We start from the raw sequence: 136,133 nt of genomic DNA, 5'->3' as shown, positions 1-136,133 counted from the left end.
GGCAGATAGACTGTCCAAATGGGCAGTGACTTTTGATGATGGGTCGAAAAGTAAAATGGAAGATTTTCATAATCTTGAGCTTGATCTCTGAGTTGGAATAGTACGCTACCATTTTCAAAAGCTATTAATGAAAGGGTGTGGTGATGGGGTGATGTGACATTGGTAGCACCTAGTGCTCACAATTGAGGATTGGTGGCGACTGTGTTTCAATATGAAGGCCTCCTTTTCCTTGATTATGCCAAGGCAACAATTAGCATTTATGGGCAAAGTCACTAAGAAAAGAATAAAAAATCTTTTCAAATTCGATGAAGATATTTTCATTTAGATCATGGAAATCCTTCTAGGTGAAGAGTTTTTGATGACTAAACATGGGTATAAGACGAATATAGACATTGTGCCAATGGTGGTGGTGTGGAGGTTGGAGGTTGGATGGAAAGACAACATTGAATGGGTGTTGAAGGGTTGTATGGAAAATGATTGGCTATATGATCTACATTTGATGTTGGAAATGGAAAATTCCAGGGTACAATTTATGCTTGGGGAGGTGGTCGAGGGCACATATTAGGAGACTCCTCAACAGTTGTCATTTATTCATGAGGCGTAGTGAACAAACAGGGATGAGCATCGGGAAGAAGTGTATATCAATTGGGATTCGTTGATTCATTACCTACAAGCGATGGAACGAGAGCGAGTGAAAGGAAAGAGGAAGGCAGGACTATAAGAACCAGAAGTAAGATTCAAGTTGAAAGACTAGTGGGTTAATGGGCCTTTGAAAGCAATGAGGAAGAAATGAAAAGAAAAACACAATTTTTTGTTTAAAGCTTGTTTATGCAGTTACTTAATCAACTATTATATGTTTTAAACTGTTAAATTATATAAATGGGTGTATAGGGCAAAGTAATGGAAGGCAAGGGTAGGTTTTGGTTGATGTTTTGTCAGACTATGGACATCATTTTGGAGCAAATTTTGGCAATCTTTCTTTGTGATGTGGGATAGATGATACTACAACTCATGTACTTTATTTTGAATATCAATAAAATACATATAATTACCCACCCCAAAAAAAGATTAAAAAAATTATGATTTTCAAAAAGTATTAAAACATAGAATGATTCTAAAAAGATATATAAAATACAATTATAAAGAATATATATAATAATTAGTTTTTTTTAATAGAAATATTTTTATTTGATTTAATTTAAACTAAATCAAATCCCTATAATTGATTTTATTATCTATATTTTGAGATAAAAAAAAGAATTACTAAATTTTTTATATCTATTTAAAAAATAATTACCAAAAAAATTTATATAATTATCAACCCCAAAAAAAGATTAAAATTTTTATGATTTTTAAAAAGTATAAAAACATAGAATGATTTTAAAAAGATATATAAAATACAATTATAAAGAATACATATAATAATCAAGTTTATTTTTTTTAATAGAAATATTTGTATTTAATTTTTCATTTGATTAATTTAAACTGAATTAGATCCTTATAATTGGTTTTATCATCTATATTTTGAGATTAAAAAAATTATAAAAATTCCTATATCTATTTTTTTTAAATATTAACAATAATATAAATAATAACAAATTAAAAAAAATATTTAAAATACACATTTCTTTTTCAAAAAATACAAAGAAATTCAAAAAAAACCTAAAAAATCTATCATTCCTAAAAATTTGGTCCTATAACACCAAATTTTTTAAACCAATCATAATGTAGATAAATAATTTTTAGAATATCTTAAATTTAAAATATAAATCTCAACTTTACAAAAACCAAGTTTATTTTGAAAACAAAAATAATAATAACTTTTGATTGGTGCAAACAAATTGATTGATTGGGCTTTAATGAATGCAATAGTATTGCCTACGCCAAGTACTAATAAGTAGAAAAAATAAGTATTCATGGGGCTAGCTACTCCACAAATAATTCCTAAAAATATTAAGTAGCAGTTGCTAACAAAAAAAAAACAGTCGCATGGGAACATGCCCTTGACTTATAGATGGTTAGCATAATCCATGAAAGAAAAATAAAATTCAAGAAATATTCTATTAACAAGTGTCACATAGTGGCAAGTACTTACTGTCATAGTATTGTAATAAAAGTATTTGTTCTATTTTTTAATTATTATTATTATTATGCTAGGTAAAAAGTAGTAGCCAAAGCATTCTATTAATATAAAAATAAGAATAAGTACAACTTCATTCAATGCGGGCACCGATACGAAAAAACGGAGTCAAGAAAATCTTCGGTCTAGTCCGAGGCCATAAGATCCAGAAATATGTAAATACAAGAAGATCACCCAAGCGAACCTTACATCTATTTCCCCTAGTATACAAATGACCTGATACAATTAAGCCTTACATCCAAAATTTCCACATCCCAAGACTTAAAATACAGTAGTCCCATCTGAATGAACCGATTTTTCTTTCAACAAGTACTCCTCAGTTGAGTTGCTTAGTGTTGGCAAAAGTTTGCCTATATCCTAGGTTTTGTCGTCATCTGTCAATTTTTGTGTTCTAGTTCATGTCATGATCAAGGTTCATTTTGGGCAAGTTAGTTCTATGGTAATTTGTATCCTCGTCTTTAAATGTAAGGTCAGCAGTTTGTAAAATGTGTACCTTATTGAACTTATGTGTACCTTATTGAACTTGTGTGAACCTATTTGAACCAACGTGAACTGCCTTGTACTTTTTGTTTTTGTTCAAGTCGGTTATTTCTCCTTTCTTTTCAATATAGTCAGGAGTCTTTCTTGATAAACACATAAACATGGTTGAACATGTGTGAACTGACTTGAACCTTTGTGTTCAATGGGTTCGTGGGGTTCAATAAGGGAATGTTATGATTCATTTTGAATGCCCAAGACTCTTCTTTCAAAGACAACAGCTAGCGTCGACTTTTTCAAGGCACGTGATTGGATGTTTGTAATCATGGAAAGTTAAGTTAATGACACACATCAAAACAATTGCAATGAGTGGAATGAGTGAGGTGACGAAAGTTAAGAGATTGCATTTAATGCTTGTCATATCAAAATCTTCGGCATGTGTGAGGCAGATTTGTTTCTCAATGAATTTAAATTTGATATATGGCACTGTTATAAGCGATGATTTTACCAACAGCTCAGTCAGTTTTTGATAAGGCGTTGGAGGTGGCGAGAGGTAAACTTTTTCTACAAGCATAGGGATTTCAGGAATTTGTTGACACAAGGTGAGTTCAGTTCTTTCGTTTTCCTATTGGCTTTTACTTATGGTTTTTTCCTGCTTGAGGAATTGTATTTTAATGGCTGAGTTAATGAAAGTGAAGTCTGCATTTCATTTATTCGGAAATGTTGCTAGTCTAGAATGTGTGCATCCTGAATTCAGTGACACTGCCCTAAGAGATTTTGACATGGGCGACCTCTTAGAGAGGTTAAAGAGTCAAATGTCAGAACCATTCATGACTGAGATAGCAAATAGTGGTTTGGTGGAAGCTGCAGCCTTTCCTTTGGCGATCATTTGTCCAGAATTGGTGAGGGAATGCATCAATAGCTTTGATATTAGACACCAATGTATAAGGAAAGATAATGGTCAAGTCTTGTTAACAGTGAACCAAGAAACAATCGTCTCAGTATTTAGAATTTTTTAGAGGGATGCATACTCTGAATTTACCCCTTCTCTCTCTGTTACAAGATTTCATGAGAAGGCAGACAAGCATAGAAATGTTATTGTTAAAAGTTGGTTGACTAAACCTTAGAGAGGCGATTCTCACTTACCGAAATCCTTAAATAGAGATCAAGTGAAACCCTACAGTAGGGATTTGATAGTTGTGTTGCACGAGGTTAAGGGAGTGGCTAATTCTTATCTATTCGCGGAATGGATGTATCATTTCATCCAAGTCATCTTAGAAGGATCCTGCTACATTGATTAGGGAGATTTTATTGCAGGAGCGCTCCAGGATCAATTGAAACAAGCGCGGTACGGGGATAAGAATTTCTACATGTCTTCATATCTTATATATTGTCTGGCATGCACAAAAGAATGGCAAGGAGTACCTCGAGCCCCAGTGTTTGAAGGAATTCGGGTTTTTGAATTCTATCCTTGTTTTAAGAGTGAAAAGGCTTTGGAAAACTATAGGCGGGTTCATGATGTTTTTACTGGAAGAATGTTTGCAGAATTGACAGGAAATCTGGAAAGAAGGATTTCTGAAGAGGCTCAACAATTAATCAGGGTATACGGGAGCTACTATATTCAGTATTCCCACTTCACTTACCTTCGGGTGGGTGGTTTTGAGGAGGAACCCATAAAATTGCCTCGATATGCTTTTGATTATTTTGTGTTAGTAGAGCTTTGTAGACAATTGGCTCATGTAATTAAAAAGTATGCAAATTTAAGTGATCATGAAGCCCTCTTTCCCCTTGAATTAGGTTCTTTTTCTTGCAAGTCATTTGCAGATGCAGCCAGTGTTGGAGTTGATTTAAATAATTTCAATTTTGGTTTTTATCAAGCTAGAAATAGTTTTGATAACAAACTCTTTGTTGTTCAGACCTTTAAATTAGGAAAAAGTTATGCTCCTTCTGCCCATTTGGAAGATTTTTGGGAGGACCGTAAAGATGAGTTTGAAGTCGAGTTAAGAGACTATAGCAGATTGAGGATCCAACAAATTATTGATTGGAAGTTGGAGGTGAATGTTGAGGGGGTTACAGATCATGGCAAAGACGTCCTTGATCTTGAATTTGATAGAATCAAATCAAAGCCTTTAGATGAGATAAGTTGGATTGAGAATGAAAAGGATGACATCAATGTCAGGGCAATAACTGTGATTCAAAGAACCGTACATTGGCTTTCTAGAATGAGACGACTGGATGCTCAGAGCTCAGAATCACAAATGATTAAACAAGTTGTTTTTAGGGCTTATGGTGCTAACATTTCTGAAAATATTTGTCTTGCAGGAACATAAACAAAAACCAATAAATCTTCTCACCATAAGAAACCCACCTCTACAGCTAAAGAGGCTATCAGATCACCTGTTTCTGTTCGTGTGACTAGATCAAGGGCCAAAACCGGTATGAGCGAACTGTAGGTCGCAGAACACTTTATTGATCTAGACTCGAGCGAAGAAGGTGAGAAGGATAAGTTGCCAAAAGAAAGTAACTTGTCAAAGATGGATCACTTCGGTGACAATATTGATCTGGATTTTGCTGAAAACCTTGACACTTCTCTTGGTTTTAAAGAACAGACTCGGGAGAAGTCTTTAATCCTAAAGGATTCAGTTGTTAGTTCTCCCCAATGGCTAGTGTATTATATAAACAAAAGGAAAAAGATTGTTCCCATCGTCTTGCCAATCAGCAATGTTGTGAGTAAGTATGTGACGAAAACACCTCGGCCAAAAAAGGCAAAGGCAATGACAAGGTTAGGGTTTGATAATAAAATAGGTAAATGGATGGCAGAGGTTGCGAAGCCAAAGGTTGATGGAGAAGCATCTGAACTTTATGCCGATAGTTACCACGTGGAGAAAGTAGAGATTGGAGTTGCTGATAAGGATACAGATAACCATCACTTTGAAGTTTCTGCAAAACGCATGCTAACCCAATCACAAAAGGACGGGAAGGATAAGAAGGAGCTGAAATAGACGATCAGAGTGTTGGCGGATTACATTGATGTGACCAATGGTGTATCTTCTTCTCCTAAGTCATTAGCTCAAGCTTCCCAATCTTTTGATCCCACATCACCTGCTCGTCAAAAGTTATTGAGTCAGATCCAAAGGGGAAAGGCCATCGCAATTGTTTTTGACGATTAGGTGAATGGAGTCATTAATGACAGTTGCAAATTTATTCGAGAATCCAGAAAAGTGTTTGATGAAACCTCACTGTTAGTAGCAGACATTCAGTCACAGGTTAAAATGTGGGAGAGTGAAGAAACCAAATAGACGTCTGCCTCTTTACAAATTTATGACATTCAAAGGTATGGAGTGGCTAAGTTTCTGACTGAAAAATCACTTAAAACAGTTGATGAATCACTCCTGTTCACTGGTAAGCGTAATATTGATTGGAGGAATGCAACACTCAAGATAGGATGTGTGGAATTAATCAAGTGGGAGAAAGAATTAAAGGGAATATGTCAGAATTTGGCAACTGAATCAAGACATATTCACACCACTTATGTTTGGGGCGATGGCCAAGTAGAAAAGAACATGAATGTGGTTGTAGAACTTTTCTATGATGCTATGAACGAAGTTAAGAAGAATGCAGCACTCACGACAGTTGATTTCACAAAGGTTGCCAGAGTTGAAGTTGTATTATACATTTACGCAGATCAGTTACCTAACTACGTGGATAAAATCAAGAGGATCCAGCTAGAGAAAGAGGCATGGAGACAGAGGATGACATCTATTCAAATTCCTAGTGTTCCATCTTTACAGGAGTTCGTCGCGGCGTACAAAGAATGGAAGGTGGCGCTGAATGTGAATGTTGAGGATGGCGCAACTCAAAGATCCCCAATGCCTAGTTGGGATTTGTTTTCATTTGTGAGGATGTGTCCTCTTTTATCTTTCTCAAAAGACTTTTTTTGTTATTTACAGTTATATTTTCAAACTGTTTCTATTGGTAATTGTTTACCACAAAAAATTACTCAATAAGGGTAAAAAAAAGGCAATTGATGTTATTTAAGGAATGTTTTGAAACTGAAGAGGGGTTCGGATTTTTGGAGAAATCCAGAGGTTTGGGGTTTATTACTATTTGTTGTATGTTTCTTTCAGAAAGATAATCATGTTGAATCGTTATTTATCTTTGAATGAATGAAGAAAACATAATTTGGCTGAAAGACTTGAATCTGTGTGTTCAATCTTGAGAATTTGCCTCTTTATGGGTTTAATTATCATTGAATCATATGTGTTTATGTGAATGATTTATCTGAGAAAGAACATTATCTAGCAATACTAATTTGCCAATTCCTTGTTTATGTGAAGTTTGAAATCTGTGAAACTGTGTTTTCATGATCAAAGGAAATATTTACGTATGTTATGTTCATTGCATGTTTATGAATGAATGTATTGCCTTACTGCTTTCTAGTTAAAAGTGGGCACAAATTTATATTGAATAATTCATTGAATATTGTATAAGGGAGCTGTACCTATTTTAAAATTCAAAGGGAAAAGAAAAACTGTGTTTTTTTCCCAATTTGTTAGTTTACAATTATGACTTTGTGAGGGCATGGAGTTTAATTGAATAAAAATCAAAGAAGCATAATATGTTAACTAACACTTAGTTTCCCTTGCATCAACAAACATAGCAACCTTTCTCAACCACAAAATTAGTATTGATAATCTATCTAAAAAATTACACAAAACTGATAGCAACTCCATATAAATTTCAGAGTATCTGTTTCAAACTCAAATTTATTTTTTTGGTCTAAAATAGATTACTCCTATAGATAAACTAACTAACCATCATATAAATTGAGACGTTAAAAACACACTATGCTGCTCCAACATCAAAGGAAAAGAAAAACAAATCATAATCAAAATAAAACAGTGATAAAGGCTAGAAAATCTATCCATTCATTTCTTGAAGGGGCAGAATCCATAAGCCCAAAGCTAAGATCTAAGGGGCCTCAAAAGCTCCTCATATCGGGTATCTATGACTATGACTATGACTATGTTTGTTCCTTACTAGGTGCCACAAAGACTCCTCTGTCTGCCTTTAGACAAGGAGCAATCAACTCCTAGCCATAGATCTCCAAGAGTTATAGAAGATACAAAACAAGCACAAAAGAGAATTATTTCCCAAACTAATTTATGCTCAAAGACAATAAACTAAAACCCATCATTCTGTATGTGTCTAAAGATATTAAACAGTATGACAAATATCAACCATGAAGCCAACAGGAACAAAGCTCCATAATTTACTAATGCAGTCACAGTAATGGAATTAATCTGCAACTTATCATAAAACTTACTATATTTAAACCCCAATACTTCAAAGACCTACTATATTAACAACCCATAAACTGTCATATCAAAAAATATATGAAGTCAGTTTTAAAAAGCATAAGCAAACTATTGATTACCATACCATTGGTGTATCTGCTAACCTTATATCACAAAATTCTGCACACTATACTCAAACCTATATATCAAAAAGGTATTGTATAAGTCTAATCCCATTATTCTTCCATATCTGTGAGGTTGATGACAGAGGGCGATGCCTTATCCACATTCATTTTCTCAGCCTAATTACATGAGGTATCTCTAGCATTTGCATCACCTTTGACCGATGATGCCTTAATTATCACTGGGGGAATTACCTGGATCCTATTCATTAGTATGGATGGCATATTATTTGGGACCGCATACCCTTCCTTCTTAAGATACTCCACCCACCAATTGCTATGAGGAGGCTCCTTGATGTGTTTCCACACCAGCAAAAACTCTGCATTCTTGTGTATAATGGAAGTTCTCTCTGCAAATTTTGTTTCATCCTTCACTACCAAAATAGGCCTCTTACAGATATTTGTCCCCTTGTCACCATTATCCTCCAGATATGAAACCTTAAGGAATTCATCCACACTACCCACTGTAATCTCAAAGAGTCTCAAGAATTCTTCATTGAATAAAGACAATCCCAACAAAATTACCTCGATCTTCCGTATTCCTACCCTTAGCAATATTGCCAAGAATATGGTCGAGATATCATAGTTAACCCAATACATGAATTCATAATTGAATAACTCTTCCCCATAATCTCCTGCACTTCCCTAAGTGTGAAATCGTCGACCTCATTCCTGATTCTACACCACCATTCTGGTTTAATCTCACCTCTAAAGGCCATAAGATGATTATCACTTGTAGAAAAAACTTTATTGTTAGACTCCATGGCTCTGAAAAAATCTATGCAATTCCATCCTAAATAAATGTTTACTTCTAGATCCTACCACACAATATAATTTCCTATCTACCTTGGCACATGTTAACTGGGCTACAATCAATCTAGAGGTTGGTCTTTCCCATAATGCAACAACCATATCTCATTATGACTATCCTTACCCTACACCCTCGGGTAACTTACTATCCTTAAGTTAATTATAAAAGGATATACTATCTGAGCCTATCCAAATTCATGATTGTCGTCGTCAATTACCTAATGACCATCATACCACAGAAAGCTAAAATGATTAAATAGTTAGAACAAAATCACTAAACCCAAGAACTCCCTCGACACTACTAACCCATCGCATTTGCTGCTAAAATTAGCTAAACCATCACTATATAAAATATGCACCTAAACATTGGGAAATAAAAATATATATGACTTTATATATAATTCAAATATAAATGTATATCTTCATGCTATCCATCTCCTATTTTGGCAATCCAATGACCATCCGCACCCAAATTAGCTAGAGAATCAACATCAAAATTGCCCTCTCTATAAACATGATTGATCATATAATGTTTAAATTTACTTATTAGTGTAAGGGCTCTATCTAGAAGAGGTTTAAGACGCCAACTGACTATATTCCCTGTTCTTATAGCATTAATTACAATTTGCGAGTCCCCTTCAATTGCCAGTTTCTTAATACCCAATTCTGAGCTAAATATCAAACCTTCTATAAGGGCTTCAAGTTTTGCAATGTTGTTAGATGTCTTTCCAATTGGGTTAGCTATTTTGGTGCATGTTGCTCCACTCCAATGTCGAATAATACATCCAAGCCCAACAACACATGGGTTTCCCCTGGATGCTCCATCGAAATTCAATTTAAACCATCCATATTCAGGCCTTTCCCATTTATATTGAGCCCTGAGTTCCTTGGTATTGTTACCCCCAATTCCAAATTGGATCGGGATAATTAAGCCAAACCAATTCTTCCTCATATTGATATCCCATATAATGAATTCTCCCCCCTTAAGATTATCCTTCACAGCCCATTGTTTGTGGCTTCCACTATACATGCTTCTATCTTGTTGTTTAACTATTGTGGATTCATCCTCTTATTTTTAAAAATTCTTCTATTGCATTCCTTCCACAATTCCCAAGCTAGTATTGAAGGGGATATCTTCCATAAATCTCTAAACAGACTTGTCCTATACATAGTAGGCCACCCCTTAATAAGGGAGAAAAAGTTATCAGGTATAACCGTAGTCCATTGCAACTTTCCTATTAATTCCTTCCAACATTCAGCTGCATATGGACAACTAAGCAGTAAATGATCCATAGTTTCCTCATTAGCTTCACATAAGGAACATCTAGATGGACCGCTAAATCCTATCTTCTGAAATCATTCTATTGTCAGAGTCTTTTTCTGTAAGCTTGCCCATAAAAACATCCTAGCTTTGGGAAAGCATGCTTTGCCCCAGCATAGATGAGTAGGAATGTGCCAATTGAGTGATTCTATAATAGTAGCATAACTATCCTTAACCTTGTATGATCCTGAGTTGGAGCCTGCCCAAATTAGCCTATCTTCTCCTTCTCTAATCGTGATTTTCCTATTAGAGAGTATTGTTCTGATTTTTAATTATTATAATTTTGAATCATTGTTTAAAAAAAATTTATATTAGTGTTGTAGTCACATAAATCTGTCCACTTAATTAAATGAATACTTAGTATTTATTTGATTATTTAACCATCGATTAATATTTAATTAATTCATCTTAACCCTCTTCTCCTATTAATTAAATAAATTATTCAATTTATTTGATTTAATTCACTTAACCAAATTCATACCATTAATTAAATAAATAAATCATATTTGTTTAATTAAATCTTCTCTCACATTTAAATAAATTAATATTTATTTAAAACCCCCAAAATCCCACCTCTCACATTTAAATAAATAAATCATTTATTTAAAATCACCTTTATCCTCCACCCACTTGCATTTTCCTACAAATACAAGTTGCACAATTATTTTAAATAAATAATTTATTTAAATCACCTTTATCCTCCACCCACTTGTATTTTCCTACAAAAGCAAGTTGCACAACTATTTTAAATAAATTATTTATTTAAAATCCTATTTATCCTCACCCACTTGAAACCTTTAATGGTTTCCCTTAAAGTAGTCAAACTTGATGGCTTTAAAGTCTTCAAACTTGATGGCTTCCTTCTATAGTCTTCTTAAGACTTTAATGGTTTTTCTTAAAGTCTTCAAGCCTTTAATGGTTTCCCTCAAAGTCTTCAAGCATTTTAAATGCTTTATCTTCATTTTTCTCATTTAAATAAATTAATATTTATTTGAATATTTATCCAAATTCAACTTACACCATTTAATTGAAATAAATGATTTTATTTTAATTGAAAATACCAAAATTTCTTCCACTTGCATTTTCCTACAAAATCCACTTGTATGCCTAAACCCCTTCTAGATTCTTCTAAACCCTTCCTAATTAGCCTAATCCATCCCCTAAATATTGTCACATTCCTAAGCAAATTGGAGTCACTTCTCAAAGACTCCAAAGTCTTTGAAAATCAATTAATGCTTTGTGTGTTCAACAAATTAACCCTCAAAGTCTTGGATAACCTTTGAAAGCTTCCAACCTTCAACCACTTAATCCCCAAAGTCTCCAATAACCATTAATGGTTAATTCAACCCTCCCACATGGTTAAAACATTTGTTTTGACTCAACCTCTACCCAACCCAAAGGTCTCATCAAGCCTTTAATGCTTTGACCATGATTATCTCTTAAACATTTGCACAAAGGTTTATCCTTGGATTAACTCTTAATCCAATGGGTAATCTTAATTTAGACTTGACCCTTACCTTCTAGATAACCATGAGGTCTTCTCAGGCCTTTAATGCCTCCAACCTCTTCTCTCAACCCAATCCTATGTTGACACTTGTCACCATTTTATTGGTGCCAATTGTGCACATGGATCCCCAACTTTCAATCCTAACCCTTGTTAAGATTGCTCAATCTTAACCCTTCATTTCCCTATTTCTTCTATAAATAGAACCCTTCTCCTCAAGCAAAAGGAGAAGCATTTTAGAGTATTGTTGTTATACTGGCATTAGCATAGAGCTTTTTCATAGCATCACTATCTACTCTAGCATAGTATTTAGCTTTTCATTTCATATTTGAAGCTTAGTATTAAATCTCAATCCTCCATAAGCATCCATAGTGCAAAAAGCTGCTGAGAGCTACACTCATTTGGGACTTGGAGAGGAGAGGAACAAGGGAGGAGCAACTATGAGCATCTTGATTAGCTATTTCATTCTATGTTTATATGTTTTCTATTTCATGCTTAATATCTCTCTTGATATGCCTGTTTAGGATAATCTTTTGTTGCTAACACTAACGTTTGTTTCTTGTGCTCTTGTGTGTGTTGCCATCAAACAGATTTTCTAATCCTTTTTGCAGAGCATCATTTGGTGAACCCGACGTGAATTTCAAATTTCAAATTTGGGCTTTTGAAAAAGAATCACACATTTGTTTGGGGCTCTTAAAAAGAATTTCATTGTTCAAAGGTAAAAAGAACCACAAACTTATACAAAAACAACTTTTTTTTTTTTTTTTTGCAAGTTAGGAAACAAACTTCGTTTTGGTGCTTAAAATCAACAAGGCAAATTTTATTTCTTGCATCAAGATAAAACTCACAATCCACACTTCCATTTTTGGTGCAAATAAAATTCACAATCAACTTGTCTCATTTTTAAAGCAATCTTACTTCATGCAAACGTGTTTTTCATTAAGTTGACCAGGATTTTCAAATTCTAGTTTACTCAAACAATTGCCTTTGAAAATTAAAAAGAACACCATGATTGTTGGAGCAACATCTCCAAATAGTTAGATCACATTGCAATGATAGATTAAAAAGAACAAGTGTTTTTCGTGCTTGGCACACTTGTGCAAAGAGTTGGTTGAGTGGTCCTACTTCTAACACACACTATCCTCTCCCTTGGCTTTCGTGGTCCTAGGTGCAAGAGAAAAGTGTTAGTAACGCTCAAATTTTATCTTTTTAAGAGAGGCCTGCCAAGGGATCGATACTCTTGGGAACGACCTCGAGCGGTAAATCCTTCGAGCCGCTATAGAAATCAGGTGAGAGCGAAAGCTGTAGCCTTGGGTATAGCTGTTCCTACAGTGTAACTGGCCGAAAGGACAAATGGGCCCCACCACCAGTTACAAGGCTCTTAAGTGAGTCACTGCAGAATGAACTTATGTCCAAAGCCATCGAACATGACTAAACACCTTTAAGTAGTAGCTCACCCGTTCTATTGATTGAGGATATTTGAGATACAATTTAGTGCAAGAGCATAGAAGGTTTTGCTCCCAAGATACTCACCATACATATTTCCTTGAGTAGAAACATAGCTTTTTGAAAAGTCACTTGTGGCTTGATAAAAGTGGTGACTCCCCCATCATAGGGATCATCTATTTGTTATGCTCGTGCAAGACTTAGTATATCACATCCTTACCTGCCATGGCGGGATTCATAAGGTATGTAGTACCAAAGTCGAAGAAATATCAAGATGTGGGCTAAATTTATCACAACTGGCCATTTGACCTTAGGGATAAAAAGTGTTTGAAGTGTGTTCGTTTTACAGACCTAGTGCGAATTGAGCCGACTTCAGGCTTTGGAAATACACCTTAAAATAAATCTAAAGGAAGGGTCAAAAACAAGTCCAAGGATTGGGTTGATCTAGACCCATACTCATTTGTGCCTTTGAGGCTACAATCTTGTGTTTGTGTGCTTGCTTTGTTTTCTTGTCAAAGAAAAATCAGAAAATCAATCCCAAAAACAAAGTATTCATCCAACATCTGTCAACACAACCAAAAATACCAAAAACAAAGTGCAAACAAACAAAGAGTCAAAAATTTATGACCATTCTTCACATCTTGCGAAAGAAGAAGTGTCATCAGAATATTACCTTGAAAAGAAGACCATTAAGCTCAAAGGCTTTGATCAAAAGGAGGAAATTCTTCTATCTCAATAGACAAATCTTTGTCTCACATAGAGTCTTTCTACATCGCATGCGTCTCTATCTTCAAGGTAAAACAAACGAGTTTGATTCCGAATCATTGAACCGCAGAGCTTTTATGCAATATAGAGCTCTGAGTTATCACAAAAATCAAGGAGGAAAGATTAATCCCAACTTCTTCCCAAACATCTGTATCACCTACAACACAGCTCGAGAAATGCCACCAACGCCTAAAAGGGAAGAAGTAGAGTTTGTTCCATTTGTAACACAAAGTTTTTATTAAAGTTGAAAACAAAACATCCATCATCTCATTCATACATCATTTTTCCATCATCAATTCATCCCAAAACTCTCAAAACATTAAGAGGTTCTTGTCCCAAGATTCCTTTTTTAGATATTGCTTGAAATCAAACACATCACATCACTTTTAGATTGTTTCTACATCTAGGATAAGCTCATCCTAAGAGACACATCTACGCAGGTTAAAACTAGTTCATGAGTGAATCCTCTCATTGCTAGGTAGTCAAAATCTGTAACACATCTCAGATTTCTCTACACCTTATCACATCCAAACTCATCAAAACAAACAAGCAATTCAAAGAAAGAATTCTGGTTACATTTACCTTTAGAGTGCTAGAGATCTACAATCCACTAATCATCCATCTTTCATCGAACAACTCATCATCATCTTCAATCAACTTCAACACAAACTTGCAAACAAAATGGCTCAAACCCGATCGCGATCAAGGCAACGAGAAATAGAAATTGAGGAAGAAGAGGACAACCTCAATGAATTTCAAGAAGCACTTGGAGGAAATGTAAATGATGAAAACCCAAGTAGTCCCACTCCTTCAACAATCGAAAGGGTTCAGCATAACCCTCACTTTAACAGATTATTTGATGAAATTCTCAGGAGCAATGCGGATGCTCACTTCTTAAGACTTGCTCAAGAAGGAGCCAAACTCCCCTCAGACTTTGATCTTGCCCAATTAAGACAAGCATCAGAAAGACAAAGTCGCCATGAGGAGGAAAGACGTAGAGATCCCATCAGATATAACATCCCTCGAGGTAACCCACCACCTCCTCCTCCAAATGAAATGGAGATGTTGCGGCAACAAGTCGCGAATCTCGCCCAACAACTTCATAGTGGTGTTAAGACCAATCAATTTTCACTTAACGACATCTGTCCCTATCCGTTTGATAGGAATCTTTATATGCCACCCTTTCCACGTGGGTTTGAAACACCCAAATTTGAAAAATATAGAGGAAAGGGGGATCCCCGTGATCATGTCCGAGAATTTCATTATGCTTGTCTTGAAGTAGCTTATGAGGACACATACCTAATGCGCCTTTTTCCCCAAAGCTTGGGAGGAACAACCACATCATGGTTTTCCCGACTACCAGGTGGCATAAGAACATTTGAGGAACTCATCCAGAAGTTCCTATCTCATTACTCTTATAATATTGAACGCGACATCACCATGGCTGATCTATGTAACACCAAACAAAAACCAGGTGAATTATTCTTAGTATTCCTGCAACGATGGCGCCAAATGTCTAGCAGACGTTCTCTTCAGTTACCTGAACAAGAACTAGTGGAAATTTTCATTTCCAACTTAAACGAAGAAATGGAATTTCACCTGGATGTCAAAGACACGGACTCCTTTAATGATATGATCACCAAGGGTATAAAATGTGAAAGGGCACTCATCAAAAAAGGACTCATCAAAATCTTTAATGAACCAAAAGATGCTCCTCGCCCGCGCTTCAATAGCGATAAACCGAACTTCTGGAACAAGAATAAGAATATCGTCAATGATGGAGTTGTGGATGCTCGGACTGTCCAAAATGCACAACCTGTGGTTCGATTTGCAGGACAAAATCCTCCACCTCAAAATAACACAAATGTCCTTCCTAATCAAGGTCGCATCACATCTCAGGATGAACCAAGACCCTGTCCACAAAAACAAAAACGCACATACACTCCCTTAGGGGAACCCATTGAAACAGTGATGCGACAACTCATTTCTCAGAATTTGATCACTCTACCTAAGCTATCAAACTATGAGCCTCAAGTCAAACCGGCATGGTGGAGAGATACTGAACATTGTGAATTCCATCAAGGAAGAGGACACAAGACAAGTAATTGTCATCGATTGAAAGATCTCATTCAAGATCTTATTGATCGAGGAGATATTGAAATTGAAGGGCATGACCCAAAAATGACCAATAATGATCATCAGATGTTCAAGAATCCACTTCCATCGCAAGATCAAAGGGGTCCTTCCACGTCCAGACGAGGTCCTGATACCACTGATTATACACAAGCTGCGTATAATTACACTGTCAATCACCTGTATGATGCCAGTGAACAAATTGCAACTATCACCTTCAAAAATCCCACCTCAAATTGCAATGTTGTTACACGTCGTGGCAAGGTCACCATAAAGGCAGCTCCACCAGGCACTACCTCCATCCCAAAGCAGTACAATCTTGTGGAACAATTAGACAAAACCCCTGCGCTTATATCCATCTTGGAGCTTTTGCGTCTGTCACCCTCTCATAAAACAATCTTGGATCAAGCACTCCAAGAGGCGTCAGTCCCTGCAAATCTAAATACGGACCAATTTCAAGCCATGGTTGGAAGACTAAAGTCATCACCTTGTCTCACTTTTTCTGAAAGTGACAACTCTTCTTTCCAACAACCTCATAACGCCTCACTCCACATTGAAGGCTTTGTCAACCAACACAGGATCAAGCGAGTCTTGATCGATAATGGAGCAGGCCTAAACATTTGCACACTTCAGTTGGTCACAGCATTGGGATATGCAATAGAATCAGTGGATCCTCGTAAGAAGATCACCATCAAAGCCTATGATGATGCAGAACGTTCATCCAAAGGAGCTGTGGTACTACCAATCCGAGTGGGCCCTGTGGTAAAGCATATCATTTGTCAGGTTCTGGACCTTCCTCTGCCATATAATCTATTATTAGGGAGACCTTGGATACATGCCATGCAAGCTGTTCCATCTACCTACCATCAATGTATCAAGTTCCCACATAATGGTGCAGAGATCACAATCCTGGGCGATGCAAATCCCTTTGCATTTTGCCATAATATCAGCCATCAACCAGAAATTACTGTTCCTAATAATAGGGAAGCCATTTCCTCCACATCATATGTAAATCCCGCCTCTCTTGCTAGTTCAAACACCCCTATACCCAAGCAAGAAAAGCTTAAGATGAAAATCGCAGAGGAAGGTCCTGGAGAATACAACTTGAGTCAGCTCTTTTGTGTGGGACAAATGCCCACTTCTCCTAGAACACATGGTAAACCACAGCAGTTGCTCCAGCAACCACTAATCACGCCTCCATGTGCCTTAACACCTTTCATTCTTGGAAAGAGTCAAGAGGAAGAGACACAAGATGAGGACCTGGCGGACTGGATCTATAAAGATCCCATCACCATTGACAAACCGCAAGTTACACTTCCTACAGAACAATATGGCAAAGGCCTCCTCATTATGCAAAGAATGGGATATGATGGTCAGAGTGCTTTGGGATACTGCAAACAAGGACGACACGAACCTCTACTACCAGAATTCAAGCCCAAAGGTAATACAGGCCTTGGCTTTGAAAAAGAGATCCTTCCTAAACTCAGATTCAAAGGAAAACCCAGCAAACCATTTTGCCCACCTACTGCAAAGAGGATACCTTTCATAATCAAAGCACCATCAAGCACTATCCCCACTGCCCCCTCAAGGCTCACAACTCCACCATCACCAATGTCACTCATCCCATCAAACGAACCAGTAATCCTATCAGCAACACCATTTGTAGCAGCAACTATATTGGAACCCGCAGCAGCATCTATGGCACCAGTAGTTCCAGCAGAAGCCACTGAGTCACCATTACCGATACTTCCAGTGACAAATCCATTAAACCCCATCACAATTCCTGCAACACCGATCACTACAAGGATACATAAACCAATCACACCTGCCGTGTTTAAAGACATCCCAGTATGGTATAGCAATCGGATGCTGGAGAGTGATTCAGAGACCGACTCACATGAGTGGGAATTCGATTCAGTACAACTTAACACTTCAGATGAGGAAGACACATCACCACCTCCGCCACGCAAAGACATCCCTGTTTACGGAGAAGCACAGATAAAGACCACTTGGGTACCTGAGCTGGAAACATCTTCCATAGACCCTATGTCTCATCCTACGCCTGATTCTGACAGGGAGAGTACCATCAACGACCTTCACCACACTGTCTTAACCCTCACTAATACATCTCCCGCACTTAACCTAATCGATGACGTAATGCCCATTGTCCACCCTGAACTCATCGAATGGAACCAACCAAATCCCCCATGTCTTGACCTCTTCCAAAACGATGAGGCTATCATTGACTTTTTGGAATTAAGGGATAATCTACCAAGCGGGGATCACAAAGCTGGATTCGCCATTCAACTTAATAGCGCAGCATACTTCGGGGCAGATGCCAAACCCTTCAGCTGCAAAAATATAACAATAAAACATGGATCTTCCAGCGAAAACCACACTGTGGCACTGTTTGATCCCACAAAAGTAAAAAGAAAGAGCGTATCCAACGGTGAAAACCTCTCTGAGGCGCCTGAGGATGAAGGGTTTGACATTCTCCCTGCTAGTACACAACAGGAACGATCAATGATTCTTATTGAGGAAACCAAAGAATACAATGTGGGGACTCCTGAAAACCCTCATATCATACATCTGGCATCTCTTCTCACTCCAGAGGAACAGCCTCAATTCATAGAGTTCTTCCAGCAGCGTCAGATCAACTTTGCATGGTCATATGCAGACATGCCTGGGCTTGATCCTGATTTAGTCATGCATCATCTCACAGTAGCAAAAGGAGCCAAACCTGTCAAGCAGAAGCTTCGTAAGATGCATCCTCAGATTGCCGTGCTAGTCAAAACAGAACTCAAGAAACTCCTGGATGTTGGTTTCATTAGACCAATTGATTATGCAGAATGGATCTCCAACATTGTACCAGTTGGCAAACCAAAAGGGGGCATCCGCATTTGTACAGACTTCAGAGATCTGAATAAGGCATGTCCTAAGGATGACTTCCCTCTACCAAATATCGACATCATAGTAGATTTGACAGCAGGACATGCCATGCTTTCACTCATGGATGGCTTTTCAGGATACAATCAAATAAAGATCGCACCAGAGGACCAACATAAGACAGCCTTCACATGTCCATGGGGCACATACTGCTGGAATGTAATGCCTTTTGGTCTAAAGAATGCAGGAGCGACCTATCAAAGAGCAATCACCACCATCTTCCATGACATGATGCATACTATAATGGAAGATTATGTGGATGATTTACTAGCAAAATCACTTACTAGAGAAGGACATCTCCACATCTTAGATAAAATCTTTGATAGACTGGAACAATACCATGTTCGACTCAACCCAAAGAAATGTGTCTTTGGAGTGACCTTCGGGAAGCTTCTAGGATACATTGTCTCAAGCAAAGGCATTGAGGTTGACCCAGCAAAGGTAAAAGCTATCATGGACATGCCACCACCAAGGAATATCAGTCAGCTAAGGACACTACAAGGACGACTTCAATCCATCCGAAGATTCATTGCACAATTGGCTGATAAGTGTCACCCATTTACACATTTGCTACACAAGAACATCCGCTTTCAGTGGGATGCTCGATGCCAGCAAGCATTTCAGACACTTAAAGACTATCTCATGAATCCACCATTGTTGATGCCACCAGATCCAAGTAGACCATTGTTACTCTATATCTCGGCAACAAGTACATCATTGGGTGTACTACTGGCACAACATAATGCAGAAGGCAAAGAATGTGCTATATACTACATCTCTCGCACACTTGTGGGCTATGAACTCAATTACACACCTATTGAGCGAGCTTGCCTAGCAGTAATCTTGGCAGCCACTAAACTGAGGCACTATCTGTTAACACACAAGGTGCAACTCATTGCAAAGATTGATCCACTCAAGTATTTACTTAACAAAGCAGCATTGACAGGTCGCTTAGCTAAATGGGTAATGATTCTAAGTGAATTCGACATCGAGTATGTGGACCGTAAAGCTATCAAAGGTCAAGTTATTGCAGATCAGTTGGCTGATGCACCTCTCATAGGCGATCATCCTCTCATTTCCAATTTTCCAGATGAAGAGATATTCATGATTACAGAAGCACAACCATGGAAACTATATTTTGATGGTTCATACACTAGGCACGGCTCGGGGGCAGGCATTCTGTTTATCACACCTCAAGGTGATAGCATCCCAAAGTCTTACAGGCTCACATTTCCATGCACAAACAACATAGCAGAGTATGAGGCCTTGATCATAGGACTCAGATTAGCCATACAATGGAAATTAAAAGAACTGCAAGTATATGGCGATTCCCAACTAGTCATTCGACAAGCAACCGATGAATATCAGACCAAAGATGATAAACTCATGCCATACAAGCAAATGGTGGACAATCTAAAGACATCATTTACTACTATCACTTTTGAGCAGATACCAAGAGATCAGAATCGAGCTGCTGACGCTATGGCTACCATCGCATCTCTACTAGATCTTCCACAGAATTCAACACGCTACGAGTTCTTGGTAGAACAACTTTGGATCCCGGCTTATGATATCCCCGAATCTGAAATGATATGTTGCCTTGTTGGTTCTGAATCCCCATGGTACGGTGAGTTCTACACCTATCTCCGCGATCACACCCTTCCTCCCAACCAATCAAATAACCAACGTAAAACCTTCATTCGCCAAACTGCTCGATATACCATTATTGCCGAAACCCTATACCGACGCGGTCTTGATGGTACTCTCCTTCGATGTCTGGAACAAGGTGAGATAACAAAGGCTTTGGAAGAGGTACATGAAGGAATTTGCGGGACTCATTCAAGTGGTCCATCACTCGCCAAGAAACTCTTGCGAGCTGGATATTATTGGCCATCTATGGAAAAGGATTCCTACTACTTTGTCAAAAAATGCAAGAAATGTCAAGTTCATGGCGACCTGATACATGCACCAGCACAGGAACTACAACCAATCACAACACCATGGCCTTTTTGTCAATGGGGCCTTGACCTTGTGGGTAAGATTCATCCATCTTCATCCAATGGCCATAAATTCATTATTACCGCCACCGAATATTTCACCAAGTGGATCGAAGCTGTTCCACTTACCCAAGTCACTGGCAAGCAGATCGCCTCATTCATCCTCAATTACATCATCTGCCGGTATGGTGTGCCCATGTCCATTGTCACAGATAACGGTCTTCCTTTCAAAAATCAGGATGTTCGTGAGCTTTGTGAGAAATTTCATATCCAACACCGCTTTTCCACTCCCTATTACCCACAAGGCAATGGTCAGGCCGAAGCATCCAATAAAAACATATTGAGAATCCTAAAGAAGACAGTCAATGATGTCGGCCGTGATTGGCATGTTCAATTGAATCCAGCATTATGGGCATATCGAACTAGCATTCGGACCCCTACAGGTGCAACTCCTTATTCATTGGTCTATGGTGCAGAAGCTATCTTACCCATTGAGGTTGAGATACCATCATTACGGGTTTCCTTGCATAATCTCATCGATGATGAAACCTACAGAGTATCCCGTCTTCAGGACTTAGAGTTACTTGATGAGAAGCGACAAGCTGCATACAATCACCTCAAAGCCTATCAGCAGCGCATGAGTAGAAGCTACAATCACCGAGTTAGATCTCATACATTTGAGGTAGGTGATCTTGTTCTTCGAGAAAATCCTCGCAACCAACCAAACAGAGAACATCAAGGCAAGTTTGAATCAAACTGGTTGGGCCCATATGTTGTCACTGCTGTATTCGGGTCCGGGGCATATCAGTTGGCTACTTCAGAAGGAGAACCGCTTGCAGATCCAATCAATAGCATGCACCTCAAACGGTTTTATACCTAAAGTGTACAGAGCATCAGACTCCCCTGCATACCAGAAAATATCAAAAACATTCAGAAAATGTCCTGAAGAAAATACAAAAACATTCAAAAAAGTAAAGAAAAATCATGCATCCAAACGGTGAACAAACACTCCGGTGGCACCTTGGGTAAGTATGGTGGTGAAAACCTGGCAAACAGGCGCTACTCGTAAAAAAAAAAAAAAACAAAAAAAAAAAAAACAAAAAAAAACAATGGCTCCATATCTTTCAGGCTCGTTGCAATCACATTCATGCACACACACATCCATCCATCCCAAACCATGGCTTGTTATTTGATCTATAATCCAAGAAAATACTCCATGCGTCTAGCATCCCACCTTTTCATAGTCAGGTCTACAAACTGGGGGCAATGCCTTTAACCTATTGATGGAAGTGGATTCTACATTGTCTTATGATTCATTAAGTTCTTCATTCAAACAATCATCAAAAATCCAAAAACATTCAAAAATATCTCGCAAAAATACCAAAAGCATTCAAAACAATTCAAAATCCAAAAAACATCGGAAAACCCATCAAAAATCACACAAAAACATGGCAACACCTTGTACATATTTATCCGATCAGATACAAAATAAACATTGACAAAATACTCACACAATGACCACTTACCAAACGACCACACAATCCACATCAACAAATCAGAAACTGTCTTAAACAAGGATGCATCCTTCCTTATCAAAACAAAGACAAGATGACATTTTCTTTGACAAGAAAATTATGTTAAGCTATCAAATACTTGGTTGATTTGTGAGTAATTCATTTGTTTATCTGTATCGGGATCTTTCAGCATTGTTTTGTATCGTTTGCGCATTATTTCCGATGAAGTTCTGGGACATGTACTAATGGTGTCTACGTGGGAAGTTCACCAAGCTACGTGATCTTATGCAAAATACAGTCATAGATCACTACGGCTTGCTGACTACAGCGTATACCTCGACCATATGGACACTAACCATTACCAAGGATCCATATTCTTTATTCTTTATGTATATATTGTTTGTTTGCAGGTACAATGCTCATTCTTTGGTTCCTCTTCCTCCAAATTGGATAAAGGTTTTATTTCTTAGTACGGTATGCACTTGTCTCAGGATCTGATCAGCCTAAGATCAAGGAGGACGATCCAAGTCATGCATGAAAGGAGATAATCCTTGTCTGTCCCGCAAGCAATACTCAGGTCAACTTGATCCATTATATCAAGTTGCTTGTATTAACTTGCTATATCAAAATCCATGTAAGAAATACTCTGGTCATCTTGAATCTTTATGTCAAGTTGCTTGTATTTTCTTACAACATTTTAAAGCTCAATGATGAAAAATAAAGCACCATGGATCGTCATTCCATCTCATTTGTATATATTGCATTTCGTTGCATTCCACCCATCCATACATTCATAAATAGCTGCATATCATTCATACATAGTAATGACAATGGATACTCTATTTTACTCATCTTCTTCCATAGGACTCGATCCTAGTCCTCCATATCTTCTATCTAACATCAAATCCCCCCTCACCCTCCCTATCTTGATCATCAACATCATCCTAATCCCTTCATCGCTTCCCATCCTCATTCATCCACAAAATCCAGCAAGTTGCTCTGTCTACACAGATACATCGACTCCCACACACCTAGACTATCAACAGATACTCTGATCAAGTATCTTCGGGTCTCAACAGGTAATCGATTATGGTAATCCTAGACTACATCAGACATTTATCATAATGACCTAGTCTCAACGGGACTGCCATGATTCCCCACAGCCATCCATCACATGCACACACTATCAATTGATCAACCAATCAAACACAATCCAACGGACAATTACATCAATTGTCTACGTCTCAACGAGTATTTTGCTTCATATACCTTGACTTCATTGGGCAATTACATCAATTGTCTAAGTCACCATCAAGTCACTTTGATTCACTTACTCAGACTTTATCATGTCCAAGCGACCAACTGACATCAACTGTCACGCTTTGACTTGACCGGGGCAATTCAACCGATTGCACCAGATTGTCCAACCAATTTTGATCAATTGTATAGCATCAATCAAAACCCCACACTACATCTACTATGTATCTCTTGCATGACCTCAGGGTACTCGCTGGCTTGTTGTTTCTTCATATTCACTCCATTTTCTCCCCTTCTTTCATCATTAGTTCTAATTTCTTCTATTCTACATCCCCTCCACTTTTCATTCTTTTTCGAGAGATCGCCAGATTTTTCAAAAAAAATTCGGCCCATCTCTCGAGGGGGCATACCACCCATTAAATTTATATTTTATGGGGCATTTCTTCACACCTATTTTTCTTTCTTTGAAACGACGCGATAAACTGCACCGTCTCAAAGAGGGGCAAATGTAGTCACATAAATCTGTCCACTTAATTAAATGAATACTTAGTATTTATTTGATTATTTAACCATCGATTAATATTTAATTAATTCATCTTAACCCTCTTCTCCTATTAATTAAATAAATTATTCAATTTATTTGATTTAATTCACTTAACCAAATTCATACCATTAATTAAATAAATAAATCATATTTGTTTAATTAAATCTTCTCTCACATTTAAATAAATTAATATTTATTTAAAACCCCCAAAATCCCACCTCTCACATTTAAATAAATAAATCATTTATTTAAAATCACCTTTATCCTCCACCCACTTGCATTTTCCTACAAATACAAGTTGCACAATTATTTTAAATAAATAATTTATTTAAATCACCTTTATCCTCCACCCACTTGTATTTTCCTACAAAAGCAAGTTGCACAACTATTTTAAATAAATTATTTATTTAAAATCCTATTTATCCTCACCCACTTGAAACCTTTAATGGTTTCCCTTAAAGTAGTCAAACTTGATGGCTTTAAAGTCTTCAAACTTGATGGCTTCCTTCTATAGTCTTCTTAAGACTTTAATGGTTTTTCTTAAAGTCTTCAAGCCTTTAATGGTTTCCCTCAAAGTCTTCAAGCATTTTAAATGCTTTATCTTCATTTTTCTCATTTAAATAAATTAATATTTATTTGAATATTTATCCAAATTCAACTTACACCATTTAATTGAAATAAATGATTTTATTTTAATTGAAAATACCAAAATTTCTTCCACTTGCATTTTCCTACAAAATCCACTTGTATGCCTAAACCCCTTCTAGATTCTTCTAAACCCTTCCTAATTAGCCTAATCCATCCCCTAAATATTGTCACATTCCTAAGCAAATTGGAGTCACTTCTCAAAGACTCCAAAGTCTTTGAAAATCAATTAATGCTTTGTGTGTTCAACAAATTAACCCTCAAAGTCTTGGATAACCTTTGAAAGCTTCCAACCTTCAACCACTTAATCCCCAAAGTCTCCAATAACCATTAATGGTTAATTCAACCCTCCCACATGGTTAAAACATTTGTTTTGACTCAACCTCTACCCAACCCAAAGGTCTCATCAAGCCTTTAATGCTTTGACCATGATTATCTCTTAAACATTTGCACAAAGGTTTATCCTTGGATTAACTCTTAATCTAATGGGTAATCTTAATTTAGACTTGACCCTTACCTTCTAGATAACCATGAGGTCTTCTCAGGCCTTTAATGCCTCCAACCTCTTCTCTCAACCCAATCCTATGTTGACACTTGTCACCATTTTATTGGTGCCAATTGTGCACATGGATCCCCAACTTTCAATCCTAACCCTTGTTAAGATTGCTCAATCTTAACCCTTCATTTCCCTATTTCTTCTATAAATAGAACCCTTCTCCTCAAGCAAAAGGAGAAGCATTTTAGAGTATTGTTGTTATACTGGCATTAGCATAGAGCTTTTTCATAGCATCACTATCTACTCTAGCATAGTATTTAGCTTTTCATTTCATATTTGAAGCTTAGTATTAAATCTCAATCCTCCATAAGCATCCATAGTGCAAAAAGCTGCTGAGAGCTACACTCATTTGGGACTTGGAGAGGAGAGGAACAAGGGAGGAGCAACTATGAGCATCTTGATTAGCTATTTCATTCTATGTTTATATGTTTTCTATTTCATGCTTAATATCTCTCTTGATATGCCTGTTTAGGATAATCTTTTGTTGCTAACACTAACGTTTGTTTCTTGTGCTCTTGTGTGTGTTGCCATCAAACAGATTTTCTAATCCTTTTTGCAGAGCATCAAGTGTAATTACATTTATGTAATATCAACTATAACTCTTACTTTAATAAAATAATATAAATAATTATAATATAACACAAATTTTATAGTGTGTGTGTGTGTGTGTGTGTATATATATATATATATATATATATATATATATATATATATATTGTAGTGTAATATTATATTATTTTAATTATATTTATGTAATATTAAGTATAATTGATATTTATGAAATAACTATTACTAATTATAAAAGTGAAAAAAGACAATTTTTGAAAGACTTAATGAAAAATATTTAAATTTATGATTAAAAGTAATTAAATTATTTTATATATTAAAATGATTAAAAAAATAGCCTATTAATAATGGGCTTGCTTGAGCTAATCCAAAATTCTAGAAGCTAAAGGTGGTGGAGTGGTCCAAGCCAAGGGAAGGATGATATAAAATTAACTTTGATGGGGCCTCAAATGGTAACCCAAGACAGTCAGGAGATAAATTTGTGGCACAAGATTGCGAGAGCAATATTGTAACAATTGGAGCTTCAAAACTTGTAGAGGGAAGGAACAATGAAGTTGAGGCTTAGGCGGCTATTGAAGCATTGAAAATGGGGGAAAAATTGGGCTTCTTGAAAATACAACTTGAAGGAAATTCCATGATTATTATTAATGCAATAAAAAAGGGTGAAATGCATGCCTGAAATTTGAATAAATATATAACTGTTGCCAAGCATTTATTAGAAACTTTTGAGGGTTTTGAAGTTAGGCATGACATGAGATCAGGGATAGACATGGAAAATAGGTTGTCCAAATGAGCAGAGACTCTTGATGATGGGCCAAAAAGTACAATGGAAGATTTTTGTAATCTTGAGATCGATCTTTGAGTTGCAATAGTACATCGCTGTTTCTAGAAGCTATTAATGGAAGGGTGTAGTGGTGAGGTGATGTGACATGGGTAGCACTTGGTACTCACAATTAAGGACGGGTGGCGACTACATTTTAATATTGAGGCCCACATTTTCCTTGATTATGCCAAGGCAACAATTAACATTAATAGGCAAAGTCACTAAGAAAAGAATGAAAAATATTTTAAAATTTAATGAAGACATTTTCGTTCAAATCATGGAAATCCTTTTGTGTGAAGAGTTTTTTATGACTAAAGACACATATAGGATGAATATAGACATCGTGTCAATGGTGGCGACATGGGGGTTAGAGGTTGGAAAGAAAGAAGATATTGAATTGATGTTGAAGAGTTGTGTGGAAAATGATTGGTTGTATGGTCTGTATTCGACGTTGAAAAGGGAATTGGGGGGGGGGGGTAAGGGTTTATGCCTACAGAGGTGGCCAAGGGCATAGATGAGGAGACTCCTCAATAGTTGATGTCGTTTATTCACTGGACATAGGGGACGAACAAGATGAGCGTCATGCAAAAGCATATATCAGTTGGGATTTGTTGATTCATTACTTGTGAGCAAATGAATGAGAGTGAGGTAAAGGAAAGAGGAAGGCAAGATCGGAGGAAGAACTAGAAGTAAGATTCAAGATGCAAGACCACTGGGTTAATGGGCCTTTGAAAGTAGCGAGGAAGAAATGAAAAGAAAAACATTGTTTTTTGTTTAAAGCTTGTTTATGTAGTTACTTGATCGATTGTTATATGTTTTAAACTACTAAATCATATAAATGGGTGTATAGGGCAGGATACTGGTAAGCGAGGGTAAGGTTTTGGTTGGTGTTTTGTCAGACTATGGGCATAGCAAATTTTGGTAATGTTTCTTTGTGATGTGGGATAGATGATACTACAACTTATGTACTTTGTTTTGAATATCAATAATATATATAATTTTTATTTTATTTTTCCAATAAAAGTGGCATAGCCACTAAACTTTATTATATTATTTTTAAATTGTTTTTACAATGGATTCAAAAAAGGCATACCGGCAGGAAAGAATACGCAAGAAAACCTCCAGTTGTTGCCTTGAGAAAAGAAACTACACTACCCTTACAAAATAGGAGGATCCTGATGACCCAAAATCTCACCCATACCCATATAGATGCCCTATGTACAGAGATCCCGTAGGACATATATCTCAACTAATTAAACACTCAGTTGGTTACAAAAAGCAGGGCCGAATTGCCAAAAAGTTTACAACAAGAAGATCTAGGGGCCCATCAACTGATAACAGCAGCAAGATATAAAATGTAGAGAAGCATGCCGAGATACCAAGGAGACCAAAAAAGTGAAACCAAGGAGGACAAAAACTAAAATAGACTGAAAATGTCCAACTCCATAGATTTGAGATAATGAGGACTGCCCAAAATCCATCCCATAAACAGCCTGCAAAAAATGTGAGATATTTGCAAGGTGAGAACAGTTAGTCCAAAAACCAATTACTCGAGCTTTCCTCTGGAGGAGAAGGTAGAGCATCACAAGGAACCAGTGATTGTATAGGAACTACAGGGAGAGGAGTAGCAGATGAAACAAAACAAAAATTAATTAGAGCATGAAGACCAATTAACACTTCCCGTGCTCTGACCAAAACCTGGGGAGATATAAAACCAAACAAACTCTCCACAAATTTTAGAGCTTCATCAATAGTGTCACAGATCAGGCCCATTCTAATTTCAAAGAGCAAATCTCCATAGTGACCATCTTCCAAAAGATTTTGAATAGAAAGAAAGCCCCCATAAGGAAGAGTACCCATATCAAAAATATAACTATCCAAAGCTGACCCAAGATGATGCATATCAAGCATTGGAGGTGCCACAAATTTTGATGCAATAAGCTGGACCAGAGTCTTATCCCATAGAAGATCATAACATATAGTAAAAAAATGAGACAAAACTTCTAAAAAAGAGATAAAAGAAGGAGAGAGCAACCAACGATTACCCACCACCTTGCGAATTTCAGACTCCAACTCCAGATTATGCAAAACAAAAACTCTCCCAAGCTTTTCAGAAACATAACCATAATTGTCGACAATGTCTTCCTCAGGAGTAGATACTAAAACACGATAAGTTGGAAGAATAATAGACATGAGGAATAGTTACCTTTCCCATAGAGAGAAGAATTCCTTAAGACACCCTCGACGCAGATAAACAAAGACATTCTGTACTAGAATTAATATATAGCCGAAAGAAACATAAATTAATTGGCCATCATACACTGTAATGAATGTTTCATCCGTGTGAAAAGCCAAGAAAAAACATGTCGAGAAATGCATCCTGATCGATCAAATTAAATCAAAGGCCTATAATACTTTAGCCACCTTTCATAATAATGAATGATCCGCTCATGTGAAAAAAGCAAATCTCCAAAAAATCATTTTAAGAGATGCATCTCGGGTGAACCACAAAACCAATAATCATTAAACCTCATAATCGCCTCTGTGAGAAGTACCATACTATCTCCGCTGAAGCCGATAAACAGTACAATAATAATCATTATATTGAAGGCCATGACACGTCACAATTAATCAAAACATGTAATCAATATCCCTCGTATGAGAGCAACCTCGAAAAAAGCTATGAGAAAAAAGCAATGACAAAGCATGTCGCCACTCTCAAAGCATTTTGGAGATAAAAAGAACGAAGTAGAGCCAATAAACACAGTCTCCCTTAATGCTTATGACAGCTCACAACCAAACTATGTATATGGCAACAAATTACCACATACAAAGTCAGATTACCAGCTGAGCATCAACACCTTTCATAATAATGAATGATCTGCTCATGTGTAAAAACAAGTTTCCAAAAAATCATTTAAAGAGATGTATCACAGGTGAACCACAAAAAGCCAATAATGATTAAACCTCATAATCGCCTCTGTGAGAGGTACTACACGATCTCCCCTGAAGCCAATAAACAGAACAACAATAAACATTATATAGAAAGCCACGGCTCATCACAATTAATCAAAATCATGTAATGAATATCCCTCGTATGAGGGCAACCTCGAAAAAAAGCTATCAGAGAAAAATAATAGCAAAGTATGCCGACACTCTCAAAAGCTTTTTGGAGATAAAAATAATGAACCAGAGCCAATAAACATAGTCACCCTTAATGCTTATGACAGCTCGCAACCAAACAATATATCTGACAATTACCACATACAGAATCAGATTACCAGCTGAGCATAAACAATAAACATGCCTATCCAGACTGGCAATAGAGGGTCAATTTATCAAAAGTCAAAGACAAAAAAGACCATAAGATTATTGCAAGAATTCCAAAACTGAAATAGGAATTTCAACATAGCTTATATCACGAAGAATAGCATTACTATCAATAGCAAGATTAGCTAAAAAATCTGCTACTCAATTAATTTCTCTATAATAATGAGTAATGAAGAAATAATCAAAGAATTCCAATTGCTGAAGGATAAGATCAAGAAGATATTGCAATTGCCAACAATGATATTTCTTTTTTAACACACTCTGGATGATCACCAATGAGTCCCCTTCAATAATGAGGTCTTTAATTCCAAAGGAAATAGCCAATTCCAGACCCAAGGACAAAGCCTTAAATTCAGCAAAATTATTAGACTAAATACCAATTGCATGACACCTAGCATGAATAATATGAGTGTGATGATAAAAAATCACCATACCTACCCCAGCTAAACCCGGATTTCCACGAGAGGCACCATCAAAGTTCAACTTAAACTTATCAAGAGGAGGTGGTTTCCAAGATGCCAACTTTCTTTTATTTAAAGCATCACCTTTTATCAAAATTGAACCATGGGAAGGAAGAGCAGATAACATGCTCCAAACTCTAGTCACCCTACTATCCCAATGAGAAAAGGAAGTGAGATTATCCAAGTTCCTACATATATGCGACAAAGAAACCTCAGAAATGGACGATTCAATCTTCAGTAGAACCTTAGGGAGAGAAGAGCTAGTGTTTCTAAAGATCCTGTTATTACGCTCTAACCAAATATTCCATATTAAAATAGATGGAGAAATAATCCACAAGCACGCATAAAAGGATGAAGTAAACAAAAGTGGCCAAGAACTAAAGAAGGTAATCAGGTCATTTCCCATAACAAATGTCAAATTCAATTTATCAAACAGCCACTGCCAACAATGATATGCAAAGTCATAATGTAAAAAGAGATGGGAAGAGGATTCCAAGTGTTTATTACACAACACACATGTGAAGGCAACAATGATACCCATCCTATCCAATCTCATGCCCGTGAGAACCCTATCTTGAACTGCCAGCCAATCAAAAGCACCAGCTTTTGGCAAACAGGCTGGATGCCAAAAAAGTTTATAAGGCCAAGAAGGGTGATCATTATCTTTCATGAGGGAATTATAACCATTCCTCGCCGTATATTTGCCAGAAATATTCTTAGTCCAAACCAATTCGTCCTCATCATCATAAAGGATAACCACTCTCTCACTCAAGACCTTGATATACTGTAATTTCAAATCATGATCAATAACCAAAAAGTCAATCGACTTCCATTTAGCCAATCTCACATTTCCACTATAAATAATGTCGAAGTAATCTGCCACCGAGGTGCCCCAAAGGGAAGAAAGAATGGATATCGGGGGGGACCAATTGCTTAGACTTCGTAATGGAGGGTGACCATTCCACCTTTCATCCCAAAATATGATCTTAGTGCCTTTATGGACAACCCAGGAGAGATTAGGCAAAATAACAAATCTACATTTACATATGAAGTTCCACATAACAGAACCTAAAGGTAAATTAGAAATCTGGAAAATATACTCCCTAGGACCATTATTAAGATATTTAGCAAACATAATCTGTGTCCATAAAGAATTGGACTTCTCATACAAATTCCAAACCAATTTAGCCCCCAAGGCTAAATTTTGTTTTTCCATATTTCTGATACCAGTACCCCCTAGGTGCTTCAGTAAGCAAACTTTATCCCATGCCACAAGAGCAAGCTTTTTCCTCCCATCTTTATTGCTACTCCAGAGAAAAGATCTTAGAGTATCCTATAAGCTTACCAACACATCCTTTAGAGATCTTAATACTAACATAAGATAAATAGGAACTGCATTCAACACATGCTTAATGAGAACAATTTTTCCAGCTAGATTCAACCACCTATGGTTCCAAGAAAGAATTCTCTTTGAGATGGTCGAAATGATTTTATCCCAAAAGCTTGAATTATCCTTTTTGATAAAGAAGGGTATACCCAAATAAGTACATGGAAGTGAGCTAGACTCAAAACCCCAAAAAGACAACAATCTAGTTTGGATTAATTGCGAGGTGTGAAGAAAGAAGATTTTTGACTTCTCAGAATTTATTTTCTGACCTGCAAAAGAGGCATAATTATGAATAACTTCATTCATGACCAAAGCTTCCTGCATAGAGGCTTGACCAAATAACAAGGTATCATCTGCAAATAGGCAGTGTGATATAGATCCCGGTACTCTGGTGCAGGAGCACCCTTCCAAGCTCTCCCTCCTTCTTGTTTTGTTGGTATTGTGCTTCTTATGAAGCCATTGTACATAAAATAACAAGCCATGTGCTCATAGGTCCTAGTTAGGGTCCTAGAGGAGATCTTAGGGGTCATTAGTCAAGATTGTGATTTTCTTGAAAATGGAGGGTATGTGTGTCTTTGTGGTGTTTAGGGGTCCTTCATAACATGGTGGTGTCCTTAGGTTGGCCCAATGTGGGTTTGGGAGTCATGAAAAACAACATTGAGAAAGTTGCTCAAAAGTTGCAAAAGTTGCATGACAACTTTTAAAAGTTGTCAAGCAACTTTTCCACCAGGAGGTCTAAATCCTTAGTTTGGCATGGACAACCCTAAGATGGGCACACAGACTGAGGCAAATATGGTATAAGTATTTGCAAACCCTAAGTTAAGGGGTCGGATGTCAGAGATTGTACGGCTCAAGCAAACTGAATTGACTGTGACTATTTTGTTGGTTACCAGTCAGTTTGAATGAAGCTACCGAGCAATATAATGGATTGATTTGCATGCAACACTATGTGAAATGTCTTCTATGGTGTAAATACTTCCATTGTGAGTGATTAGATTAGCTTTTTGTTTACCGGTTGAGTGTGTTTGTAAACAATTTGTAAATTGCAGTCTCAGTGTCCAGTTTTGGACTGGTTTGTGCAAATGAAGTCTTAACTCCATTCCCCGTTGTGGAATCATCATGAAACCATGGGGAATGAGAGTGAAGACCATGTACCATAGTCCCATGCAAGCAGGGCCCTTGGAAATGCAAGGAGGCCAAGCAAAGACCCAATCCTAGGCGAGATTGGACAGTGCCTGGCTAGGAGAGGTCAAATTGCAGAGGTCTTGGAGAACAAGGTTGGTTAGTGGAGAGTGCATCCTTTGGAGGAGGTGTAGAGGAGTGAGTGAAGCATCATTGGTGTGAAGGAGGAGCCTCCACCAATCCAAACAAGGTGGCTAAAACTCAAACACTCACTATGACCCAGGCAGACCCTAAAAACCCTCACAAAAACTCTTGAAAACCTTAAAATCCACCTAGGACAGTGTACGGACACTTGGAGGCCTAAAACCTAGAAAATCCTTGAGTCCTTGCCAAATGAATGGCAGTCCATTTTGGGAGATTGGGTTGTTTGTGCATCGTTTGTGAGAGGGAGCCCTAAAGGACCGGGTAAGAGGCCTGATTGGTCCTAATCCTTGTAGCCCTATTTGAAGGCAAAAGCACAAAATAGTGAAATCGGTAAGGGGTTAGAATCTTGAAACCTCTTGGGAGCACGTGAATAGGTGGAAAGACTGTGAAATAGACCTGATACAACCTTGCTAAGACCTTGTAAGGTGGGGAACAAGCTTAGCCCTTATTAGCCATAGTAAGGGGTTTTGAGTCTCGTGAGTAGGTGAGACCTTAGGAGAAGCATTGCAACTCATTGGTGGGTGGATTGGGCAAGGTAAGGGGATTCCTCAAGCAAAGGAAGTCCTAGAGACCCTAGGGTGTGAGGAGAACACCAAGTGATCCAAGAGAAGGATCCAAGAGCATAGACTAGGCTAGTCTATCCCTAACCCCATCCCATCAGATTGGTATCAAAGCCTAGTAAAAGACTTGTTGGACTATGTATGTCTCTATATACTGGTGAATTAGTAGGAGAGAGCAGAATGGTCACTAATGTAGAGCTGGCTAGAGAAGTAGAAGAGCAGAAGGAGAAAAACAGACTCCTTGAAGAAGCTATGAGTGAGATAAGGGATAAACTGCAGGAGGTGGTGGATCAGAGGACACAAGGACCTTGGGATGAAGACACCAAGGGTAAAGGCAAGAAAACTATAGACATAGATGATATTATCCCTGAACCAGATCCCTTGTTCAATGAAGAACCATTTGTAAAGGCTATTAAGGCTTTGAACACCAAGGCTTTTGAAGGATTGCCACATTTCAGTGGAAGAATGGACATAGACAATGTTATGGAGTGGATTGAGGGCATGGAAAACCACTTTGAGTGTGAGGGAGTGACAGAGGCTCAAAAGGTTAAAGTTGCCAAATCAAGATTAAGGGGAGCAACTTTAACATGGTGGAAGTACCTGCAAGAAGAAAGAGTTAGTATGGGAAAGCTACCTATTGCAAATTGGAAGGCCATGGTGAGCAAGATCAAAGAGAACTACTTACCAGAGGATTATGAAGTCCAACTTCATAAGAAGAGACAAGGTTTGAAGCAAAGAGATCTTGATGTAACCTCCGACACCGAAGAATTTCAAAAACTTTGTCTTAGATCCAAAGTCCAAGAAGATGAATCTATTAAGGTGGCTAGGTATCTAAGCAGCCTAAAGTGGAACATTCAAGAGGAGATAAGCCTATGGACTCCTACTACTGTTCAAAAATGTCATCAGCTTGTTGCCAAGGTAGAAGAGAGGAACAAAAGAAAAGGAGACTCCAATAACAGGGGTAGAGGCAGAGGTAGAGATCAAGTGAATCACCGAGGTGGTTACCAATGCAAGTCAAATGAGCAGAGGAACCAAGGAGAAGCCAAGTTGACTGAACATGGCAGTGAAACCAATCCTAGAGGAGGCCATTCTAGAGGAAGAGGTGCACAAGGTGGTCCAAGTAGGGGCAGAGCACCGGTAGAGGTAACTCCTATTTTGCAACTATGAAGTGTTACAATTGTGGTCAATTGGGACACCCGACATATAGATGCCCTGACAAGCCTACATCATCAAACAGTGGAAAGAGGATTGCTTATGCACATGAAGATTCTTCAAGCAGCAAGACACCTAAGGTGGACCACATTGAATCAGAGATTGGGGAAAATCTAATGTTCAACAGGGTCTTGATAACGCAGCCAATCGAGAATGAACCTAAGCATAGGAGAGCATTGTTTAGGGTGAGATGCAAGATTCTTGGTAAAGTGTGCAAGGTGATAGTTGATTCAGGCTCAACTGACAATATCATATCAGAAGAGGCAGTTAAGAAGTTGAAACTCACAAGGATACCCCACACTAACCCCTACAAGGTGACATGGTTGAATCATGAGCAGAGTGTGCTAGTCAACGAACAGACTTGGGTAGAGTTTTCTATTGGAGGATATAAGGACAAGATCCTTTGTGATGTGTTACCTATGGATGCATGTCACTTATTGCTAGGAAGACCCTGGCAATTTGATGGGAAGGTGATCTATGATGGAGAGGAGAACTCCATTTCCAAGACCTTCAAGATTCAGTCTTTGACAGAGAATGAAGAGGGAACTTCAAAGACACCTAGTGTCTTAATGACTACTGGTAAAGAGTTTTTAAACTTGCTACATGAGGAGGAGATAGTGAAGTGTGCTATCTTTGTGAAGTCAAAGGAGGAAGAAGACAAGTTGCAGGCAGAAGTACCCAAGGAGGTGAAGCAAATGTTGCAAGAGTATAAGGACATAGTGAGTGATGGAGCACCTGCAACACTCCCACCTAGAAGGTCTATAAGTCATAAAATAGACTTTGTTCCCGGTGCATCCTTACCTAACAAGGCTGCATATAAGCTCACACCTGATCAGAACAAGGAGGTAGCAAGGCAAGTGCAGGAGTTATTGGAACAAGGACTCATTAAGAAGAGCATCAACCCATGTGCAATCCCGGTAGTGCTAGCATCAAAGAAGGGAGGCAAGTGGAGACTTTTCACTAACTCAAGAGCAATCAATAGGATCACTATAAGGTATAGGTTTCCTATTCCTATAATAGAGGATCTAATGGACTGTTTAGGAGGGGCTATGTATTTTACCAAGCTAGACCTTAAAAGTGGTTATCACCAGATAAGAATTAAGGAGGGTAATGAGTGGAAGACTACTTTCAAAACCACAGAAGGATTATATGAATGGCTTGTGATGCCGTTTGGACTCACCAATGCTCCAAGCACCTTCATGAGGCTGATGAATGAGGTGTTGAAAGACTTCATAGGTAGATTTGTGGTGGTGTACCTAGATGACATTCTCATCTATAGCAGAACCAAAGAGGAGCACCTTGAGCATTTGAGGTTAGTCTTAGAGAGGTTGCATGAGGAGAAGCTATCCATCAACCTAGAGAAGTGTGACTTCTTGAAGCAAGACCTGGTCTACTTAGGATTTGTGGTGTCTAAGGGAACCTTGAAGATGGATCCAAGCAAAGTGGAGGCAATCTTGAATTGGCCTGCACCTAAAACAAGGACTGAAGTTAGAAGTTTTCATGGATTAGCTCAATTCTATAGGAAGTTTGTGAGGAACTTCAATGGTATATGTGCACCAGTCCTTGCTCAATGGTATATGTGCACCAGTCCTTGCCTTCAAACTAAATTTAAATGGACAGAGCAGGCTGACAAAGCATTTCAATTGTTGAAGCAAGAAGTAGCCATAAAACCTATCCTTCTCCTACCTACGTTTGATAAGCTATTCACTTTGGAGTGTGATGCAAGTGGAATTGCAGTAGGTGGTGTATTGAGTCAAGAGGGAAGACCTGTGGCATTTTTCAGTGAGAAGCTTAATGAAGCAAAGAAGAAGTACTCAACCTATGACCTAGAGTTGTATGCATTAGTGCAGTCTCTTAAGAAATGGAGGCATTACCTACTCCCAAAGGAATTTGTGGTGTTCACAGACAACCAGGCATTGAGTTACATTAACACTCAAGAGAAGCTTGGCAATAGACATCTGAAATGGATGGAATACCTCCAATCCTTCACCTTCACCATCAAGCACAAGAAGGGGCAACTTAACAAGGTGGCAGATGCATTAAGCAGGAAGTTGTTGACAGTTCAAGAACTACAGTTGCAGAGCATGGGAATAGAAGGTTTCAAGGACCTCTATGAAGGAGATGAAGACTTCTCATCAGCTTACAAGGTTTGCAAAGAGTTTGAGAACCATTTCCATGGTGAGTATGCAAATTACACTCTCCAAAATGGTCTCTTGTTCAAGGGTAATCAGTTGTGTGTACCAAGAGAATCCATGAGGGAGAACCTCATCCAAGAGAAACACAATGGCAGTTTAAGTGGACACTTTGGAGTCAACAAAACCTTGGATTTAGTACAGAGGTACTACTATTGGCCAAAGTTGCCAAGGGATGTGAAGAGGTATGTAGAACAGTGTGGTGTATGCCAAAGAGCAAAAGGAGGATCAAGCAATGTCGATCTCTATCAACCATTGCCGGTCCCTAATAGGCCTTGGGAATGCATAAGCATGGACTTTGTAGTAGGACTTCCCAAGACAAAAACAGGTATGGACAACATCTATGTGGTAGTAGATAGATTTTCCAAGATGAGCCATTTTATTCCATGTAAGACTACACATGATACTAGCTATGTTGCACATCTCTTCTTCAAAGAGATTGTTAGGATTCATGGACTCCCTTTAAGCATTGTTTTAGACAGGGACAACAAGTTCACAGGTCATTTTTGGCAAACATTATGGAGGAGACTAGGAATTAACTCGTCATTTAGCTTAGCTTACCATCCACAAACAGATGGTCAAACTGAAGTCATCAATAGGGTGTTAGGCAATTTGTTGAGGTGTTTAACTAAGGAGTATGGTTAGACATGGGACCTTATCATTCCTCAAGCAAAGTATGCATATAATGATAGTGTGAATAGGACCACTAGTAGAAGTCCTTTTGAGGTTGTATATGGCATACATCCAAGGGGAGTGTGTGAGTTGAGAGACCTTGGTACATTGGAGATGAAGAGTGGGCAAGCAGAGGACTTCACTCAAACCATCAAGGAAGTCCAAGAGCAAGTTAAGAAGGCCATCCTTGAATCCACTCAAAAACTGAAAGCCAAAGTGGATGAGAAAAGGAGAGAAGTTTAGTTCAAGATGGGCGACGATGTGATGGTCCATTTGAGCAAAGCTAGGATGCAAAGTGGTAAGCCTACCAAACTGCAAATGAAGAGGGTAGGACCTTGTGAAATTTTGGCAAAATATGGTGAGAACGCCTATAAGGTTGATCTTCCTTCAGACTTAGCCATCTCACCAGTCTTCAATGTTGTCGATCTAGTAATGTACAAGGGAGAGATAGTAGGGTAGACTGAGAACCAAGCCAAGGTACTACAAGACTTGGATGTGAATACCTTACCTCAAGTGAAGAAGCCTATAGCAGAAGAGATTTTGGAGTCAAGAGTGAAGAAGTTTACCAGACACCAGGTCTACATGGAGCACTTAGTGAAATGGGCAGATCAACCAGTATCTGAAGCTACTTGGGTGGAGGAGAGCAGGTTAAAGACACTTGGAATAGACTTGGCTCTCATTTCTTCTTCTTTTTCTTAGTTGTGTGCAGAGGGGGAGTATGGTGCAGGAGCACCCTTCCAAGCTCTCCCTCCTTCTTGTTTTGTTGGTATTATGCTTCTTATGAAGCCATTGTACATAAAATAATGAGCCATGTGCTCATAGGTCCTAGTTAGGGTCGTAGAGGAGATATTAGGGGTCATTAGTCAAGATTGTGATTTTCTTGAAAATGGAGGGTATGTGTCTTTGTGGTGTTTAGGGGTCCTTCATAACATGGTGGTGTCCTTAGGTTGGCCCAACGTGGGTTTGGGAGTCATGAAAAGCAACATTGAGAAAGTTGCTCAAAAGTTGCAAAAGTTGCATGACAACTTTTAAAAGTTGTCAAGCAACTTTTCCACCAGGAGGTCTAAATCCTTAGTTTGGCATGGACAACCCTAATATGGGCACACGGATCAAGGAAAAGGTGGTATAAGTATTTGCAAACCCTAAGTTAAGGGGTTGGATGTCAGAGATTGTACGGCTCAAGCAAACTGAATTGGCTGTGACTATTTTGTTGGTTACCAGTCAGTTTGAATGAAGCTACCGAGCAAGATAATGGATTGATTTGTGTGCAAAACTATGTGAAATGTCTTCTATGGTGTAAATACTTCCATTGTGAGTGATTAGATTAGATTTTTGTTTACCGGTTGAGTGTGTTTATAAACAGTTTGTAAATTGCAGTCTCGCTGTCCAGTTTTGGACTGGTTTGTGCAAATGAAGTCTTAACTCCATTCCCCATTGTGGAATCATCATGAAACCATGGGGAATGAGAGTGAAGACCCTATACCATAGTCCCATGCAAGCAGGGCCCTTGGAAATACAAGGAGGCCAAGCAAAGACCCAATCCTAGGCGAGACTGGACAGTGCCTGGCTAGGAGAGGTCAAATTGCAGAGGTCTTGGAGAACAAGGTTGGTTAGTGGAGAGTGCATCCATTGGAGGAGGTGTAGAGGAGTGAGTGAAGCATCATTGGTGTGAAGGAGGAGCCTCCACCAATCCAAACAAGGTGGCTAAAACTCAAACACTCACTGTGACCCAGGCAGACCATAAAAACCCTCACAAAAACCCTTGAAAACCTTAAAATCCACCTAGGACAGTATACGGACACTTGGAGGCCTAAAACCTAGAAAATCCTTGAGTCCTTGCCAAATGAATGGCAATCCATTTTGGGAGATTGGGTTGTTTGTGCATCATTTGTGAGAGGGAGCCCTAAAAGACTGGGTAAGAGGCCTGATTGGTCCTAATCCTTGTAGCCCTATTTGAAGGCAAAAACACAAAATAGTGAAATTGGTAAGGGGTTAGAATCTTGAAACCTCTTGGGAGCACATGAATAGGTGGAAAGACCATGAAATAGACCTGATACAACCTTGCTAAGACCTTGGAAGGTGGGGAACAAGCTTAGCCCTTATTAGCCATAGTAAGGGGTTTTGAGTCTCATGAGTAGGTGAGACCTTAGGAGAAGCATTGCAACTCATTGGTGGGTGGATTGGGCAAGGTCAGGGGATTCCTTAAGCAAAGGAAGTCCTAGAGACCCTAGGGTGTGAGGAGAACACCAGGTGATCCAAGAGAAGGATCCAAGAGCATAGACTAGGCTAGTCTATCCCTAACCCCATCCCATCATACTCTCAAGATTTTCACCCCAAGCCAAAGGTCTTTCAATTTCGCAGCCTTAATAGCCCAACTAAAAGACTCTGCTAAAAGTATAAACAGAAATGGGGAAAGAGGATCTCCTTGTCTTAAACCTTTAGAGGAGGAAAAAAAACCACAAGGGGAACCATTAATTATAATCAAAAACCTTGCAGACGAAATACAAGCCATAATCAATTTTATCCAAGCCCTGGAAAGGCCTAACCTTTCCAAAACAAGACCTAAAGCCCTCCATTCTACTCTATCATAAGCCTTAACCATATCAAGCTTTAAGATCATGACCGGGGATCTCTGAAGGGAGATAGAATGTAAAACTTCATGAGCTACAATAGCTCCCTCAGGTGTCTCCCTGTTTGGTACAAAACCACCTTGTTCTACTGAAATGAGTTTAGGGAGAATTTTGGATAGCCGAATGGATATTGCTTTAGTGAAAATCTTATATAAGGAATAATATATATAATTACCAACCAAAAAAAAATGATTAAAAAATTTATGATTTTCAAAAAGTATTAAAAAATAGAATGATTTCAAAGAGATATATAAAAAAGACAATTATAGAGTATACATATAATAATTAGGTTTTTTTTAATAAAAATATTTGTATTTATTTTTTCATTTAATTTAATTTAAATTGAATCGATCCCCTATAATTGTTTTTATTATCTATGTTTTGAGATTAAAAAGAACTATTAAAATTTATATATCTATTTTGACAAAATATTTTATTTACAATATTATAAATAATAAAAAATGAAAAAAACTATTTAAAATAAACATTTCTTCTTTTTTTTAAATACAATGAAATCCAAAAAAAACCTAAAAAATCTATCATTCTTAAAAATTTGCTCCTATAACACCAATTTTTTTAAACCAATCATACTGTAGATAAATAATTTCTACAATACCTTAAATTAAAAAATATAAATCTCAACTTTACAAAAACCAAGTTTATTTTGAAAGCAAAAAAAAAATCACTTTTGATTGGTGCAAACTAATTGATTGATTGGGCTTCAGTGAAGTGAATGCAATAGTATTGCCTATGAAAATTACTAATAAGGAAAGGGGATAAAGAGTAGGCACTATCAGGGTTAACTCAATAAGGAATGTTCTTAGTAATTGTCGTAGGCAATACTATTGCATTCACTTAAGCTCGATTAATCGATTTTTTGCACCAATCAAAAGTCATTATTATTTTTGTTTTCAAAATAAATTTGATTTTTATAGAGTTGAGATTTATATGTTTAAACTATAAATTATTCATCTACAATATGATTGGATGAAAAAATTGGTGTTATAGGAGCAAATTTATAAGAATGATATTTTTATAGGTTTTTTCAGAGCTCTTTATATTTAAAAGTAAATGCCTATTTTAAATAACTTTTTCTATTTTTTATTGATAATCTTGTAAATAAAATTATATATGTATATGTATATGTATATGTATGCGCGTGTGTGTATGTATGTATGTATGTACACACTCACACACAAACTATTATCTAGGGAATTGATTCTAAATAAAATAAAATAAAAATAAAAATAAATAATTAAACTATTTCATTACAAGCATTACACAACAAATATTTTTATTGAAAAATAAACTCAAATATGTATCATTTATAATTATATTTTTTATTAATACTTTTTGAAATAAATCTATTTTTTATTAATACTTTTTGAAAATCATAATTATTTTTAATCATTTAAATATAAACAATATACTTTTTTTTACTTTTTTTTTCAACAAGTGCTATCAAGGTGGGGATAGCGCCCTATATTCATTAGAAAGAAAGCTTACATATGATCAATAGCCACATGATCCAAACAAACTACTACAACATATTACATTAGCCTAAGGATGGTGGTCGTCCGCATGCCTATGGTCACCACCTTGTCAATACTACCTTCCATCAACCACCCATCTTCTTTCATCACCATCCTTCTAAACGGACCCAAGTCTGCGTTCCTAATTCCAACCCGGAAGACCTCCCATGCTTCCGCCATAAATTTAACTTTTCTCATTCTGAGAGCTTCGGCTGCAAGACGAATTTCATCTTCTGGGTCCGAACACTCCGCATCAGAGAGAATGGTCGTTGGGTTGAAATAAGGGCCAAGTATGCTGGCCCACTCCTCATCCATCTCTAGCACCGCTCCCCCCACAACTTCCACATCTTCTTCCCTCACAAAACCTTCTAGTTTCTCCATGCAGACTTCCTTCGACGACATGACATCTACCAAAAGGCACAAAATAATCTCATAGATGTATCCGTCGCACCAATGTCTCTCTTTACTGAATGCATCGTCAAGCATGCCCTGTATAGCTCTTTGCCCTTCGATGTCTATATCGAATAGACGTTCGCACTAGGCTTCCAATGTCTCCTCGCGACAGAGGCAACTAAGACCAAATCTGTGCACCATATTTCTTAACTGGGAAACCACATTTTGCGCTACCTTCTCTTTGCTATATAAAGGCCTTGGTCTTCTAGAATCCTCCGATCCTTTACCACTTCCTGGTTCTTCCTCTCTTTCAAAACCAGAATGGGGATGTCGTAGATTACTGTCAGCCCGTGTGAGAAAAGTAGATAAGAGCGTACCCCTCTTATCCTGATAACAAAAGGAAGCCATAGATTTCAACCAACTCCCATCCTAGGAATATGGGCTTTGTCCTCAAGCAATCTTTGCTGGATATCTCTGTTCCCTGCATTTGTAAGTGATATGACTGTTGGCAATGTTCCAGCTATCCCGTGATTAGCAAGGAGGTCCGCCACTTTATTACCTTCGCGGTATGTATGTTGGATTTGATAGTCCAGGTGCCCACATATTCTAGGAATCCAGGCGTTTAAACGCCAATTTGTAAACCAATGATTGATAATCTCGCTAAGGATGACTTTTGAGTCCCCTTCTATCACCACCTTCTTGATATAATTTGCTGCTGTCCATTTTAACCCTTCCTCTAAAGTTGTGATTTCTGCTATGTTATTTGAAACAAACCCCGCTTGGCCACATACTAACCCCACTAAGTTGCCCTCCTCGTCTCTTACTACCGCACCAAAACCAGAAGCTCATGGATTTCCCTTACTGGCTCCATCGAAGTTCATTTTTTTCCATCCGTTAGGGGGGCTTCCACTTGACCTTGCTTCGCTCAATTGAATTACCTCCTTGAGTATAGCTACTGCTTTGTTTAAGTTTCCAAACTTGCTCCATCTCCATATCCCATTTGGAGTAGTATTTGAATTTGCTACCGATAATCTTATCGTTAATTATTTCTTCTATAACCACTTGAATTTTATTGAGCAAGATATTGACGTCCATCTCTTCTTCCCTAAAAATCCTCCTGTTTCTCTCCTTCCACATGTGCCAGACCACCAATGATGGGCTAGTGATCCACAAGCTCCCCCCACTTTGAATGCTTACCCCCCGTCGGCCAAGCAAAAATGAAATCTTTAAATGTATAGTTATATACCATATAGTTCTATATAATCGGAACACAGATTATATAGACATATCCATATCGGGTTTGAATAAACTACCAAAGGGATGGGGTTGAAGTTAGGTGTCCAGGGTTGTATGTACTTTTATAACGTATAATCATGAATTTAAATATTTTTCATTTAGTCATTAAAAAATACTTTTTTTCACTTTATTGTTTATATTATATAATTTTTTATTTTTTTTGATCAGTAATGGGCTGAAGCCGATAAGGTTTACATACCCTACCCCACTAGTACATTCAGGGCTAATTTCTAACGGCCTATCGTCGGAGTTTTGACTGCTTTTCATCAGACTGCCGACAAATGAAGCTACCAAAAACTCGTCGTCGGACTTCCCAACGATGCCATTTAACATTGGAATTCCGACGACATCGTGAACTCTTCCGACATCGGCCATGATCACTCCTCCGGTCAAAAATGTCGTCGGATGGACGTCAGAATTCTGACGCTCCTTCATGAATATGTATCAATGACCGTCCGACAAGGAAGTATCGTCGGACATACAACATCCTCGTCGAATGTTTCTTTAGTTGGCGTCAGAATTCCGACGGCTACCAGAAACTTTGCACCAATGAGAATGTTGTTGGTCCGACGGTTTGGCCATCGGTGCAAAGTTTAGTTGGCGTTGGAATTCTGAGGGCTATTTATTTTTTAAAAAATAATAAATTTGATTATTTCGTACTGTGACTGCAGCAGGGGTAAGCGACCAATCAATTTGATTATTTTGTACTGTGACTGCAGTAGGGTAAGGCAAGTGGTATCAGCCGGGTGTTTACTTCATGTAGTCTGACTTACTGGAGTGGAGGTGTTTTCCACAATCTAGATCCTCCCGAATACTAGTGTATCAAGCTGGAGGGTGGGTGTTCTCTATAGTCTATTTTAGGTGGAGTCCTCATTGATCTACGCATACCTTTATTGGGGCAGCCAAGAGTGCTATTCAAATATATATATATATATATATATATATATATATATATATATATATATATATGGTTACCAACTATCTCTATACATACACCATCTCTCTAAAGTATATCCAGGAGTGGCTCTCCTTATCTAGACGTAAAGCACACCTCATTGATATGTACAACGAATGGTATTCTATCCCCATCATCTACCAATAGGGGGCATAGGTTTCAAGATAATATGAGGGGCACTGGTTTCAAGCTAATATGAGGCGCACCATGGTTGAGATGGTCCAACTCCTAAGAGGACTATATGAACCACTGAGTACTGGTAAACCTATAAAAAATGGGATCAAAGGGAGCAACTCTGGTGCTGATAGGGAATTAGCTAACCCAAATACAAGAGCCTTTAAAGCAAATTTTCTGGAAAAGGAAGGGACAACACCAATGAAAGAAGAGCAACCCAATCAGGGAGATGAAATGACAAGACTTCATGATAAATACAATGCCCTAAGTGCTGGCAAATGAAGAGACACTTCCTTTACAAAACAATATGAGATGAAGACAAGGAATGGGCATAGGAGGAGAAGATGTGATGAGCAGCCCCAAAAGGACATTCAACACTGCTTTGGAAAGATCACCATTCCCACCTTTACTGTATTTGATAGCTCTTCAGCAAGAGCTTGGTTGCAAAAATTGGACACATGTTTCCTTTTGAATCCTAAGTTTGAAGAAGAGGCCATCAAGTTTGCCAACTTGCATCTTGAGGGGATGACTCACAAATGGTGGTATCATGGCATGATGGCCCAAGGGAAAGATTCAATCACTACCTTAGAAGATTTCAGCGAGACATCGATAAAGCGATTCGATAGAAAGGATAGAGAAATTCATTTCAAAAAGCTAGCACAACTGAATCATGAGGGCATAGATAAATAGAGAATACATAAGATTTTGAAAGAGTGGCGAGACTAAACCAAACTTAGAATTGCAAAACCTAAGGGCCAGACCTAGTGTCTCGAGGGCTCATCACAAATGGCCTTGCCTATGTGAAGGCGCAAAGACTTCGTACTTCTTGGACCTATTTAAAACCCATCTAACATGATGGTATATAAAGGAGTGGGTATGCAACCCTTTCTAGGGTCCCTTTACCCCAAACATTTTTCTCGTCGGTAGCCACCCACTTAGGTGAAACAAAGACGATGACCTAGCTAAAACAAAAGGTCCATTTATAACCCATAAACCAATGTTTATTGTAAAATAGTGATAAAAGTAAAACCAGTCTATATGCTTCATCAATGGATTATCTCTACCACACTTATGTGATCTCCCAAGAGTTATAAACATAATTTTGATTATTACAACTCTCATGATAAGAATGACTCTTAAATCATATAATTTTCAAGTGATATAAAGTACATGATTATGCTCATATCTATAAAACATGATCATTAACCAATACTAGTTACCCCCTAATGAATACCCCACTCAATTTGCATCATGACATCATATAATAATGTTGATAATCAAAACAAGATCAATATAACATACCTAAATTTGACATAATTTCAATCATCTAGTAGGAAGCAATGGTCCTAAAACCATCATAATAAATAAACATATGACATTACAAATCTGCTACTTAGGAACCTCAAAAAGAATGAGAATTATTAAGGATCTCAAACTTGGAATATTTGAATATGGACTTGACGACTCCAAAGTTCTCTTTTGTTTGAAATCTTTGAATATGGACCTGAATGCTACACCAACACCAGACGACACTCTCAATGTACCCACACCTAAAACTCATAGCCGTTGTCACCTCATGAAACGTTACGATTGCAAGATAAGCATAGGATGGGTTTGTTAAAAAGGCTTTAGAATCTTTCAAGAAAATGTGATTAGCATGGTGAAACCCTTGTGAGAAAAAAACCACACCAAAGAGAACAATGCTTGTGTTATTCCTTCAAATGGGTTATAAGAATACTTCTCTCTAAATTCCTCTAGCACTTCATTATTGCTACAACCTACAAAACAACTTGTCTAACCTCCTAGACCAAGCTCCAATTCACAAAATAAATAAAGGTGAAAACATGGGATGGTTTTGCAAAATATTTTACAAGCCCAATTTCACATCTCACCAATGCAAAAGGTATGCATTTTGATTTCACAGTATAGAATGGTTTCTCAACTTGTCTGTTATGTTTGTCACTTGAGGATAGGCCAATGGGGAGATTGTTAAATTTATTTGTTGAAGGGTTTGGGTGAACTCTATGAATCACTGAACACTTTCTTAACAATAATGAGATTTGTGGTATTTTTTTCTTTATTGAGAGGTAGAAATCTTTATAGATTCTCTCATTAAAACTTCCAAAACACATTTGTTTTTGCTAATTCACATGGTTTGATGGTGCAGGAGCACCCTAGGGACCTAGGTTTGGCCAAAACGGTCAAAATTTGAGAGATTTTTTTTTTTTTTTGGTGTGTTATTTCATGTAAATAAGGCCATTTGAGGCCATTATGATGTATTTGGACCTAATTGGGAAAGTTTGAGGTCCATTGGGCAAAAATTGTAAAAAGTTGTCATTATTGTCATGACAACTTTTTAAAATTTGGTTGGGAGGTTGGTTTTTGGTGGTTTGAGATTGTACCCACTTGGATGGGCATAAATAGGCCTTTGTCACACCACCCAAGTTTTTCTTGTTAAATTTTGAAAGTTTTACTAAATGAAGTTGGAGATTTTTGTTCATACAAAAATGTTTCAGTCTGATTCTCATTATTTTTAATTGTGAAATCCATCATATTTTCATTAGAAGTTGATTGGATATGGTAGAGAAGTGAATTACCTTCATTTCATCTTTTTTAGCATTGAGATCCATTGAAATTTGAAGAAGATATCACTATTTTTCCAGAAACTATCAAAACCCTCACTAGGGTTTCCAATGAGTGGGAAAAAATGTATTTTTGGCCTTTTCACCGTTAAAAACTCACACCCCTAGTTGGAAAGGCTCTTGTAAATATGTATTTTCATTTCTCTTTCTTGCAGGTCTCCAAAACCTCTGAGACACATGCTAGATTTGATTGATTGGTCTGATATTCATCATGTATCGGACCTCTGGGATAACAACATAGAGAAAGTGGAATATAAGATAGGTGAGAGTGAAGTGTCTTGGATGTAATGTTGGAAGAGATGTGTGGGACCCCTGCACACCCCATAGAAGCATTTAGAAGCCATAAAAAAGTTCCATATACCAAATATTAATGACTGTCATAAGGGTACCAATTGTGACAATCACAATTTTACCAGTGATACTGCCTACTCAAACAAGTTGTGTTTGGAAACCCCAGGTGTGGATATGTAATGGTAATGAAATGTCCTAAGAGTAGCCCTTACACTAGTATGCACAAACCTTGGTGTCACAATGGTTTTGGTGTGGCCTTGGGCCAATGGTGGTTGACTGTTACAATTAGGACAATGATCTCAAACACAATTTACGATGTTTATAACTCTAATGTCCCAATCTACTTGTAAATATTTTCACAAAACAATGAACAACCCAACCATAGCTATTAATAAGATTTCCCCATAAAATGCATGCAAAATGTATCATCATTGATAGGATAACTGACTTGCATTTAGTAAGAGACCTCAATGAGTGGAGTTTCATGCTGAAAAGAGTACTTGCAATAAAGATATTGAAATCAACGAGACATTATGCATTCAAAAATCCAAAAGGAAGATCTAATATTTATGAATGAAATTGCAAATCAATCTAAGTTAAATGTTTGATATCTTACATCATGGCAACATAAAATGTATATATGCACTCAACATACCTCTTTGCTTGTTTATTTTAGAATGTTGCTAGGAATTAATAGGTGGATGATACATTGATCTACACATGAATCACTTGTACTTTCCTGATACTTTCATCCCTTGGTTAAGGCCGCGTACCCCTAACACTTGAAGATTATTTCCACCCTCTTGATTACTTTAAGTCCATGCTCAAATCACACTAAATCACAATAGTTATTAGAAAATAGTGACCATAGCCAAGGAAGCCCAAATTTACTCATACTCAACATAATAAGAAATAACTAAATCATCTGGACCATTATTCATAACATAACATCTTTTCACATCATGGAAGGCCAAAATTACAAGGATCACACTTCCTCAAAGGAGCCATTGTTCAGAGCCACCAAACTATCAACAAGAGTAGAAGCTATTAGGCTCATACAATTTTAGGACATATAAAGAGTCACCTTAAAAAGCCCACACTAATTGCAAAAGATCAAAAGCTTTCCTAGAACAAAAGTACAATATAACATAAGGATGGCGATATACTATCAAATAGAAGAATGATCTCCTTATCCTTAACTACTCCCAAGATATTAATTATCATATAGAAAAAATATATCGAAAAACATTTAACATCTAAAATATAATGTTGTTATTCTTTTCCTCTGTCAATTTGTTCCATCAAATCTTTTATCTAATACTCTTTTAAAAATAGTGAACCTTACCAACATTAGAAATGAGGTGGATGTTGATTTTAAATTTTAAAATAAAAAGTGGTGAGTATGATCAATGATACCAAGGTTCTATTCATATTGTGTAACAAGGCACAATAGGCTAGGGATAGGAAAGATTGACTTGCTACTCTTCAATTTCATATGGTAGTTTAATATATATTGTGAACTTTTTTAGAACGTACATCTTAATATATATTGTATTAAATGTCTCTTTGTGGGACTATGTGCCCACCATCCATCCTTTCTTTTATACATGACAATACATTTCTTTTCATTGACCAAAGGTGGACAAAAATATTTCACCGAAAGGATATCTTAATCGATTCTCATTGAATCAGAAGCGAGAAAAAAAAATGAAAAAATGTTGAAATATAATCTTCACAATTCTGTCATCACGAGTGCAAACAATCCAGTGAGGAGGACAAAGCTGAATAGTGTGATGAGGATCAGAGGTATCCAATCTAGGAGGCATAATATGAGACTCTTTCTGAACCAATGCCAAGGGCTATTATGATTTGAAGCTTCTCTTAAATCCTCACATTTTGTTGTCATATATGTATATATATATATATATATACACACACATACATACATATATATACATATACATACATACATATATACATATATGTATATGTATATGTATATGTAGATATGTATATATATGTATATGTACACACACACACACACACACACACACACACACACACACACACATATATATACATACATACATATATGTATATATATATATATACATATATGTATACATATGTGTATATATGTGTACATATATACACATATATACACATATATACACATATGTATACATATATACACATATATACACATATGTATACATATATACATATATACATACATATATGTATATATAGATATATATACATACATATATGTATATATAGATATATATATATACATATATCTACATATATATCTATATATATATATACATATACATATACAATATGTATATGTATATGTATATGTATATGTGTATGTGTATGTGTATATATATATATATATGTATGTATGTGTGTATATGCATATGTATATGTATATATATACATGCATATGTATATGTATATGTATATATATACATGCATATGTATATATATACATGTATATGTGTATATGTATATACACATATACATACATATATATATGTATGTATACATATATATATATATATATATATATACATATATATATATACACACATATATATATATATATACATATATATATATATATATATATATATATATAATAGCACAAAACAGATGACTCAAAGTTCGTCTATTCGCCACACATGACAAATAGTCATGGAAAATTAACAGATGTTCTTCCTAGATAATGTAAATGTGCCAAGACTCAAAGTTCTAAAACCACATACATTCATAATATAATACGTAGATGAATCCACATAACAGATTGAAAATCTCAAAGTAAATGCCAATCTAAAGGAATATGCATGAATACAAAGATATATATATATATATATATATATATATATATATATATATATATATATATATATATATATATATATATATATATATGTATGTATGTATATGTGTATATGTATATGTATATGTATGTATATGTGTATATATATATGTGTGTGTGTGTGTATATATGTATATGTATATGTATATGTGTATATATATGTGTGTGTATATATGTGTGTGTGTGTGTGTGTGTGTGTGTGTGTGTGTGTGTGTACACACATATATATACACATATATCTGTACATATGTGTATATATATGTGTGTGTACACACACACACACACACATATATATGTGGTAACATTTGAAAGGATATGTGAAGGCCATGGTAGAAGAGAATATTTACTTCACACTAAGTGAAGTTATGGAGGTAGTTGCCATGGATGTAAAGTGGGGAGTGTAAAGGAGTCTTTGGATTCATGAAGAACATTAAGGAGAAAAGGTTAGTTATATCAAGGAAAAATATAGAAAAAGGGAAGTGATAAAGAAGGGAGGAAGAAAATAGGGAACAAAGTGAGGAAATAAAGAGGGAGATCTAATTTATTTTGGTATGTAGCCTCTACTACTCTTTTTCTTGTTAAATGCTTTTGCAATATTTTGAGAAGACTGCAAGGCATGCAGTAATGCTCATAAGGCATGAAGGAGCTATGTAAAGCACAAACCATACATATGAATACATGGAAGGCATGAATCATACATGTAAACCATGAAGTAATACATAAATACACATAAGGTACAAGCATATATGAGAAAGGTTCTCATGGAGTGGACATGCTGAAGACACATCGATCATGAAGCATACAAGAGAGAGGTATTCATGGAATAGACATTTAAAAACATCTCATTCGTGAAGTAACAAAATGCTAAAGAAAATGTCAAGTAATAAAAAAACTTACAAGGATGAGGCATATTCATAACTTTTGCAGTCCCGCCATGGATATCAACACTAGAAGCAACTCATATTGTTAGTGTACATACAAGACAATATGGGAGTTCATTATACCTATCAACTTGTGGTGTTGTTGTTCGTGTTGGCTCTATTGGACCCTGCAATTAAGATTCAATATACATTATTCAATAAGATTAACTGTGCAACATAATGAAATATTGAAAAGTGTGTTATCTTATTGAGCTTCGCTTGGTTTCAAGAATAGTTTAATATTCTCTACTTAACAGGGCCAACCACGTGAAGGTGGAAGCTCATTTGGCTCCTCCCCCCCTACCATCACTCTAAATTCCCCGTTAACATCTAACATTCATTCATTCATTCATTCTTTCTACCATTAATAAAATATAACATTCATTCATTAATATCACATAACGTCCATTACACACATAATATTGATTAACATTAATTAACACACAACATTCATCAATATTAATTAACACATTCATTCATAACCATTCATTAGCACATAATTGCATTCATTAACACATAAAAATCAGTCATTATCAAATAAGGTAGATTACAATCATTTCTTCTTTTGTTTTTTCTTTGAAGCTATGAAAAGACTAAGTGGAACATCGTTTTCTTCATCATTTCCCCCCTCTTCAGTGTTTCCGCTCTCTGCTCATGATCTCGATGTATGCCTAGTCCTATACTGAGGACGAGGACACTAAAGCGAAGGGGGGTCCTCTGCAATAACAAAGAAATGGGTTAAATTCAAAACACATGCTTAGAGGGATTTCATTGACACCAAGGAGTAGAGATTTGTTCTTGGCCTTGAATTCCTATGAATGCATGCAAACCATTGCCAATGATAAAAGATATAGGTTTGTATAAAGAACCAATAATGGAGAATATGATATTCTTAGGAACATAAGAATATAAGCATTGTTGGCGTAAACAATTATTCATCATGGATATTATTACACTATACTTAAGTTTACTTAGGAAATACATTTCATAGTAGTTTGGGTATGAGACGCTTGGGTGTTTGTGCCACATTGGGATAGTGTGTGTAGGAGAATTTCCACCTTTTATGGTGTTGATCTTGTTACTACTTTATCATATCCACTTATTGTGGAGTGATAATTCCACCTTCGATGGGTGATCCACCTCATGTGGAGTATTTTATTTTTTCTCCTATCTACCACACCTATTTCCTACCTACCCTTGTTTCTTATTAAGCAACATGTCACGTTTGTGTGCTCACATGTCCATATAGCCTTGCCTACATACGCAGGCTCATCTACATTGTTTGTACGGGCAATCATTGAACAACTTGATGATCCAGTTGATCAGTATTTTCATCTTGATAGAATACAGTTTATTTCTATCATCTATTTTGTTCTCTTATTTGTGCTTTCCATTGCCTCTAGATCTTGGCAAAATCTCACATGGTATCAGAGTTTTCTATTGCAAGTTATTATTGAAGTTTGATGGGTCAAATCTGAGGTCACCATTGGATTGAGGAGGTTTGAGCAATTAAGAATCGCCTTTTGTTTCGTCCAAATCCGACATCCGAAGCCAAATTTAGAGTCATTTGAAGGTGGAGGATGGTGACTTGTCCCGACACCAATCTGCAATTTTGGAGCAATTTTGGCCAAATCTGTCATCGCCATTGCACTTAGAAGGCCCAAAAACCCCAAGATCGACTGTCAATTCATTGAAATCGACCTATGTTACCCTGAGTTGAAAAAATCTCCCCTCTTGGCCCGTCGTACGGACTTGTAGGTACAATCTTGAAAAAAAAAAAAAAAATTCCATTTTTTATTTTTTCGGAAATTTCGCTAAAAAAATTAAATTTTATTAATTGTTGGGGGGGCGTTTGTTGTTTTCGTTTTTTAAAGAAGGGGAGCGAAATTTATTGAGGGCTCTATGCCGCGGTATTGCGGGTACATCGTAGTGTACCTGCAACCCCACAATGTACCTACTGCAGTTGTTTGCGGGCCCCTCCTCGTGCAGGGGGGGATACTTTGTTGTTTAATTTTTTAAAAGTTTTTTAATAAATTAAAAAAAAAATCAACTTTTTCTTATTTTTTTTAAAAAAAGTTTTTTAATAAAAATAATAAACTTTTTTTATAAAGTCTTTTTTATCTTTAATAATTTTTTAATAAAGTTTTTTTTTAACTATCGCCTTTTAAAAAAAAAAAATTCTTTATTTTTTAATAAAGTTTTTTTGGGGGCATAATAAATTGTTGTTTTTTTTAGATTTTTAAAATCTTTTAAAAACACAAATATCATTTAATAAATTGGGAACACATTTTTTTCTTGTCACTTCATACTTGTCTTGCAGTGCTTCCAACCGATAGTCAAGGGGAGGGGGGGGGTTGATTTGCTCCTTTATATCTCTTGGCCACATCCCATCGGAGGCGTCTTTTTCTGCAGTATTCTACAGGGCTTCTTGGTGGCATCATTTTTCATGTTTCTGGATTTGCACTATCATGTTGTATGCTCTTACACGAGCAATGTTGTACTCGCACTATCATAAAGTGTCACACCACTTTGTATCTTGTCATTATTGACTATTTGATGTAATCCTCTTTTACACGTAGATTAGGAATATCTTGTGAGACTTGGTGGATGGTTCCAGTTGAGACTTAGATTATACACATTTGTGCATGGCTCCCGTGAGACTTGGATTGTACCAGTATTTCTGTCATTTACAAGTATCCAGATGATGCTCAAAGCAGGTTGTCTCCATGCCTAATCTTCATTTTGTTGCAGTGAGTGATTCATCTTCATCGACTTGGTACCTAGTTTTGTCACACTTTGACATTATTGGTGCAGCATTGGCTCTCTTTCTTCCTTATGGGGAGGTATTTTGGTCAACATCTTGGACCATCCTTGTAGGAGATTCGACATTGAGGGGGGGCTCAATGGTCTCTTCTTCTCTCTTATGGGGGGGACATATTTTTTGTTCTTCTCATTCATCATTGAGAGCATTGTGTACTTTCATCATCTCTCTTTTGGGGGGGAGTTTTTTCCCATTGGGGTTTTCTCTCTTTCTCTGTTTATGGGAGATTGCATTTGCGTTTGTACATGGGTACCTAACATGGCCTAGTAGCTGGGACCCATCTTGCATTTCTTAGTTGTATTGTAGACTTAAGTGCATTCCCCTAAGTTGCACTTAAGGGGGGGGGGGGGGTGCTGGTGTAAATAATTATTCATCATGGATATTATTACACTATACTTAAGTTTACATAGGAAATGCATTTCATAGTAGTTTGGGTATGAGACACTTGGGTGTTTGTGCCACATTGGGATAGTGTGTGTAGGAGAATTTCCACCTTTTATGGTGTTGATCTTGTTACTACTTTATCATATCCACTTATTGTAGAGTGATAATTCCATCTTTGGTGGGTGATCCACCTCGTGGAATATTTTATTGTTTTTCCTACCTACCACACCTATTTCCTACCTACCCTTGTTTCTTATTGAGCCACATGTCATGTTTGTGTGCTCACATATCCATATAGCCTTTCCTATATAAGCAGGCTCATCTACATTGTTTGTACGGGCAATCATTGAACAACTTGATGATCCAGTTGATCAGTATTTTCATCTTGATAGAATACAGTTTATTTCTATCATCTATTTTGTTCTCTCTTATTTATGCTTTCCATTGCCTCTAGATCTTGGCAAAATCTCACAAGCATGAATCTCAAAGTAGTTACAACATCAAAAGACAGTCCAATGATAGATTTTGAGATCTCTTTTTGGCAAAGAAATTATCAAAGGGTGACAGTTGAGATTTAGGAGAAAGTGGAGCCAATCAAAAGAAGTTTAATATAAATGAAAAACAAAGATCAATAATACAAATCATAGCAAGTATGTCCAAAGATAACAAATAAATTCACCACAAGCATATGGGAACAATGCCAAGTTGGTAGTTATGTAGTCCAAGACAGTTCAAAGACAAAGGCATTGGAACTTGTAGAAGGTTTTTTTGTCATCCAAATGGTATGAGGCAACAAGGTTTTATGACAAAAATATAACTATGTAAACAAAGAATCATTTCAAGACATAAAGAGGTAAGGTGGTATCCTTACGATCAAATAATGATAATTACCAATATTATGAAGAGAACTCACATGAATAGATCTAGTCACCTATGCAAACATTTTAGTCATCTTGTGACAGTCAAAGAGGGCAATAGTAATAAGTATTCGTGATGGAAGTCCATTAAAGGTGGTAGTCAACATAGTGAAAAATCCTAATCATGTTTAGCAATAGGCAACCTGATGCAGAGCATCATGAAAAACCAACCAAGAACCCCAAATCAACCATGGAGTCCCAATCCTAGGGTGCTCAATGACCCAAAATAATCATTAATTTGCAACCTTGATATGTTTGAGGTATCTAACAAGATTATTATCAACCATATAATACAATATCAAACATTTCATATCATTTATAACCCTTTAAACATTATTCAAGACCCAAACAATGCATCATGTTGTCCCGGTTAATGACAGTCTGATAGACCCGTACTCTGTTATTAATAACTTTCAAACCCGACCATATTTTGAAGCTCGCTTCGGTGAGGTTGTATAAAACTAAGTTTCTAAAACCATATTCAAATTTTAGAACAATCCAACAGTGGATTTAAGAGTTATGGTATCTGCACTGAGACTGTTTTGACTGTTACAAAAAAAACAAGAATTCTTCATTCCCAGTCTGCCTAGGGCATCAATATCTCATAAAATACTTAAAAAAACACATTGAAAATGAATTAATTTGAAATATAATTCAAACCTCTACAAAACACCAAATTTACAACAATTTACAATGGTGCAATCAAAAGATTTTAGTGAAACTCTCCACAAACCCCAATTTGGAGGGTTTTTTGACAGTTTTCACCAAATCTTGCATAACTTACTTCAAAATGATTGAAATTGAATGAAACCAAAGGGAAAACAAATTTAACTCATTCCATTATCATATAAAATACATTTCCAATAGATACAAATAATTTTTCATAAAGAAAAAAGTGAATGATCAAACTGCTATACTCAGAAAACAATGTGGAGTGTGTAAAAACTTTCAAATGTTATTCATTTCCTTCCTCCAATCTTACACATACCCATTGGATTCGACCAAATAATGGTTTTTATAACCTCCACACATCCATATGTTAGTTACAACTACCCAAGACCAATTACATCCTTGGTTTGCAACTTTATAATGCAATTTGTGCTTGACAACATTTTTGACACAATTGACAATTTTGACATTTTGATAAATATGACCCCTAATCTTTGCTTGTGCACTTGAAATACATTTAGATGGACTCAAAACAAAATTTTATATCCTATTTACCCTTCCATGAGCATATTTGCACAAGGTGACCTGCTAGACCATATTAGGACTCAAATACACATCTTGAGCAAATGTCTTACAATGCTTCACAAAATGACTCAAAATACATTAAAATGACCATATAAACTCAAATATGAGGGAAATGATTCATGGCATGATCTTTAACCTCCTAGTGTATGTTTGGGTTAGGTGCTCCTGCACCATACTACCGACCTTGAAAGCTTTCCAAGTCCCTTGGAAACAACTTGCAAGAAAATCTTGTGTCTTGGACTGAAACTTTGTCTTTGTCTTCATCTTTATCTTTGCCTCTTCCTTTCATCATTCTCTCATTATCCTCATGCCGCTGCTACCAACTTCAAAAAGGTAATCATCCTCTCAACTACTCACATCCATGGAGTATCCAATGGCTGCAACTCAAGGTGTTCCTCAGGCATCCACACAAACTCACACTTCCTTTGCCTCACCTAGGAGTCTCTTTTTCCTCTCTCCCTAGTCTTTTCGCAACCACAACCAGGTTCTCTCCTCAACCTATTCCTCTGTAGTTAGGTGGATCCAACACCTTCAACCAAACACAACATAAATAAATTTTCTAGCCCATATATTTTGTTGGGCTCTGATACCAATTTGATGCAAAGCATCATGAAAAACCAACCAAGAACCCCAAATCAACCATGGAGTCCCAATCCTAGGGTGCTCAATGACCCAAAATAATCATTAATCTGCAACCTTGATATGTTTGAGGTATCTAACAAGATTATTATCAACCATATAATCCAATATCAAACCTTTCATATCATTTATAACCCTTTAAACATTATTCAAGACCCAAACAATGCATCATGTTGTCCCGGTTAATGACAGTCTGATAGACCCGTACTCTGTTATTAATAACTTTCAAACCCGACCATATTTTGAAGATCGCTTCAGTGAGGTTGTAGAAAACTAGGGTTCTAAAACCATATTCAAATTTTAGAACAATCCAATGGTGGATTCAAGAGTTATGGTCTCTGCACCGAGACCGTTTTGACTGTTACAAAAAAAAACAAGAATTCTTCATTCCCAGTACGCCTAGGACATCAATATCTCATAAAATACTTAACAAATCACATTGAAACTGAATTAATTTGAAATATAATTCAACCCTCTATAAAACTCCAAATTTACAACAATTTCCAATGGTTTAATCAAAAGATTTTAGTGAAACTCTCCACAAACCCCAATTTGGAGGGTTTTTTGATAGTTTTCACCAAATCTTGCATAACTTGCTTCAAAATGATTGAAATTGAATGAAACCAAAGGGAAAATAAATTTAAATCATTTCATTATCATATAAAATACATATATAATGGATACAAATAATTTTTCATAAAGAAAAACATGAATGATCAGACTGCTATACTCAGAAAACAATGTGGAGTGTGTAAAAACTTCAAATGTTATTCATTTCCTTCCTCCAATCTTACACACACCCATTGGATTCGACCAAATGATGGTTTTTATAACCTCCACACATCCACATGGTAGTTACAACTACCCAAGACCAATTACATCCTTGGTTTGCAACTTTATAATGCAATTTGTGCTTGACAACATTTTCGACACAATTGACAATTTTGACATTTTGATAAATATGACCCCTAATCTTTGCTTGTGCACTTGAAATACATTTAGATGGACTCAAAACAAAATTTTATATCCTATTTACCCTTCCATGAGCATATTTGCACAATGTGACCTCCTAGACCATATTAGGACTCAAATACACATCTTGAGCAAATGTCTTACAATGCTTCACAAAATGACTCAAAATACATTAAAATGACCATATAAACTCAAATATGAGTGAAATGATTCATGCCATGATCTTTAACCTCCTAGTGTATGTTTGGGTTAGGTGCTCTTGCACCAAAACCCTAAGAACAAGAAAAAATAGTCACATGATAATGTATAGGACAACCTTAATGCCCAAGTTTAGAGAGCATACAAGATGAATAATGATAGTCTATTTGATAAAATGTCATTGTTGCGTGAAGATGATGATCTATGGCTATTGTGAACAATGTAGGATGTAATCAAATTCAGAGCATAGTCAATATATAAAATAGTGAGCATCATCTTCAAGATCTTTATGAAAAAGCAGAAAATTGATAAGGTCTGCTACAAGTCTAGATTAGTCAAGATTGGGAAAGAGTTTGGTTGATCCTTTGTTCATGCCTTCTAGTCCATTAGCAAGATTGGGAAAGAGTTTGGTATTGAGTTTGGTGTTGGTGGAAGGTTTAAGGAGGTACACTATCATCATAATTAATGTTAGAGAGTGTTGGGAAGAAGAATGGGCATGAAAGGAGTGACTGTCCTAAGCACTTGAGACTGTCACAAAAAGTGAGTGTTGCAGCAGTGAATCTTCCTTTGACCTTTGGGTGGTTGTGAGGGTAAACATCCATGGTGGTATATGTTGAGTGGTTGGGAGGGTAAAGACCCACATATCAACTATCTACTTTGACATCCTAGGATGATGTCCACCTACTCTAAAACGTTGTGGGCACTCTATGTCTGATACTAACATATACATATACATATACATAACATGTGCCTCTCATATAACCCTATGTTGGCTAGGCCCCACCATAATTAGAAGATCCTAACTACTAAAAACACTATATTCTCCCCTAAAAGGTTGTTGAGTCATAGAAGGCCTAGCTTGATAGCCCTATAGTCTTTCATACCTAAAATATCCTTGTGTCGATGATGGTCACATGTGACTACCCTATGGCCCCTACTATGCTCTAGACCTTTGTCCCTAATATTGATACTATTGGGTTTTTCTTTGAAATCCTATAGTAAGTCCAAATTCTCCTTTGAAGGATGGGGAGGCCTATGGACACTTTAGTTGCTTTATGCATATTTATTTTTGTTTTCATATCTATTAATATAAAATAACCTATGTTGAACAATTCACATGTTTTCTATGCACTTTTTCATTTTGCATGCATATCAAATGAGGTATTTCTAGTTGTATACCTAATAAAAATAACTATTTATTGTCCTTTAACAAATGGCCATAATATCACACACATACCAATTACACCTACTAATTACATTTTCTTGAAAGTTTCAATAGTCTTCAATATTAGGGGAAGGGGCCCAATTACTACCCATGTTCCAATGACCATTCAATCCTTGCTCATCCCAACCCCCTAATTACTAAATTTAAAGAAACCAAAAAAAAGATAATTAAATTCCTATTAATAAACTTCTCATGTACCAATAGCCACCCACTTGTTCCAATGACCATTTTATTTTGCTCTCTAATCAATTTGTTGCTCTACTCCTAGTCAACGTTTGGAAGACTCCAAATTATACCCACATAGGTAGGATGTTGGCAAAGGTGGACTAATCAAGTTTTGCAAGTTTAAATGTATTAAAACTTTAGGCATTTTTAACAAAAAAAATTCCACATATCTTGCTACCTCTGCAAATAGTGAGACCACATTTCTTTATCATGTTTCGTTAAACAATTGTTGCACCTTGTCTTTGCTCCCACATTTTTGCATGCATGTTGATCATGACACATATGTATTTTTATGTTTGAGGATGTATGAAGAGACATTATCTATATTACTCATGAAAGTGAAGACCATTTAATAAAGATATTTTTCTTTATATAAATATAATTTTGTATATAGTTGAGACACATAGTTGACATGGTTTGGAATCCACATGTTATAAATATATGTGTTTCTCTTTGCAATGGTTTTTCTATAAGCATCAACATCTACATAATTTGTGTGGTTCTCATGTCCATTTTATGCATATTTGTTTTGATTTTCAGATCTATTTACAGATAATAGCCTCTATCAAATAATTCACATGTTTTCTATCCGCTTTTTCATTTTGCATGCATGTCAAATGTGGTATTTTTAGTCAAGTATAAGTATCTACTTAAAAACTACTATTTAGTGTTCCTTAACAAATGCCCATAACATCACACACATGCCTTTACACCTACTAATTACATTTGCTTGGAAGTTTTAGTAACCTTCAACATTAGGGGAAGGGGCCAAGTCACCACCCATGTTTTAATGACCATTCACTCCTTGCTCAACCAACCCCCCTAATTTACTAACTTTAAAGAAACTAAGAAAATGGTAATTAAAAGCCTATTAATAAATTTCACATGTACCAATAGCCACCCACTTGTACCCCTAGTAGATAAAATATGTAAACTTTAATTGGAGGAGTTGCGTAACTTTATGAGTACCCATAACACACATCTATTGGGCATTTGTGCATAAGTATAGGTAAAATAGTTATTAGAGGGAAAATCATTTGTTCTTAGAGGAATATATATTGGATTAGTTGTGCAAACTTTTGAGGTGGTTGTATGCACGGTCATTGGGGCATCTTTAAGTAGGTATTGGACGACAATTCTAAATGACCATTTTCTAACCCTTGTGTACATAATGAATCCCATAGTGTTCATCTTGACTAACCAGAAGATAAAACATAACTATAGCAGTCAAGTCACATACGAAGACATAAAAAAATCAACTTGAAATTTGATGTATTGTTTAGAAGATTAGAATGCATCAGGTTAGCTATAATGGCTATCGGTACCCTTCCCCTAATTGAAATTGTAAGTTTGTAAAATAAATTGCCAAACCATTTTCTTTCAAATTCTACCCATGCGATTGACAAGACAGTCGCAACTACAACAAACTTGACTTACTTTTGCAATTTAAGTCTACAAGTACTAATTCAATTTCATTTTTTATTTATTTGATATGCTAATTCTTAACATGCTTTTACAACAAGGATTTGGTGCTTTGAACCCCCGCAAAAAACTAAACTAAATTTCTATTCCATATCTCGTGCCATATAAAAACATAAAAATAAATTATGGATATGTATCAAATGATACATATATTCATATTCATCAATATATAATTCAATTGTTGACTATGTACTTGATTATCAAAATAATAGTTAATTTAGGGTTATAGTTGATACATCAATTGAATTTATAGTTTAGGATATAAAAATCAATTCATGATATATAAGGTTTATCATTTTTATTTTTTTGTTGACTGGTTTAGCATATTATGTTGGCATGATTGATAGTTGTATAAGTAGAGAATTTCTTTGAAGCTCTAAATTGAGTTTTTCAAATATTCATTTTTACATAAAAATAGATAAACATTGAGTTTTGTGTTTAAAGTTTAGCTAGGTTCTATGGAAAACTTTGATCAACAGATAGTGATTTAATCTTGGTTAGTTTTTCAATGTGCTTTTTAACACTATTGATCATCATTGGTATTAGTAAGATAATATCATTATCGTTATAGTGTATATTATTTTTAGAAAAAATAATTTTCTCAATGTTTAGCTATCAATTTGATATTATTGTCAATAATTTTGTTTATTAGTTTTAGTGAAGTATGTGCAAGATAAAGCAATTTATTTACATATTATGCTAACATAAATTCAAATGTGCTGTTATGTAATTAATATGTATACAATTAGTTTTGTAAAATTCCTTGGATTTATGCAAAAGAGGATAACAAGAAGAGGAAATTGAGTGTCAAACCTAGAACCTCAAATTCTAGCATATAGAAAAAAGTGGCTAAGGTAAAGAAGATAAAATTCCGAAGTGCTTTGACAGGTTATATAAAAATATAAAAAATCCTCCTCTCCCCAACCCTTAAATGAATTTTAACATCCATAGCTTGAATGTTAGGGCTTGGAGTCACCAAACAAGAAGTATGTGGTTAGAGCTTACGGGAGAAATAGACCTCATCTAGATTATGCCTGCAAGAGGTTAAAGTGGAATGCTTTCAAGCATGTAGTGTTTTGAATTTCATTTAGAAAAAATATCAAAATATGTACATCTCAAACAATGAAAAGGGTAAAGGTGGAGTTGTTATCTTCTTCCACTCTAATTGGACTAATAGTATCTCTTAGTGGGGCTCATCCCCATGTAATAGTTTGGTCTAGGTTGCCTTGAGTCTTGACTCACAATCCTTGGACTTGTGTTCTCTATATTCTTCAAATGGCTGTAGAGAATATCAAACTTGTGGAATTGGATGGTCTGGAGTTTTCCTCGAATCCATTGTATCTATATAGGGGATTTTAACATTATTGAAAATAAACATGATAAAAAAAGGTGTGAAGGACATATTTTGGAAAGGGAGTGAACTATTATTTTGGGCAAGAAAGAAGAGAACCTTAAACCTTGTAGATCCATTGGAGTAGGGGAAGGCCTCCTCTAAGTCCATATGGTTTACATGGTGTAATAACTAGTATTTAAATAAAATGAGATATATTATAGATTGAATATATTCTATAGGAATAAAGATTATGACTCTTTCAATAGAAATCATGGTGGGAATCCCTTTTTTAGTTTACTCTTCCTCCTATCAAACTTCCATTTGTTTGGGCCCTTTATGCTCTACCCAAATGAAGTCCCAACCTTCTTAATTTAAGTTGAACTTCACTCTGTTTCATGACCAAGATTATCTTGCTAGCATAAGAACAATTATTTATCTATCCAAAAATTTGAATAAAATCCTAAACCCTATTTAGAAGTGGGATCTCCTAGAGTCAACATGGAGGAAATTATTTAAAGTGGCTAGTAGAAAGAAAGTCTGGGATAAAAATAAGCTAGAAAACCCACTACATCAAACTTTGCTTCTCGCTGAGAGCCAGTTGTAGATTAATTGTCCTAACATTCAATTAGAATCCAATCTTATTAGGACCAAATCTCTCCTCAAAAAGTGGAAAAATGATAGATTTCAAGGTCAAATGATCCAAGCCAAGATGAATTGGCTCTTGTAAGGGGACCAAGGCACTAAATATTTATTTAACTTGATTAAGCATAGGAATACCATGGAGGTGATTAGGCCAATTGTTGGCAATGGAACTATTTCAAAAGGCCCTTCATTCACGAAGGCATTCCATTTCTTCTTTCAACAACTTTTCTCCATGTAAGAAGATGATAAAGCTCTCGAAGACACAGATTTTTGCCTCAAAGTGATACATAAAAAGTTAACCTCAAGGATGTTAAGGTTCTTAATAAGAATATCACTGTCTAAAAATTTGAAAATGCTATTAGATATTTGGTAAATGGTAAGTCCCCTGGTGCAAATGGGCTTACTATTGAATTCTATAAAGCCAACATAGATGGGATAAGATCTAAATTATTAGAAGTCTTCAATGCAACCTTTCAAAATAATTCTATGGGTTACAACATGAATAAGGGGACCATCAAAATGATCCCAAAGAGGGGGATAAAATACTGATTAAAAATTGGAGGCTCGTCATCCTCCTAAATGTATCCTAGATATTGGCAAAAACTCTTTCAGGAAGGTTGACAAAGATTCTTGGGAAGATAGTTTTAGTCACCTAAACTGGTTTCATAAAAGGAAGATATATAGTAGAAAACCTAATTATACAATGGGAGTGCATGCATTAAGATAAGCATGATAAACAAATTGTAGCAATGATTCTACTTGACTTTTAAAAGGCTTATGAAATGATTTAAGTCATTATTTGTGCTTAAGATGTTGAAAGTTTTTGGCTTCTCTCCTAAATCTTGCAAATGAATTAATATACTCTTTAATCTCACAACTCCTTATTAAACCCAAATGTCTCACTATCAATCATTGGATCTTGGTAAGAGTGTCAAGAGGGAAATATTAGACCTTGGTTCATCATCCACCCAACTTCACACTTCCATAACATAGTCCACGTAACCTATCATTCCATAAATCATAGTCCATATTGCTCCTTAGCAAACCCATGTTCCTCTCACCATAGCAAAGCCACCGCCTACCCAACCCACATCACAACCCATCTCACAACAATCCACGCAAGCCATGTCATATAGTATGATCCAATCTTCTATGCAATCATTCACATATGGTATTCTCTCAAAATGGCCCACTTATACTACCTATATCTATTGCAAAGTGTGCACCCTTGGTCTCCTTGTATTGTGCAACACAATGCTCGGGTTTGTGACATGGCTTAATCACCTCCCGTGGATTCTATAAGTCTAGTGGTTGTATCAGGCATTAATAGGTCAATCTTTTGGTGCAACGACAACCACACTTGTAACAAGTGGTATCAGAGCTTGGTCACAAGTTCAAACCCCTCGCTTGCGCTAGGGGGATTGTTGCAAGGTGTGCACCCTTGGTCTCCTTGTGTTGTACAGCGTAGTGCTCGGGTTTGTGACATGGCTTAACCGCTTCCCGTGGATTCTATAAGTCTAGTGGTTGTATCTGACATTAATAGGTCAATCTTTTGGTGCAACTGCAACCACACTTGTAACAATATCATCCCATATCAACTCACTATATTCCCACCACCACCATTGTCCATCACACAATCTACCGCTATTGTAGGTATCCTCACAAGCTTTCCAATAACGTATGATGATCGAAAATTTGATGGTCGATTTGAAAGTTATGGCCACTAGAGCTTTGCGGGCTGAAACTTTAATAATTTATTTTCTTAAGCTAAAAATTGGTCGGTTAGGGTTTTGGCACCCAAAGAAAAGGGATTCCACTTTCGAGAACATTCTACAATAGTTATACAATCCATATAAAGAAGGTGAATGGGAGTGGTAGAGGACAATTCCATTACTGCAGATTGTGGCTTTGGCTTATAGATTATTATAAAGAGAATCTTCGTCTAGTTGTAGCATGTTATTTTTTGAATGTTGTAATTTCATTTCATTGAGATAATAGAAAGCAAGTGTTTTCTCACTCGCATTTTTTGTTTAAATCTCCATTATTGTTGTATGTTTTTGTTTGTAAGGGGAGTGCCCTTCATCAAGTGGTATTCAAGCAGAAGTTCCTGAGTGTGTAAACAGATCACCAAATGTGAGGTAGTTTGCACCAGGATTGTGGTTGTGGATTTATGAAATTTTTTTTAAAAAAAACCCTCCATAAAGGAACCGTAGTGGAAGAAACAGTGGTGTTGTAGCATCCTAAAATTGTACGTATTTGGGGCCCTCACCTCAGTGTTCACATCCTTATGCTTGATTAGGACCTATTTATGCCTCTACCATGCAATAATGGTCATATTTTCACATTTCACCTTGTTGGGACCCTTAACCCTGGCCCAAATATGGGGTAAGACCAGGGTGAAGCGCCTTAGTCCTCATTGAGACCATGGCGCCACACCATGGTCCTCCCTAATTGGGCCCTAATTTAAACCCTTTGCCTTATCCAAATTTTGAGCGAGAAACTCTTGCTTCATGTCAGCTTATGTTAGAAAATTAATATGTTTGATGTCAGACAAGTATATGAGGATGTTTTCCCCTCTCATTTTGATAACAAGAGAGATATTAGGAACACTATAATCAAGCACTCATCATCAAGCATTTCGAGAGGTCTTCAAGGTTGCATATTCTTCATCTATCCATTGTGGAGCAACATTACATCATTCATTTGCAAGCATGTGTGTGATTAGAGTTTTGTCATGTTCATGTCATTTCATACAACATATGTGATTACTTTCAAGAAGCAAAACATCATTATCAATCATTACAGATCCGGGGTATACCTTTCCATCATTTATTTCAAGTATTTGCAATATTTAATTCAAGGTTAATTCCTAAATTGGGGTTTGACTTAGGTAAATTCCTATTCCCAACCTTACAGATCTGAGGTATACCTTTCCATAATTTATTTCAAGTATTTGCAATATTTAATTTAAGGTTAATTCCTAAATTGGGGTTTGACTTAGGCAAATTCCTATTTCCAACCTATTTCCCCTTTCTTTCTGTGTGCAGGAAACAAGTACAGAAAGTAAAGAGGACCATGGCAACGAGCACCACGGTCCCAATATTTTAGGAGCTTTTTGGGAGAGCCGGTTCAACTCGGCTTACATTGTTTAATTCCAAGTACCTAGTTCAATCCTGCATCTGTAACTTCTTGTTTACATGTTTTTACTTTCATTTTTCAACACTTTAACTAATTTCAGCATTCAGCATTTCAACTCACAAAAGAGAGGTTAAATAAATTCATTCCTTTTATCTTATTAATATTCAATATCAATCCTTGTTGATTTGTTATTGAATTTATTGGATTATAACCCTCTTTTGAATGCAATTGGTCTCTAAGCAAAAATTAGTGGTCTTCATCCTTCTTGGGGTGGAAACCCTAATTTTTCACCATTACATTTTGGTGAACTCGATTCCTTACATCTTTAATTCTGATTTATGTTCTTAGATTTAATTGTGTATGCAATTTAAACTTCAAGTTTTCATTTACAAATGTGATTTCCTTTCTAAATTTTTAAATGTGATTTCTTTGCAAATTTTAAAAATTTAGAGATTAAATTTTAACAAAACCCTAATTTTTAATTTTAAAATTGAGCTTGTGAATTGACTAATTTGGATTAATTATTTCAGATCTCAATGTTTTTCAATTTCAAAATTCAAATTTTCACTTGCAAGTTTAATTTTCAATTTAAATTTTAAAATTAATTGGTTAATTTCAAAAACTCTAGTTTTTAAATTTAAAAAAGGGACGCAAGCATCATGTTTCCCGCCGATGGTGTGTTTTGGATGAAAGGGTGAAAGTACTAAGGAAAGTTTTATATAAAGTATAAGATAGACAAAATCTATGATGAACATTTGCAAAATAATGTTGCATCAGTATTGAGTGATTTTGAACATTTGCACTGTTATGAGTTATTTCATTTTTAGAGTATAATTGCTAAGTGCAGATTGTTTGGCCCTTGTACATACAAAATCATTTAAGTTTGTCATGAATAGTTGACGAGAACATTAATTTCTTATTAGTGTAAAGGATGACACGTATTTAAGTAAACCATGGCATGAATTGATTATCATTGAATCCATTATGTATAAAAAATGTTCGAGTGCAGTTAATATGGAATCGAAAGTTTTGTTTGAACTTCAATGCATCATACAAAATATTCTCTAACTAAAGGAAAGGTTCTTTAGAACAGAGAAGAGTTAGTTGTAAATTGGAGACTTTAACAAATGGGAGGTGTCGAACAGATTCATTAATAATAGGAGCTGCAAGTTGAAGGGGTTATGGTGGCTATGGCTAATACTTTGTAAGAAGCTTTCAAAATACTGATCCTTTCCTGTCCATCAGCTACGGTCAATAGAAATTGTTACTTTATCGAAAATCAGGATCGTGTCAGCTGCTTTTGCTACATACCACTGCAATAAGAACAAGAGCTGCAGAGCAGCGAAGTTCCTGCCAGAGGCTGGAAAAACAGTTCTGCTATTGTTATGTGATGTGTTTGTGTATAATTGGTAGTTCTGCTATTGTTATGTGATGTGTTTGTGTATAATTGGTATTCTGTGATATGTTTGTGTATAATTGACATCTTTGTAAGTCAAAGCACTGCACATTGACCAGCAAGACTGTGTATAATAGAAATAGCATACTGTGTTATTCTGCCTGCCAATAAATAATCAACATGCATTAGTTGTAGATGTGTGGTGTTGCGGGATTGCATAAGAAATTTCAATATAAGATTATGGAAGCTAAAGATGAGAGGATGAGAACCACTTCGGAGGCATTAATAACTGTGCAGATATTGAAACTTTATGCTTGGGAAACTAAATACATGTAGAGCGAGGAAAAATGAATGTAGCTGGCTCTGATATATTTATATTTTAGAGCTATTGTTATATATGTTTTCTGGGTAACTCCAAAAGTCCTTCCAGAACCAACACATCTGCTTCCATTAATAATTTATGCACTAGCTCTGTCTAAAGTATCGCTTGACAGAATTGCAAGCTTTTTGGAGATGGAAGAGCTTCAATGTACTACAGTAGAAAGAACAGAAAAGAGGCCAAACAAAGCAATAATTGACATTTGCGCCAATGAAATAATTTCAAAGAACAATTTTAATTGATTGCAAAAATCAAATATCATTTTTAATGCATACTAAATTGGAATTTATCTTTAGTATTATTTTTCCTAATTTTTTTTCTAGCCGTTGCAAGAGCAAGAGAATCCTAAACTTTCTTTGCAGTACCTTCTCAAAAATTTTAGCAAGTTTAGCTTATACCATGAAACCCCACTTTCAGCCTGCCAGAGGTAGAACCAGTGAAACATATTCCTGGGTTACTTACGAAACATATTCCTATCATAAGTAGAGTCAGTGAAATAGGAAACCTAAAATTAAAGTTCTCAGCAAGCCCAAAATTTTTTAAAAACTCGAGACTCGCAAAAACTCAGAAAAAACTCAGCAATAACTTGGTAACTTTATCAAACATTTGAAACAGATAAGCCTGAAAGGAATAATGCTGGAGGATTTTCTAATTTTGTTGGATACTCCTGTATATACACTAAGGATATTTGAAATATTTACTGCTAAGAATTCATAGCTTTTCATGGCTCCAAGTTCAATCCAATTGGAGATGTTTTGCTGCTTATTATTAACCCATTTGACGACGGTTGTGTTGATTTGACTAATGAAAAGCTAAAAACTATATTTGAAGACATTGATTTATTTGAAAGTTTGCACGGTAGGGTGGTGTAAGAGATTGCAGCCACATAAATGCTTCAGGTTTGGAATGTTGACTCAAGACATGAAATTACAGTTTAGTCCCACACAATGTTTTTGTCCATTTTCTGAGCCTTGAGGAAACAGAGAGCACATCAAATTATTCGGCTATTATAGATGATAATATTGAAAAATGAAGAGTTATTTACAAGCTCAACGCATGGATCACAACAATGTGTGGAACTACAACATAAGTATTGGATCTACATTCCAATCCTCTATCTAAAACATTTTATTGCATAACTGATAACTATAACATTGAAAAATGAAGAGTTATTGACAAGCTCAACCCATGGATTACAACACTGTGGAAAATAACTGCAACATAAATATTGGATCTACATTTCAATTCTCTATCCAAAACATTTTATTGCAGAACTGATAACTATAATATTGAAAAATGAAGAGTTATTCACAAGCTCAACCCATGGATTACAACACTGTGTGGAAAATAAGTGCAACATAAGTATCAGATCTATATTCCAATTCTCTCTCTAAAACATTTAATTACAGAACTGATAAGGCCCTCTTCAAAATCATCATATATCCAACAAGTAAATTACTACTCAGAATTCATAGATTTTCATGGCTCCAAGTCCTGTCCAATTGAAGATGTTTTTCTTGTTATCCAAGTCTAGTCCAACTGAAGATGTCTTTCTTGTTATTATTAACCCATTTGACAATGGCTGTGATGATTTGACCAATGAAAAAGATAAAAACTATATTTGAAGACATTGATTTATTTGAAAGTTTGCATACTAGGGTGGTGTAAGAGATTGCACCCATAGAAATGCTTCAGGTTTGGAATATTGACTCAACACCTGAAATTATAGTTTAGTCCCACACAATGTTTTTGTCCATTTTCTGAGCCTTGAAGGAAACAAAGAGCACATCAACTTATTCGTCTGTTATAGATGATAATATTGAGTTCTGAAGAGTTATTTGCAAGCTCAGCCCATGTATCACAACATTGTGTGGAACATAACTGCACCATAAGTATTGGATCTACATTCCAATTCTCTATCTAAAACAATTCATTGTAGAAGTGATAAGGTCCCCTTCAAAATCATCATATAGCCAACAGGTAAATTACCATATTGGAACAACATTCTGCTTCACTCTAATTCCATTATATTGCAACGTCTTTTTCTTGCTTAAAATTGGTTCCATTAATAACGAGAGTTTTAAGGAATTGACAAAAAATGCAATTCACTCTGGAAGCTTCAGAATTCACCTCTCTAGTCATTATTGCACTTCTAGTTTTTCTTGGATATCTCTTGAGAAACGGTGCATTCAGCTGATAGCCTGAAACTCTATTTTCCATCATTCTCCTTTGCATTGGCAAAATCGTTTTCCTCCTACTTGCTTTCTTGTGCAGCTTCACAAGGAGATAGACATGAGATGCTTGAAAAGTTTGAACAATTCCATACGGTAACAAAAGAATTATCACTCCCTAATTATTAACATTTTGACTCTCAATATTTCTCATAATCTGCACACTGAGACTCACGTTGCATTCCAGACTAGGTGAGAAAGAAACTACATTATAATAGCAGAGTCAAAAAAAAATGTCAAGCTTACATCTAAAAGTTGATTCACGGTCGCTTCTATTTTGGGAAAAAGAAAATACTGCCTAAAGACTAGAAATTAATAGGTTGCACACCAATTGATCAAAATAACACAAAACTCCAATTGCATGTAAAAATTCATCAGCAAGCCACAAAATTTTGATACATTAACCATATTTTATTCTACTTCTAGCTCCAATTGAAAAATGGATCTTTAAAATTGAAAGCTTAAGGTCAAAAAGTAGATTTACAGAAGTCCTATAAAAAAAATGAATTTAAGACTGCATGCAATACACAACACAAGAACCACATTTTCTATTCCTTCAAGCTCTCCACTTTATAAGTTAACACTACAAACATGAAAACATGAAATAAGTTTGTATTATATCTAGATTTTCTAGTTTGTACCTACATCAAAGAGGGGAAAAATGTAGATTGGCAGGCCTCTTACAAAAAAATGAAAGTGATTTGCAAACCAAACCATAAGAAAACAATAAACATTAAGTATAGTGATGAATTGATGAGTAAGATTTAAAATCGAACAACAATGAGAAAATGAGTATCATTATAACAAGATTTTCTAACCTATGGCTGCAACAAAGAGGAAAAATATTTCAAATTGTTCATATCTCTAATAATAGGGGGGGAAAATAATATGCCAAACAGGGGCCCCAAAAAATGACAAATATTGAAAGATAAAAGAAACCATAACAAAAATAATTGGTCTGGCTTTGAACCTGCCTGCTACTATAGATTCTTTATATTCTTCACATTCTCTCGATTGAATTTTGAATCTTTTTGCTCTGTAATAATGTCGTAAAGTTTGCTCTTATCAGAGTCAGACATAAATAAATGAATCCAAGATAGATCTTAAAAACATTTACGAAACCCTGCAATTTCTATGAGCTGGCCACAATATATTAATTGTGGGCAGTTTAATAGAAATTATTGGAGAACTGGTTAGATTTGATTACATAGAATTGCCTACGGTATTCGTTAAAGTCGCTCAAGTTTCCGGACATGTAACATGCAGATTTATTCAGGGGAGCTTGGAGTGCATGTACATCGTCCCGTATGAAAAAAGCTCAATAGCAAATATGGGTTTTAAAAGGATGAAATTTTGAATAGAGAATTGATTAATCCCAAAAAGGTAGGCTAGCGGGTTTACGTTGAAATAGGGGGAATCCACACTGGCGGTCCAGATCGAACTGGAAGGCGGAGGGTGTTGGCATAGGGGAGAATATTGGTGATAGTTGCAGAACTTGGATTTACGCCTACCAATTGCATTTTCTTGTAGATTTCTTAAGCCTTCTATACACCAGATTTTGTACATGTCGTGCAATCGTTGCATTCTATGAGACCATATTATTAAGGGCATTTTGTCAAACAGTTCATATGCATTGTCTATGCCTACACATCTGGTGGGTAAAATACAAGAGCCAGGAAAATAGCACACAGGTTTTGTGAAGAATCTTCCAACAAATTCCTATCATGAGAAAGGTTGCATTTGTGCAGGCAAGGGCAGGCAAGGGCAGGCAAGGGATGAAATGGGTTAAGTTCACAATGGATACAGTGATAACATTTTTTTTTGAAACCCTATGAACCAAACAAGCCATTCAAACAGAAGCCTGGAAGTTGTGACTTGAGTAGTAGTAAACTATCATGATGTAATTATTATTTCTGTCCTCTTATTTATGCAGCAAATACATTTTAATTTGTATATTTCTAGTTTCCACCCACATCTGCTTGAACCATTCCCATCTGAATAATTAAAAGCACAACCAAACAAATAGTTAAATGCTTGTTTTGTAGTGTTTCTTTAGGTTTACAACAAGTGGGCATTTGGGGACATAGTTTGGGACAACACAAAAGCAAAGAAAAACAAGAATGAAGTAGACTATCAAGGAAGAGCAAAATGCATACCAGAGGTCCATAACCAAAATTGGATTGAAGTGCAGAGATGTCACGAGAGTTGTAGAGCTTGGATATTATTCATTGCAGCCTGCCAGGAACCGTGTTAACCCTCTCCCGCTTCCAACTTATTTACAGAGCTGCTTATTTGTAGATGTGGCACCTAATACAGTTGGCAAACTCTTCAACACCCACATCTAATCTGCATGAGAAAAATAGAACCCAATTGTCGAACCACGTCGTATCTATAAAAAATTACCTTGCAACTTAGCTTGTAGTCTCCCTTACTCTGCCACAGGCCCTGGCGAACATAGCAATCAGAAGATGAAATGCGACGAAGGGTATCAGGCACAAGAGCGATGGCCAAATCCGCCACTACATCAGTCAACACATCAGGAGTATAGACCACCGCAATGTTGCACTGCCTGCTCTTGGCCAAATCAACCTTATCCACTCCAACGCTGCTGGTGGCCACAGTCTCCAAACAAGGAAGAGCATCGATCAACTGTGTATTAATCTTGTCCTTTCTGTCGCATACCATGCCTCTTATAGATTGAGAGTGCTCTATCAAAAACGCTTCTCGATCTTTGATATATTCACTCACTGTTGTTAAGGAAACTGGTGTCCAGGTAGGATGCACAACCATTGCCCATCCCATACATACAAAAAAACAGTAAAATCTGCCCATAAAACCCACCGAAGCTACACGTCTACCCCTCCATGTCGTATGGCTTCAGCCCCAAATGCCAACTGCTTGCAAGGGACGCTAACCGAGAGCTCCTGTTTTGACGGCCCTGCTTTAGGGTTTTCTTGCATTGGGCTCTGCACTGTCTCCGTCTCCGCCATCTACAGCATGCCAAACACTCTAGCCCTGCAGTCACCAGGTAAAGCCCACCTTGTTTCGTGTGAAGGCGCCTATATCCCTCTTGAAATATAATCTAATGAGACGGGAAAAAATTCATTCATCAATACATTTGTACTAAAAATTGTTCACACCAAACAATTAAAACATTGCAAAATAAGGAATGCCAAGAACTAAAAATTATATACAAGCAATGTGATTGCCAGGAGCAGAGATAAGTATTGGCAGAATAACGAATACCCTTCACAATAGTTCCTTAAGGGGGCAGGAACTAATAAGGAAAGGCATAAGACCACATTTTTTTGTTTGTTTACTCTTCTATATTATAAAGCATAGAATAATAAAAAACTAAGAATTTTAAGAACAAGAATGCTGCATCATAAAGAGAGATCTATCTAAAGGTTATGGTGTTCCAATGACCCGTTCAAGGATAGAGATCGATTTACTCGCAATGGCCTTAAATTGGCGAGAAAGTACAAGTAATTTAGAGACTTGTTCTGCCTGGTTCATTTCTAAGGTAAATAACAACATAACAAAGTTACTCCTAACCTCTTAGAAAAATTACTGACAACTACATTCAAGAAAATAAATCTCCATTTTAAAGCTTGAATTGAATTTTTTTTTTAAATTGTGGATATGTACGAACATATATTAATTAAGAAATGCATCGAGATCTATGATTTCAATGGTCAGACACAATATGAAATGTCATTTCAATCATCCAATGGTAACTTAGTACACTTGTCCTGACTAAGTAAAAATCCAATGGCAAATTAGTACACTTGTCCTAACTAAGTAAAGAATATTTAATTTTATATATGCATATAGTAAATACATGAAAATAGATCCAAAGCTAACATGGTCAGGGGAATTTAAAAATAGATCTAGTTGAACAAATGGGGGAAATTTAGGCAGAAATGTGACGATTAGTTCACTTGCCATAACTTTGAGCTTTTGCCAAATTAGAACATAGTAAATGCCAAAAATGCAGAATGGTGAATATTAAAAGAAACTAGTACACAAAAAACCTGCGGTTATCATAGTAAATGGCAAACTGTGTCACCATGCAAAAATGGGTGTCAGTCTCAACTAAGAACCAATGGGAAAGCATATCGAATTGGCTGAGGGTAGGTCCTCAAGCTGCATTAGCAATGTCATGGTGGAAGAGAAAAACTAGTTATTATCCATATGAGTTTTGAGCTCCAAACTTCAAAGACTCTAGAATATCTAAAAGAATTCTATTATAATTAATTACAAAGATTGGAAAATAGGTAAACAAGTACACATAGGAGAACCTTGTATCCATAAGCATTGAGTTTTTTTAAAATCAAATCTTAGTAGGCACTCATCATATTAGAAGTGACGTCCTTAAGAGTTGGTTGAGAAGGTGGTATGACACTCTACACAATGAGTTTGTGTTTGCATTGTATATCAAGTGGTGCTTCCTTCTGAGCTTGCACAAACAAATCGCAATGTACAAAATATAAGCGAAAGTACGATCAAGTTCACACTAAACAAGTTCAGAGAACTGTAAATTGCATCATATCAAAGCAAGAGTTAAACACTCCATGAGCCATTGGAAATATCAAGTTTCAAACCTATCACATCACATGTAGCCTTAGGTGGCACAACACCTTCATTAGGTCGTACACAATACTTCTTTGGAGGTGTAGTTTGAACCTATCAAAGCATGAACTTTTATATCATACCTTTAATAACAAGACTCATGCATCTAGTAGGAAATCTAGAATTTGAGACAAAGTACAAGTCTAGGTGACTACCAGAAAAGGAGAACTAACTTTAACCTCAATAGAACGATACGCATGTTTATTTGATTTCATTTCTCTCATTAAATAATACAAAATATGATTGGCAAGAAGCAAATATAATGGTGAAGGGTGTTGGTTAAAAATTTTGTACACTTGGGGAAATATACAAAATTGTGGTTTAAACCATAGCGTGTCAGTAAAACTCTCCTAATTAAGGGAAGGCTCCCCCTATCTAACTACAACTTTGAAAATATAATAGGATAGGACAATAATCTTTCTTCTTCTTTCAAGAAAGACAATATCATTTTCTCTTCACAGAAAAGGATAGCGATTTGATATAAACATCAGTAACCACTTTCAAAATGAAATGAGAGAAAGGAAATGAAGTTTCCTCAAAGCGCAAAGACTTCCATCACTTCCTTCGGGACGGGACAATAATATCAAGCTCAAAGACTTGATTATGTGAAGTCCTATCTACCCTTTTCTATACTAATGCTATAAAGAACAAATTATAACAACTCAAAGACTGGAATATCTTATTCTTTTCTACTTAAAACAATGGGAAGTAGTATAAGCTCAAAGACTCAGCTATTTCTCACAAAACCTACTCCTAAATTCTCCTAAGAACAAGTGAAAGCACAAAGACTTACAACTTCTCTCAACAAAATATTTATTTTAATCTATATTAACCTCAACTATTTGCAGCACAAAGACTGCAAATCAGATGTGATTAAACTCTTTAAGAAACACTTGCAAGAAAGATAATATTGAACACAAACTCAACAATGTAGCACAAAGACTCAAAGCTTGAGCAATTTCTTTCTATTCCTTTCAATTCTTGAATTCACCCATGAAAGCTCAAAGATTTCTTTGTTGTAAATTTGGCAAAGTTTTTGCTTGCTTTCCAAAAAGATAAAAATTACAATAGACCCGTCAAGTATTTATAGAAGAGGAGCCTTGAGAAAAAGGTGGGAGGATCCTAACTAACTTGAGAGATTCTCTCAACCACCAAGACTTATTCAATAACTAACTAAGACTTATTCCAACTACAGTCCTAATTGAACATAACTTGTAGTTGCTTTATACGTACTTACAAAAGTGCAAGTAAAGAGCTAACTTGCATTTTACAAAAAACTTTTACATGTAACTTGTCAAAAGAAAAACTACAACTAAAGATTACAAATGTGGAAAAATACAAGTAAGTGTTGAAAAACACTTAAGTTGCATTACATGAAGACACGAATCCTTCAAACTTCTGGATGATAATTTGTAATTCATCAGGATCCAGTTCATGGGTGTTCTTGGCAACAACCATGGTCTTCACAATAATGGTATCATGGCATCGGAGGAGTGCAGAGCAGTTTTTCTCCAAGAGAGACTGGATTTCATGCAAAAAGATTTGGTGTTTCATAAACATTTGAATTGAAGCGGCCGAGAATTGTTCCCTCCTCCATTCATTATATATCCTAATCTGTAAATTAGCAAGAACTTCTTCTTCTGGAATCAACTCTCCATCCTGACTTAGTATGTTGCAAGAGGCCTTTTCACAATGAGAGACAATATCTCAGAAAACTTCACCCTGTAATCTCATTGTATCACCAATCTCCTCAATGAAGGATTTAAGAACAAGGGCCTTATTTTCTAGAAGCTCTTCAAATTCCAAGTACATGACCTTGGAAGAGATGATGACATGCTCCAGTAGAATGCTCAACTGTTGTTGGGGCATACTACACCAGATTGTCAAACTATCTTCAACACTTTCTAGATTCTTTTTGAAAATATCAAAAGTCTGATCTAGTTTCTCTTCAACGGTTTCCAACTTAGACATCATCTGAAAAATGCCCTGCATTACTTGTGCACATAGATCATGAAGCCGATCAACCCAAGAATCCAATGCTTGTACCTTCGAAGAAGCCCTTTCCACTCCACGAATTGATTCTTGGGAATCAGAAAAACCTATGGAGTTACTCCCTTCAACAACAGGTTTTGTGATTTTATGAACAACTGCCATAAGTTGTCGGTTTTCTTCTTCTAGCTTATCTTTCTTTCTTAGCAGTTCATCACACCGCTATACCTGTGAAGCTACAAAAAATAGAGCATCATGTTTAATCACCTCATGCGTTTGCTTACCCAGTTCTATCCTTGTAACTTCGTAATCAGCAGCTAACATTTCTTCAAATGGCTTATTTGCAATGGGTTCAAGAATTTCAGCTACCTTCATCTTGTTGCTGTCAACAGTTATTCTAGAGATAGTCTTGGCCTTTTTAGCAACCTTGGATCTGGACTGTTTTAGTTGCTGATAATTAAAGATATCAAGTGAGATTTCTTGCTTCTTCCTTTTTGGAGTAAAAGAACTAAGCCATGGAGGTAAAGCCATCAACTCTCCTTCAGTAGCAGCCGTAGGCAAAGGAGAAGCAATTTTTGTTTGAACAACTGTGGTCATCCTGGGAGGAATATTTGTTTGGATGGCGACCACGGTTTTCTCAGTAACCAATGGGCATGAAGATTGCCTTATGAATTCTTCAAAACCAGAAGTGGAGGTATCAATTTCTGACAGCTGGACACAAGCAGGAATATCTTTAGGAACTTCTCGCACACTCTCTTGTTGATGATCAGGAGGTGGCTCGTATGTCGAAATAGGAATGGCATTTTTGAGGAGATTCATCAACAAGCAAGTCAGGAGGAGAAAGGGACGTCTCAATGGAAACTAGGGGAATAATCTCATGAGGCGAGTCAGATGATGGAGACTTGGGAGCATCATCAGATTACTACCCTTCTTCTGGATTATCTAGATCAATCACTTGAACATGAAATCGTGACTTTTCCTTTCCACGAACTGTCGCCTCCTCAGGAGGAAGCACTATTGCCTGACTAACTCGCAATTTGATCTTTGTGCCCGAAGATGATGCGCCTCCCTTGTTGTCAACCTAAATCTCAGACTTATGTCCAAGAGGTCTCATAGAATCATCTTCTTTTCCAATCTTGATTTTTATGAGTCTAATAGCATTACTTTTCAGCCAAGCGTTGGTGTTAGCCAAGATATGCTGAAATCTCTCAAGAATGGATATGCACTCCTTGTGTGACCATTGGATTAAAGGAAGTGGAGCTTCCTCAACCCTTCGTGAAATATATTCAGGATCAAGTACGTGCCCATTATCAATCATCCCTTGTGGAATATCCACCAAGTTCAAATCAACAACCTGCTCAACAGTGAGCCTACAGTAATCCATCTTTAAAACCTCGACCTCTGTTGGAGATCTACCTAGATATCCTCAATGCGATGCACGTGCATAAAGGATTTTTTGATCTTCTCCTTCATACCCCGATAATCAAAATCAGCCCTGGACTTTGTTATCGGGAAAAAGTGGATAGTTAGTAATGTTAATTATCAATAGTTAGTTAGCCGACGGGTAGGTAGTTGGAGTTGCGACGGTTGGGTCGCACCCCTTCGGCAGTCATATATTGTATCACCTCCGGGTGTTGGGACATGTATTGTTGACGACGGATATAATATGAACATCCTTTGACATTAATGGAAAGTTTATTCTGGTACTTCTTTTATATTTGCATTGTACATTGCTGTTCAGTTTCTGTATTCTTCCTGTTTACTCAGTGAGGTAAACATTTGGCGCCGTTGCCGACACGAACTCGAAACAGGAGACAAGGAGACACGGATGGCGCACAGACACAATGGGCCTACCCGTTGGTGAGGTGAATCCGGAGGTCGACGATGCCCAAACAGAACTCTATATAGGAGAAGACACTGCGACGAGAGAATTTTCGATTCTACTCCAAGTAGCCATTCAGACCCACGTGCGACGAGAGGCGGCGGAGGCAGGAGTCCCACCAAGTGCCGTGTGGACAGCGTTGGAAGTGAGTCTGAAGGTAAATCGGTTGATGAACCATCTCCCCCGATTGCTAGCACAAGCATCGTTGGCACAACAAGCTCGCCTGGAGGAGATTGCCCAGGAAGAGCGACGCCAACAAATTTTGCAGCAATACGAGGAACGGGAAGTAGAACGAGATGGCGCTAGGCTAGGGGCATTTGAACCGTGAGCCATACGGGGCGGAATAAAGAACACTTATTGTAATGATTATGTCATATTGTTGGCATAAACTTGTCTTCCACATTATGAATGAATAAAAGTGTTCTACTTTTTATGTCATTAAGTATATAGGAAGCTGTCTGGGAATTAATGCCCAATACACTGAATAAGGACAAAAATAAGCCACAATATATAGATGAACGTGCAGTAGCCCAACGTGCCTTGATCCTTGAACAGCAAGCGGAAAGGCGACAGAGGTATAAGCGAAGAGAGGAGGAACGCTCCGAAGGGGACGGTGAGGCCAGCGGCCACCCACGGAGTCGGGAGGAGTTACTTGCGGAAACCCGCCGTAGGATAGAGTGTACCAAAACTCAGTTGAGGGATTTGAGGGACTTGCCACACACACCAGAGGCTAGGAAAACTCCAAGGAGTGGGGAGGAGGCAGAAGAGGGAGAAGACACCGGGGCTGCCAGGAGTGTCGGAGGGACACCGGGGCACGGCGGTCAAGCACCCCTTATAGGATCTGACCCATCCGGAGTACGACAACAGCCACCAGTAGTAAAAAGGCAAGGTATGGCACAAAAACAAAAACTTCCAAAGTTCCATGGGGATGGGAAAGAAGACCCTGTCCGCCACTATCGCACTTGTGAAACAATTTGGGGAGCGAATGGTGTTACCGATGAGGACGAGTGGGTAGCACAGTTCCCCGCAACCCTGAGGGGCGTAGCCATCGACTGGTTTTCGGATACGGATAAGGCTAAAATTAGCACATGGGCAGACTTGAAGAAGGAATTTCAAGCAGAATTTCGTCTCCTAAGAGACGATAATGAGATCGTAGCCGAAATCTACGGCACGAAACAGAGAAAGGACGAGACTGTTCGAACCTACAGCCGGTGGCTCAAAGAGCTGCTAGGAAAGATGGAGAACCAGCCGGCAGACGGACTAAAAAAACGGTGGTTCGTGGAAGGTCTAAAGAAATCCCTTAGACGAAAAATGAAGATAGTACCTCCTTCTTCATATTCCGACGCCTATAACAGGGCAATGGATTTAGAAAGTGAATAGAAGATGTCCAAGAAGAAGAAAAATAAATCCTCGTCGGAGGATGATTCCTCTTCTGACAAAAGTGATAGCAGTGATGACGACTCTAATCGGAAGGTACGGGCTCTCCAGAAAGATATGGAGCGAATGATGAGGGAGATAAAGACAACCAAAGGAAGCACAAGCAAGGGCGACGAAGGGGAGTTATGGTGCACGGACTGCCGTACCGACGGACACACCAAGGGGTCTTGTCCGAAAAAAGCATTTTGTGATATTTGCCAGATTGCCGGACACCTTACCAAGGAGTGTCCGTACAATATGAGGACCCGTAACCAACAGGTTCTCTTTACAGAACCATCTGCGTCAGCCGGCACGTCCCAGCCTGCGAGCAACAATGCCTCGTCTGGCGGCTACCGAAACAACAGGCGAGGAAGAGGTAATAATAACAATACGAATAATAGAAGCCGAATCCAATACGACGCTAAAGGGCGGCCGATGATACAATGCCGAGCTTGCAATCACTGGGGGCATTTTGCCAGAGACTGTACAGTGGAGGAAGCACCACAAAAACTTTGCAAATGGTGCGGTCCGAGGGACCATGATGATGGCAATTGTCCCAAATCTGGCGTGAACCTGTTGAATGTAGAAACGGAGGATGTACTCGCCATAACAAGGTCCAAGACAAAAGCAACCACTTATCCAGACCCCCGCACGGAAAAACGAAAGGCACTGGAGGCACGGGCGGAACTGGAAAAGGAGATGTCAAGGAGCAAGGATGCACAGGGGCTTGCGGGTACTTCTCGCTCTGAAGGAGAAACAAATATTATAAACCAACTGTTACAGGTCGAGATACCCGTCAAAATGAAGGACCTCCTGGAAAGTATGCCGCACTTGCGAGCGACGTTGTTGCAATCCGCAATAATAACCCCAGTAGGCCAACCAATACATGGCAAGGACAACCTTGGCGAGACAGCAGCAGACCCATTAACCCTGACGATCAACAATGGTAGACACCCAGCAGTGGTGGAGATGGGTATATTGGGCACCATCCTGACCGACACAATTGTCGACGGCGGGTCGGGAGTAAATGTCTTGCCAGAGGAAACATGGAAAAAATTGGGTAAACCTACTCTCTGGCCGTCCACCTTTAATTTATTGGGAGCAGACCAACACGGCATCAAGCCGCTTGGCACACTCATGGCGCAACAGGTGACGATCGGAACACAGCCATTCGTCTTGAATTTTGTGGTCATCCCATTGAAGAAGAAGGGGTACGACGCCATCCTCGGCAGAGGCTGGTTGGTGGCGGCCAAAGCAAATCACAATTGGAAGAAAAACACCTTGTCCATGGAAAAGGCTGGCCGAAGGTATACCATTGACCTCAAAACTCAACTGGTCAGTGAAGAGTTGGCATCGGAGTCAGAGTCCGACGGAGACGATACCGACGAAGGGAAGGAGGGCAGGGAACCAAATGATGAAGGCATCTTAGGAATTCAAGCCTGTTCTGAGGATGAGAGGGATTCTTTGAGAGGGCTCTTCCATTGGCAAATGGAAGACTATGAATTATTGTACGGGTGCAATATGTTGGGGATTGAAGGACCTGACATGAACGAGTTTCCGCCAGAATACGGACAATACAAGGAAGGGGATGTCCCTGTGGATGACGCACCAGCGCACAAGTTTGACAAAAGTAAGCCCATAAGGTATGAAGAATCCGCACTTCAAGTTACAAACCTTGGGGAAACTTCAGAATAGAAAAATATTCTAGTCGGCGACGACTGGAATCCCGTCTTAAAGACGGCGGCGTTCAAAATCTTCATAGAATACAAAGATGTGTTCGCTTGGACGTATAAGGACCTCAAGGGGGTACCACAAGAACTTTGTGTACATCGGATCCCTCTGGTTCCCGAAGCCATGCCCGTACGGAAGAGGCCATACAGGATGAACAAAAATTATGCGGCCAGGGTAAATAACGAAATTGACCGCATGCTTGAAGCAGGGATTATCTTCAAGGTCCAGACGAGTGAATGGGTATCACCCATTGTGATATCCTTGAAAAAGGAGGCCGACCAGATAAGAATCTGTGTAGACTTCAGGTGTTTGAATGCCGTCACAATTAAAGATCCATTTCCCATACCATTCACAGACACCATCCTCGAGGAAGTCGCGGGTCACGAAATTTATTCATTTATGGATGGATTCTCCGGATATAATCAAATTTCCATTTCAGAGGAGGACAAATTGAAGACCACCTTTGTCGTAGAAGATGGCGTCTATGCATACAACCGGATGCCATTCGGGTTGTGCAACGCGCCAGCTACCTTCCAACGGATAATCCTCCATATCTTCGATAAAATGTCCGTAGGAAACTTCAAAGCATTCTTGGATGATTGGTCCATTTACAGCACGCAGGAGGCACATCTGGCCGCACTTGGCGAATGCATGGAGAGATGCCGACGAGCGCGCCTCGCCCTAAATCCCAAGAAATGCAAATTCATGGTGCCTCAGGGCAAGTTACTAGGGCACATCGTCTGCAAGGCTGGACTGAAGACGGACCCTGACAAAATACGGGTCATTGTGGAGATGGAGGCGCCCGACGATGTCACTGGCGTCAAGTCATTTCTTGGACACATCGGGTATTATAGGCGGTTTATTAAGAACTTTGCCCAAGTATCATACCCACTTGATAGGCTGACACGAAGGGGGGAGCCGTACGTCTGGGGGACGGCCCAAGAAGAGGCTTTTCAAGAGTTAAAGTCACGGTTGGTGGGTGCGCCAATCTTGACATACCCGGACTGGGACAGGGAGTTCCATGTACATGTCGATGCATCCAACTTCGCCATAGGGGCCACCCTGGCACAGGTTGGCAGCCACGGGCTGGACCACCCAGTGTATTTTGCAAGTCGACTCTTGTCAAACGCGGAGAGGAACTACAGCACGACGGAGAGAGAAGCCCTCGGCATGGTATACTCCGTCCAAAAATTCCGACATTACCTATTGGCGACACCATTCACATTTTATGTGGATCACCAGGCGTTGATGTATTTGGTGAACAAGCCAATCATCCAGGGACGGATTAGTCGATGGCTGTTGCTGTTGCAAGAATTTACATTCAACATCATTGTCAGACCTGGCAGGAGCCACGTCATAGCCGACCAGCTATCACGGATCAAGTTGGGAGAGCCGGCCGAAGGCATTAGCGAGGATTTTCCGGACACCCATCTTTTCCGCATTGCCATCCTTCCTCATTGGTACACGAGTGTGGGTGAATATCTGTCAACATCAAAATTTCCGAAGGAAATGCCACCAGGTGAAAGACGGAAACTTGTATTAAGAAGCCGAACATTCCAACTTATAAATGGTCTTCTCTACAAAATGGGACCTGACCAGATCCTACGACGATGCGTCTTGGAAGAGGAAATCCCAGGAGTATTGAGAGAAGCCCATGAAGGGGCCGCTGGAGGACACATGGGACCGGATACGATAGCAAGGAAGGTCCTACTAGCAGGCTTGTGGTGGCCGACACTGCATAATGACGCCAGAGAATGGGTGACAAGTTGTGATACATGTCAGCGTGCTGGGCGACCATTAAAGAGGGATTTCATGCCACTTAACCCGGCGCATGCTCAAGAGTTGTTCGAAAGATGGGGGTTAGACTTCGTTGGTCCGTTGAAACCAAGTCGCGCCCGACGATGTAGATACATTGTCGTGGCGACAGAATATTTGACCAAATGGGTCGAAGCGAGGGCTTTGGCAGACAACTCCGCTGTCAGTACGGCGAAATTCATTTATGAACAGATTATCACCCGGTACGGAATACCTATTCAACTGACAAGTGATAGAGGGGGGCACTTTGTAAATCATATTGTTCGACTACTGACAACCGAGTTCAAAATTTTTCATTCTCTATCAAGTCCGTACTATCCCAGGGCAAACGGTCAGGCTGAGGCAACCAACAAAATCATCGTGTCGGTAATTTATAAGTCCTGTGGGGTGGAAAAAGAAGACTGGGAAGAGCGTCTGCCTTCGGTACTTTGGGCGTACCGCACAACTTACAAAGTAACCACCGGGCAGACACCTTTCCAATTGATGTACGGCCAGGAGGCTGTGGTACCGATCGAATTCATGGTGCCAAGTCTCAGAATCGCTATTGACAACAAGCTAGGCGACATGGAAAGCCTTCGAGAGAGACTATACGCCTTAAATAAATTGGATGAAAGACGGACAATGGCACAATGGGTGACAGACGTGGCCCAGCAACGCAGGAAATACTGGCATGACCAACACATTCGGCGGGCGAGGTTCACGCCGGGCCAATTAGTCCTAAAGTATAACGGACGGAACGAGATTAAGCCCGGCAAGTTCAGAGTGAAGTGGCTAGGCCCGTACAGGATCCGAGAGGTCGCAGCCAATGGATCCGTCAAGCTCTCGACCCTCGACGGACAGGAAATCCCAGAGGGCGTCAATGGGTCGAAACTGAAAGTGTATCACCAGAGGTTGGAAGCGCGCAGGAGCAGCCCGACAGGAGGCGCACAGTCACAGTCAGATAGTAAATGAAAATGAAAAAAAAATTGATTGAAAAAAATTTTAGAAGATTCGAAAAAAATATATATATATGAAAATTTGAAAAAAATTGGGAAAAAAAAAAAAAAAAAAGAAAAATGGAAAAAAATTTGAAAAAAAAAAAAAAAAAAAACAAAGGAAAAGGGACCACCGCACGGTGGCCACGTAGTGGCACCACCGACGGTGGACACCACCGTGCGGTGGCACCACCGTAGGTGGACACCACCGTGCGGTGGCACCACCGACGGTGGACGTGCGGTGGCAGCCGCGGGGTATAAAGCCGCACAAAGCAGATAGAACAATACACAGCGCAAAGGAAATAAAACAAAGACACCGCAGGCACCGCACGAAGACAAAGGCCGCACGAGACAAAGGCACCGCACGAAGCCACCGAAGGTCATAACAAACGCCTACCGAAGGGAAAGCAGCATAAGAAAGGTCATTACCACGCCTACCGAAGGGAAAGGAAACGACGCCGCACGAAGGAGATGCCGCGGGCGAAGGAAGGAGGGCATCGAATAGCGTGGAGAGAAAGAAGGAAAGAAGTTGGGAGTTGCAGTGGAGAGAGAAAATTGTAGAGGAGAAGGAGCGTTTTTTTTCTTCACCGTTTCTTTTGCGTCCTTGCAGCGGAGGTTTCAGAAATCAACCAACAAGCTGTCACTCGCAGAAATTTAATAGCTGTTACCTCAAAAATGATAATAGCTGGCCATTATTCATTGAATTTTTAAATTACATCTTTGAAGGCTCTTAAATCACTATAAGCCGTGGAGGTCCTACCGTGCGGTAGAAGGAAGAAGTTGGAAAAAAAAACGCACCGCACGGCGGTACACCACCTCCGCACAGTCTTCACTACCTGGAGGCAGTTAGCCGTTTTTTTTTTTTTTTAACGACAGCTAGAATCAAGAATCAGTTACACGAAGCTAATGGAGTCCGCGGGAAAAAGAAACTGGAAAAAACAATTGCAGGATAGCAGCCATAGGAAGCCGGATGCACGTATTCTCCCTTCAGGTGTTCGAATGGCAGGTGGCACAATGGAAGCCAGGCAGAAGAAAAAGACACCACAGCAGCCCACTGCACGAGGGAAGAACACCTCCACTTCACAGAATATCACCTTTGAGGGATTGAATGGGGTGGAATGTCGGAAATGGTGGCAAGACACGTCGGATGATAATTTAGTGAAGACAAGTCTTCGCAGAGCAGGGGTAGAATGGGCTATCCGGATGCCTGTGTTCGCCATTCGCGAGTACGAGGGAGCATTGCGATATATGTTTGATACCTTTGATAGCCACTCACGGACGATGGGATGCGTAGGTCCTTTGTCGCAGAGGATCATTGGCGATGCATTATGGACGTCATCAAAAGCAGGTTGACAGGGTCGGGTAGGGCATCAGACATCGCTCTACCACAGATAGTATTGATGAACGGGTTGATGAACGGAGTCGTCTATGATTGGGCTACCTTGTTATCAGAGCGGATCTGCGCATTCTTGATGATGGAGCAACGCACCTTTTACATGCCTGTTGACGTGTATTTGATACACAATCATACACAGAATAAAATACCGACAGGCATCTTATCCTCTCTTGAGAAAATAGTCTCTAACTGCTGAAGATTCGCGTAAAGGATCAGTTAGGTAGACTCCAAGGTTCTTTGATGTAGGGTCTCTACGTGTGGACAAGCTCCAGTGGTATGATGTGATTTGCTGGGATCACAAGGGGACTTACATGTGATGATTGAACTTCCGATCTGCTTTGCTGGACACAGGCTCTTACTGACTTAGATTTGAAAAAATGAAAAAAGGATAAGGGCGAAGAGAGGATCTAATCCTAATACTAAGAATGTAGGAGCAATGACTTGATTTTTGGTGAAACTCTAACTAGGTCTTGTTTTGACATCAATGGAACATCTACACAAGACTAGTGCGATCTTCTAGGGAAGCTTTATGATGTTCAAATCATCACCGCAGGCATAGATACCATCCAAGTTGATGCATATCAATGAAGAGGCAACAAATTGAAATTGAGCTTAAGCTGAACGATTCCAGTTGACTACACAAGGCAAGTCTGCAATCAACAAACTGCTAGTAGTATGGATGTACGAATTCCACCATTAATCAATCGCATTTCCTCCATTCATCTAATCATCTACCATCTAAGATTGAAGACTTCAACAAGAAACCATGCAAATTGCCAGAAAACGACATATTTCACCATTACTTCAATGAAAATGGAGTTTGTTTACAATCAATGGCAACAATTTCTTGCCTTGTCCTCCTATTCTACTCTAATTGCTATTCTATCAATTTCTAAATACTCTCTACCTACTAAATGCCTTCAACTATTTACAATTCTCTCTAATAATTGCTAATTATTTTTTACAAATGAAATGTTTGGGCTTATATATAGTGCCCACAATACAATTTGATGGCTTAGATCAATTCAAGATCAATGGCCAAGATTTTACAATGAAAACCCTAATTAGGGTTTGTTACAACCATTACATAACATTTAATGCTTGACCAATGACAAAATTGTATTGCTTGGACACATGTCCCTTCTAGAAAAATCGACCAATGGATAGCCGAGGTAGGTACATCGGAGTTTGTGGCACCTTCCATGAGTTAAGTACATTGAATCTGGTCATGCTGAGGTGGAACACACTGACTGGAGAAATGATGACTAGGACGCCACCTCATCTAACACTTGTAACTTGGTAGATATTCATCTTGATGTTGTTGAGAGGCTATCTTTAATTAACTCTTGTCCTAACTCCCTGCATCCTTGATGTGTAGGAAGATGATGTACCTCGCCTTGGAACGTTGGATTGAAAGAGGTTGCCCATGTCCTGGCGAAGACCGTCCTGGCGAAGATCGTCCTTGATTCGGCTTGATTTTCCTTGATGAGATCTCCATTTGATGCCTCACTTGAGAGCTAACTCTAGAATGCAAAACAAGGAATTTGCCTAGTCAAAATCAAAATTAGATGGCTTCAACGTGATCTCCTTCTTCAAAATATCAATTTCGCCATCTTTGATATGTCTTTGACGTCCTAGGCAACTTCGCTCAAATGGACACTTCAAGTTCGCACCACCTTGCTTTGAAATAAAATTCGCTCCTTCAAACACACTCGCACTTCTCCCTTTGATCGCATTTGAATGATAAAATGGTGATGTGAAAATGATAATTTCACTCCCCTTATATAGCGCTCACATCTCCATTCACCCCCTTTGGCCGACTTGATAATTAATAAGGCAAATTTAAAATAAACTTAAAAGGCCGACCTTCAAAAACAAATAAATACCAAGCGCTCCTTTTGATTTTTAATGATTAATTAATAATTAATTAAATGCCTTTATCATTTAAATTGACAAATTCGATTTTTACAAGGCAAAATAATTAATTAACATTAAGCGCAATATTTAAATGCTATTTTTAATAAAATATCGATTTTGTTGGCATTTAAATAAATTAAAAAAATGTGTTTTAAGCGCCAAAATGAAAAAGTGAGAAGATACGTACCTCATCGCCCTGGTCCCTGACTGAGGGACAGGAGCGATCCATCAATTTGGTCATGATTCTTGCAATTTTTACGTCCAAGGTCCTTATTTCCACGTTGGAATTGCCATTTTCGCTAGGTCCTTTGAGCTTAATTGACTTGTTCTTGCAAATGAATATCCTTTAGATATGATATCGCCCTGGTCCCCTGGAGAGGGACAGGAGCGATCTCCATTGTTTCTCCTTGATCTTGCATCTTTGAACTTCAATCTTCATTGTGGGGACAAACAACGTTATTCCTTCATTCCTTTCTCATTTCACTTGAATTTTACAAGGCGCTTTGATGTTTAGAAGATCATCGCCCTGGTCCCTTGGAGAGGGACAGGAGCGATCCTTGTGTCCTAGCTCAAATTGGCAAACTTTTGTTCTTCGTTCTTCGTTCATTGCCTTCCAAAGGACGTCCTCGATCTTGCCCACCCTTGCATTGTCTTGATTTTGTCGGAACATGAGTGTTTTAGTAAAAATCGCCTTGGTCCTTGTCCAAAGGACAGGAGCGATATAGCCTCTTGGTACAAATTGGTGATCGTTTGACGTTTGAAGCCTTTGTGTATCATCTTTTTATCATACCATGGACCCTCTAAGACGTTGCGAACCCTTGATCTTACGTAAATCTTGCATAAAATGGCCAATATATCCAACATCGCCCTGGTCCCTTCCTGAGGGACAGGAGCGAACTTCATGATTTTGAGCTTGTCATTGCCTCGTTCAACTTGTCATCGCTATCATCGTGCAAAATAAAGTTCCTTGATCCTTCGTGATCACTTGATGCTTGATAAACTTTCAAATTTTATGCCTTTATGCAAATTTCACTCTGGTCCCTCCCTGAGGGACAGGAGCGAACTGGGAGTCTTAGTGCAAATCTTTCAATGTGACGACCTTTGTAACTTGTTGCTTGATGGAAATGCCTTGAGACGTCCTTGCCACCTTGTTCTTCGCCTTGGAGTGGTTTTGAACTTGAAGAAAAGGCAACATACTTATTGTATCGCCCTGGTCCCTTGGAGAGGGACAGGAGCGATCTTGCTCTTGTGGGCCTCATTTCACTTCATCACCTTCGAAAATTATATTCAACGGATTCGCAATGCCTCCTTTCATTCAATCATGCCTTGAGATCGGTTGAAATTTGGTGAGAAAATCATCTACAACAAAAATCGCTCTGGTCCCTTCCTGAGGGACAGGAGCGAACTTAAGCATTTTGGTCCTTTGTTGACGTTTGATAATCTTCAATTTGTCTTCAACGGGTTCGATTGACCTCCTTTCTTGCCTTCGAACATAAAATTTGCTTGGTCTTTGTTCAAGACGTACCTTATGAAGAACTTCGCTCTGGTCCTTCAGTGAGGGACAGGAGCGAAATTGACCCTCTAGGCAAAACTTCATCATTTCATTGTTTTTGATCAAGTCTGGATGTTCTATCATGCTCATTTCGTCCTTCACCATGCTTTCGATGTCTCGATTCGTCCAAACAAGGTCAGGAATGGCTCAACTAAGCATTTTCGCTCTGGACCCTTGGTGAGGGACACGAGCGATTCGCCTTGGTCCCTTGGAGAGGGACAGGAGCGCCTTTCGCTCTGGACCCTTGGAGAAGGACACGAGCGAAATTTGACTTTTCGCACTCTCGATCAGGACAATTTTAATGGAATATAACATTTAAGTATAAGTGACATTTCCTTCTATGTTTCTTCTTTCTTATACTTTAAGTTATATTCCATATAAGTGACATTTCCTTCTATGTTTCTTCTTTCTTATACTTTAAGTTATATTCCATATATACTTTCAGGATGTTTGAGAGTGGTTTCAGACCTCCAGGAGTTATATTGCAAAATCTAGTTTTTGGAGGTTTTTTCAGTTTCCAGACTTAGTCAAATTTCAGGGTCAGGACATTCCAGACTTAGCCAAATTTCAGGATCAGGACCTCACTCAAGCCGGACTTGCCACCCTGTTGATCTCCCCGACAGCGCTTCAAATTATATTCATTTGATAAAATGCACCTCTTTGGACCTTTTCACATCGTCAAGACGTTAAAATCTTGCAAGGACAAAGCAAAATTGGATTTGTAGCTCCGGTCCTTCACTGAGGGACAGGAGCGATTTTTCCCCTGGAGGCATTTCTGTGCTCATGAAAATCTTCAATTTATATTCAACGGAAAGATCTCGCCTTTCTCCATCTCTTCCAATTCGTAATTCATCTTGACCCTGCAGGAATAGTAAAATATTTGAAAACGAGCTCCCGTCCTTCACTGAGGGACAGGAGCGATTTTGCTCCTACAGGCCAAAATATCATGATTTTACACATTTTATCACTTCACAAGGCGAAAACAAATCATTTGAAATGCCTAGGATCAAAATTCAAAAAAGTCAAAATTTGGTCAAAAATATTCAATTGGACAAAAAATCACATTTCATCTTCAACACTTAGACAAATTTAAGCTCTGCATCAACATTCCAATTGAAAATAGACCATTCTGGCGAATTCATTTCATTCAAAATTTGCATCCTACGAAAGGAAGCTCAAAAAGCTCTCAAAACTGACTGGATTCTGGCCTGAAAAGACGGTAATTAAAACCCTAAGGCTTGACCCTAAATCCAGACAACTAACAAACTAACAAAACCCTAAAAAAGCAAAGCGAAAACGAACAAAACGAGCAAAAAAAACATGGGTCCCCATTTGCAATGGGGCGATGTGTGAAAACATCACAACAATGCCCCACTATGCCATTGGACTATTCTTGGAGGCTATGCGGGAAGCAGTGCCAGAGGCTGAGTTGGAGGTACGGCCACAGGGACCCTTGGCGGAGGGTGAGCCTCCTATCATGCATTGGCGACATCTGGATATTGGACACTCTTCCGCGAAGCGGAAACGGGTATTAGAGACCACCGCAGCAGAACCAGATAGTGGGCGAGAAACTTCTAGCAGTGCAGAGGATTCCGAGGATTCGGAGGATGAGGACGATAGTAGTAGTCGGGCCACAGACGAGGGGAGGATGGAGCCCGCCGGAGAGCAAGTGTTGTTTGCACCACCCACACTCCCACTTGGCACACTTGTAGGGTCGTCCGCGGGCAGTACTTCGATTCCGGCATTTGGACAGAGCCGCACGCCCGTTACGCTCAGGCCCATGCAGCCGGCCGCAGCACCTTCCGCCATACCAGCCGCAGGACCGACTCCCGCAGAGGCATGTACTGACAGCACGGCAGAGTTGTGTGGTCCACCGCAGGGAGGCGTGGCAGAGGAGATGGTTGAGACGGAGCCTCAGGTACGACTGGACGTCGTGGGATCCGATGCAGTGGTGACGGTTGCTGCCTTCTTGTTGGAGGAGCCCATCGCGGGACATGTTTCCGAGGGGGAGAGAGGGTCGGAGGTGTTGAGTGCAGTTCCATCGGTGGCGGCTATGGGGAGTTGGCTGACCCAGAGATTCCAGATGACAGTGACGCCACCCGTAGGAGCAGCTGTACTCTCACCTCGGCGAGAGCCTCCCACTGAGGTGGTGGATCTGGAGGATTCCTCGGCGGAGACGCAGGCACCAGCAGAGGGACAGGTCCTTGGAGAGGGTGTTCCTACCGGCCCAGAGCAGGCGACTGCTACACTTGAGGGGGCGGGGGAGACACCATTGGGCCAGCAGGATGCAGTTGGTGTGGTTGAGGAGACTTTTGAGTTACCACGTGGGCTTCCTGTACCTACATCGGGGCTAGATGGAGAGGATATTGAGGTTTATCTGGCAGATATGGTGACGAGGGGTCGGCGAGTGGTGGCCGCAGCTCAGACACGGGCTCTACAGCAGGTTGTGGAGGAATTAGAGCAGGTCCTCCAGTTTATGCGAGACGGCTGTCCAGCAGCTTTCACCTCATGTTTTGAGGCACGAGGGTGGCCAGTTACCCAGACGGATGCGATGTTGGAGGCTTGGCGTGTGCCTCAGCCCGTCGTGGAGAGTAGAGTGACGACTCTCGTCCGGGAGATTGAGCAGGTTTACAGGGAGGCCTACTATGCCTTACGCTAGACACAGCATGAGTCCGCGGTTCGCGAGGCTGCTCGAGTGGAGTTAGAGCAGGACATGGCCAGGCAACAAGCCTCGTGGGCAGCCGAGAGATCAGAGTTGGTTGCACAGCTTGAGGCAGCCCGCGCAGAGAAGGTTGCGGTGGACGCCCGTCTTTCAGAGGAACAGAGTGCGCGGAGTCTCGTCCAGCAGGAGTTAGATGTTGTTCAGGCTCAGTTGGTTCGCATGACGGAGTCCGCCGATACCAAGGAGAGGGAGCTACTGGAGGCTGCGCTTATGGTGAAGACTGCCTTAGAGAAGGTGTTGGTAGCAAAGCGGGATGTGGCAGCGCGCACCCAGCAGGTATATGAGCTCCGCGCCCGCCTGGCGGCCCAGACACCCGCATCTCACCCTTCGCCTTCAGGGACGCTTCCTCAGCCCCCTCCTTGACTTTCACTTGGTTGTATATTTATATTACATTGTCTCCATTTTGTTGTCAGTCGTCGGAGATGACTTCTTTTTTTGGGGGGGATGATGTTATCGGGAAAAAGTGTATAGTTAGTAATGTTAATTATCAATAGTTAGTTAGCCGACGGGTAGGTAGTTGGAGTTGCGACAGTTGGGTCGCACCCCTTCGGCAGTCATATATTGTATCACCTCCGGGTGTTGGGACATGTATTGTTGACGACGGATATAATATGAACATCCTTTGACATTAATGGAAAGTTTATTCTGGTACTTCTTTTATATTTGCATTGTACATTGCTGTTCAGTTTCTGTATTCTTCCTGTTTACTCAGTGAGGTAAACAGACTTAAACCTTTTGAGCTTAATTTCCTACATTTCAGTCTCCATGGCCTTGGCTTTAACGAATGTAACGAGAATACCGGCCAATTTTTAATGAGTTTGTTGTAGAGATCCCCATTCCAACCTTATGTCTGGCAGACTTATGAGTATGGACAACTATGATTTATCTTCCCAACTCCATAAAAATGATCTTATCAGTTGGGTATCTAGGAAGCATGTATGACTGCCCACTATAGCATCCGATTCTCATATAGGTGAAGGTCGGGAACTGTAGAAACAAGCATCCATACTTACTCACCCTTTCCCATGCCTCATCTGATACCCTTTTATTCTTCAGAGTTTTGTCAAACCGACACATGAAGTAACCGAAGAATGCATCTTGGACTCTTCTGAAATGCAATCTGCTGGGTCTCAAAGGCAACTAATCATAGTATTCCCAAACTGGTATAAGTGAGCGATTACCCTTGATCGAAAGACCTGGAAAATGTCTAAGTGATGCTGCCAAGTACACCAAGTATGAATTCATATAGAAAGTCATGGTGGAAGGAACTGCTGCAAGTTGTTCACACAAGACATCGTTGATGACTTCTCCACATGATATATGATGGGACTACCTTATGAACATGATAAACTGGTATATCTAGGACTCAAAAACATTAGAATATTCAAGGCCCATTATCTTGCTGAGGAGGGTTATGATGTCTCCTATTTCCCATTTGAAGTCACATTGGTACAACTTAGCCCACCTTGAGAAGGCGGCTCGTGGCTCTTGGATCCACCTGTTGATATGTCATTTACAATCTTTTTCCCTTTTCACATAATACTCAGCTGCACTCTCTTTGGAGATTTCCATGTAAACAAGTGCGGGAGGTATTTTGAAGACCTTCTCAATTGTGTCTGCATCAAAGCAGATTATTGCTTCGCCATCATCATTTTTAATGATTTTTGCTTCCTTGTCAAAGTGATGGGCGCAAGCGAGAACAAATTCAAGTTCTAGGGTAGCCACTGGGAAAGAAGATGCATGATGGATATGGCTGTCCAACAGCCGCTGCATATTGCTATCTTGTGGATCCTCAACCCTTTTGACAAATTCTAACATGTGTACACGCCCTATCTTTATATCTCTGATACGATCCAAAGGAGAGGAAACTTGGGAAGGTGCAACTTCATTTTGGTACTTGTCATATTTGTACTTCAATCTTTTTTGGAATTGGAGATGATGACAAATCTGACATTGATGGACAACCTGGAATACTGTGATGAAGATTTAAAAGCATTAAGGCAACATCATATTCAGCTGCAAATAATATTTTTCCTTCTTCAAATGGGAAAAACTTCAACTCTTGAACTTCACGATTTTGAGAGAGAAAGAGGGGAAATAAATGGAAATGGGGGAATCTTGACTTTGACCAATTTCAGATCTTGGGGAAATTTTCACAAGTATACAAGTTGGTAAGGGCATATATGCAATCGGATTTTTAAAACCCGAATCGAAGTACAGTTTTTTGGCAACTCTGTTAGGGACATAGACGCATTCGGAAGCCTCACTCATGCTTTCGTTTGAAGACTGGTGTCTTGCTGATTTTAAAGAAGAAATAACTTTTCTTGGGGTTTCCTGTTGATAAGAGCTTAGAAATATTTTGATTTCTCTAAGCTAGAAGGTTTGCATGTTTACGTTCGTCGAAGGAGAGGTGAACATATTGAAGAGATATCTCCTGCGGAACGAGCTAGATTCCATTTGCTTACTAGTACATCCTCCCTTTCACGAACCACAAGTTTCCCTCTTTCAAGGAAAAAGAAGTCTATCCCAAGTGAAAATTCCCCCTTCTTTTTCAAACCGCTGATATCTTCATCATCTAGTATGGCTAATCCACCTCCACCTCCTCCCGGTCCGTGGGAGTAGCTTTTGGTCCTTTGGCCTTAACTCCACCTCTTCATCCACTTCCACAAGGTTCCTGTAAAAATCTTCCCAAGTTCTATGGAGATGGAAAACAATATCCCGATGAACATGTCAAATCTTTCTATATGGCATGTGGTGTTCTTGGAGTAGAACATCAAGATGTTGTTGTTCATTTGTTCATAGAAACTCTTCAAAGTATTGCAGCTGATTGGTTTTTCAATCTTGTTGCTGGTTCAATCATTTCTTGGAACTCGTTGAGAGACAGGTTTGAAGAACCTTTCAAGCCCGCGGAAGATGAACACGCCTTGTTGGCCCAATTAACCCAAATGAAGAAGGATACACATGAAGGCATGTGTGAATTCATTGCTAAGTTCAATAAATTAGCAAATAGAATTCCTATCAATTCTAAACCTACTCTTGAGAATCTCAAGTGTTTTTTCATTAATACTCAATTGCTCGAGGTCAATTTCTTCTTGAGGCGAGCCTCCCCTACTGAATTGGTTGTTGCTCAATCAATGGCTACTGAAATTGAAGATGATTTGATCCTAGCTGATAAAATAAAAAAGGATTCTAATCGTTCTAAAGGAGGTTCTCATATGGAGAGTTCATCTTCAGGTTCTATCGATCCAATGGTACAGAAAGTAGCAAATGAACTTCTTGCTTGAAAGAAGCAAGTATCTCATAATTCCTATCCTACACCATACAAGGATATCCCAAGACGGACGTATCCTAATGCTGTTACCAGTTATGCTGCTAAGAATCAACCCAAGTTACCACCTCCTCCTGAGAGGCTTGCGCTTGAACCACCTCCTTCAAAGGCAGTAATTGGCTATTATGAGATGGATCAAAATGAATCTTCTTATTTTGATTATCAGTCTGATGATGTTGCTCTTCCTCAACAACAACAACAAGATGTAGTTGGCGACTCTACTATACGCTATATGCACTATGATGATTCTAATGCTGTTGAAAGGACTCATAGTCAAGCATTTACTGTGATGACAAGATCCCAGACTCGGTTGGCTCAACAAGATGAAGCTACAAAAGTTGCAAGTGATTTAAATCACCTATTACTATTGCTAAAAGGAGAACACTGCTGCCCTACATTCCAAAGGATGCAACAAAAATTCAAGTAACAAAAATCCCCCTTTTCCTTCTTCTATTGATTCCAAGCCCAGTATGCCTAACTCTAGACCACAATTGGACAATGTTAATCCCTCTCTAGCTGGTTCGTTTCAAGTTTTCGATATTATTGATCATGCTAGGAAGACCAAGATTCAAATGTCCGAAGTCGAATACTTACAAGCTAATCCTGATCAATTTGATAGGTTAGCTGACTGTGTTAAAAGTAAGGAAACTCATCCTATACTTGAAAATACTGCCCCACACGAACCCAAGAATTTGCCCAATCATTTGGTGACCATTCCATCTACTACCCAAGGAAAGATAGAACCTTTTTACATTTCCCTATTGATCAATGGTTTTCAATTGAGCAATTGTGCCTTGGATTTTGGTGCTTCCGATAACGTCATGCTCACAAAAGTTGCTCAAGCTTTGGGACTGACCTTGACCAAAACTTTTGGTCATTGTTATTCCATGGAAAACAAACAAGTGCCTCTTATTGGGCAAATCAAAGATGCTCAATTTGCATTTGCAGCTTTTCTAGATAATAAAATAAAGATGACTATTTTGGTAGCTGACGTTCCTGCGTCATATGGAATGTTACTTGGTAGTAATTTTTGCAAGGATGTTGGAGGTGAACTCAACATGGATATGACGGAAGCAAGAATACCTATCAAAGGAATTGTGCATAAGTTAATTCCTGAAAGAGAAACCAAGTACATGATTGTCAAGTCTAATGATCCCCATGCTCAGATTCTTTTTTAATCTTCGGGTTTCGAGAATTATTATCTCCATATAGATGGAATCTCAGAATTTGTAGAAGATTATCCTTCTAGCAGCTCCGACATTTCAATACTTTCAGCAAATGAAAAATTTGTTGATACTGATCAAGACCAAGCATCGGAAAGTAGGTCTTCTAGTTCATATGTTATGGTTGAAGAAGTCTCATCTCTTGTTGTTGATGAAAGTATTCCATTACCTTCTCAACAAGAAGAGTTTCACTCTTCTCCTACACAAGAGGAGAGTTCATCTTCTCCTATGGAAGAAGATGACAATTTTTCTTTTGATAATGCATCCGTTTTGGATGAAGGCAGCACTAATCATTCCGATGAAAATGACAGTTCGAATGATGTGTGGACTCTTGGGTTTGATGGTAGTTGCGCTACAAATGGATCCGGAGCCGACATAGTTCTCATATCTCCTAAGGGAGAGATCTTCCCTTATTCCTTCAAATTGCAATTCGCTCATAGTAACAATATGGCCGAATATGAGTCACTTTTGTTAGGAATGAGCATTGCATTGAAAAGAGGAATCAAAAATCTTCACGCCCAGGGTGATGTAGAATTAGTAGTTTGTCAAGTAAGGAGTATATATCAGACTAGAAATGACAGACTCAGGCATTACCGAATTTGGTATGGGAAAATATTGAAGATTTCGATGCTGGTAGCATCTTAGTTGTGCCTCGTGAGTACAATGATAGGGCTGATTCCCTTGCTATTTCAGCTACTTTGTTAATTCCCCATCTTGACTTTGGTCAAGATAAATATATTATTGAGTTGATCTACAGACCTAGTGTGCTTGACAATTGGGATCATTGGCAGATCTTCAATGATGATAAACAGATTAATAATTTCCTACAAGCAAGAGATGGTTTTAACAACCTATATTTCAAAGGAAGTCATTCTCCTACTTCTTCATCATCAAATTCAATGTCTGAAACATCATTCGAGTCGGATGAAAATATTCTTCAGCTGAAAGGAAATAAGATTCCCAAGGGGTTGGTTTCTCTTGAAAAACTTTTCGATCAACATGATCGTTATATCAAGAGGCGGCAACAAGAAAGTGTTGATTCTCTTATGGGATATGAGAAATATAATTGGCTCCGATGAAGATCTCAAATTTGTTAATATTGGCAATAACTGCACTTTAGATGAAAGAGATCAGTTTATTCAGTTTTTGCGCCGATATTGTGATGTCTTGGCATATTCATACGATGATCTAAAATCCTTTCAACCCAAGGAAGTGTAGCATGACATTCCCCTAAAGCTTGGTGTAGTTCCCTTTAGACAAAAGTAGCATCAGTATAATCCAAAAATTTCAAGTACCATTCTTTCTTAAATTCAAAAGATGCTTGATGCCCAGATTATCTTTCCCATTCATCATTCAACATGGTTGGCAAATATAGTGTTGGTGCGTAAGAAGAATGGAGAAATACGTATCTGTGTTGATTTCAGAAATCTTAATCAACTGTCACTCAAGGACAATTATCCATTGCCAATCATGGTTCAAGTTTTACAAACAATGACAGGTTTTGAAATGCTATCTATGTTAGATGGATTTTCGGGATACAATCAGATTGAGGTTAGTGAATCTGATCAACATAAGACTACATTCACTACTCCATGGGGTACATTTGCCTACCGCAGATTGCCTTTTGGGTTGATCAATGTAGGAGCTACTTTCCAACGAGCTATGGACTTGGCTTTCCATGGTACTGTGGGAAGATATATTGTAGTATATCTTGATGATTTCACTATTTTTTCTAAAGACCGTGAGAATCATCTTTTTCACTTAAAAGATGTACTTGAAAGATGTCGCAAGCACGACATCTCTCTTAATCCCAAGAAGTCAATTTTTGGGGTGACAGAGGGAAAACTCCTTGGTCATATTATTTCCAAGGAAGGGATAAAAGTTGATCCTGAAAGGGTAAAATCTATTCAAACTCTTCCTCTGTCATCCAATAAGATTGATGTTCATTCTTTTTTGGGTAAGGTAAATTTTTTGCGGAGATTCATTCCTGGCTTTGCAAAAAAGACTCGTCATATTGTGGATATGATGAAAGGAAAGACTGCTTTCCATTGGAATTCAGAAGGCAAAGCTGCATTCAATGATATCAAAGATGCAATTGCTCATGCACCCGTGTTGGTATGTCCCAACTACACCAAGGAGTTCATCATGTATAGTTATGCTTCCGAGCATACTACTTCGGCTATCTTGATGCAGAAGAACTAAGAAGAGATTGAATCTCCTGTTGATTTCATGAGTTGCCCTTTAAAGTCCCATGAACTCAAGTATTCCTCTATGAGAAGAATGCCTATGCGGTTGTTAAAGCAGTCAAAAACTTCCGTTTTTACATCTTGAATTCTCATACTGTTGTGTTAGTTCATGATACATCAGTCAAGTCTATCTTAACACAACATGAGTTTGGCACAAAAAGAGGGAATTGGATTGCTAAAATCTAAGAGTATGATTTGGAGATTAAGCCTACAAAGCTTGTTCGAGGAAGAGGACTCTGTCAACTGATGGCAGAAGGTATTCCAGAGGAGCGGGAATTGGATAATTTTGAAGATCTTCCCAAGGTGTTGTTTGTCAGTACTACTGATGAATGGTACTCTAATATAGCATTTTTCTTGACTTATGGTGAATGTCCACAACATTTTTTATTCAAGGAAAAAAGAAGTATTAAGTTGAAAACTGCGAACTTTGTATTATGGGATATTGGTTTGTACAAAAGAGCAATTGATGGTACTTTCCTCCATTGTGTTGACAAAGCACAAAAAACCAAATGGTTGGAATCTTTCCGTGACAAGGCTTGTGGTGGTCGTTTTTCTGCACCAGTGACTGCTCACAAAATTTTGAGAGCCAAGTATTATTGGTCTACACTCTTTCAAGATGCTTTTATATGGGTGCTTAAATGTATATATTGTCAGCAATTTGTGGGTAAACAAAAGCTTGCAGCATTACCATTGAAGCCAATTATTGTTGAAGAACCTTTCCGACAATGGGGCATTGATTTCATTGGTGTGATCAATCCTTCTTCAAGTGCAGGTCATTTGTATGTCCTTACTGCTACAGATTATTTCACCAAGTGAGTGGAAGCAATACCAGTAAAGAACGCTACTTCTGAGATAGTGTGAAGATTCTTCAAGGAGAATATTATTTCTAGATTTGGTGTTCCATTCAAAATCGTGACTGATAATGCAACCACCTTCTCTTCCTCTGAAATTTCACAATTTTGCTTTGAATATAGTATTTTGTTAACTCACTCATCCAATTATTATCCCCAAGGTAACGGTCATACGAAATCAAGTAACAAAAATTTGATTACTATTATTCACAAGCTTGTGGAAGAAAATCAAAGGTCTTCGCATAAAGCTCTTTTTGATGCTTTATGGGCAGACAAAATTACGCCCAAACGAGCTATTGATGTGTCGCCATTTCAGCTTCTTTATGGGATCAATGCAGAAATACCCATCACTTTGGAACTTCCTGCTCTCAAGTTGGCTAAGGCAATTGAAGATCAAACTTTTGAGAATGCTTTAGACAAGAGGATTATGTATCTTTCTCAGCTGGAATAGCAAAGAACACAAGTGGTGGATCGGATTGCTCAGCATCAGCAACAAGTCAAAGTTCTTTTTGATAAAAAAACAAAGCAAAGAGGATTCCAAGTTGGTGATCGTGTTTTGCTTTGGGATAAGCAAAGGGAACCGAAAGGTTTACATGGCAAATTTGATTCTCTTTGGCGATGACCCTTCACTGTTCACTGTATTGTTGGAGATGATAGTTTTATCTTGGCTTATCAAGATGGTACACCATTTGCATTGCCTTATAATGGTCAGCATTTGAAGCATTACTTTGAATGAAGGTTCAAGGAAACTTCTTGTAAATAATGTCTTTTTCTTGTTTGATTTTTGTCTTTTGTTTGTTTGTTTTTGCGTTGTTTGACTCCATGACCCAATGGATAAGAGGAAGGCACTTGGAGTTCTGGATTCTTTTCTTTCACTATCTTGAAGGATAAATGAAAGAATTCCCTAGTCAGAGCCAGCTGTTGTCCTTATTTTTGTTTTAAAAAATGAAGGACTATTACATAAATTTTTTGTGAAAAAAAAGAAATTTTTTTACTCTATGACACACTTCCTGAAGTAGAATTTCAACTAATCCTTGGACTGACTGTAAAGACGTAAATCGAGCTAACTTCAAATCATAGCCGAAATACTCTTTATTCTTAAATAAACTCATAAATCAGTTAATAAATCTATTTCATTCCATTTTTCCATCCATAGCTTCATTTGATCATTCCATTTAGATCGTAATAAACATGAAATTTCTATAAAAGATAAATATTCTTTATTCAAAAAAATTGATAAAAGTAGTATTTCGATCATACAATACTTACGCATTTCAAGTTGTCGCAAGTTCGATAAGGAAATAATACAAAGTAAAGGGTGAGATGCGTCCGTTGATCTGCAACCCAAGCTATCGCCAATGCAATCTTCAACATGAAGACGAGAACAAGATTCAGGCGCTTTTTCCGCCCAACCTTAAAGCTTACGCTTCCCTGGAATTCTTGGTCAATCAAGAATACTCGACCCTGCATGAATTGCTTAGCAAAAGAATTCGAAAGGCAAGATGGAATCTGGTGCGTGCCTAGATGATACAAGCATTTTCATTTTTCTAACTCTTTTAAGAAACAAGCATTCATTATCAATCTAGGATATGGTAGAGAGGATAAAATAAAAGAATTCCATTATTTCAATGGTTAATTCAATTTGATTACTCGGACGAGTATAATGCCATGCACAACAAAAATAGATAGTTGGAAAAGCAACTATTCTCTCTATAATCCACATTCGGCACCCATCCTGGAAGGTAACTTTCCACAAACACAAGCCTATCTAGCTTTGTTCTAGAATAAATTTATACAGAAGACAATCTTTCGCCTTTCAATTCTAGCTTCCTATTTCTTGCAAGATAAAAATACTATGCTAAGAAGACAATCTTTCGTTTGAATAGAAATTGATAGAATAAATCTTTTATTACAACCAATCCTATCTGACAGGAAACAATCTTTTATGGATAATCAAATATACATCTAAAAGAAAACAATCTTTCCCTTCTATCTTTCAAGCAATTTAAAGACAAGATTAAAATATTAAGGTGTAACACATGTATGTATCTTACATATAAATTGAATAAAATGAGTACACATTCTTTTATTCAATTATCAAAACATTTAAATAGCATAATCATTAACATGCATTCCATTTCTTATGGTTTAGAATTCTAAGTTTATCTCGTCTAAACTCTCTCTATCTTTCCACGTGTCGTGGTTCATTTACCGCTTTTCTCAAAACATCATATTTAGTTTAATACTAATATGTGACCTTTCATGATTTAAAACTTAACACACCGACTTCACTAATTTGCCATAATGACAATCTAATATGATACAAGTTCATAAAACGCCTATCTATAAGGCTTTTCAAATGAGACACTCGATAACCATCTTTACTTTTCATGCAAAATTCCAAAGTGTAAGTCTTTCCTTGTGATATCAAAATAACTTCATTATTTAATAAGTCGTTATCCTATTATTTCATCTTCTTCGTGGTTCAATCTCAAAGTTTCTCTCTCTATCCTCTTACTTTATTCTTAGAGGATTGGGTGATCTAATTTATGAGAGTTTCACTAAGTTTATCAACAAACTTAAGAATATATTTCACTATTGTATCTATATTTACATGAACGTAATTTTCGAACAATTAACAATGATTCCTTTTTCGACTCTAACTCTTCCATTAGTATATTGCATAAGTCTAAAACTAGATCATCATTTAGAGAATATCTAAAGCAACCTATAATGAAAATCCTACCACTCTTTAGCATCTTTCATGCATGTTCATAGATATTTTAGCAAATGTACCTCATAATACATTTCTCTATAACACTATTCAAAAGAGAGTTCACACAATTTTGTTCTAATCATGACTTGTGTCAATCAAACTTTATTCTAATAAACATTGTATAACTTCATGACTCACTCACTATCCTTGCATAATGACCAAAGAATTAAGGTAGATCATGTTGGTATATGTGCCTCTAATTCACTTGATAATAGTCCATACTGATCGAAATAAGTCTTGCCGATGAAACAGTATGAAGGTTTTGTTTGTGAGCTCTATCGGCATGACTCTTGCCGATGTATTCTTCTCTGTTGGCTATCGGAGTAATAATTTTGAAGTCGTCTTGATGATCCGATGAAGCCCGGGGTAACTTCAGCTATCGGAATGACTTGTGCAGCAGTATGCCGATGATCCGATGGAGTCACCTTTTGATGTTCGGGTTGCATATCGGCTATCGGAATGACTTGTGCAGCAGTGTGCCGATGATCCGATGAAGTCATCTCGGCTATCGGGTTGACATTTTGAATGTTATGTCGATGTCCCGATGGGCTCGCTCTTTCCAGTTTCGGAGTGTTCTACTCATCGGTATTATATTTTTCCTTGTGTTTCGATGACCCGATGAAATCATCTTGTCAGGCTGGCGATGCAGGTCGCGATAACAGTTTTGGCTGTGGTCCGATGAGCCGATGAGTCTGTGCTCTTGGTATCGACGATCGGAGTAGCAACTGTGTTCCTGTTTCGATGGAGACCACTCCTAGCCATCGGAGATTGGAGTACCTTTGGAGAGTTATATCGGTGACCCGATGGGGTCACCTTAAGCGATCGGGTTTCATCGGGCCATCGGTTTTACCGTTTGAATGTTGTGCCGATAACCGATGGAGCGGAGACTGCGGGAGCAAGGTCGAACCGAGATTCAAAAGGTTGACTCTCGGACACTAAGCATGAAACCGTTGGTATAAATGAATATGAACCGACCCGGTTCTCTATTGCATGTGGGATAATGGTTTTTTCATGAATGCAGACCGACGCAGGCAGACGGTTAGACTTTGAGCCGTTGGTGTAGTTACTCTGATGAACTGTCGAGCCGTTAGTATTTTGGATGCCGACTGAAATCCATAGTATATGATGGAAGCCTAAGAGCTATTGTGGGTTCTGCGAAGAGTTTGATCTGATTGTTTGTATGTCTGGAATGACTGTGTAATAGAGTGAAGGAAATCTGTAGATGAGACTCAATTGTATTGTTTTAACATACTGTTAATAAAGTCGATCATTTGCTGGTGGTAGGTTTTTCTCCCGAAAGGGTTTTCCCACGTTAACTCTGTGTGTTATCTCTCTGTGCTATTTTTGTGCATGTTTTTACTCATACCATATTCAGTAAATGTTGAAGCTTTGTCTACACTAGTCAATTTCTCCTCTGTGAATTGACATTAAGGAAGCGAATTTCGCACTTGCTTTCCTTTCAGATCCTACCTCCTTATGCTCTTGTTACTGGCTTGAGGTGATTAACTTGCTTCCCTCTTCACATTTGCCTACTCTCTTTCAAGATGGTTCACAAATTCTTTGTCTCTTTCCATTTGTCGATTCTTCTACTAACTCCATCCTCCATATCCTTCTTTTCTATCTCTTTTATCTCTAAACTTTACTCTGAAATTCGACTCTAAATCTGAGATGATTACGACTTGATTGTAAAACACATCTAAATCTCCACTACTTTTCTCTTCTTCATTCCATTCTCTAATCCTTAGTTGCATCTCCCTCCCCCTTCTCTTCCAACTCAATGGTTTATATATAGTGTAGTCGTCTACCCTCTTTCCTACTTTCGAGCTATCTCTACTAGAGGTGGATTGATTTTAAGTGACACCACTCAAGATCTAATTGCATCATAACAGTCCTAATCATATTTAAACACCTATGTGTTCACCATGCAAGTTATTTATTATCTATTTTGTGACACTAAACCTCTAAAGTGGTTAAGTCCACAATTAAAGATTATCCAAGTTGCTTTTAACTCCAAGACTAAGTCGACTTTACTAGTAACGACTTCCTTAAAACATGCATAGTTAACTAATTTCCAAATTGCACGTATTGTTTTCCAAGACCAAAAATTCTGAATGACTACCACGTACATGGGTTGGTTGACGTGGTCCATGTGGCTTTAAAGCAATGCCATTATCTCCGGCTATCAAATGGCTCAAAACACACGTGCAAAAGAAATGTTGTTACACCAGATTGATCTTGTATGTTAAAGGTTAAATCCAATCAAACAGTTATTCACGCATTATGTGAGGTGTTGATGCTTCTATAAATATTTAAGTGCATAGTCATCTACATCACTTAAGAAAGACGAAAGAAGCTTCTGTTGTTTTAATAACATAATTGAGGCAGTTTCAATTGGCAAGAGACTTTGACTTATCTTCCTTTTGATATGAAATGGCATCTAGTTCATACTTGGAATATTTCATTTCTTTAATTAGAGAATCTGATCTTTGGTGATGGCTTAAACTTTATTAAGTTTTGCACATTACCCACATGATGCTGCACATTTATGTTAGTTATAACTATGGTTTGTTTGCATGCAACGTGGTGCAGCTTTATTTAAATGGGAGGAGGGGTGGTCGGTGGTAATACCGACCCCTCCCTTTATTTAATGGGGGTGGTCGATATTACTATCGACCACCCTCTTTATCATTTAATTCCCTTTAACTTAATACCCGCCACTTCCATTATAATTTGTTTTATTTTTAATTTTAATTTTATTATATTTTTAATATATAGTTAATGACTTTTCATATATATATATTTAAACATTAATCTTTGTTTAACAAATTAAATATATATTTTGGTTTTTCATTAAAACAATATTCATAATTTTAAAAATAAGTTTTTATATATCATAATTACATATGTATATACTTGTATATGGTCGATTCATACAAGTATATGGTTGATTCATATAAGTATATGATCGATCCATATACATATATAATACGTATATATATTTATTTTAATCTCAAATGATTACGTAGATATAAACAAAATTCATAAAGTAATCATATTTCACGATAATTGGATATTTATAACTATATAGATATACATGTATATGATTCAATCGATTTCTCATATACATATACATTTTATACTATTGACCAATTTACAAAAGTAAACTTATTAGTACGCTTTTCCATACATTATACATATCTAAACAAGAAGAACATAAAAACATAAGGTCGATATTTGTTTTTGAATCCTTTACACATTTCATCTCTTTTAACAATAAAGCATATTATTTCACAATCACTCATGTAACTTAAATTTAATTCAATCACTACTCAAATCATGCAATCAATGCATATGTATAAATATTTAAATTAGTCTACTACTCATTCCAAATTCATCATTTCAATTTGAACAAACACTCAATAAGGTCATTTAAATCATCCATCTTTCAAGATGCAAATATAAATCCTAATGTGGTGTGTGAGAGATTCCATCTATCCTAACAAAATACAAGAGCTAAGACAACTCTACCTGAACCATGTTCTCGTCTTCATCATTGTTCACCTGTTCCTGCATTCACTTTGCACTCAATCGCTCATTAGCAATGACAATCCCAATTTACAATAAAAATTATCACTGATCATTTAATTGTATATAAATCATATCAGTACATTCGATATCCTTTCTTATTTCATTAACAATTCTATTTTCATTTCATTTGAAAAATAAACATTATTTTCCTAATTAAATAATTATGGAAAAATAGGGTTCGTGACACTGACTTAATCCTTAGTCCATCCTCGAACTACTTTTCGAATTTCATCGCATTCAAGGTTCGTTTGCTATGTCTTTCCTTCAATTTCAGGTTTTTTCTCCCTGACTGCAGGTGGAGAATTTTCTTTGAATTGCAAGTTTTAATGATTTCCATTGTTTTGGTCTTTGTAAGGAAATTTTTGGCTAATTACAAGTGCACTTTATTGAAAAATAAAAACTTGTAATTTGTTTTTTATTTCCCCCTTGATGTTTTTTTGCTTTTTCAATAAATATAGGGATTTTTTGGTTAAGTTACAAATAAACTTGTAGTTCTTTTCTAAAACCCCTGCTTTAATGGTTTTTGCTTGTAATAGGGATTTTTAACCCCTATTACATGTGTGCAAGTGAATTATAACTTGTTGTAGGAATTTTATTTTCCCTTTACAAGTGATTTTAAACTTGCACATCTCTCTCCAAAACCCGATTTTGCCTATAGAATGAGAAAAGTGCATTTCAAACTTGCTATTTGATCCAAAAAACCCAATTTTGCCTATTAAATGCAATTTCAAAAATTTTAAACTTGCTATTTCATCCAAAAAACCTGATTTTTGCGTTATAGTTGAAAAAGTGCATTTTAAACTTGTTATTTCCTCCAAAAACCCGATTTTCATTGTTTCATGCAAATTGAAACTTGTTATTCACTTCCAAAAACCCGACCAAGTATTTTTCCTCTCCTAAACTGATTTTGCCACAAATTCTTCCCGATTTTTGTGGAGAAATTCATTAAATAAAGGAGGCAATATGATTGCAATGCGATTTTTGTGAGTTTGGAAACACGTTGCATGTGATTTGGTAAACGGTTTACACTTCATTTACTGCGTTTTACTTCTTCAAAACCATTTTTCACATGATTCTTCCAAGCCACATCTTGGGGTTTTGGTGCCACGATTTCACTTCATCCTTGGGTGTTTGGCTTTGGTACTCTCCTACATGGTATTTCCTTAGCGATTTGACCCTATTTTGTTGTATCTTCAACCACGGTTTTGCTGCTAAAGACGATTTTCAAAAACATGGCTAGTGTTTGGGATTGCGGTTTGTGTTTATTTAAGAGCTATTCTTCTTCATTCCAAGATTGATTGCATCTTTTGGAGAGGCATTTTCAGTTTGAAACAACATATATTTTCTTTTCTTTCCTTGTTTCATTTTCTTATTTTCTTGTTTTCTTAGTTTTCCTTTCTAGTTGTAAATTTGTAAATATGTTGTTCTTGTCTCAAAAATCGGTTTTGTGAGAGAGTTTTTCCCCCTTGATATGCAATCCAAAAATTGTATTGTTCTTCACCATTTTCCCTCTTTACTTGTATTCGAGATTTTAAATCCCGATTGCAAGTTGGCTGGAAATCTTTGTTCTTCCCTTACGGTTAAAGAATTTAACCATTTTCTGTTAAAATTCCAAGTTGAAAAAATGTGAAATACCCTTTCAAAATCAGGTTTTAAAAACCGGATTACATGTTGAAAAGTTCTTCCCATTTTCATGAAAATGACATTCTCGGATTTTCCCATTTTTATCCATTCATGTCAACCATATACATACTTTCCATTTTCATCATTTTCCGCAAGTCTAATTCTCATTTTCCATCCATTTCTCCATTTGCAAATTTACAAGTGTACTTGCATTCGGGTTTTAAAAATCCGATTGCATGTATGCCCTTTCCAAATTGTATACTTGCGAAAATTTCCCCAAGACTCGAAATTGGTTAAAGTCAAGATTCCCCCATTTCCATTTATTTCAGCTCTTTCTCTCTCAAAATCGTGAAGCTCAAGAGTCGAAGTTTTTACCATTTGAAGAAGGCAAAAATGTTATTTGCAGCTGAATATGATGTTGCCTTAACGCTTTTAAGTCTTCATCACAGTATTCCAAGTTGTCCATCAATGTCAAATTTGTCGTCATCTCCAATTCCAAAAAAGATGAAGTACAAATATAACAAGTACCAAAACGAAGTTGCACCTTCCCAAGTTTCCTCTCCTTTGGATCGTATCAGAGATACAGAGATAGGGATTTAGACATGTTAAAATTTGTCAAAAGGGTTGAGGATCCACAAGATAGCAATATGCAGCAGTTGTTGGACAACCATATCCATCATGCATCTTCTTTCCCGGTGGCTGCCCTAGAACCTGAATTTGTTCTCGCTTGCGCCCATCACTTTGACAAGGACGCAAAAATAATTAAAAATGATGATGGCGAAGCAATAATCTGCCTTGATCCAGACACAATTGAGAAGGTCTTTAGAATACCTCTCGCACCTGTTTACATGGAAATCTACAAAGAGAGTGCAGCTAAGTATTATGTGAAAAGGGAAAAAGATTGTAAACGACATATCAACAGGTGGATCCAAAAGCCACGAGCCGTCTTCTCAAGGTGGGCTAAGTTGTACTGTTGTGACTTCAAATGGGAAATAGGAGACATCATAACCCTCCTCAGCAAGATAATGGGCCTTGAATATTCTAATGTTTTTGAGTCCTGGATGTACCAGTGTATCATGTTCATAAGGCAGTCCCATCATATATCATGGGGAGAAGTCATCAACGATGTCTTGTGTGAACAACTTGCAGCAGTTCCTTCCACCATGACTTTCTATATGAATTCATACTTGGTGTACTTGGCAGCATCCCTTAGACATTTTCCAGGTCTTTCTACCAAGGGTGATCACTCACTTATACCAGTTTGGGAATACTATGATCAGTTGCCTTTGAGATCCAACAAATTGCATTTCAGAAGAGTCCAAGATGCATTCTTTGGTTACTTCATGTGTCATTTTGACATACCTCTGAAGAACAAAAGGGTATCAGATGAGGCATGGGAAAGGGTGAGTGAGTATGGATGTTTGTTTCCACAGTTCTCGACCTTCACCTATATGAGAATCGGATGTTATAGTGGGCAGCAATACATGCTTTTTAGATACCCAACTAATAAGATCATTCTTATGGAGTTGGGAAGACAAATCATGGCTGTCCATACTCATCAGTCTACCAAACATAAGGTTGGAATGGGGATCTCCACAACAAACCCATTAAAAATTGGTCGGTATTTTCTTGTCACATACGTTAAAGCCAAGGCCATGGAGACTGAAATGCAGGAAATTAAGCTCAAAAGGTTTAAGTTTAGGGCTGATTTTGATTACTAGGGTATGAAGGAGAAGATCAAAAAATCATGTGCACGTGCATCGCATTGAGGATATCTGGGTAGATCTCCGCACAGAGGTCAAGGTTTTAAAGATGGATTATTGCAGGTTCGCTGTTGAGCAGGTTGTTGATTTAAACTTGGTGGATACTCCACAAGGGATGATTGATAATGGGCACATACTTGATCCTGAATATATTTCACGAAGGGTTGAGGAAGCTCCACTTCCTTTAATCCAATGGTCACACAAGGAGTGCATATCCATTCTTGAGAGATTTCAGCCTATCTTGGCTAACACCAACGCTTGGTTGAAAAGTAATGCTATTAGACTCATAATAATCAAGATTGGAAAAGAAGATGATTTTATGGGGCCTCTTGGACGTAAGTCTAAGATTCAGGTTGACAACAAGGAAGACGCATCATCTTTGGGCACAAAGATCAAATTGCGAGTTAGTCGAGCAGTAGTGCTTCCTCCTGAGGAGGCGACAGTTCGTGGAAAAGAAAAGTCACGATTTCATGTTCAGGTGATCGATCTAGATAATCCAGAAGAAGGGCAACAATCTGATGATGCTCCCAAGTCTCCAGCATCCGACTCGCCTCATGAGATTATTCCCCCAGTTTCCATTGAGACACCCCTTTCTCCTCCTAACTTGCTTGTTGATGAATCTCCTCAAAATGCCATTCTTATTTCGGCATACGAGCCACCTCCTGATCATCAACAAGAGAGTGTGCGAGAAGTTCCTGAAGATATTCCTACTTGTGTCCAACTGTCAAAAAATTGATACCTCCACTTCTGGTTTTGAAGAATTCATGAGGCAATCTTCATGCCCATTGGTTACTGAGCAAACTGTGGTCGCAATCCAAACAAATATTCCTCCCAGGATGACCACAGTTATTCAAACAGAAACTGCTTCTCCTTTGCCTACGGCTGCTATTGAAGGAGAGTTGATGACTTTACCTCCATGGCTTAGTTCTTTTACTCCAAAATGGAAGAAGTGAGAAATCTCACCTGATGTCTTTAATTATCAACAACTAAAATAGTCAAGATCCAAGGTTGCTAAAAAGGCCAAGACTATCTCTAGAATAACTATTGACAACAACAAGATGAAGGTAGCTGAAATTCTTGAACCCATTGCAGATAAGTCATTTGAAGAAATGTCAACTGCTGATTACAAAGTTACAAGGATAGAATTGGGTAAGCAAACGCATGAGGTGATTAAACATGATGCCCTATTTTTTGTAGCTTCACAAGTACAGCGGTGTGATGAACTGCTAAAAAAGAAAGAAAAGCTAGAAGAAGAAAACCGACAACTTATGGCAGTTGTTCATAAAATCACAAAACCTGCTGCTGAAGGGAGTAACTCCATAGGTTCTTCTGGTTCCCAAGAATCAATTCCTGGAGTGGAAAGGGCTGCTCAAAAGGTACAAGCATTGAATTCTTAGGTTGATCAACTTCATTATCTATGTGCACAAGTAATGAAGGACATTTTTCAGATGATGTCTAAGTTGGAAACCGTTGAAGAGAAACTAGATCAGACTTTCGATATTTTCAAAAAGAATCTAGAAAGTGTTGAAGATAGTTTAAAAATCTGGCATACCATGCCCCAACAACAGTTGAGCGTTCTACTAGAGCATGTCATCATCTCTTCCAGGGTCATGCACTTGAAATTTGAAGAGCTTCTAGAAAATAAGTCCCTTGTTCTTAAATACCTCATTGAGGAGATTGGTGATACAATGAGATTAGGGGGTGAAGTTTTCTAAGATATTGTCTCTCATTGTGAAAAAGCTTCTTGCAACATACTAAGTCAGGATGGAGAGCTGATTCTAGAAGAAGTTCTTGCTGATTTATAGATGAGGATACATAATAAATAGAGGAGTTAACAATTCTCAACCGCTTCAATTCAAATTTTGATGAAACAACAAATCTTTTTGCATGAAATCCAGTCCCTCCTAGAGAAAAATAGCTATGCGCTCCTCCGATGCCATGATACCATTGTGAAGACCATGGTTGTTGCCAAGAACACCCATGATACAATCCCGATGAACTACAAATGATCATCCAAAAGTTTGAAGGATTCGTGTCTTCACGTAATGCAACTTAAGTGTTTTTCAACACTTAGTTGTATTTTTCCACATTTGTAATCTTTAGTTGTAGTTTTTCTTTTGACAAGTTTCGTGTAAAAGTCTTTTTGTAAAATGCAAGTTAACTCTTTACTTGCACTTTTGCAATTACATGTAAAGCAATTACAAGTTGTGTTCAATTAGGACTATAGTTGGAATAAGTCTTAGTTACTTATTGACGTCTTAGTTAATTATTGAAATCTTAGTTAGTTATTGAATAAGTCTTGGTGGTTGAGAGAATCTCTCAAGTTAGTTAGGATCCTCCCACCTTTTTCTCAAGGCTCCTCTTCTATAAATACTTGAGGGGTCTATTGTAATTTTTATCTTTTTGGAAAGCCAACAAAAGCTCTACGAAATTTACAACAAAAAGTCTTTGAGCTTTCATGTGTGAATTCAAGAATTGAAAGGAATAGAAGGAAATTTCTCAAGCTTTGAGTCTTTGTGCTACATTGTTGAGTTTGTGTTCAATATTATCTTTCTTGCAAGTGTTTCTTAAAGAGCTTAATCACATATGATTTGTAGTCTTTGTGCTGCAAATAGTTCAAGTTAATATAGATCAAAATAAATATTTTGTTGAGAAGAACTTAAGAGTAGATTTTGTGAGAAATAGTTGTGAGTCTTTGAGCTTATACTACTTCCCATTGTTTTAAGTAGAAAAGAATAAGATGTTTCTGTCTTTGAACTATTATAATTTGTTCTTTATAGCATTAGTATAGAAAAGGGTAGATAGGACTTCACATAATGAAGTCTTTGAGCTTGATATTGCTATCTCGTCCCGAAGGAAGTGATGGAAATCTTTGCACTTTCAGGAAACTTCATTTCTTTTCTCTCATTTCATTTTGAAAGTGGTTAATGTTGTTTATATCAAATCGCTATCCTTTTCTATTCACAAAAAAAAGATATTGTCTTTCTTGAAAGAAGAAGAAAGATTGTTGTCCCATCCTATTTTATTTTCAAAGTTGTAGTTTGATAGGGGGAGCCTTATCTTAATTAGGAAATTTTTACTCACACGCTGTGGTTGAAACCACAGTTTTGTATATTTCCCCAAGTGTACAAAATTTTCAACCAACAAAGGGCAAATTAAAAAAAACTCTCTTGTAAAATGCACAGAACTAGTGCATTGTGCTAGATGAACACCAGAAAACGAAAAGTGAATTTGAAATGGAATATGCCATAGATTTGTTGTAGGGTGCATGTTGGCTAACATAGATGATTAGGTATGATAAATGATAAACATGGAGCATGACAAAATTATGATCAAATGCAAGGTTTTGTCTATATGCATACTTTGCATCTATCATTCAATAAAAAACAATAATGATGAACAATTGAGTTTAACATTACAGAAGGATATAAATATCATGAAAAAATTTGCTCACTGAAAATAAGCTGCCAAATTCAATAATTCTGAGAAGAGATTTACTGACAGGTAAACTTGAGTTGCTTGGGTTGAATGGTGACAAGTTTGTTGGCTATTGTTAATCTCTATCCAGACAATCGAGGACTTTGAATTTGACTATCAATAATAAGATTGTTTTCAAGACATTGAAAAACAAGATACGACAACACTAAACAAGCCATTTTACCTATCAACTAAGAATATTTGAGTAGTAGATCCCAACAATGCCTGGTCTGATTGATAAGGAATGGAAAAAAAAAGTCTTTTAGATGCATGGTAGATTGTCATTTTTAAAATAATGTAGGGCAAAAAATAAACAAAAACCTAAATTTGTATGCAAAAAGCAATAATCTTTCAAATAAAATAAAAAATCTATATGCAAGTGATTAAGTTCAAAGTTTGTGTAACAACAAAACCAAATTTAACAGAAAAATGCAAAAGTATATCACATCATTTTTAATTACCTATCAAACAAAAATGTATTGATATTTTGACCAATAATTGAGCCATGTATCTTGCATAGTCCATGATTGTGGAACACTTTAACACCAAAAAGTGAACTGTTGAATAGATGCCATGCACAGGGGAAAAAGCTTTCTAAACATGCTCTAATTTCAATCAACAATTTAACATGCAGATTAGAACCAAAAAATCTGAAGCAAAAAAATTTGAAAATGCTGAATCGAGAAGTTCTAAAAATTCAAATATTGTGTAATTATTCAATGGGTATGCAAACCAGATATTTTTTTTTTAAGTTAACTGCTCAAGTCTTTGTTTGAGCTGCAAAAAAATATTTTAACATTTCAAGATATACATCAATATGCATGACATATTAAGAAACAATAAACAACATCTATTGGACTATTTCATTATCATGATTTAATTGTAGCATATGGGTGAACTTATGGCCAGCTTAATTTTGCTTTGCATAAATTAATATCCTGCCCATGAACAAATGAGAAACACAATGCCATAAGCATGGGTTAGAAAGTTTAATTGAAAAACTAGAGATACAGATATAATTTATACCTTTGAAAAGCTATTAGTAGCATCCATCTTGGTAGCATGAGGAGGTATATCTTGTTGTGGAAATTTCTCAAGGCTTTGTTTGAGCTGAAAAATTTTTATTTTAACATATCAGTATATACATTAACATGGATGTCATATTAACAAACAATAAACAATAGCTATTGGACTATTTCATCATTAATATCCTGCCCATGAACAAAAATGAAACACAACGCCATAAGCATGGATAAAAAAATTCAATTGAAATACCTGACATACAGATATAAAGTGTACCTTTGAAAAACTATTAGTAGCATTCAGCTTGGTGGCATGACAAGTTATATTCTGTTGTGCAAATTGCTCAAGGCTTTGTTTGAGATGCAAAAAAAAATGTTAACATCTGAAACTCAGTGCTCAAGAAAGAATATATATTATATAAAATTATAAGTAGAGATGAAACCAAAAAATGGAACCACATATAATTGTAAATGGTGAAGGGAAGAATTTATAAGATGGTTTAATCTCTCCTAAAAATTTAAATGGGAGAATGTAGCAATAGGTGTCAGAACTGTGTTGTAAAGATGATCTTGTGCATATGTCATTATGGAAAATAAACCTATTTGGGTAACCTACAAAAATACTAATTCTTCATTTCTAAGATTATGTATTTGAAATTCCCAGCAATAAACATCTAATTCTAAAATGCAGATAACATTCATAACTACCCTAGACGTAGTTCACAGTTAAAATTGTTTGCCTTGACCTTGATAATAAAGCTTCAATTTTTACCATAAGGAGATTAGTATCAACAATGAATATATGAAATAGGATCTTGACTCTTTTAACAGACTAACAACAATTAATTTTGGCCGCTTTGACATCTTTCGTAAATACAAACAACTTCTTATAATTTTTCAAGATATATTGATTTGAAATCAAGCCGGGCCACTTTATTTAGGATTTTTTTATCATATTTTAGAAAACCATTACATGCAAATTAAATTAGAAAAATCAAAATTTTCACAATAGACTTTGCTACAAACTTCGGAAGATATTCTGCGCCAGGTACATACCAATTCATTTATCAGATCACTTGTGCTTGAAAAGTGTTAAACCTATCAAAAATAAACTTTAGGCATAATGGGGACATTGCCAACAAACCACTGTCAGACCAAACTTATGGGTATTTTTTATTTTTGGAATTTGAAATTGTACAAGTGCCTCTGTTTCAACACGTGAATCCCAAAATAAATCTAAATTTCCCATGATTTTGATCTTTTCTTTGCATTCATGCATTTCGCAAGCCCTAAATTGTAAAAATTTCGGCCATGCTATTATCTATTCACATACACCCTAAAAATAATAGGCATACGAATTCAAAAGCTTTAAATCGCTCTTATCTTTTTTCGATAGGATGTCACATCGGATATAGCAGCAATATAGGAAACCCAATTCTATTCATATTTCTCTCGTGAAGTGCACTTAAAAAAAAGATTCACTAAATTACTGCTAAGCAGATGTAAATGTCTACAGAATTAATCCACATTAGGGTTTCATTCCAGATTTTTCAAAATAGGTTTTAATCCACATTAGGATATCATTTGGGGTTTCTCAAATTGGTCTGCAGCTAAGAAGACAAGGTGACCCAGTACAGCGAATGTCATCATCGGCCTTTTGTGCAATAAGTGTTAAAAATCACAAATAAAATTCAGTGAGGAAACAAAACAAAGAAAAATGATAGGCTTACAATGGACGCCATTAATGGAAGCCCTAAAAAAATGGTTGAAATTTTTTAAAATATATTCTTCAGAAAAAGACTTAGTGGTCATGCTCAAAGGTGTTTTTTAAAAACACTGTATACAAATTTAGAGAGAGTACAAAAAACTCATGGAACTATCATAAAATCTTCAGAGACAAAAATTTGTTACCTGAAAATGCCTTTTCTTCTCCAAAATGTAAGCATGGTTGAAGGTATACAAGCACCACAGGGAGCTATTTAAGCTGGACAAAAAAATACAACCCAAAAAATACATTGTTAGCCCTTTTAAAATACATAAAAAGACAAGTCTCAAAATTCTCTAGAATGAAATGCACCGTATTTTCCTTTCAGTGTCAAGGCTGGGCGTTGAGAAATCTCTACAAAGTCTGTCCAATAGGCACCAGAAATTTGCAACAATGTTAAAAAGCAAACAATAACAACCAAACCTCAAGTCACAACAGACTAGTTCTTGAATGCTCTAGGACATTAAGAATGCATTCAATAGAATTACTTGGCACAATACTCAATTAACATCCATCACTCCGCTACAACTGTTTTCACAGCTCGATAGTTCGTGAGCATTTAGAATTTGTTTTTAACAATGTTGAGGTCACTTTTTATTTAAAAAAATAATAAAAATGAATTATACAGTTGCACAAGCCAATAGAAAAGCGAACAAATAATAACAAACATAAAGCGTCAAGTTCCTGTCAACAAGTGTAAAGACCATAAGATATTTAAATTTAGTTCATCGGTAGTGAGGTGATAAACTTTTTTTTAAATTGTTTTTAAGATTGAGGAAACAATGTGCATGTGAACAATATAAGTAAGTTAAATATACATTTGTCAACATGTCTCATTAAAATTAAATTTTGATAAAATAAATTATAGTAAATATGTAAACCAAAACATATTTGGTTAAATATATGTTGAACAAAGAGGGGATATAGAGGAAACATATAAAGTAGAAGAATTTTGCTTAATATGTTGAACACAAAGAAAATAATGCACAGGTGAATATCAATGTAAACAAAAAACACATAATGGAACTATAAGTAGGTACAAATAATATAGTAGATTATAGTATTGTAGGTTCATTATAAGTTTGCTTCAAAATTTTCATTGTTCAGAATATAATCGTGTAAGTGCTTTTATCATTGTCAATTGTAAATAGAAAGTAGTCAAACGCCAAACAAATAGCAAATGAGTATCACACTATTCATGGCCAATATTATAAAATGGGAAGTCTTTTTCATAAGGATGAGCAATGTGATAAGTATAATCATTTGAAGTATGACTATCGGCAATCCCATTTGGATCATTTGCTCATATTCATTGGGCATGTCAACACTTTTTTTGCAATGTAATTTGGTCAACTTGATGTGTTGATCAGCTCCAAAACATATGCTGCAAAAAGTCATCAATTTAAGCATGCAATTGAAAATACTTCACTTAACAGGAACTTAGTAATTGTCAGACATAATATTGTCCGACTTATTGGCCACTAAAATCCATTGCCTTGATAATGTTTATGAGTTTATAGAATAGGAGAAAAAGAAGTTGTACAAGCTCCAGATTGAATCATTGAAAATTGTAAATGAAAATATGAGTCAAACTAGAGGTATAGAAAAGATTCATGAAACACAAGTAAATATTCAGAAATATTTTGGTTTTGTCAATGTAACTCAGTAAGCATCATGCAAATAATAGAGTTGTTAGAGAGCATCTTAAACATGTTCACATTTTTTTATAGATTACTAGTGCTCTTCATGTATCTCTTTAGCTTAACGACCTAATGGATCAACATAGTGGTGTAAGTTTGTGCATAATTTTCCATTGGACTTCATTTGCAAGTTCTATACTTTGTTCTATTTTTTTAAGTATAGCCTTCAATTTTTGCACCTCAGCTACAATCTGGGAACAAATTCGACAATGTGGTTGTTCTGTGATAGGCCCACTAGCTGCTTTCCCAATGAACAAATTAGAGACAGTAGAGGCATTTTTAGTGGAATCTTCAGTGTCCACATGGGCACTGTAAGACATGTGCTTCATCTTTGAATCAAAATCCACTATGTTGAACATGTTAAAGAACATGTTATCTTTACAGCACACAAGATGATGGTGAACAGACATGTCAATAGGGATTCCATTGTCTACAATACATTACCAAAGAAACTTATTAGTAAATTGATCAGTTTTCTAACAATGCCAATGAAATCTAAATTTTCCATGACATAAGCTATTGATTTGTAGTCTTATTATAATTACTTGGTATAGATAAGATATGCAAACATGAGATAATTTTTAAGTTCGTACCAGTGATTTTGTTCATTGAAAGGCAATTAGATTGTGTATCTGCCAACTTTTCTATAATTGCACTTGGAAGTTTAGATGCACCAATATTAGCAACATGCGATGAAGTAAATGCATTCATCATGCACTAAGAGTTAATATGAGTTGTATTGTTCTTTTTACTTTATTCATTAGGATAACTAAAATCTGAAATAGGGAAGTATTCTTGGACAATTTGATCCAATAAACCTGTACCTAGATAAGTATCCTCTATAAAAACTTCTTTCACTTTGGGTATAAATGCCTCTGATGCAAGTGGATCAGAAATAACAGTTGACACCATGCAAACAGGATCATCTAACAATTGAGCAAGACAATTACTCACATTGTGATTAGGCAAAGTGCTTTTTGAATTATCCAAATTATGAATAATGTCATCAAATTTGGTGGACATAGAAAAACTAGAACGATTAATATTAGATGAGGGATGGCAACTTGAAATGGAACTTGTATTAATGGAATTGTTCAAACTAGTATTCTGATAAGAGTATTGAGAATAAAGATACTTGGAAGCAGATGAAGATGTTAAAATACTCTTCATATTTGAATTTTCCAAATACTATTTCTGACAAGTACTTGTACTTTGACATCCACTTTTGTTTTTTCTTTTGCCTGTTGCCTCAAAAATGTCTCCTTGTAAATATGTGCTAGTACCTTTGTCCACATGGTCCTTGTCCTTGAATACATCTCCTGAATTTGTCTTGTCATAATTAGAGAATGGATCTTGCACTATGTTTGTAGCTTGAGTTAGCAATGTGTCTAGTTTGGAACTTGATTCCTGTTTTGAAGATGACAAAATATTTTGTTTAAATAGATTGCATGACAATGAATATCTATAATCAAAATTTGTTCTTTTTTTCATTGATGTAGCAGCTATGTCATAAGCATTAGCTACTTCTTCGACTGTATCAAATGTGCCAAGCCACTGACATTGCTTAGATTCAAGGTCTCTAATTTCTACAGCATATCGACCCCATGGATGTCTCCTGACACCTATGTATCTATTTTTCTTTCCACGATAGTTAAATATCTTCAATTTAAATTTTAGAATATGATTTTATTGTTTTTCTTCTCCAAACTCTTGAGAACTTGACTACACTAGTAATCTGTCGATTTTCTTTTGGATTCCCTAATTTAAGTACAAATTTAGTTCATATGCTAAGTTAACTTTTGAAATACAAGTGTAGTTAGAATTTGATTTTATCGTGTACATTCTAAAATGTAGCTAAAAAGAAATGTATCCTAGTGTTATGTATTTCAAAAAGTTAATATTAACCATGTCTAGGAAAATGAGTGCAAAAAATTAAATATGCTACATACTTGAATTGTACGGCTTAGTGTAGTTGTTTTCGGATACAAGTCAACTCACAACACCTGTTTGAGTAAAATAAATGCAACTTGATTATTTTAGACATGTATACCATTAAATAACATGTTAAACAATCATATGTATGGACAAAGCCACTTATTTGTACTCATGTAACAAAGAAATTGTCTTGTACAAAATTTAAACATCAAGCATTTTGTAAACTACACTCACAATGTGTGAAGATCATTTGGTAATGTGAATAATTATATTGATATGTCTATGGAACTACATTATCTCTACACTGCTAAGTTCATTTTACACTACATTTCCACTATTCAATATATGTTTATAAATATCATTTCTTTTTCTTTTTTTCTATTTCTACAAATATTTCTTTCCTTCGTTTTCAAAATAAATAAAAAATAGTTGTAAAGAAAAGGAAGTGTAAAAAATAAATATATAAATAAAATAAATATTTAGAAGAAATTTTGTTTCAAGAGCCACAATTGCTTGTCATATTGAACATGGTTGTAATTGACTAACACAAGTTAACTTATGTTAAAAGATATAAGAAACAAAGAACACAACTTGCAATCTCTAGAGTAGAATATTTAAAGATTGCATGTAACAAACCAATTTATATACATATATATTTGATAAATTTAAGTTTATTAGAAAATTTTATCTTACATAAATAATATGCATATAAATAAATTTGATGAAACATTAAATTGAGAATAAATAAATAGATATGTTTGATTTCATTAAAAAGTCAATTCTGAAGAGCTAATATTGTCTAAGTTATTGAACAAGGTTCTAACTCATAATACTGGTAAACTTGTAAGAGAAAGAAACACGCATATAAAATTAATTAATGAAATTTAAAATATTAAATAATTGAAAAATAATTATATACTTTTTTTAAAACATTAATTGTTTACAAATTTTAGAAATTGAATCAAAACACTTTAATAGTTGTAATGTTCAATTTATTCATTTATTTTAAACACTCAAAACCATTTTATTTTTATATTTAAAAAGAAATCAAAAGATTTGGAAAAAATATGAACTCATAAAGATGCATAGTAAAAAGTAGGTTGATATGTACAATGGACATTTAAACATTATTTCTATTTGATCATGAACACCAAACCATTTAATTATCTCTGAAAAACATGAAATAAGAGATTCTAACCTTCGAGCAAACTAGTGACAAATTTATTAAGGGAAGATAGCAAATTAATGGCATGGAAACCAGTCGGGGACATTTCATGGACTGCCACTACGATACTACTATAATTGTACTGACATAATTGAGTGGCATAAATATGAATGGGTTAAATTATAATTAGAGGCTTTAATAATTTTAGGGGATGATATTAGCCATATGCAATGCAAAATCAAATCTTTAAAACTTTTTTTCAATTTTTAGTTCCTGTCGTGCCGATAGGATACTAAAGCATCTGTTAGATGCATTTCTTATTTTTAGTTGACCAATCACTTTGCAGTATTTTTTAACTTTTGATTTTTTTCAAATGTTTTCATATTTAAAATATTTAATATTTGAAACAAAATTATTTATTCTTATTTTCATTGGTTCTCGTCGTTAAATTTTGTTATAAAAAATAAAAGTTAAATTGATTTTCTTCATGAAACTTTTGAGGCGAAACTTCTCGGCTGCCTAGAAACTGAAAGTTCTAGGACTTTCACGCCATGACTAGTTGTCAAGGCCGAGGGAACCATTAAAGCAATGAACCACAAGGTGAAGCTTTTCTTGTATTGCTTGATGTCTCTGGTTTTGTCGCGCAGAGCATTGCAAACATTGAGGAGCTTCATGGTATCATCAAGGGTTTCCTCCATCCACTTTGAATTCAGTCGGACAACTATCTGTCGGATTTGGGGAAAATTTTCTCAGAACTCTCTATTCTTCGATAGGAATAGGTCCAACGCCTGCCAAAGCCAGCTGACGCTCAAATAGTCCTCAGCTCCCTGTAGTCGCTGGAGTTCCAAGCAGAGAAGGGTTTCCAAAGCCTCATCCTCTGAGTGGGAGTCAATAGCAATGTCATGTTTTTTTTCTAAAAATTAGGTGTTGCTAGTTATCAGTTGTTGTCGGTATGAAAGCAGTAGATTCCATGGTTTCCCAAAGGAACAAACAAAAAAAGCCCATGCTAGCTCTGTCTACTACTCTATACAAGCTCCTCCTCTTGCCTGGCCTGGAACAACACTTCTAGATAAATATAGGAAAGTATGGGATTGTCCAAAGCCTTTCTTAGTCATTGGTTCAATTCGCTCAATTGGAACTCAGGTTTGTATAATTTATAATTAAAAAATAGAGTATCATATATTTCAAAGCTCCAAATTTGAAGTACTATAAATGGTGGTGATTTGTGTCGATTTTGAGCATTGTGGATCCATAAAATAATATTATAACTCGGCTAATGTTAATTTTTGTTGAAAAAATGAAATCATTTTTTTAAAATCCGCTAAGTAGGATATGGATTTATCTTTCCAAAGTACATGGCATATGAATATTTTTTCTGAGAAATAAATGCAAAATCCAGAAGTTAGAAACAAGTGTGGAGAAAAAGATAAAAACACTGGAAATCCAGATAACTTTGTTTTCTTCATTATGCTTCTACTGGAAAACCACGAATGAAGTTGAAGCTATGATTTGTTCTCATTTTATTGAGTACAAATAAATCATTAAAACTAAAATGCCTATATCTTTGGTGCCAAATTCAAATTTCTTTATTTTCACCAATCCTTAATACTTGAATGAAATAGAGACGAAACTACTTGTAATGTGTCAAGCTAAATTTCTCTAATTTTAATAAATGTCTGATGAAATACCAACACTAGAATGCTCTAATTATATGGTGTTTTTTAAAGTGTTTGATAAAATGCATATAATAATCAAACTAAAAGAAAATGATATACATGTTCCTTTCGATAGACTACAGCCACATATTTACACATATAATTTATTAACATCATTGATGAGAATGATTGCATTACATATATAGGTTAATAGGAAGTAATCTGACATCCAAATTGATGAATCATATGATAAGTTGTTGTAATTGTCTCTATTAAATAGAAAGACTAATCTACCCCTCTTCTTAGACGTGTACTCTCTCAATATCTCTTCTACAGTCATGTCCAATACTGTTGATATGATCACTTTAGGCTAGGATAACACCAATTCAACTCTAGATGGTTGTAGACTCTAATTAAATAGCTACTTGCATAGATTACACAAGCTGGTACAGGCTTAGCTGTAGGAACAACTGAGTATATATAGTGAAGCATGTAGATGTTGGAAGGTATTCCCTTCAATAATGACGTTGGCTAGATGCATAGTGTTCTAAAACATAGAAGATTGTGACGCTAGCAACTTACTTCCAAATTTCCAATAATCTTCCTTTAGTCTCACGTCCCTGCTAGACTTGTGGTTGCCTACAAACTAGAAGGACTACCCAACATATAACAAAATCTGCCTCAAATTTATCATATGCAATTGTAGAAGGCAGAGCAAATGATTGTATAGAGAGAGGGGATGATAAAAGCAAAACATGGGAAATTAAAGAAACAAAGGTAGAATAGGAAATAAAAGAGCCCACTATCTCCATCCTTCAAAGCAAAGTAGACCTCCAAAGGAAAATTGGTACTACAAAACCAGAGTAATGTGTATGATCTCAATAATTAAAAGGAATTGCAATGGACAAGAAACTAGAAAATGTGAAACCCAAACTTTATCCTATCCAAATTCCCAAAGCCTGTGCAGTTAACAACGAGATAAACTCATATAAACTATGATGAATTTAGTATATCATTAAGAATGTGAAGCTTAAACAGTGTAATATCATAAATCCTGAATACTATTCACAATTTAACCGATGGAATTTACCTAAATTTAATAATAGGGGCCACATTAACTATTTGTTTATGAATATGATCTGTCTGTTTTTTCAGGGGCCACGTTGCATTTACATGCAAGACATCTGTCAACAACACCCATAGAGATGATCATACTATTATATTTTTTTCTTAAAAATATATTTAATTGTGATTTTGAGACCTATAATATAGTGCAAGAAATTAAAAAAAATTGATCACTATTGACCATATGAAAGACATTTTGTTACTTATATTAGAAGAATTATTCACACTAACATATAATATAAATCATATGTTCATAAATTTTGTGTAACATCCCCAAAACTAAGTACTTTTAAACATATAAACTGATTTATACAGCGAAAAAAATTTATGAAGTCAAATCTATATAATCAGATTTATAAATTCAAAACTATTTATGCTACTTTACAATTCCTTTTCCTTCTTATTGAAAACCTTATTTCCCTCTTTCTCTCTTCATTGCACGCTACACATAAGAGTCAAATACACAATGAAAACAACGATATAAATATTGATCCCAAATACACAATGAAAACAAGAAGACACATGTTTAAAAAACCAACCAGTATATTTGATATATTGGCCATCAAAGTGATCAATCCTGATGAGCTACTTAATCTGACTGCTAAAAGACTTTCCATAGTTGTCCTCCAATTCAACCAAACCATTTAATGAGTATGTTAGTATTGAAATCATCCCAATCCACTTCCATGACCATTCTTGTAGCAAATCCTCCATCACATCTCACAATGTCCAGTTTAACTAAACTCTTTAAAGACATCCTCCATTCTAATTGCCTCATTCACATAAACTAAAAGTAAATGCCCATCAATAGTTACAATTCCATCTTCTACCCTCCCTTGTCCAGATGTAGTGAGAGAAGTAGATTGGGCAAGGGAGGGTGAAGAGGGGATATGTACGAAGGCCATAAGTTAAAGACAATGAATTCTAACCGTAGCTAGCATTGGAAATTATGGATAGAAGTTTGCATATATGTATTTGTCAGTTTAGATATAATATCAAGATCAAATTTGGATGAAATTGTAACTATTGATGTGATTACAAATTTGAAAGCATTGCAAAAGGAATAAGATCTCTGATTGTGAAGGATAGCATTGAATAAGATAAAATTGTAAACTACGGTAATGATTATTTTTTGTAATAGTGTACTAACAATCAATTAATCAGTAGAACAAAATATAGAAATTAAATTTCAAGTTTAATTCTTGATTTTTAAAAGAGTTAATTAAAATTTCATGAATTAAAATTATTAAATAAATAAATTTGTATATATTTTAAAAAATTAAATAAAAATAAGAAGTGTTATATAAAACCTTGAAAAAATTATTTAAAATATAAAAAATAAAATTTCAATATAAAATACATTATACCACTTTTTAAAAATAAATTGTACATTTAAATTGTATTTAGAATTATATATATAAAAAACTGATAAGGGCTTGAAATATTGATTCTCCACCGTATTTAGGTATATCTATATGAATTTAAACAAGAGAACATCTCGGAAAAAAATATGTGGAGAGGAAAACAATTTTTTTTTTTTTAAAGTTTGACTTTATACAACTTAGTTTAAAGTTTAAAAGTAGTTTTTATTATTAAAAATGTCATGAGAAAAAGACAGGGAAGGAATTCAATTATTTTATTAAAAAAAATATATTCATATAAAATAAATTATTAATTAGTTTGATTTATTAGAAATTTAAAAAGAGAAGAGCCTTTAAAAAAAGGGTTTTTAGTAGTTTATTTTATTAAAAAAAAAATATTGATATAAAAACAAATTATTAATTAGTTTGATTTATTAGAAATTTAAAAAGAGAAGAGCCTTAAAAAAAGGGTTTTTAGTAAACTACTATAGACTTCACATAGATGTAATGTAATCATTAAGAACATAGAGGTAATATTATTATTAAGAACTTAAAGTAGCCTATGGAGAAGCTTTCGATATTAATAGGCTAAAGATTATATATGCTTTAATATAACGCATGGTGTTTTAATAAAAATTAATAGTAATACTCTTATAAAGTAAAAATATCTTTTTAATTAGTTTTGTTTTTAAAATTACAAATATCTGGACAATGATTGCAAGGAAAGATTTTGGTTGAATATTTAAAGTTTGATGGAATACTCTGGCTGTAATGGAGTAATACCTTTTTTAATAGAATTTCAACGACCATATAATCCTTATGCCTTAAATGTAAGAGCAAGGTTTTTGATACAATTGAGATTCTTTTTTCAACAGATATTGAAGGACAACGAATTATTCATAGTTAGAATGTGATCGTTTGTGTTCCAATGTAATGCTCTTGTGTTTTTCTTGGCATGACACATGTTATGGGGACACTGTGAGATTTTTTCAAGATTAAGAGGCAATGGAAAGCACAAACAAGAGAGAACAAAATAGATGATAGGAATAAACTGTATTCTATCAAGATGAAAATATTGATCATCTGGATCATCAAGCAATTGATTACATACAATGTAGATGAGCCTGCTTATATAGGCAAGGCTATATGGATATGTGAGCACACAAACATGACATGTGGCTCAATAAGAAACAAGGGTAGGTAGGAAATAGGTGTGGTAGGTAGGAGAAACAATCAAATATTCCACATGAGGTGGATCACCCACGAAGGTGGAATTATCACTCCACAATAAGTGGATATGATAGAGTATTAACAAGATCAACACCATAAAAGGTGGAAATTATCCTACACACACTATCCCAATGTGGCACAAACACCCAAGTGTCTCATACCCAAACTACTATGAAATGCATTTCCTGTGTAAACTTAAGTAAGGTGTAATAATATCCAAAATGAATAATTATTTACACCAACACCCCCCTTAAGTGCAACTTAGGGGAATTCACTTAAGTCTAAAATGCAACTAAGCAATGCAAGATGGGTCCTGGCTACTAGGCCATGTTAGGTACTCATGTACAAATACAAATGCATGCAAACCAATACAATGAAATCTCTCACAAAGTGGGGAAAGAGAGAAAAACCCAATGCGAAAAAACCCTCCCCCAAAAGTGAGATGAAATCTATACAAGAGAACTCTCATAGAAGAATGTGAGGAGCAAAACCCCGTGTGAGGAAAAAGTCCCCCCCATATGAGAGAAGAAGAGAAGCTAGGAAGCCCCCCTTCAATGTAGAATCTGCACCAATGATAGAAGCTCGCTGATGTATGAAGAAATTGCTCCATGAACGTCTAACAACATTCCTCCCTTAGGAAGAAACAAAACCAAAGGTGTATCCATGAAGTCTCCCCGATCATGAAGGGAAGATGTATGAAAAAAACTCATGATGAATGAAGTCTTTGAAAACCACTCAAGTGTCCCCATGTCAAAGATGAAAGATACCCCCTCCAAAGGTGGTAAAATGCTCCACACTGTTGAAAAAGGTACTCCAAGATCTAGTGGAGATGAATGTAGAACAATAGCCAAAGACTCACATGTCTCCTCAAAGGATAAAGAGACCTCCTACAACTGTTGTACATAAGTATCCACAATCATGTCAACCTCGAAAGAATGATCATGTAGAGAATGAACAAGAGGTTCAGAGTGTTCCCTCACAACAATCGAAGAAGGATCATCTTCATCAAAGAGAAGATGAATATCATCAATGATGTCTCCCAAATCTACAATGTAGGATTCCACATCCAAACCTGTAATGTCTGTCAAGTACTCATCCCATGAAACTGAACCTGGAAGACAAGATATATCTTGTTGCACTAAATCACATGAAGGCAAAACTGTCACACTAGCTGCATCATTAGGTGCAATAGGTGATGTGATAGCAATAGGAGGAGATGAAATGCAAGGCTCAAGAACGGAGTCACATGTGAGAATCCCCAAGTTCAAGTACCCAAAGTTCTCCTCAAAAGCTGAACCATCACAAGAAGTGTGATCGTCATGTGAAGAATCATCATATGTGAAATCATTATCATCAACAAAATGTGAAAAAGAGTATAACTGAGATGCATGATCAACCACCCCAGTCGCAATGATAGCTCTAGTCTCCAAGTCTAATGAAAACTGACTCAGGTGTGAACTCCACAATTCTCTTAGTTGCCCCATGTGTGATTTGATAGATGGAAAGTAGATTGTTTGTCAAATGGGGTACACACAACATATTATTAAAGGAGTTATCCCCAATGGAAATAGACCCTTTCCCAATCACATCCATGTATGTATGATTTCCCATCAAAATCTGCGGCATGATGCAAGGCTCAAATGAAGAGAACATAGACTGCGAAGATGCCATATGATGAGAAGCCCCTGAATCTAGAAGTCGTCTCCCTAAATCATGACTTGTAGTAGCACAAAGAGATTTTCCTTTTCTTGTCCCAAAAGAGTGAGTTTCCCACTTGTAGAAGCCATGAATGCTTGCCCTTTCCCTTTTGAATGTGAGGAAGTGAAAGTTGATGAATCATCCTTTTTGTAGACATTAGGTAAATCAATGTTATGCTTTTTGAGGATATGTGTGAGCTCATCAATCTTCTTAGAATGACAACGACGCTCCTCATGACCAAACTTTGTACAATAGGCACAAGTAGGTCTCTCCCTCTTTGGTGAATTGTTCCTCTTGGAAGAGGATGAATCTCCTGGTTGTGGAGAAGGTGATGCTTTGTCCTTAGGCTTTGATTTCCATTTCTTCTTGTTTGAGTTGTCCTTTCCTTGATTTCTTTTGTTCACTTGATTTGACACTAATGCTTGAGACTTAGAAGCCTTAAGAATGCCCATGCTTATCAACTTAGTTTGTTCCATCATCAACATTTCAGTGAAATCATCAAATGTAGGCATTGTGTAGCTTGAACCCATTGCTGTCCTATGGGTTTGGAAACTAGAAACAAATGCTGCATATTCTTGTGGAAGCTTTCCCATCAAATTGAAGATCAATTGAGTATCCTTCTTATCAAGGCCATAATCCTTGAGGTGTGCCCTCAACTCTTTTGTCTTAGTGACATAATCTTATATAGTATCAAAGTTCTTAGGATCCAACATGGTAAGATCACTATCAATTTGATATCCCCTAATCTCATCAACTTGACCATACAAGTCTTGAAACTTTTGCCAAGAATCCTTGATTAGAGTACATTTCTCAATATGAAAAATGAGATCCTTTGATACATACTTTCTTAAGGTACCACCTGCCATGATATTTTTAGTGATCCAATCCAAGCGACCAACAAGATCAGCCTTAGGATCAACGGGAGCAACAATAGTTCCATCAATATAATGAGTTAGTCCTTTTTCCATAAGTTTACTCCATGCATCAATTTTCCAAGTAGCATAATTATGAGGAGTTGAGAGAGGAAACTTAGAAGAACCCATAGCAGCAAAAAGGAAGTAAGACAAGAACACAAAAGCACAAGAGACACCCCCCCAAATTCATTCAATCAAAGTACCCCCCCCCCAAAAAAAATAAATCAATAAATAAAGAAAAAATAAAAATAAAAAAATCATGATTTGGTACTTTATACTTAGTGCATGTACAATGGGCCACTTGCAAAACAAGGCAAGGTGGACTTCTGATTTCGATTTTACAACTTCTCAAAATGAGATATAAGAGACTTCAACAAATAATGCTAGTGATCTAAACTGAGATCCAAGCAAAATACAAGTACCAAATAGGCCAAAAAATGACCAAATACTGAAAGTGCAATTTCTACTCAAAATCACTGCAAACAAATGACAGATTATGAAAGTAGACAAAAAATTATGCACTTAAAAAAAAATGGCACTTGAAAAGGAGTCCATATGAACCCAAACGAAGCCTCCAAAGTTGTAAAAATTAGGATTTCACAATTTCAGAAAAACCTATATCCGAAAATCAGAAAAATCCTGCACCACTATACAAATCACGAAATTCTACTCCAAAACAAACAAACAAAAAATGCTCAAAAAAAGGAGTCTGAATGAGTGAGATATCACTATTTGAAATTTGCCTGCAAAATTATAATTTTTGGAAAATTTTCAACGCAACTTCAAACTTCAAATGCCTCTGGATTTGGCCTCTGAAGTCCGACTTGGATGAAACAAAAGACAAAACTGACTTTCTCGGACCTCCTCAATCCAATGGTGACCTTATATTTGACCCATCAAGATTCAATAATAACATGCAATAGAAAGCTCCAAAATACACAACCCCAAATAGCATCAAATTTCTCTCAGTTGGCAAACCGATGACACTCTAATGGCTCTGATACCATGTGAGATTTTGCCAAGATCAAGAGGCAATGAAAAGCATAAATAAGAGAGAACAAAATAGATGATAGGAATAAACTGTATTCTATCAAGATAAAAATACTGATCAACTAGATCATCAAGCAATTAATTACATACAATGTAGATGAACTTGCTTATATAGGAAAGGCTATATGGATATGTGAGCACACAAACATGACATGTGGCTCAATAAAAAACAAGGGTAGGCAGGAAATAGGTGTGGTAGTTAGTAGAAACAATAAAATATTCCACATGAGCTGGATCACCCATGGAGGTGGAATTATCACTCCACAATAAGTGGATATGATAGAGTAGTAACAAGATCAACACCATAAAAAGTGGAAATTCTCCTACACACACTATCCCAATGTGGCACAAACACCCAAGTGTCTCATACCCAAACTACTATGAAATGCATTTCCTATGTAAACTTAAGTAAGGTGTAATAATATCCAAGATGAATAATTATTTACACCAACAGACACCACTAAGTACTATAATTTTGGAAAGATTACAATGATCAGTTCATATGAACACGAAATTAGATTGATAAAGTAATTATATTTCATTCTTAGCACAATTTCCCAATTTCATACCTGGTTTTTACAAACCCAATTAAAGCTTCTTCACATTATTCCATTTCTTTTATGCATTCCGATGTTAGGAATCTATGATATTTTAAAGAAACATATATAAATTTCATAATTAATATTTTTTTAGGATCTATACAAAAAAACATCAGAATAAAGCTTGGCTTCTAAATCAGATAGTCTTATCTTTTTCCTTTCCAATTGTGGAAAATGTAAGAACTTAATTATTTAGTGAAGATTTTGAGGTGGGGTTTACTTTCAACAACCACATGTATCCTCTACTAAATGACATTTTGAATGCAACTTTTTAAAAACGGTCTCCAATAAAACCAGTGGCAAGGGCTTTGTGTGTAGTTTTCTACCTTTTCAAGATTTCATTGCAATGCGTATGGCAGCTTGGTTTTGTCCAACCCTTCTACTCAAATAGTAAATTCTAAGATGTTAGGTTTGTTTTGATTTTAAGTCCAAAACATAACTAAGGAAGAATTAATGGCATTGGAAAGTAATTGGCATAGATTTTCATGAGAACCCCTTAACCTCTTTAGAGATTTGTTTTTGCTCCCAATTTCTAAGTTGTCTATCTATGGAGTATTTCACTGGCTAGTAATTGCTTATATATATTTTGGTTGGGTGATAGCCTTTTTTCTTCCTCAAATGAGTTTTATCTATAGGCAAATGGGTTGTTTAGGGGTCTCTCAGACAATTTTAAACCCGGACCTCACTGAGTATAAAACCTGGACAATCATAAAATTTCACTGTCTTAGACCACAAGCTTGGTCCCTGCCAATGGCGATTGTAAACTGTTGTCAGTATCTACCTCTCAATGAAGAAGTCATATTTGTGGATGATATGGTTCCAGTGGCAATGTGAGACCATTGATTATTCCCTTTTGTTCTAATGAGTCTCGTAACAGTTATATTACCTAGTGCCAAATTACTCTGGAGTTTTGCTTGGCTATTTGAGAATAATAATAGATACAGCCTTATGCTAAGTTTTGGACTTAATGAACTTCACCTTATGTTATAGTCATCTTAGACTAGCTGGTCTGGTTCAACATTTACTGAACTCTTTCCCAAATTATTGGGGATTGGTAAGTCAATTCCAATCCTTAATGTTGTTAAGTGGCTTGCAAATATGAAGTTTGTGACTATTAAGGTTTAGAAGTTTACCTTACTGTTGATACCTTTTTCTGGCAGTTAGGAGAATGAGTATGATGCACTAAAATTTTATGGGAGGAATTCCTTATTATTCAAATGAAGATGACATTCGGAGTTTCTTTGAAGGCTGTGGCACCATTACAGAAGTGGATTGTATGACATTTCTAGACAGTGGGAAGTTTCATGGCATAGCTCTAATTTCTTTCAAGGTTATTTTTGGTCTACCTTTATTGCAAAGCCTTAGAGATTTGTTCATACATTATATATAATAATAAGCTTCATGTCTATGCAATGTACAGAGAATTGATGACTTTTGTAGATATAGAAATCCAAACAAGTTGTTTAATCCTAGTTCTCACACATAGGTGACCCTAGTTCTCATGCATAGGTAATAGATATATGTTTTATCATTATGAAATAAATCAAAAGTGAATTGCAAAGATTGTATTTCTCTGTATGTAATTTTTGTTAGCCAGTTGTAAGTTGTAAGCCAAGTTGGGTAGGTCACCCCAACTGACGGAAAGATATATTGCATCAATACTTTATAAGGGCTACTTGTAAACTTATTTATTGCAAATTGTTTCTAAGGTAAGATTTTAAAGTACCCATTTTGTATTTCATATCACTGGAACTTTTTTTTAAGTCTTTTAACGAGATTTTAGGAATTATAGTAAGATTTATGAGTGAAGCTCCATTTTATTTAATTGCATTTTAGTTGGGTTATTTTGTTCCTATGCCATTGCTTCATGAGCTGCATTGAAGGCAAAAAAACCCATAGCACATGCTCAAATAAAAATGTCCATTTTTTAACATTAGCCCAGAGAAAGCACAACCGGGTCAACCAAATATATAGAATTTCTAACATTAATAATATTTTACCTAATTTGTAGGGGTGAATCAAAAATTCCATACAAGAGTTTACTGGTTGTTATGAAATCCACTTACAAAAGACTGAGTAGACCGTACTTGATTGATTCTTCTGTGATTAGCAGCTGCCTTAGGGGAATAAAAAAAGCTAAGATGCAAACAACTATGAATGCTTCTACTTACAACTATGTATAAGTCTATGGTATTTTGATAGTATCCTAAGATTGTGCATAGATGGATAATTACAGATCCAATAGTTCCATAGTAAGGGAGACTTTGAAGTCAGGCACCCTTCTGGAATCAGAGAGATCAAGGATGAGAAAAAATCATTACCTTCATTCTTACAGGGCGATGAAGAGTTCGAAGTTGCTTTTGTGACCTGAGAATTTGTCATAGAATGAAAGGAATTTAGTATGGCGATCAAGAATTTCAAGATTTTTTGGGTTCTCTGGATGCCTGATGCTAGAATTATCCTTGCGCTTCTAGAAGTTTCTTTGCAATTTCAGTTTTATTTTTTAATAAATAAAATTAAGCATTATCATAACAGTTTGAACAGGCTATGATAAACTTGGAAAAATAACTAGTAGCTAAAACTCAGCTCTATTCTTATTTTTTACAAGCGCGTATAGTAAAGAAGTAAAATAGTTAAATAAGGTTTAAGTTTCTTATTCTTAACAACGAAAATTCATTGCAGATGTATGAGATGCTACCATTTCAAAAGCAGTTTCAAAGCATACCTCTTTTCTGTCTATTTGTGAGAGAACTTGACTTCAAACAGTAAATAGGCTCTCTAATAGGTCTGCCAAATATGAAGCCAACACACAAACTAAGAGATCAATAAGAACTGGTTTCAGAAAGCCTATCACCAACTCAAAAAAAAAAGAAGGGTTGGTTTACAAGAAAGTCCTTGTCAAATTTTGTTAGTTTAAAAGCATACCTTTACCTCTCTGTATGTATTGCAGAGCTCTAAGAAACCACAAACAATAGTGGAAGAACAAAGAAAACTGGAAACCGTTATCAGACAATGAAATCTTATCAGAGAATGCAATCTTATATATTTAGCAAAACTGATAACTGAATGAATACATTACCCACAAGAACTAATAAAAGGAGTGAACATTCTAGAGGTCGAGACCATATTAAATATCATCAACTACTGCTTTGGAAAAGGGGAATGTACCAAAATATAGGATTCAACATTTTGTCGACAGATAATGAGGTCTACAGTGACACGTAGTGGATACAAAGAGGCCAATACATGTATATTATTCTCTGTGAACAGTATTGTGCATTCAATTTATAACCAATTGTCAAAGATGAATTAAATATGCTTTCAATACAATTCATTTTACCAAGGGAATACATCCCATCACAGAATATTTAATTATATTCTGCTATGTCTCACTCAATCAAAGAAGATTTGAAAAGATTTTTTGGGAAAAGGAACCATCAAATATCATTACGGAGAAACCAAAATATATTGTCTTTTTCCATGCTCAAAAGAATATTGCCTAACAAATAAATATTTCAAATAATTTGAAATATATTCACATAGTGGATACAGAGAGGCCAATGCATGTATATTGTTCTCTTTGAACAGTATTGTGCATTCAATTTATAACCAATTGTCAAAGATGAATTAAATATGCTTTCAATATGATTCATTTTACCAAGGGAATACATCCCATCACAGAATATTTAATTATATTCTGCTATGTCTCAGTCAATCAAAGAAGATTTGAAAAGATTTTTTGGGAAAGGAACCATCAAATATCATTACGGAGAAACCAAAATATATTGTCTTTTTCCATGCTCAAAAGAATATTGCCTAACAAATAAATATTTCAAATCATAAATAATTTGAAATATTTTTTGCACCGACTATTTGGAGTGAAGACCAATAGGAAATAAGATAATTTGTATTTTATAATTTGCAAGAAATTTTGCCTCATTTATAACTATAGAACTCCCTGCAAATATCTAAAAATACTGAGACATGATTGGTTGGGCTCAAAAAACAAATGCATTCAATGAATGCATTAGTATTCCTGCCTATCGGCAAGAACTAATAATATTGAAATTATATAAAATGCATTTTTAATTCAAACTATATAAATCCAACGATGAAATTTTAATTAATCAATCTAATTGGTCAAGAAAAAATTAAAATGCATTATGAATGGGTGCATTAGTAAGGAACTAAAAATTGAGCTTGTGGGTTGTTTAAATTTTGAATTTACCATTTTAGAGTTGACTCAAATTCAAAATTTCAATCTTGGATCAAATTTCAAATTTCAAATTTAAATTTTAAAATTAAGCGGTTAGTTAAAAGAACCCTAATTTTTAAATTTAAATTAGCCTTGTGGGTTGTGCAATTTTAGATTAATTATTTTTAATTTCTAATTTCAAATTTAAATTTTAAAATTAAGAGGTGCTTTGCATAGGGCCCTAATTTTTTAAATTTAAATTTCCTAGTGAATAATCTTAAATTTAAATTTTAAAATTAAGAAGTTATTTTTTGCAAAGCACTAATTTTAAAAAATTTAAATTTGTTTCAATTGTTCTTTATCTTCTCAATTAATTTTCTTATTTAATTGAATAATCATTTTTCCTAAAATTTTGCATTATTCAATTATTTTACAAAGCTTCAAATTTCAAAGTTCAAATCTAAAATTCCAAATTTCAAATTTCCCTCAGTGCATGAGTTTTCAAATTTCAAATTCAATTTTTCATTCACAAGTTTAATTTCCAATTAAATTTTTAAAAAATAAGAGGTTTATTTCACCAAAAAAACCCTAATTTTTAAATTTAAAATTGAGCTTGTGGGTTGTTTTAATTTGAATTGATTATTTTAAATCTGGGTGCTTTCAAATTTCAAATTCAAATTTTCATTCAAAGTTTAATTTCCAATTAAATTTCAAAAAAAATAAAATAAGAGGTTTATTTTACAAAAACCCTAATTTTTAAATTCTAAAATTAGCTTGTGGGTTGGAAAAAAAATTCAAGTA

At 36.7% G+C, this 136,133-nt stretch overlaps 1 protein-coding gene across 12 annotated transcripts; it reads right to left on the bottom strand.

Annotated features, from left to right (window-relative positions):
• Positions 1-70,134: 70,134 nt before the first annotated feature.
• Positions 70,135-117,304, bottom strand: LOC131052722 (uncharacterized). Of its 12 annotated transcripts, XR_009372744.1 has the most exons (9): positions 117,018-117,263; positions 116,852-116,924; positions 115,218-115,290; positions 114,945-115,028; positions 114,380-114,523; positions 114,103-114,148; positions 73,421-74,099; positions 73,174-73,324; positions 70,135-71,060 (listed from the first exon to the last, which is right to left on the bottom strand). XR_009372744.1 is itself a non-coding variant. In XM_059221783.1 (7 exons), exons 1-5 carry the CDS (start codon positions 117,214-117,216, stop codon positions 73,872-73,874), a joined length of 459 nt encoding a protein of 152 aa, XP_059077766.1. In that variant the 5' UTR covers positions 117,217-117,262; the 3' UTR covers positions 70,135-71,060; positions 73,174-73,324; positions 73,421-73,871. The 12 variants fall into 12 exon arrangements, 6 of the variants coding, with proteins under 6 accessions (XP_059077766.1, XP_059077768.1, XP_059077767.1 ...); XR_009372743.1 differs by lacking the exon at positions 114,380-114,523 and having other exon boundaries at positions 73,174-74,099; XR_009372745.1 differs by lacking the exons at positions 114,103-114,148; positions 114,380-114,523 and having other exon boundaries at positions 117,018-117,260.
• Between the last annotated feature and the right edge of the window lie 18,829 nt (positions 117,305-136,133).

Source organism: Cryptomeria japonica, chromosome 5 (assembly GCF_030272615.1).
Source record: "Cryptomeria japonica chromosome 5, Sugi_1.0, whole genome shotgun sequence".
Lineage (NCBI taxonomy): Eukaryota > Viridiplantae > Streptophyta > Pinopsida > Cupressales > Cupressaceae > Cryptomeria > Cryptomeria japonica.
The sequence above is the reverse complement of the archived record's forward strand: the minus strand, read 5'-3'. Positions and strand labels throughout refer to the sequence as shown.

Excerpts from the sequence above, each read along its gene's own strand:
- LOC131052722 (XM_059221782.1), bottom strand. The coding sequence starts at position 117,216 with ATGTTAATTGAGTATTGTGCCAA. Across the intron at positions 117,069-117,193 it reads TTAATTGAGTATTGTGCCAA|ACTTTGTAGAGATTTCTCAA; the intron begins GTAATTCTATTG and ends CCTATTGGACAG. Across the intron at positions 115,029-116,851 it reads AGAAGAAAAGGCATTTTCAG|CTCAAACAAAGCCTTGAGAA; the intron begins GTAACAAATTTT and ends AAAATTTTTCAG.